General features: G+C 37.0%; 3 protein-coding genes across 9 annotated transcripts; all 3 read right to left on the bottom strand.

Moving 5' to 3' along the window:
* Nucleotides 1–22,836: 22,836 nt before the first annotated feature.
* LOC123797373 (uncharacterized) lies at nucleotides 22,837–47,241 on the bottom strand. 5 transcript variants are annotated; one of them, XM_087871072.1, is made up of 5 exons: nucleotides 45,700–46,793; nucleotides 45,254–45,308; nucleotides 31,734–31,860; nucleotides 31,138–31,236; nucleotides 22,837–26,866 (listed from the first exon to the last, which is right to left on the bottom strand). In XM_087871072.1, exons 1-5 carry the CDS (start codon nucleotides 45,711–45,713, stop codon nucleotides 25,173–25,175), a joined length of 1,989 nt encoding a protein of 662 aa, XP_087727198.1. In that variant the 5' UTR covers nucleotides 45,714–46,793; the 3' UTR covers nucleotides 22,837–25,172. The 5 variants fall into 5 exon arrangements, 1 of the variants encoding a protein (XP_087727198.1); XR_015728163.1 differs by lacking the exons at nucleotides 22,837–26,866; nucleotides 31,138–31,236; nucleotides 31,734–31,860; nucleotides 45,700–46,793 and adding exons at nucleotides 43,920–44,452; nucleotides 46,883–47,241; XR_006780930.2 differs by lacking the exons at nucleotides 22,837–26,866; nucleotides 31,138–31,236; nucleotides 31,734–31,860; nucleotides 45,700–46,793 and adding exons at nucleotides 43,920–44,452; nucleotides 46,872–47,240.
* A 10,009-nt stretch (nucleotides 47,242–57,250) lies between these two features.
* On the bottom strand, nucleotides 57,251–115,877 carry LOC148108256 (uncharacterized). 3 transcript variants are annotated; one of them, XM_087871076.1, is made up of 6 exons: nucleotides 115,814–115,877; nucleotides 114,899–114,973; nucleotides 69,387–69,513; nucleotides 69,003–69,101; nucleotides 67,496–67,549; nucleotides 57,252–65,035 (listed from the first exon to the last, which is right to left on the bottom strand). In XM_087871076.1, the coding sequence occupies exons 2-6, from the start codon at nucleotides 114,929–114,931 to the stop codon at nucleotides 63,543–63,545; spliced, it is 1,806 nt and encodes a 601-aa protein (XP_087727202.1). In that variant the 5' UTR covers nucleotides 114,932–114,973; nucleotides 115,814–115,877; the 3' UTR covers nucleotides 57,252–63,542. The 3 variants fall into 3 exon arrangements, with proteins under 3 accessions (XP_087727203.1, XP_087727204.1, XP_087727202.1); XM_087871077.1 differs by lacking the exon at nucleotides 69,003–69,101 and having other exon boundaries at nucleotides 57,251–65,035; XM_087871078.1 differs by lacking the exons at nucleotides 67,496–67,549; nucleotides 69,003–69,101 and having other exon boundaries at nucleotides 57,251–65,035.
* LOC123797392 (uncharacterized) lies at nucleotides 82,505–114,976 on the bottom strand. The gene is made up of 2 exons (XM_045805274.2): nucleotides 114,899–114,976; nucleotides 82,505–93,402 (listed from the first exon to the last, which is right to left on the bottom strand). Exon 2 carries the CDS (start codon nucleotides 93,321–93,323, stop codon nucleotides 91,884–91,886), a length of 1,440 nt encoding a protein of 479 aa, XP_045661230.2. The 5' UTR covers nucleotides 93,324–93,402; nucleotides 114,899–114,976; the 3' UTR covers nucleotides 82,505–91,883.
* Nucleotides 115,878–122,222: the final 6,345 nt, after the last annotated feature.

The raw sequence follows: 122,222 nt of genomic DNA, 5'->3' as shown, positions 1-122,222 counted from the left end.
AGGCTATTTATTAAATTCTGTTGGTCAATTTATTATTCCCTGCACTGTTTACTTATATATACATGGTCTTAATTAACACAGCATTATAATTTTAGTATATGATAATACAAAGACCTATTTGGGACCTTTTTAATCCTCTTCACTATATAAATCTTTTACTATTCCCTTTATTTAGCATTTTTTATTCTTTACTTTCTTTCAGTTTATTCTGCCATTTTTTTCCTCACATTTTAAGTTGGATAGTTGTTAATTTTTATACTTCTAACATAAATTCTTAAGGTTATAACTTTTATGTACTACTTTGGCTGCATCCTACAAATTTTGGTATATGTAGTAGTCTCATCAATCAGTTTTAAATACTTTTCAAATTTTTGCTCTGATTTTTTTCACCCATAAATAATTTGGAGGAATCTTTCTTAAGCATATAGATTTTTTTCTAATTATTCTTTGATGACACATCTGACATAACTGTTCTGTGGACAAACAGTGGGGTTGGACATAGAATGCTGAATTATTATTGTACATGCTTAAAAATGCAGAGAATAACGTTGGACTTAAGGATTTAAATGTAGCTTCTCGGGGCGCCTGGGTAGTGCAGTCGTTAAGCGTCTGCCTTCGGCTCAGGGCTTGATCCTGGCGTTCCGGGATCCAGTCCCACATCGGGATCCAGTCCCACATCGGGCTCCTCCGCTGGGAGCCTGCTTCTTCCTCTCCCACTCCCCTGCTGTGTTCCCTCTCTCGCTGGCTGTCTCTGTCACATAAATAAATAAAATCTTTAAAAAATAAAAATAAAATAAGATAAATAAATGTAGCTTCTCTGGGCATTAAGCACATCCAGGTGAACAAAGTCCCCAAGATGCAGTGCGGAACTTACAGAGCTCGTGGTCGAATTAATTCATACATGACTTCACCCTGCCACATTGAGGTGATCCTTACCGAAAGAGAGGATTGTTCCTAAACCATAAGAGTTCGTTACACAGAAGAAAAAGATACCTCAGAAGAAACGGAAGAAACAAAAACTTATGGCCTGGGAATAAATTCAGTATAAAATAATGGATACTAACTCCACCATTGTATTGATGGAATGGCACATTCATACACTGTGCAAACCAAAATCCTATCAAAGAAAAAATATCATCACACTAGAAAATTCCCTCAGGCTCCTTCCCAGTCAGTTCCCAGGATAACATTGTTAAAATTCATCCATGTTGTGATATGTGTGTGTGTTTATGGTGTATCTAAATAGTTCTTATTACAGAGTTGAATTCCATGGTATGGCTGCTATATCACAGTTTCTTTATCCATTCTCCTCTTGGTGGGCTTCTGGGATATTTCCAGGTATTTTGCTATTATGATATGGTTATAAACATTCTTGGATATGTCTTTTTATGAATGTATTTTTTCATATCTTTTGGATAAACACCTAGGAGTAGAATTGTTTGGACACAGTATGTAAGTTCAGTTTTACAAGTTTCTGCCAGGACTTTATCCAAAATAGTTGTACCATTTTACACTCCCAACAGTGTATAAGAGTTCCAGTTTCTCTACATTTTCACCAATATTTAGTGCTGTCATTCTGAATATGTATCTCATATTGTGTTCTGTAGTGTCTTATAGTGGTTTTAACTGCATTTCCCTAATGACTGTTGATGTTGACCATTTTTTATGCACTTATTAGCCATTTGAACATTTCCTTTGCTCAAATTTTCTGTCCATTTTTAATTGATCATATTTTCATTGTTAAGTTATATAAATTTTAATATATCCAATATATCAGTCCTCTGTCAGACAGATGTTTTGTGAATATTTCTCCTAGCCTTTGGATTTCCTGGTCATTTTTTAATAGTGTCTTTTGATGAGCAAAGGCTTTTTTATAACATTTAATTTATCAGTTTTTTTCTCTCATAGTTACTGCTTTCTGTGACTTAAGAAACTTGTCTGCTGCCAAAGTTTGAAAAATATTTAAATAGTTACCTATGTTTTTTTCTGGAAGCTTTATAATTGCAGTTTTTTATATTAGGTCTAGGACTTATTTTGAAATAATTTTTGTTCATGGTGTCAGATAGGGATTGAGATTTTTTTTCTATATAGATATCAAATTGTTTCAATACCATTTTGTTGCAAATGGTATTTTCAACAGAAGTCTTTGGACCCTCGTTGAAAATTAAATGACCATGTATTAGTCTTCCCCTGCTGCTGTCACCAATTCGCACAAATTTTGTGACTTGAAAAAAACCACAAATTTATTATCTTACAGTTCTGAAGGTCAGAAGTCCAGTATGGGTCTCACCACATTAAAAGCACCACACCAACTCATCAGGGCTGTGTTATTTTCTGGAGGCTTTAGGGGAGAATCTGTTTCCTGCTTATTTGGGTTATTGACAAAATTTAGTTCCTGTTGTCTGTAGATCTGAGATCTTCATTTTCTTGTTGGCTATAAGCTGGGAACTGTTACCAGCCTAGAGGCTCTCACATGCCTTAGCTCATGGCCCCCTCCCTCCATCTTTAAAGCCAACAACAGCAGTTTTAGTCCTTTTCACATCACATCTCTCTGACCTAGGTGGGAAAGTCTTCACTTTTCATTCTCTTCCTAACAATTTAATCCTTAAGCCATTAGGTGGAACTGAGCAAGGTAGGTATACATGTCAGTAAAGCCATATTAGCCCTGCAGAACAGTGTGAGGGCCTGAGCATGGTGAGGAGTATCTGTCCAGGGAGAGCATGGCAGTGGCAATGGGGTATTGATTACTTCCAGGAAGATTATCCAAATATGTTTTGTATACACATAACTATATTTAAGGATAATAAAATGAACATTTCTTTGTCAGGGAAGGGAGTTACACATATGAAAAGGAATACAACTAGAATGAACTCAGTGGTTTTAGATTAGAATTGTATTTGTGCAAACTTATTTTCATTATAGATACATAGATATAAAAATAAGTATAGATATAAATGTGCGTATGCAATCTATGTGTGTATTTATATTCATTAGCTTTATCCACTTAGAGGGCCTGGGAACAGTGACACTGCAGTAGCAATAAGCATGCTAGTACCCAGATCATGGTGTCCAAATACCATTTTCCTCACTAATAGGAACCAGGGCTCTTTTAAGAAATTGATTCCAGTCATGGGGCAGAGTGAATACAAGATGAACGTAGAACATCTTGTATGTGAAAGTGAGGACATGCCCACTTTCACATACAGGAATGTAGGGACGGGTTATTAGAAGGCCACAGAGGGGTGCCTGGGTGGCTTGGTCAGTTAAGCATCTGACTCCTGATTTCAGCTCAGGTCATGATCTCAGGGTCCTGGGATCAAGCCCCATGTCGGGCTCTGTGCTGGGTGTGGGGTCTGCTGGAGATTCTCTCTCTCCTTCTGTCCCTCCCCCTGCTCATGCTCTCTCTCTCTCACTTTCTCTCAGAAGAATAAAATTAAAAAAAAAAAGCCACAGAAGCTGGATTGAAGGGGTTTCCACTTGCCAAATCTCAGACAAACCTAATACTAATATAAATAATAACAGTAATAGATTATAAGCTTTGAATGAAATAGGAAATCACAAGTCCATGCTGATATAAATTAATAAATTGAAATTTTGCTGAAGGAAGGGAAATTTATATCAATCTCAGAATACTCCCTCCTGTAAAATCCTTACTAATTACAAAGGGAAAAAATAATTTTACAGTGGAGAAGGCTGGCAGATATACCTTATTAATTGATTTTAAAAAAATATCCCCAGTCATCATGTGTCTCCTGATATGCCCTGAGAAGAATGCAGCACCACTTCTGTTGGCATTCTTTCCAAAATGCATAACCTGATCATGAGGAAACATCAAAGAACACCAAACTGGAGAGAGATTCTCCAAAGACCGACTTATAGTCATCAAAAGTGTCAAGATTATAAAAGTCAGGGCAAGACAAAAACTGTTTCAGACTAAAGGAGATTGAAGAGACAGGACATTTCAACACAGTGTGTGATTCTGAACTGGATCCTTTAGTGCAAATGACATTGGCCCACTGGTAAAACTTGGATGGGATCTAATGTAGATGGTAGTAATGTATTAATTTCTTTTTTTAAGATTTGCACAAGGAGGGAGCGGGGCAGGGGAGAAGCAGACTCCCCGCTGAGCAGGAAGCCCAACACAGGGCTTGATCCCAGGACCCCTGGATCATGACCTGAGCCAAAGGCAGATGCTTAACTGACTGAGCCATCCAGGTGCCCCTTAACGTTAATTTCTTGATTCTAATCATTGTATTGTGGTTACATAGGGACATATCTTTGCTTGTAGGAAATACCCAGCATCTTCAGCAATTTACTCGAATGGTTCAGGGAAAAAAGTTCTTTGCACTAAATTTGCAACTGTTCCCTAAGTTTGAGATTAGGTAGATGAATTTAAGAAAAGTATGGGGTGGTCTTTAAAAATACCTTGTGAATTATATTTCTAATCTTAAAATAGTTTTTAAAATTCACATTGAAGCTCCATAAGCTTTTGTCATGCTTGTATATATTGATGCCTCTAAACTGTGGTCATTCTTGGCTTTTGATGAATCTTAAGATTGTTCCCCCACAAGGTGCTTGAGCTTATTTACCTGGAGATTTCTAATATGACTTGTCTGGAGCTACTAAGTAAGCCTGATTTTTCATGGCTTCTTTTCACCTATTACCCACCTTGGCCATTTCAGGATTCTGTTCTCTTCCAGGAAGAAATTATCAAGTCCCAAGTGAGTTTTAAATGATGGGGGTTTGTCTTACTATTTTATTCTGCACTGAAGATAAAGTAGGCCAGTAATCTCAACGATAAGATGAAAAACCCCAAATGGATGGAAATCAGGCAGGAAAAAATATAAATTAGTAAGACCAGGAGAAAACTGCAATTAGAATATGCAGAAGAAATAATTTAGAATTAAGCTTTAAATTTGAATCTGACTCAAAGGAAAAACAAATTAGGACATAAAGTTAGCAAAATTCATTACATAGTTTATCTCATCTTTCATTTATAAAGCTAATTAATTTCTCAGAGGAAAAACAATTTTCATGGGCACAAAGTTAATTGCTTTGTCATATTTTTGAAATTGTGATCCACAGTTTTCCCTATACCTTCTTTACTTTGGTCTCAAAAAATGAGGTGTTTCTCCTCTTAAAGGTGGTGTGTATCTTTTCTATTCTTGATCCCATTTTTCCTATGTCTTCTAGAACATTTCTTCATCAGTTAATACTTAAATATATGAAATAGTTCTTTATTGCCTCATTCCCCTTTCTTTACTTCTGTCATTCTCTATATCCTGGGAGAAAAACAATTCTATCTATGTGTCTGTGTTAATTCTAATAGTACAGAGGTTAAACAGACTTTGGAGGTAAAAGAGTTTCAATCCTGGCTCCATCACTTTATGTGTGACCATGAGCAAGTTACTTAAACTGTCACTACCTTAGGTTTATCACCTAAAAATGAGACAAAATCCTTCCTTAGATGGTGGTTTTTGAGAATTAAGGAGTTGTTACATGTAACTTGTTTAAAGCAGTGATTGGTACCATTATGTGTTCAATTAATGTTTGCCTCATTTCTTTCTCAGAAACAGTACTAAGGTCTTAGTGATAGCTTTCTATCTCATCCCATTTGTATTATTTTTGTAAGAAAGTCTTCAAAGTATGGGATATGTGGATGCCTCACTTTCTTATTTCCATTACAAAAGAAGATTTTTCTTATTCCACATTCTTTTGGAAGTTAGGTTTTTGGGGTTTTTGTTGGTGGTGGTGGTTTGTTAGTTTTATGAGAGGGAAAGTTATGAGGTCTTCATAACTTTTTTTTAAAGAAATCTGAAATATCTTCCTTAGCATCATATCATTTTTTCATAATGGCAATTAAAATTCTCTGACAACTTAAAAACAATTTTCCAATAATGAATCATTTCTCTTTCTTTTTTTTTTAAGATTTTATTTATTTGACAGAGAGAGAGACAGCCAGCGAGAGAGGGAACACAAGCAGGGGGAGTGGGAGAGGAAGAAGCAGGCTCCCAGTGGAGGAGCCTGATGTGGGGCTCGATCCCAGAACGCCGGGATCACGCCCTGAGCCGAAGGCAGACACTTAACAACTGAGCCACCCAGGCGCCCCTCTTTGTCTGTTTCTTAAGTGGTGACTGTTTCTAGAAATTTGTTGACCACCCCACCCCCCAGTTTCTTAACCATTCTGTATAGCCTTAATGAATTATCACATCCTACTACAGGGGCTTCAGCGACCAATTACAGGATGATTATCAAATTGCTTCCAATCTAGCCCCTACTTGCCCCCGATTAAAATATTTACCAGTCAAATCAGTCCCTTTACCTACCAACAAAACTTGAATTTTACATGTCCAAAATTGTATTCTTACCTATCTTTGCCACCTTCTGCCACCAGCACCCTTTGCCATATACCCTGTCCCAGTGAATCACATAACCATCTCTTCTACAATTCCATCTCTGTCGTTTCCCAGTATATGATCTCCTCTGTCACATAGAATAGATGATGAACCTTTAAGTTGGCTGAAGCAATGAATAACTTATGCATATGAAAAGTCATAGAGGTGAGAAACTATTGGAATATAATGAGTGTGGAAAGGCCTCAAAAAGCATTCTCAGAAAGCATCTCTTACTGTATGTGTGAAAGATCATTCAGGTGAGAAAAACATTAAGTGTAGTGAACGTGGGAAGACCTTCTCTGAAGTTTCAGCCCTTCCTCCATACATGAGAACACATACAGGTGAGAAGCCCTATCAATGTAATGTGAGAAAGCTTTCAGCCAGAATTTACACTTCACTAGACAGCAACAAATTCATAGTCAGTATAAACCCTTTGAATGCCTGGAGTGTCAGAAATTCTTCAGTAAAAATTTACATTTCATAGTTCATCTACAAATTTGTTCTGCAACAAAACACTATGAAAACGAAAAAAGCTTCAGCAAAAACTCAAAATTTGTGAAACACAAGTAGATTCATACTGAAGGAAAAGGCCATGAAGAACTACAGCAAACATTGTACTTGACAATGAAACTTAGAAGCATGACCATTAATAAGAATAAGATATGAGTGCTTATTTTTATTGATAGTATTTTTAAGTAATCTCTACACCCAATGTGGGGCTCAAACTTACAACCCTGGATCAGGCATCACATGCTCTACTGACTGAGCCAGCCAAGTTCCCCATAAGCACTTTCTATTACTACTATTTGTTTCTTTGTTATGTATGTATGTATGTATGTATGTATGTATGTATATTTTTGAGAAAGAGAGAATGGTAGCGGGGATGGAGGGGGAGAGGAAGAATCTAAAGCAGGCTCCACATTCAGCACAGAGCCTGAGGGGGCTCAATTCCATGACCCTGAGATCATTACCTGAGCCAAAATGAAGACTTGGAAGCTTAACTGAGCCACCCAGGTGCCCCAACTAGAATGAGATTACTGGGCATTAATTCCAACCCTGTGTTTTGTTTTTATAGTTGAAAGTACCCAGAAAACATGTTCATATAAATAGGTAACAACAGAAGGGATTTGTTAGCATAACATCACTTCCCTCCCCAACTCCTTCCTGGATATATATAAAATAATCATTTAGTGTTCTATGATCAAAAATATTTTTAATAATCAGTGGATTACTCTAGTAAGTTGTCCTTTAATTTTGTTGTGAGCAAAGAATTGGAAGCCACCTGACTTGCAAAAAGATGTGTTATCCAGTCATCTGTTTTGTGTCTGCAAAATATACCAAAAAGCTTTCATCACTATTTCTCAAATGACTATCAGTTATACCTTTTAACTCTTTCTCTTAGAAGGCACCTAGTTTAGAAAGTCTTAGGAACACTGAAGTATTATGCCTTTTCAATATTTTTGAATTAAAATTCTTTTGTCATATATTTTAAAAGATTGTCATCAAAATCTTGAAGTTGCCAACTTGCCATATTCACTTTACAGAAAGCATCCCCTGTGTATCTTGGAGCCAAGTAAATTCTCATTTCAAGCCACTCAGGGGCACCTGGGTGGCACAGTCATTACGCATCTGCCTTCAGCTCAGGGCGTGATCCCAGTGTTCTGGGATTGAGCCCCACATCAGGCTCCTCCGCTGGGAGCCTCCTTCTTCCTCTCCCACTCCCCCTGCTTGTGTTCCCTCTCTTGCTGGCTGTCTCTCCGTCAAATAAATAAATAAAATCTTTAAAAAAAGAGAGAAAGGAGATATTCCTTTAGAAAAAAAAGCCACTCAGCCAAATTAAAATTATTTTATAGTACAGGAAGTAACTCCACTTTTCTTTTTTTTATACTATTTTTTTATTATGTTAGTCACCATACAGTACATCCCTGGTTTTTGATGTAAAGTTCGATGATTCATTAGTTGCGTATAACACCCAGTGCACCATGCAATACGTGTCCTCCTTACTACCCATCACCAGCCTATCCCATTCCCCCACCCTTCTCCCCTCTGAAGCCCTCAGTTTGTTCCACTTTTCATTCCAGTAATGTGTATTAAAGAATTTTACAAAAACTAAAAAATAGATTCTAGAACACTTTGTAAGATAGAAAGCATTCAAGATTAAAATTATGCTGTCTGATATAGTTTATTGATTCTCTAAGTTATAAAGTGAGATAAATATGATTTTTCTTATGACAAAAGTCCACCTTAATATGTCCAAGGATGAAGCACTGGATATAACAATTGGCATTTTAGTACTATCTTCTATCCAGCCTCCTTTTCAAGGGGAATAGGCTAAAAAGTTTTTGTGGGGAAAGAGGTAAAGTAATAGATTCATGATCATTTGGGACTTTGTCAGTACAGAGTATTATTAGCTCTATGTTGTGCTCTTTGAGATAATACATGGCAACTAAAAATGCTGTATTTCATTATCCTCACAATAGCTAAAACCTGCATTTCATGTAATGTAATTTTTGGACTCCACTTATGGCAGGGTTTTACTGACTCAATCTGTAATAATGCAATTTAACATATGGCTAAAAGTTCAAGGGTTTTTTGATAAAGGAATGAGTATGATAGTTCCTTAATAAATAGGTATGTGTGTACATGTATCAAAATATGATTGACCTTTTTGAATAATTAAAGAGTATTTAAGATTAACTATAACTCCTTCTTGTTAGAAATTATGGTCAAATTTTTCCTACATATTTAATGAGATATATACTGTGTAAAACTAATTGGTTATGCAGCTAGTGCATGATTTTATGGTGTCTTTATGGTTATGTGTTTTTCTCTAAGTAAAGTAAGCAATAAAAATCAAGTACCGCAAGGACCAAAAATAATGGACCACAATTTAAATAGAGAAGTGAGAATGTGAGAGGGTGAAGGACAGTGAAGAAGTTCTAAAATTCGGGGCACCTGGGTGGCTCAGTTGTTAAAGCATCTGCCTTTGGCTCAGGGCGTGATCCCAGAGTCCTGGGATTGAGCACCGCATCAGCCTCCTCCACTGGGAGCCTGCTTCTTCCTCTCCCACTCCCCCTGCTTGTGTTCCCTCTCTCGCTGGCTATCTCTCTGTCAAATGAATAAATAAAAATCTTTTAAAAAGTTGTAAAATTCAATGGATCATAAAGAATTTATACAACTCAACACCCAAAAACAAACCAATTTAAAAATGGGTAGAAGAGGGGCACCTGGGTGGCTCAGTCGGTTAAGCAGCTGCCTTTAGCTCAGGTCATGATCCCGGGGTCCTGGGATCAACCCCTGCGTCGGACTCCCCGAAGGAAGCCTGCTTCTCCCTCTCCCTCTGCCTGCTGCTCTGCCTACTTGTGCTGTCTGTCAAATAAATAAAAAAAAATTTTTTAAATGGGGGCGCCTGGGTAGTGCAGTCATTGGGCATTTGCCTTCGGCCCAGGGTGTGATCCTGGCATTATGGGATCGAGCCCCACATCAGGCTCCTCCGCTGGAAGCCTGCTTCTTCCTCTCCCACTCCCCCTGCTTGTGTTCCCTCTCTCGCTGGCTGTCTCTCTGTCAAATAAATAAATAAAATCTTTAAAAAAAATTTTTTTTAAATGGGCAGAAGACATTGACATTTCTCCAAAGAAGGCATACAGATGGCCAAAGACACATGAAAAGATGCTTATCATCATTTATCAGGGAAATGCAAATCAAAACTATAATAAGAGATCACCTCACACCTGTCAGAATGGGTAAAATCAACACAAAAAACAACAGGTGCTGGCGAAGATGTGGAGAAAAAGGAAACAGTATGGAGGTTGCTCAAAAAGTTAAAAATAGAACTACCTTATGATCTAGCAATTGTGCTACTGGGTATTTCCCCAAAGGATACAAAAAAAACTAATTTAAAGAAATACATGCACCCCTATGTTTATGGCAGCATTATTTATAATAGCTAATGATGGAAGCAGCCCAAGTGTCCATCAGCTGATAAATGGATAAAGAAGATTTGGTATTATCTATATAAAGAGAGAAAAGAATGGTATAATAAGTATGCATCATTATTTTTTTTACCAAAACTACTTCTGTATTTATTCATGAGGAAACAGACAAATCCTAAAAGTTTGACATTCTACAAAACCTAGATTCTAAAATTGGTAGTATCAAAAAAAAATTACCAAAAAAGTGGTGTTGGTGACTGTTCTTAGTTAAGAGATTATAAAATGAGAGCCTTGATCAGATCCTTATTTACCAAAACATTTTATAAGCCAGTTATGGATGCATTGGGAAATTATGGAATTATTTTTCATTTTCTAATGCCATACTTCAAAATTAAGACAATCTCCTTATTTTTACGTTATGCACATTCCTAAGTATTTAGGAATGAAATGTAACGTTAATAAAGATAAACTGTGGCAGGATGTTAACAGCTCAGCCTAGGATGTGATGGATGTTTGTTTCACTACTAAATTAGCTTTCCTCTAGTTTTAGAAATCTTCAGGACAAAAAGTTGGTGGGAAAATTTAGCTTAAAAACACTTTAAAATACAAAAAAATATTAAAAGATATTTAGGAAAATGTGAACATCTTGGGGTGTAGGAAACTATATAGATTATATTTAATTCTACAAAAGTAAAAACAAAGGGTATATTAAAAATAAAAGATAAGAAATTATTTTTATAACCATATGATAAAGATAATAGATATAAACACAAAAAACATCTACAAATTAATGAAAGAGAAAAATACCAGAAATTGTGCACTATTGACAGGTAATTTACAGAAAATTCAGAGGCCCGGTAAGCAAATGAAAGCATGCTCAGTCTACCCAATATTTAAATAAATTCAGACTAAAGCAATGACATATTTTTTAATTGGAAAGACTGACAGAGCACCAAGTGCTGTTAAATTCTAGGAAAATGTGCAATTCAAACACTGTCGATGGGACTGAATGTGCTTTATCTGGAAAGTAATGTTACTAACGATTACAATAAAAAAAAAAGGTGTCTGGGTGGCTCAGTCCGTTAAGTGTATGACTTTTTTTTTTTCTATTTTATATTACATACAGTACATCCCCGGTTTCTGATGTAAAGTTTGATGATTCATTAGTTGCATATAACACCTAGTGCACCATGCAATACGTGCCCTCCTAACTACCCACCACCAGTCTATCCCATTCCCCCACCCCCCTCCCCTCTGAAGCCCTCAGTTTGTTTCTCAGAGTCCATAGTCTCTCATGCTTCATTCCCCCTTCTGATTACCCCCCGTTTCTTTATCCCATTCTTCCCCTACCGATCTTCCTAGTTCTTATGTTCCATAATGAAAGAAATCATATGCTAATTGTCTTTCTCTGCTTGTCTTATTTCACTTAGCATTATCTCCTCCAGTGCCGTTCATGTTGCAGCAAATGTTGAGAAATCGTTCTTTCTGATAGCTGAGTAATATTCCATTTGTATATATGGACCACAACTTCTTAATCCAGTCATCTGTTGAAGGGCATCTTGATTCCTTCCATGATTTAGCTATTGCGGACAATGCTGCTATGAACATTGGGGTGCATATGGCCCTTCTCTTCACTATGTCTGTATCTTTGGGGTAAATACCCAGTAGTCCAATGGCTGGGTCATAGAATAGCTCAATTTTTAACTTTTTAAGGGACCTCCACACTGTTTTCCAGAGTGGCTGTACCAACTTGCATTCCCACCAACAATGTAGGAGGGATCCCCTTTCTCCACATCCTCTCCAGCAATTGTTGTTTCTTGACTAGTCAATTTTTGCCATTCTAACTGGTGTAAGGTGGTATCTCAGTGTGGTTTTGATTTGAATTTCCCTGATGGCTAATGATTTTGAACATTTTTTCATGTGTCTGTTAGCCATTTGTATGTCATCATTGGAAAACTGTCTGTTCATATCTTCTGCCCATTTTATGATTTGTTTATTTGTTTCTCGTGTATTGAGTTTGAGAAGTTCTTTGTAGATCTTGGATACCCGTCTATTATCTGTAGCATCATTTGCAAATATCTTCTCCCATTCCGTGGGCTGCCTCTTAGTTTTTTTTGACTGTTTCCTTGGCTGTGCAGAAGCTTTTTATCTTTTTTTTTTTTAAGATTTTATTTATTTGACAGAGAGAGACAGCCAGTGAGAGAGGGAACACAAGCAGGGGGAGTGGGAGAGGAAGAAGCAGGCTCATAGCGGAAGAGCCTGATGTGGGGCTCGATCCCATAACGCCGGGATCACGCCCTGAGCCGAAGGCAGACGCTTAACCGCTCTGACCCCCAGGCGCCCCAGAAGCTTTTTATCTTGACGAAGTCCCACAAGTTCATTTTATCTTTTGTTTCTCTTGCCTTTGGGTATATGTCATGAAAAAGGTTGCTTTGGCCGATGTCGTAGAGGTTGCTGCCTATGTTCCCCTCTAGGATTTTGATGGATTCCTGTCTCACATAGATGTCTTTCATCCATTTGGAGTTTATCTTTGTGTATGGTGTGAGAGAGTGGTCAAGTTTCATTCTTTTGCATGTAGCTGTCCAATGTTCCCAGCACCATTTATTGAAGACACTGTCTTTTTTCCACCGGATGTTTTTTCCTGCATTATCAAAGATTAATTGCCCAAAGAGACGAGGGTCCATTTCTGGGTTCTCTATTCTGTTCCATTGGTCTGTGTGTCTGTTTTTGTGCCAGTACCATGCTGTCTTTGTGATCACAGCTTTGTAGTACAGCTCGAAATCTGGCATTGTGATGCCCCCAGCTTTGTTTTTCCTTTTCAACAGTTCCTTGGCGATTTGGGGCCTTTTCTGTTTCCATAGAAATTTAAGGACTATTCCAGTTCTTTGAAAAATGTCCTCGGTATTTTGATTGGGATAGCATTGAAAGTGTAGATTGCTCTGGGTAGCATTGACATGTTAACTATGTAAATTCTTCCGATCCATGAGCATGGAATATTTTCCCATCTTTTTGTGTCTTCCTCAATATCTTTCAAGAGTGATTTATAGTTTCTAGAATATAGGTCCTTTACATCTCTGGTTAAGATAATTCCAAGGTAACGTATGGTTTTGGGGGCTATTGTAAATGGAATGGATTCCGTACTTTCTCTTTCTTCAGTCTCATTATTCGTGTATAGAAATGCAAGTGATTTCTGAGCATTGATTTTGTATCCCGCCACATTACTGAATTGCTCTATAACTTCTAATAGTTTGGGAGTGAATTCTTTTGGGTTTTCCATATAGAGTATCATGTCATCTGCGAAGAGAGACAGTTTGACTTCTTCTTTGCCTATTTGGTTACCTTCTATCCGTTTTTGTTGTCTGATTGCTATTGCAAGGACTTCTAGTACTACATTGAATAATAATGGAGAGAGTGGGCATTCTTGTCCTGTTCCTGATCTTAAGGGAATGGCTTCCAGCTTTTCCCCATTGAGAATATTTGCTGTAGGCTTTTCATAGATGGTTTTCATGAGATTGAGGAATGTACCCTCTATCCCAACACTGAAGGGTTTTAATCAGGAAAGGATGCTGTATTTTGTCAAATGCTTTTTCTGCATCAATTGAGAGGATCATATGGTTCCGGAGTACTTTCTTGTTGATATGATGTATCACGCTGATCGATTTGCGAATGTTGAACCACCCTTGCATCCCAGGGATGAATCCCACTTGGTCATGATGGATAATTCTTTTAATGTACAGTTGGATTCTATTAGCCAGGATCTTGTTGAGGATTTTGGCGTCCATATTCATTAGGGAAATCGGTCTGTAATTCTCCTTTTTGATGGGGTCTTTGCCTGGTTTGGGGATCAAGGTAATATTGGCCTCACAGAATGAGTTTGGTAGCTTTCCTTCTGTTTCTATTTTTTGAAATAGCTTTAGGACAATAGGTATTATTTCTTCTTTGAATGTTTGGTAGAATTCCCCAGGAAAACCGTCCGGGCCTGGAGTTTTGTTATTTGGAAGGTTGTTTATCACTGACTCAATCTCTTCATAATTAATTGGCCTTTTAAAAAATCAATTTCTCCTGTTTCTGTCTTGGTAGTTTATAGGTTTCCAGGAAGGCCTCCATCTCTTCCAGATTGCTTAATTTATTGGCATAAAGCTGTTGATAAAAGTTTCTAATAATCCTTCCAATTTCATTGGTGTTGGTTGTGACCTCTCCTTTTTCATTCGTAATTTTATTTATATGGGTCCTTTCTTTATTCTTTTGGATAAGTCTTCCCATAGGTCTGTCAATTTTATTTATTCTCTCAAAGAACCAGCTTCTACTTCTATTGATCTGCTCTATTGTACTTCTGGTTTCTAATTCATTGATTTCTCCTCTAATCTTGGTCAACTGCTTCCTCGTGCGTGGATTAGGTCTGTCCCTCTGTTGCTGTTCCAGCTTCCTGAGGTGAGAATATAAAAACTGCCTTTTACATTTTCCTATTGTTTTGAGTGAGGCTTGGATGGCTATGTATTTCCCCCTTAGGACTGCCTTTGCAGTATCCCATAGGTTTTGGACCGTTGTGTTTTCATTCTCGTTGGTCTCCATAAATTGTTTAAATTGATTTTTGAGTTCCTGGTTTATCGAATCATTCCTGAGCAGGAAGGTTCTTAGTCTCCAAGTGTTTGAGTTTCTTCCAAATTTTTCCTTGTGGTTGAGTTCCAATTTCAAAGCGTTGTGGTCTGAGAATATGCAGGGAATAATTTCAGTCTTTTGGTATCGGTTGAGACCTGTTTTGTGACCCAGAACATGGTCTATTCTTGAGAATGTTCCATGGGCATTAGAATAGAATGAGTATTCTTTGGTTCTGGGGTGTAGTGTTCTCTATATATCATTGAGGTAACTCGTCGAGTATAGCATTCAAAGCCCTTGTTTCTTTGTCAATTTTTTGCATGGGTGATCTATTTCTGATAGTGGAGTATTGAGGTCCCCTACTATTAATGTATTTTTGTCTATATGTCTCTTTAGTCTCATTAAGAAATGGCTTGTGTATCTTGCTGCTCCCCTGTTGGGGGCATATATATTTATAATTGTCATATCCACTTGTTGGATACATCCTTTAAGAATAATATAGTGCCCTTCTGTGTCCCTAACTATAGTCTTTAGTTTAAAATCCACTCTGTCTGATATGAGAATTGCTACCCCTGCTTTCTTTTGAGGTCCATTGGTGTGAAAGATGGTATTCCATCCCCTTACTCTCAGTCTGAATGTATCTTTAGGTTCAAAATGAGTCTCTTGTAGACAGCAAATGGATGGGTCACGTCTTTTTATCCAATCTGCAACCCTGTGTCATTATGGGATCATTTAGGCCATTTACATTGAGACTGATTATTGAGAGACATGATTTTAATGATGCCATGTTGCCAGTAGTCTTTGTTTCTATTGATTGTGACTTTATGTTCTTTATCAGTCTTGGGGCCTTTTTACTTTTATAGAACCCCCCCTTAATATCTCCTGTAGGGATGGTTTCGTGGTTACAAAATTGGTCAATGGCGATTCTGAAAGGTCTTTATTTCTCCATCAATTCTGAATGACAGCCTTGCTGGATAAAGGATCCTTGGCTGCATGTTTTTCTCTGAAAGAGCTTTAAAAATGCCCCCCCCCCAACCCTTTCTCTCATTCCAGGTCTGTGTAGACAGGTTTGACGTAATTCTGATATCTTTGCCTTGGTACGTGAGAAATTTCTTTGCCCTGGCCGCTTTCAATACTGTATCCTGTGATCTAGTATTTGCGAATTGCACTATGACGTGACGTGGCGTAGGTTTGTCGTGGTTGAGTTTGGGAGGGGTCCTGTCTGCCTCTTGGACATGGATGTTTGTTTCCCTTGCCAGGTTAGGGAAGCTTTCAGCTACAAATTGTTCAAATATCTCTTCTAGACCTCTGTTTTTCTCCACCCCCTTGGGGATGCCAATGATTCTGACATTGGAATGTTTCATTGATTCAGTAATCTCCTGCAACCTACATTCCTGAGCATGGATTTTTTTGAGTCCAGATTCTATTTTAACTTTTTCTTCTACTAACCCATCCTCCACTTCACTGATACTTTTTTCTGCCTCATTTACCCTGGCCGTCAGAGCCTCTAGTTTTGACTGCATTTGGCTCATAGAATTTTTAATTTCTGCCAGGTTCACTCTCATTTCCTCCCTTAGAGATTCTATATTCTCATTAACATTTCTTTAATACTTTTTTCAAGCCTACACATCATCTTGACCATTGTTACTCTGAATTCCATTTCTGATAATTTGGTTATATCCATATCCATTAGTCGTGTGGCAGAGGCCATAGACTCATTGTCTTTTCTCTGCTGGGGGGGATTTCTCCTTCTCATCATTCTGATGAGAAGAGGTTGCGGGGTCCAGAGCCCAAATTATTGACCGGGACCCAGGCCATGCGCCCTTGTTTTATAGGGATCTTAGAAATGTGGACTTCTTGATTTTTCAGCCTGCCGTCTGGGGGAAGGGCCTGCCACGCCGATACTCAGGCAACCCTGTTTGGGTAGAGTCTCCGTGTCCCCTGCGAGGGGGGATGGGGATGGGCACACTGTGAGCCAGTATTTCCAGGCTTTTGTTCTCTGGCGGCTTTCTCTGGTGGTTTGCTGTGCCTCTTCTGAGAGAGCAACAATGGCCAATTCTCATCCTCTGTCTCAGAACAGAGGAATCGCGGACCGTTCTCCACTGATGTTCTGGCCACTTTAACTCTGTTTCTGTTGGTGTTGCTCAACCCTGCAGCGTCCTGGGATGTGCGCCCCACACCCGGTGTCCCAGCCCTCACTTCCAGGGCTGGCACGTCTCTGTCCTTTGTGTTTCTAACACCGCCAGCCACCAGCTGCCCCCACGTGCTCCCGGAGCTCCCAGTCTCAGTCTGGTTCCAGTGAGCACACTGGAGCTCCGTTTCAGTCTGGTGGCGTGCGTTCCCTGGCTCACGGTCTCAGTCTGCTCTCTCGCGGGTGCTGGTCCGTGAGTCCGTGTGCTCCCCGTGCAGGGGGCTACCGCTTCCCGGTGCCCGAACACAGCGGCTCCCTCCCCCTTCCTTTTATCTTCCGATATCTGTGCGCAGTTTCACAGCTCCCCGCTTCGTACCTCAATACTCAGCGCTGGAGATTGCATATGTAGAGATCCAGATGTATCATCCTGTGTCTCAGGCTGATTCCGTGGATGTTCAGGCTGGTCTGGTACCTATCCAACTCAACTAAGGGGACTGGCTGAAAAAGGGGTTCCCTACTCCTCTGCTATCTTAACTCCTCCCCCAGTGTCTGACTCTTGATTTTGACTCAGATCATGATCCCAGGATCCTGGGATTGAGCTCCACATCAGGTTCCCGAATCAGTGGGGAGTCTGCTTGATGATTCTCTCTCCCTCTGCCCCTTCCTCTGGTCTCTCTGTCAAATGAATCTTTTTAAAAAATACATATTCTTCGTTCCACGAACCTGACGTAAGAATCTTACAGAAATAAGAATATACAAGTATTTATGTTTTAAAGATATTTGACGATTTTTTGAAACAGCAAGGAAGTGAAAACAACATGAATATTCATCAACAGAGAAACAATTTGAACATTTAATACCTCTCCATATGTAGTATTCTGCAGCTACTAACACTAAAATGAGTAAGTTAGATTTATATGTACCTGGAAAGATGTCCGTGATGTATGTTACACGTAAGTTGCAGATTGATGTCCATACAGTGATCCTGTTTAAATATATAAATATTCACAAACACCCCCCCCCAAAAAAACACGTATAAACATGTACATTTAAACATAAAGAAAGCTACAGAACAATACTCATGAGGCTTTTAACATGTTAGTTTAAAGTCAGATTTTCTAATTTTTTTTTTAAAGATTTCATTTATTTGACAGAGAACACAAGCAGGGGGAGCTGCAGAGGGAGAGGGAGAAGTAGGTTCCCCACTGCGCAGGGACCCTGAGGGACACAGGGCTTGATCCCAGGACCCTGGGATCATGACATGAGCCTAAGGCAGACACTGAACCAACTGAGCCACCCAGGCACCCCAGGAAGCCAGATTTCCTTTTCTGTTTATTTGCTATAATTTGTTTTGCAGGTAAATGCATTATGTAATTTCAGAAGGGCAATTCAAATATGAAAAGAAAATATATAAAATACGTTTAATTCCTAACTTTTGAGAATAAGTAACAAACTGTTAGTAGAAAACAAAGTAATGGCATTATGGCCCATTTGACCATCTTTATTCTTCTGTTTGCTATAAAATTCATCTTAGAAAAGAATCCCCAATTCTAGAACCTGATTTATGGACTAAATATATCAATGATAAAGTCATTTATTTCACTACTATGCGTTTAAAATTCCACTAACCTGTTTTCCTGTTTTTTGCTTTGTTTTGTTTTTAATATCTCAAGTTGAACTAAGGATTGGGGTAGAGGGAAGAGCAAGAAGGGACTGTGAAGGAAGATTGTTACAAGAGGAATTTCTCCTTTTTAAGAGAACAAGGGTCCTATATGTAGAAAAAGAATGGGGCTGGTTTACAGAGAAAGCAACTTGTCCTCTCATAAAATTAGTTGGCCTCCACCTATAATGTTTTAGAATTTCCACCTCTGAGGTTATTTCTATTAGCTAGAGCAGCATTTATAAAAACAGTTAACATGCGAAAAGATTAACAGGCATTATAAGAAGGGATTCATGGTCAAGTAAGTTTGGGACATGATGGGTTACAGTTTTAAAAACGGTTTTACTACAATTATTTATTATAGCCTTGATGAAATAAAATAACTTATTCCTCCAAAAAGTGGTGTGAAATATGCTATGATTTACAGGGTTGTTTGACCACAGAATCTTTTTTTCTAATATCATCTGAATCACAGTATTATTTGAAATGTACTACAGGAAATTTTAGGCTAACATATTCTGTGGAATTCAAGTAACACAGAGATACGGTCCTAAGTAAAAGAATTCAAAACAAATAATTTTAAGGTAGCACATGGTACATTACTATTACCTCACTATAAAAACATTTTTCATATGTGACAATCATGCAATCCACTGAGTGGTGAATGGTTTACTTATGCTGTAATAAGTTACAATACCTGAGCAAAACAGGCTGGTGGTACAGGTAATAATGAAGGGCTGTTGTGACTCCATAGCAATATTGCTAAATAATGCAAGAATTATGATTCTCTAATATTTATTTGGTATGTAATGACTAACCTTTGAACTCTTAATTTGGCAAGTTGCACATAAACAGTGCATTTAAGTTGTAGGTATCAATAGTTTAAAATTTGTTAATAAGACAACAATAAAAATATTAGGAGAAATGTGTCTTTGCTAGACAACTTTAGGAAGAACTTCACACTGTTTCAGAGTCAATGAATTTATAATTCAAATAACAAAAAGGCAAATTAATAAATTAGATCATAATTAAAACCATTGTAGAACTATTGGGACACTAGCATTGATAATTTGAATATCTAAAAAAAATCAAAATTCTTAATGTTATTTTAATTTCACCTTGGCTAATTATCTCAACAGTAAGTCCTATTTGGGAACTGTCATATTGTAAGAAATAAAAGCAAAATATTAAATAAAGCACCTCAAAATTCCATGATAAAAAAAATCCCTGAAATCATTTAACAAAGTCCATCATAAAAAATTTTAAATTGAAATTTTCTGAATGCCAGAAGTAGATTCTATGCTAGTGCATTGGTCTTAAGGCAAATATTAATTTTAAAACTTGCCTATGATGCATTCAGCCAAAATGTGTTTTCAGTGAACTTTTGCAGGTACTAATACTATATGAATTTAATTTAAACTTTGTACATAAGGTCATGTAAATTGTTTTTTCAATTGGGCCACCCTCAAAGAATCTTGAAAAACATATTCACAATTTCAAAACCATTCACTGAGAGAATTAAAATGACTTGAGGCTGAATCCAATAATTTTTCCATCATAATCATCTCTTGGAAATATAATTTCTAAACTCTTGAAATGTAATTAATCTGGAACAGATTATATCTTTGACATTCTTGAGGAGTGGTATTCCTATGTATTCTTTTAATTGGTAGATATTATTTATATTTCATTTAGAATATTTATATCTATCATTATAAGGAAATCTGGTCTTGTTTGACACTACGGCTATGCTACCAGCCTCAGAGAATGGGCTTCAAAAATTTTATTGTGGGAGGAGGCTGGAAAATTTTAAGTGTAAGACTACTTAGCCTAAATTTCTCAAAAACCACAAGGTACCAAATCTCCACTATGATGAAACAGATATCCCAACTAGCCATATAACTGAATAACCATTAAAGAAACTGAATTTATAATTGTAAAGCTACCTAAAAATCCTCAGGCCCAAATGGCTTCACTTGCAAATTTTCAAAAACATCTAAAAAATGAACTGAAATTTTATACAATTTCTTTCAGAACACAGAAAAGAAACACTTCCCAATTCATTTTATGAGGTCAATATTATACAATACAAAATGAGACAGACTAGGTAAAGGAAGGAAGGGAGGGAAGGAAGGAGGGAGGGAAGATGAAAATGACAGAATATGACAGGATATCTTTCATAATCTTGGAAAAATCTTAGAAAAATCCTCAACAAAATGTTAGCATATCAATTCCAACAAGAAATTATATACATGACTACATGGGATTTACTACAGGTATACAAGGATTGGTTTTACATTCAAAAATTAATCCATGTAATATTACTCAGCTATCAGAACAATTTTTCAACATTTGCTGCAACATGGATGGCACTGGAGGAGATAATGCTAAGTGAAATAAGTGAAGCAGAGAAAGACAATTATCATATGATTTCTCTCATCTATGGAACATAAGACCTAGGAAGATCGGTAGGGGAAGAAAGGGATAAAGAAAGGGGGGGGTAATCAGAAGGGGGAATGAAGCATGACAGACTATGGACTCTGAGAAACAAACTGAGGGCTTCAGAGGGGAGGGGGTTGGGGGAATGGGATAGGCTGGTGAGGGGTAGTAAGGAGGGCACGTATTGCATGGTGCACTGGGTGTTATACGCAACTAATGAATCATCGAACTTTACATCAGAAACCAGGGATGTACTGTATGGTGACTAACATAATAAAAAAATTTTCTAAAAAAATTAATCCACGTAACCCGCCATATAAACAGGTTGAAGAAAAAAATCTAATCATATCATGTGTCTGGATAAAATCCAATGTGCATTTGTGATTTTTAAAAAAGCCTCTCAAATTAGGAGCAGAGGGGAACTTCTTCAATTTAAAAAAGAGCATCTACATAAAGCCTACATACAGCTTACATTGTGCTTCATGGTAGACTGAATGTTTTCCCCTAAGATCTGGAAAAATGCAAGGACGTCTGCTCTCGCCTATTCAACATAGCACTAAAAGTTACAGCCAGCATAATAAGGCAAACAAAAGAAATAAAAGACACAGACAAAAAGAGAGACACAGACTAAAAAGGAAGAAATAGAACTGTCGCTGTTGATAGATGACATGCTTGTCTACGTAGAAAACCCCAAGGAATTTACTAAAAAATGAAACAAAACCTTCTAGAATGAATTGGTGAGTTCTGCAAGGTCACAGCTTACCAGATCAACAACATACATTTATATAATTTGTATATACTAATGATGAATAGGTAAAAATTGAAATTAAAAACACAACACCAGGTAGAACTTTTCCAAAGAAAGTGAGACACTTAAGTGTATACACTTACAAATCATATGTAAGATCTATATGCCAAAAATTACAAATCCTAATAAAAAATTTTAAAACGATGATAAGTTTCCTAGGGCTGCCCTAACAAATTACCGCAAGCTTAGTGTTTTTAAACAGCAAAAAATCTATTATAGTTTTGGGGAACAGAAGTCCAAAATTAAGGTACTGGCAGGGCCATGCTCTCTCTGAAGTCAGGAGGAGGATCCTTTCTTTCCCCTCTAGTTTCTAGTAGCTACTAGTAATTCTTGGTGTTCCTTGGCTTGTAGATGCATCATTCCAATCTGTCTCTGATTTCACATGGCTTTCCCTGGGTGTGTGTGTCCATATTACCCTCTTCTTATCAGGACATCTGCCATTAGAGTAGTGCCCACTCTAATCCAATATGATTTCCATCTTAACTTGAATACATCAGCAAAGACCCTATTTCCAAATTAGGTCACACTCACAAGTACTGGGAGTTATTACCTGAATATTTTGGCAAACACTAACAATAATAACCTAAAAATGGAGAGACATACTAGATTCATGGATTAAAAGACTTACTAAAGATATAAATCATTTCTAAACAGAATTTCCATTAAAACCTCAGCAAGATTTTGTAGATACAGGTAAGCTTATTCTAATATTTATATAAAATGGCAAAAACTAAGAATAGGTAAATCAGCTTGAAAAAGAATAAAGTAGGAGAGATCTATTAAGACATCCTATAAAATGACAGTGAGCAAGGCAGTGTGATATTGGCAGAGGGATAGACACATAGATCAATAAAAGGAAATAGAAAACCTTGAAGTAAGATATACAAAAATATATTTAATAGATTTTTGACAGAGGTACAAAAGCAATTTAATGGAGGAAAGACAATCTTTTCAAAAAATGATGCTTCAGCAAATGGACATCCATTAGCCAAAACAAAGAAAGAACATTAAGCTAAAGCATACAACATACATGAAAAATTAACTCAAAAGAGATTACAGACTTCTGTGTATAACGTGTAAAATCATTTAAAAAATTATGCAAAAACATAGGAAAAATTTTTGGAATCTAAGCTAGGCAAGGGTTCCTTAAATTTGACACCAAAGCAAAACCCATAAAAGGAAAAGTTGATAAAGTAGACCATATCAAAATTGAAAACCTTTGCTCTTCAAAAGACCCTATTAAAAGGTTAAAAAAAAAATAAGCTACACATCAGAAAAAAATATTTACAACCACATAACAAAGGACTAGTATCATCTAGAATATAGAAAGTTCTTTCAAAACCCAACAATAAAAAATAAAACAATTCAAAAATGAGTAAAAGACACAGGCATTTCACCAAAATGGATATACAGATGACAAGCACATGAAAAGGTATCCAACATCATTAGCCATTAAGGGAATGCAAATTAAGACCTCAAAGAGACATTACTACACACCTATCACAAGGGCTAAAACAAAAAGTGATGACAACACCAAATGCTGAGAAAGTCACTCATATGCTCCTGGTGTGAATGTAAAATGGTAAAGCCATTTTGAAAAATAATTTGTCCATTTCTTATTAAAGAAAACACGAATTTACCGTAAGACCCAGAAATTGCAATCTTAGGCATTTATACCAGGGAAATGTAAATTATATTCAGAAAACCTATACACAAATGTTTATAAGTAGCTTTATTTGTAACAGCCAGTTATTATTTTCCTTAGGGTTTCCTTCTAATAAGAATTTTAATGTTCAGAACAAGGAATAACCTCACAATTATATTTGGATGTTCTGTTCCAAAGTCATTTATCTGATGACTAGTAAGACTGAATAAAATGTTACCTTATGTATTATTTTTGTAAAGTCTTCCTCTCATTTGAATTCTATAATATTATACAATTAAAATACTGAAAAAAGGAAACCCCCATGCACTGTTGGTGGGAATGTAAACTGATGCAACCACTGTGGAAAACAGTATGAAGTTACCTCAAAAAATTAAAAATAAAAATACCATACTAGACAGTAATTCCACTACTGGGTATTCACCCAAAGAAAATGAAAATACTAATTTGAAAAGATATATATTGTTTACTGCAGCATTATTTATAATAGCTAAGACATGGAAGCAACCTGTGTCCATCAATAGATGAATAAATAAAGAGGACGTAGTATGTATATACAGTGGACTATTAGCCATAAAAAAGAATGAGATCTTGCTATTTGCAACAACATGGATGGACTTAGAGGAAATCAGGCTAAGTGGAATAAGTCAAACAGAGAAAGACAAATACCATCTGATTGCACTTATATCTGGAATCTAAAACACAAAACAGAAACAGAATCATAAATACATAGAACTGATGGTTGCCAGAGGGAAGGGGGTTTGGGGGGTAGGTGAATAGGTGAAGAGGAATAAGAAGTATGACCTTCCAGTTTTAAAATAAGTAAATCACAGGGATGAAAAGTACAGCATAGTTAATAGAACACAGTCAATAATAATATTGTAACAATGTTGTATAACGACACATATTGTGGTCAGTATTAAGGTACAGAATGGTCAAATCACTATGGCGTACACCTGAAACTAATATAGCACTGTATGTCAACTACACTTCAATTGAAAAAAAAAGAAAGATTACTCTTGAGCCCAGAAGGAAACTAAAATTTTTAAAATACTAAATAAAAATAAAATTTTAATAATAACTAATGTTTATTAAGTATAATCTATTTATTACACACTGCTTCAGGGCTTTATATGTATTTATGTATTTAAATCATTATAATGAGAATGATATTAATGTTTTATAAATTAAAAAAACAAAAGCAACAGAGGTTAACTAACTTTCCCAAAGCAATACACGTGTAGTAAACAGTAGGGCTCAGATCACGCTAAACAAGAGAACGAGGCCAAACAAGAAAACCCTACATTTTATGGTTGTGCTCTCGTATGAACTCACTGATGTCTAACAAAGACTGAAATATAATGGAAACTGATTCTCCATTATATTAATTTAGCCTTTCCTTGTTTGAATTTTCTGATAGTCAGTTACCTATGACTGAAAGTAAAAAAGGATTCCCATTTTCATAATCTGAAGTATCTGATATTCCAAAGCTGACTGCCAACGGGCAGACAAAAGATTTAATATATTTGTATTTTCATGAAGTTTTTCTCAATTATGAAGTTTATGATGTTGCGTAAGGTGTGACTGACGTCTAAAGTCCTTACCACATTCATTACATTTATAAGGCTTTTCACCAGAATGAATTCTCTGATGTTGAGTAAGTTGTGAGCCACGATTAAAGGCCTTCCCACATTCATTACATTTGTATGGTTTCTCACCAGTATGAATTCTCTGGTGCTGAGTAAGATGTGAACCACGAATAAAGGCTTTCCCACATTCATTACACTCATAGGGCTTCTCACCAGTATGAACTCTTTGATGGTAAGTTAGCTGTGAGCCACGAATAAAAGCTTTACCACATTCCTCACATTCATATGGTTTCCTACCAGAATGAGAAATCTGATGTAGAGTAAGTTGTGAGGCACAAATAAAGATCTTCCCACACTGCTTACATTCACAGGGATTCTCACCTGTATGAATTCTCTGATGTTGAGTCAGTTGTGAGCTATAAATAAAGGCCTTCCCACACTCTTTACATTCATAGGGTTTTTCACCAGTATGAATCCTCTGATGTTGAGTAAGATGTGAGCCACGAATAAAGGCTTTCCCACATTCCTTACATTCAAAAGGTTTTTCACCAGTGTGAATTTTTTGATGTTCAGTAAGTTGTGAGCCACGAATAAATGATTTCCCACATTCTTGACATTCATAGGGTTTCTCACCAGTATGAATCCTCTGATGTCGAACAAGCTGTGAGCCATAGTTAAAGGCCTTTCCACACTGCTTACATTCATGTGGTTTCCTACCTGTATGAATCCTCTGATGTTCAGTAAGTTGTGAGCCACGAATAAAGGACATCTCACAATCTTTACATTTATAGGGTTTTTCGCCAGTATGAAGTCTGTGATGTAGAGTAAGCTGTGAGCCATAACTAAAGGCTTTCCCACATTTCTTACATTCATAGGGTTTCTCACCTGTATGAATTCTCTGATGTTCAGTAAGTTGGGAGCCACGAATAAAGGCCTTTCCACATTCTTTACATTGATAGGGTTTCTCTGCAGTATGAACTCTCTGGTGGTAAGTAAGTTGAGAGCCACGAAAAAAGGACTTACCACATTCATTACATTCATAGGGTTTTTCACCAGTATGAATTCTTTGATGCTGGGTAAGATGAGAACCACGAAAAAAGGCCTTCCCACACTCTTTACATTTATAAGGTTTCTCCCCAGTATGAATTCTTTGATGATAAGTAAGCTGTGAGGCACAAATAAAGCCTTTTCCACATTCCTTACATTCATAGCGTTTCTTAACATGAATTCTCTGATGGCAAATAAGTTCTGAGCCTTGAATAAAGGCCTTTCCACATTCGTTACATTCATAGAATTTTTCATCGGAATGAACTTTCTGATGTTCTGTAAGTTGAAAGCCACGGATAAAATATTTTCTGCATGCTTTACATTCATTGGATTTCTCAGGAAAATGAATTCTTCGTTTTAATGTAAGGGATGTGGTCTGGCTAAAATTGGGAATTTCTTTACAAGTGATTAATACTTGCCTGAAAAGTCCCTCTTTATTTCCTAATTGGCTTTCAATCTGGTCTTTGCATTCCCTATCATCTTGAAAACTTTTACACTCACACTTATGTCTTGTAAGCTGTTCTATTATTTCCCATTGAGATGATTCTATTTCATAAATTCCTCTCTTTGAGGACAGCTTTTTGGTCTCACACTTGGATTCCCAGTCTGTAAGATAATAAGAAAGTAAATGTTATTTTCATATTCCTTGAAAAATAAAACCTCTAAGGTAGTAATAGTAGACTCAAACTGAATATTATACTCATAAGATATCAATGGAACCAACGGAGCAGAAAAGAAAAATCCAGGAACAGACAATTATAAGTGCAAATTTAGTACACAATAAAGCTGGCAGCTCAAATCAGTAGGAAAAACATGAACTCTTTTTAATAAATGAAATTGATAAACATATGGGTAGACACATAGAAAAAAGATAAAACTGCATTAATTTCTCATATCACACAGTTGGACAAATTCCAAATGGAGCAGATGTCCATATTTACAGAAATGAAAACATAAATAATTAGAATAAAACTTGGGTGATTTCTTCTATAAACTAGGAATGGGGAAAATTTTCCTAATCATAATTTGATAAAAGTGACCACAATATATAAAGAAAAAAAAAGTTGGCATGTCAAAAACAGGATAGGGTAAGTAAAATGACAAATATTTGCAAAGTTGCAATATGCCTATCATACACCTAATATATAAACAGTTTCTAAAATTAGACTAAAAAGAAAAAGACTACTATATAAAACTGGACATCAGCACTATATAAAAATGGATTAGGAAAATGGACAGTTGATAGACAAGTAACATAAACAGCTTTTAACCATATGAAAATATACTCAAATTTGCTCAAAAGATAAATTAAAATCAAAGCTACACAGAAGTGAGGATATGGAGAAATGGTAACTCTCATAGCTTGCTGATGGGAATACAAAATGGTGCAGCTGCTTTGTAAAACGTTTTGCACTTCCTCGAAAAGTTAACATAGAGTTGCCATATTACCCCATAATTTCACTCCAAGTTATATGTCCAACAGAAGTGTCCAACATAGAGTTACCACATAATCCAGAAATCCCACTCATAGGTACAGAGCCAAGAGAACCGAAAACACATATCTATATAAAAACTTGAATACAATGTTCAGAATATTATTCATAATAAGCATATGGTGGAAACAACTCGAACATCCATTAATTGATGGATGGATAAATAAAATATGGTATATCCTTAAAATAGAATATTTGGCAATAAAAATACTGACACGTTACAACATGAGTGAACTTTGAAAATATTAAGCTTCGTGAAAGAAGCCAGTCACAAAAGACCACATATTATATGATTCCTTTTATATGAATTGTCCAGAATAGGCAAATTCATACAGACAGAAAGAGCAATAGCTGCACAGGGCTACAGGGTGGGCAGAGAAACATGCGGAATGGCTACTACTGGATATTGGATTTCTTTTGGGGTAATAAAAATATTCTAAAATTGTGGTGATGATTGTATGAGACTGTGAATATAGTAAAAATCATCATTGTTTACTATACATGGGTAAACTGCATGTCATGTAAAATATATCTCAATAAAGTAGTTTTAAAAACTACATTGGCATGCTATTTCTCACCTCTTAGAATAGGGAATTTCCAAATGTGACATTGAATACTGTTAGCAAGGCTGTAAGGAAATTGGTACTTACATACATTGCGAGTACGAATATGAATGATAGAAACCCAATGAAAGGAAATACGGCAGTATTTAGCACAATTACATACATGTTTTGATCTAACAACGCCACTTCTGTGAAATCAATCCCAAAATTGCACTAGCAAAATGTCAAAAGTCTGATGCAGAAGGGTTTCACTGAAGCATAATGTGTTACAGCAAAAGATTAAAAATTACCCAATTGTCCATTAGTGGGTGGCTGATGGAAGTAATTCATGATACATCCACATTACAGAGTACTATACAGCAGTTGGAAAAGGGAATATAGGGGCACCTGGGTGGCTCAGTCGGTTAAGTGTCTGCCTTCAGCTCAGGTCATGATCACGGGGTCCTGGAATCGAGCCCTGCATCAGGCTCCCTGCTCAGCAGGGAGGCTGCTTCTCCCTCTCCCTTTGCCTCTCCCCTCCGCTTGTTCTCTCTCCCAAATAAATAAATAAATAAAATCTTTAAAAAATATATTGTTAATTGTGAGGAAACGTGGACAAAAGTATGTATAGTTATGCCTTTTATCTTAGGAAGGAGAGGTGGAAGAGGAAGTATGCATGTATCAGATACATTTATTTTTATTTTTTAAAGAGGGAATGGATTTTAGGGTAGGGAAGGAATAGGTGGAGGGGCAGGGATAGAAATCGGACTTCTTTTGATACAACTTGTTTTGTAAATTTGACTTTGGAGGTATATAAATATTTTCTGTAATTATAAAACAAATTATAACAAGCACAGCTTAAAATGGAAAATACTGAATTAAAAAAAAATAACAGTGTTTACAATTATTGGAATAACCATACAAGGAAACTATTTCAAGTAACTTTCAAACATAGTAATTTGACTGTGAAATACACCCTACAAGAGGGGGAAAAAAAGAATTGCCAAAACAATTGTCTCAAACTCAATCATACTGTTGGTAGTAATGTTCATCTTATTTTAGAGTAGTATACATAATGTAGAATAAAATAAGTAATTATGATATTCCAATCCTATCATTTTTAGTGTTCATGATAACCAGGACTCTTGGCATGGGAGAAAATGGATACAGAGTTAAGATCTTTAAAAAGGTTAAATAATAAGCTTACAATTAACTGACAATATAGCTGTGGGCCCATTTCTGGGTTCTCTATTTTGCTCCACTGATCTATGTGTCTGTGTCTGCACCAGTACCGTATCTCTAGATGACTAAAGCTTTGTAATATAGCTTGAAATCCAGAACTGTGATGCCTCCAGTTTTGTTTTTCTTTTTCAGAATTGCTTTGGCACAGCGAAGGAAACAATCAACAAAACTAAAAGGCAGCCTATGGAATGGGAGAAGATATTTGCAAATGACTTATCTGATAAAGGGTTAGTATCTAAAATCTATAAAGCACTTATCAAACTCAAGCAAAAAACAAATAATCCAGTAAAGAAATGGGCAGAAGATACGAATAGACACTTTTCCTAAGAAGACATCCAGATGGCTGACACATGAAAAGATGCTCAACATCACTCATCATCAGGGAAATACAAATCAAACCATGATGAGATACCACCTCATACCTTTTCAGAATGGCTAAAATTAACAACACAAGAAACAACAGGTGTTGGTGAGTATGCAGAGAAAGGGGAACCCTTTTGCACTGTTGGTGGGAATGCAAACTGGTGAAACTACTCTGGAGAACAGTTTGGAGGTTCCTCAAAAAGTTAAAAATAGAACTACCCTATGATCCAGCAATTGCATTCATTATTAGGTATTTATCTAAAGGGTACAAAAATACAGATTCGAAGGGGTACATGCTCCCCAATGTTTATAGCAGCATTATCAATAATAACCAACTATGGAGAGAGCCCAAATGATGCCCATCAACTGTTGAATGGATAAAGTAGATGTGCCATGTATATATACATATACACATATACATATATATACACACATATACATATATATATATGGCACATCATCTTTATCCATTCAACAATTGATGGACATCATTTGGGCTCTCTCCATAGTTTGTGTGTGTGTGTGTATATATATATATATTATATATATACACACACACACATATACACACATGCTCAGGAATAAATCTGGATTTCTCTTTCATCACACACCACTTCCAACTAATCATCAAGAGGTACCACTTTTAAAATCTGATCAGAATCTGACTCCTTCATGTCACCTAATCTGGACTAAAAGATGGCTTTCCAACTGGTCTTTCTGCTTCACTCTTCCTCCTATTTGTTTTCTATACAGTATCCAGAGTAGTCTTTGAAAATAACAAGTTTAATCACGTCACTCTCCTGCTGGAAATGAGCCAATCATTATTGTAGTTTCAATGTAATCCCAATTCTTTGTCATGGCATACAGGTCCCTACATGACCCAGCCCCACCTCCTTTCTGACCTCATTTTCAACTTTCATTCTCCCTCACTCACTGGATGAAAAATATAGGTAAAGTTGTTATCACTGGAGAAGGAGGGCTATTCCCTGTTTGAAAATACAGGGGAATGTGAAAGAAAAACAAGCAAGTGGTAACTGGGGTGAAGAAGGGGTTTCCTTTGGTACTCATGCTAATACCATTTTGCTTTCTAGTATTCAAGCTTCTACTCCACAGGCCTTGGTTTGGTCTTGAGGAGAACTTCTCATTCTCAGCTAATATCTCAAAGTTGTAGCCAACAAATTATCAATTTGACTGTTCTCCACAATGGCCTCCCCTTGTTTCACCATCTCTTACTCACCTGAACTCTGACTTCTTGTCACATCCTGCACAACCTTCCAGGGCTCTTTCCCTTGCTTCAATAAGGAAAGCACATCTGCTTTAGAAATGGAAAATCCTGCTTATAAGAATGGAAAAAGATATGATTATACTCTGCTTGCCCAGAATTAAAATTGAGTCCATTGTTCATCAAGTAAGAGGGTCAATTGCAGAAAGATTCGGCGGGGTCGGCTGGGGGGTGGGGGGCACCTGGGTGGCTCAGTGGGTTAAGTGTCGGCCTTCGGCTGAGGTCATGATATCAGAGTGCTGGGATTGAGCCCTGCACTGGGCTCCTTACTTAGTGGGGAGTCTGCTTCTCCCTCAATCCTTTGCCACCCCACTCTCTCTCTGTTGCTCTCTCACTCTCAGATAAATAAATAAATAATCCTTAAAAAAAGATTCAGAGGAAGGATATCTGAAGAATAGAGAAGATAAAAGTACTCAACGGAGCTATTTTAAAGTCTATAAGCCACAAATAACTTAGTTGGGACTAGGGGTCTGAAATTTAGCTAAGTACTTGAAATATTTCCCAAATTTCACAAAGACTGAAGTCGAATTATTGGGACCAGACGAACCTACCCAGTGAGACCAGGTTGCTATAGTTTTCCAACATTACATCTCTGTACAAATCCTTCTGTTCCAAGTCCAGGCACTCCCACTCCTCCTGAGAGAAGTCTACAGCCACATCCTTGAACAACACCAACTTCTGAAATGACAAGCCCAAGTGTTAAAGGCAAAATAAATAAATATTTTTTAGAAGTAATGAGAGGAACATACATACACACACACACACACACACACACACACACACACACACACACACACAAAAAGTAATAAGAGGTGGACAAAACTATTACATAAAGGGCCCAAAACAGTGAATAAATATGTTGAAGCCGGAAGCCTGCAATGTGGGTAGGTAACAGAAGGGAAGTGAGTGGGAAATACAGAGCACCTAAACAATTCCTGAACATTTCTATTACTCTATCACATAGCCTCTTGGGAACAGCAATGGGGATGAACAAAAGCCAGGTAAGTGTAGTTTTGTGATTAAATGAAATAATGTGTGCTAGCACACAACACATGCAAATCCTCAAATAAATTGAAAGTTCCTTCTTCTCCTGTCCCTTTAAAGAACTGAAAATAGAAAAAAAAGGGGGGGGGGAAGGAGGGCTAGAAGGTGAGAGGGAGGAAAAGAAAAGAAAAAATAAACCTCATGGGCACATTCCAAAATGTCTTTTAAAATGTGTATCTTAGGGGCGCCTGGGTGGCTCAGTCGTTAAGTGTCTGCCTTCGGCTCAGGGCGTGATCCTGGCGTTCTGGAATCGAGCTCCACATCAAGCTCCCTGCTCAGCTGGGAGCCTGCTTCTTCCTCTCCCACTCCCCCTGCCTGTGTTCCCTCTCTCGCTGGCTGTCTCTCTCTGTCAAATAAATAAATAAAATCTTTTACAAAAATAAAAAAAAATTAAATGTTTATCTTAGAAAATAAGATTTACATATAATTTCAGAATTTCTTTCCAAGTTAAGTCTCAGAATAATTTAGTAATAATATTCTTTCTTCCTAGTCCTGGCAAATCTTTTCACAGATATCGTTTTTAGAAACTACATAATATTCCATATTATGATTGTAATCATTTTCTTATTTTGCAGTAGTTTGCACTCCTCCTCTAACATCCTTCACAGCTGTTTCTAAAATCCTCAACCATTTAATCATCTGGCTGATCATATGACCACTTATCACTGCTCACTGTACACTTCTGCTTATTATGAGCAACAGAAAGCTAATGAAGGATGAACTACACTCACACAGATATGGCCCTTGACCTGTACATACTATTCAAATTCAAAATGGACCTTGTCACTGTATTAATCCCTGACAAAATTCTCTATCACTCTGTTCTCAATCCTGCATTTGATCACATTTCCAATCTTAAAAGCTTCACAGAGCAGATCTCACCATATTCTAAGACTAACATCAATTTCCATCTTAATTCATGAGAAAATCCAGGTCAACGAGAAAAGCCAAGTTTTTCATGTGTAGTACCATCTCATCAAACCACATTCTGACAGCAGAGGTTCTATAACTTTCCTCAAACACATTTCATGATTTGCAAATGGATCCCTAAAACATTGTTAGAGAAGAGAAGGGCAGCTGAGAAAGACCCGGGACTCATTCCCATCATTCACGATAATGAGAGTGAGCAGAACAAACACTTGGTGAAGCAGAAAGTCTGGAGATAAGAATACTGAATATTCGTATCCTAGAAAACAATGACTTTGATATAAAGGGAAGAAGAAACATGAACTCACACAAGGCATGGCTTAGAATTGCAACTTATGAGTCCTCCTCTGGCTTCTCCTCATGGAGAAGTGTAGTCCTGAGAAGACAGGGAAGAAAAAGGAAACCATGAAAAGAGGCCTACTTCTAAATGACTAAGTATTTCCTCCCCTTTTCATGGTGCCTGCATCCTTCCACACCCCAAAATATATACTGAGAAGATCTGCAGAAGCCTAAACAATCTCACCCCTGCCCCAATTCCACAAAACAGAGATGTAGAAGAAATAATTTACACTAAAGCAGTACCCAATCCCCATGATGTTGTTAGGGTTCCCTCACCTGGCCTCAGCAGTTCAACGTTTATAACCTAGGGGACCCTGATCCAAATTTATCCAAGTACTACCCACTCGAGGGCACCAATGGGGTCCTCAGGCTTTGAAATCGTCTGTATCTATGTAGGCCAATTCCTACACTTTCCTCCAAAAACACTTTCCGTGACTAAGATCTGCCTCTTTCCCCCAGTCTCAACATACTATATACTTCAGGTGCTTCCCTGGCTCCGTTCTCACATTCCAATGCAAGAAAGCATGCTGAACGCAAAGCACAGGCTTCATCTAGGACACATAAAGTCTCACTACACTCACCCAGTAACCAAGGAACAAATCCAAAGCACTCTCTAACAGTAAACAACTGCCTACTGCATTAAATCATGGCCTTAGTTGAATTCAGGAACTCTGGAGGCAGTACCTCCCTGTAATCCTGCTTAACATCATTCTGTCTCTAAATGTCAGGCTAAAGATGGTATAAGACAGTGGCTGTACAAGAAATAATTTCCACCAAGCACATACCAGGTGCTCGAGGCCTTCTACACATTAACATTTAATTGATCAGCAAACAGGTCTGTGAATTTAACCACCACCACCACCACCATTCTCCACCCCCACCAGCTCTAGCATCTTCCTTATATTTTTCTAATAGCTTTACTGACATATAATTCACATTTCATAAATTCATACTCTTAAAAATACAAGTGAATGGGTTTTAACATATTCACAGAGATATGCAACCATAACCAATATCAAATTTTAGAATATTTTCATTATCCCAAAGTAAAACCCAGGGGTGCTGGGTGGCTCAGTCGTTAAGTGTTTGCCTTTGGCTCAGGTCATGACCCCAGCGTCCTGGGATCAAGCCTGCGCTGGGCTCCCTGCTCAGTGGGGAGCCTGCTTCTCCCTCTCCAGCTCCCCCCTGCTTGTGTTCTCTCTTTCGCCGCCTCTGTCAAATAAATAAAATCTTTTTAAAAATAAATAAAACCCATACACGTTAGCAATTACTTCCATCCTCATTTCCCCAGATCTTGGCAGCCACTATCTATTCTTTGTATCTATAGATTTGCCAATTCTAGATAGACATTTTGTATAAATGAAACTATACAATATGTGTCTTTTGTGACTGACTTCTTTCACATACTATAATGTTTCAAGGTTCATCTATGTTTCAGCATGAACCAGAACTTCATGCCTCTATATTGCCAAATAACATTCCGATGTATGGACAGAGCATCTTTTTCCCTATTCATCAGCTGATGGACATTTGCATTGTTTTCATCTTTTGTTACTATAAATAATGTTATTAAGAACATTTAGCTACATGTTTTTGTGTGGACAAATATTTCATTTCTCTTAGATATCCCTAGAAATGGATTTTTGGGGTCATGCAGTAACTCTATGTTTAACATTTTCAGGAACTGCCAGATTCTGTTCCAAAACAGCTGCATCAGCTTACAATTCCAAAAAAAATCTGTCAAAGTTCCAATTATTCCACATCCTTACCACCTTTTGGAGTTATAGTCATTCTTGTGAATTTGAAGTGGTATGTCACTGTGGTTTTGATTTGCATTTCCCTGATGATATTGACCGTTTCTATCCCTTCTCTGGAAAAATATGTTTTCAAATTATTTGCTCATTTTAAAAACCTGGTTTTCTTTTTATTGATGCCTTGTAATAATTCCTCATATATTCTAAGATACAATTCCTTTATTGAACATACAATTTGCAAGTTTTGGTCCCATTTTGTGCTATATTCTCACTTATTTCACAGTGTCTTTTGAAGCTCAGAAGTTTTTAAATTTGCTAAAATCCTATTTATATAATTTTTGTTTCTTTGGTTGCTTGTCCTTTTGGTGTCATATAAAAGAAACCATTATCTAACCTAGGTAATGGAGATCTCCTTTGTTTCCTTTTAAGAGTTTTAAGGTTTTAGCTTTTTTTTTCTTCCTTAAGTTTTTATTTAAATTCGTTAACAACAGTGTAATATTAGTTTCAGGTATAGAATTTAGTAATTCATAACTTACATACAATACCCAGTGCTCATCACAAGTGACCTCCTTAATACTCATCACCCATCTAACACATCCCCCCCACCTATCTTCCCTCCAGTAACCATCAGTTTGTTCTCTATAGTGAACAATCTGTTTTCTGGTTAGCCCCTTTTTTAAATTTTTTCTCCTGTTCATCTGCTTTGTTCCTTAAATTCCACATATGAGTGAAACATATGGTATCTTTCTCTGACTGACTTATGTCAATTAGCCTAATACCATCTAGCTCCATTTTTGTTGTAAATGGCAAGATTTCATTGGATATATATACCACATCTTTATTCATTCATCAATCGATGGACATTTGGGATCTTTCCATAATTCGGTTATTGTTGATAATGCTGCTAAAAACACCAGGATGCATATATCCCTTCCTTTGAATCAGTATTTTTGTATCCTTTGGGTAAATACCTAGTAGTGCAATTGCTGGGTCTGTAGAGTAGCTCTATTTTTAACTTTTTGAGGAATCTCCATACTATTTTTCAGAGTGGCTATACCAGTTTGCATTCCCACCAACAGTGTAAGAGGGTTCCCCTTTTTTCACATCCTTGCCCAAAACCTGTTGTTTCTTATGTTGTTGATTTTAGCCATTCCAACTGGTGTGGGGTGATATCTCATTGTAGTTTCAGTTTGTATTTCCCTGATGATGAGTGATGTTGAGCATCTTTCATGTGTCTATTAGCCATTGGGATGTCTTCTTTGGAATATTGTCTATTCATGTCTTCTGCCCATTTCTTAACTGGATTATTTGTTTTTTGGGTGTTGAGTTTGATAAGTTCTTCATAGATTTGGGATACTAACCCTAGATATGTCATTTGCAAATATCTTCTCCTGTTCCATAAGCTGCCTTTTACTTTTGTTGATTGTTTCCTTTGCTGTGCAGAAGTTTTATTTTGATGAAGTTCCAATAGTTCATTTATGCTTTTGTTTCCTTTGCCTCAGGAGACATATATGGTAAGAAATTGCTACAGCCAATGTCCAAAAGGTTACTCCCTGTGTTCTCCTCTAGGATTTTGGTGGATTCTTATCTCACATTCTTGTCTCACATTCTTGTCTTTCAACCATTTTGATTTTATTTTTGTGTATGGTGTAAAAAAGTGGTCCAGTTTCATTCTTCTGCATATGATTGTCCAATTTTCCCAACATCATTTGTTGAAGGGACTTTTTTTCATTGGAAATTCTTCCCTGCTTTGTCAAAGATTAGTTGACCATAGAGTTGAGGGTCCATTTCTGGGTTCTCTATTCTGTTCCAATGGTCTAAGTGTCTGTTTTTGTGCCACTACGATACTGCCTTGATGATTACAGCCTTGTAATACAGCTTGAAGTCCAGAATTATGATGCCTCCAGATCTGGTTTTCTTTTTCAGCATTACTTTGGCTCTTTGGGATCTTTTCTGGTTCCATACAAATTTTAGGATTGTTTGTTCCAGCTCTGTGACAAATGCTGATGATATTTTGATAGGGATTGTATTAAATGTGTAGATTGCTTTGGGTAGAATAGACATTTTAACAATATTTGTTCTTCCAATCCATCAGCATGGGATGTTTTTCCATCTCTTTGTGTCTTCTTCAATTTCTTTCATAAGTGTTCTATAGTTTTCAGAGTACAGATCTTTTACCTCTTTGGTTAGGCTTATTTCTTGGTATCTTATGGTTTTTGATGCAATTGTAAACGGGATCGATTCCTTGATTTCTCTTTCTGCTGCTCCACTGTTAATGTATAGAAATGTAACAGACTTCTGTGTGTTGATTTTATATCCTGCAACTTTACTTAATTCCTCTGTCAGTTCTAGTAATTTTTTTGGTGGAGTCTTTTGGGTTTTCTACATAGAGTATCATGTTGTCTGCAAAGGGTGAAAATTTGACATTTTCTTTGCCGATTTGGATGCCTTTTATTTCTTTTTGTTGTCGGACTACTTTGCATATATATTTTTTCCCTACTATTTTGTTAATTTTTTTAATTCTTAGATTTTTTCTGTACCAGTATAAACATGTCATTAGAGAAGGATGTGAGATTTGGGATAACTTTAATAGAAATCCCAGTTCAAGGGCATTCTCTTCTTTGATACCGTGACGTGCAATGTTCTTAGTAATAGACTCTTCTTTGGGAGTAGGATTTTGTAAGAGTTTTGACCAATTACAAAGTTAGCACAATCCCTCCAAGACTACCCTCAACTCTGACACAAACTATAAGCTCCCCAAACCAACTAAGGCCAACTGACACTAATTGAGAGTTTAAAACCACTCTCAAGTTCAAAATTCACTAGTACTCCTAGAACTCACTTAAAGTTATACTCACAGTTACAGTTTATTATAAGAAAAAAGATACAAATTAAAATCAACTTAGAGAAGGAACACATAGGGCCAAGTTCAGGAGAAATACCAAACATGGAGCTTCCATGTCTTTTTCCATGGAGTCAAGATGTGTTACTCTCCTGACATCAATGTGTGATAAAAGGCATGGAGTATTACCAGCCATGGAAAGTCACCTGAGCCTCAACTTTTCAGTTTTTATGAGAGCTCAAGATGTGGGAAGGGCTCATTAATTGACCATGTCATTGATCTGTCTCCAGGTCAGTTGATATCAGTGTGACCCAAAGCCCCCATTCTTGGTCACATTGTTGTCCTTTCTCACATGGCCAACCATTACTCTAACACTAAAAAGGTGTGGCCAGTCCCCACCCTACATCACATTGTTAGATTATACTAAGGCTTCCAAGCAAAGACTCAGGCATCACATTTCAAGGGCCCAGAGATTACCTCCCAAAAGTAGTAAAAAGACCAGACCTCTCTTTGGCAAGCCCAAACTCTTGGCTACATAAATTCTGTCACTTCTGAATCTGTGGCATTCTTTTGGTTCTGAAAAGCATTTAGTTTCCAACACTTGATTCCTTTTTTCCTTTCACCATCATCCGTGAAGGCATGCCTTTTCTTTTTATGTTGCTTTCCCTCTCCTCAAGGAGTGGGCTTTTCCTAAGAGTGCCACCTTTCATCTCACCATTTTCAAAAATATTCCTTTCAGTCAAAAGGCAATGCTCTAGTCTTAACAGAGTTAGCCATGTTGTCAGTATTTTCCCACTCAAGATGGACCTCTATATTCATGGGATTAAGTTATCCATTTTCCAACACTGCAATGTATCCCTTACTTTTCTCTCCCTAACTCTTCAGTCTAGGATGGACACTGGAGTTGATCTGCCTGTTTGGGGTATGTATTTCTCCACTTACATAGAAACTGAAGTTTATAGTGTAACCTCACGCTCTGAATAAGGCTGTAGGCATAGCCTGCTATATGCAGTTTTAATTGTTTTCCTTGTTGATTCATATGGCTTTTAAGGGATATTTGAGAAGATATAAGCCCTCCTAATTTCTTTCAAGTCTCAAAATTATAGAGAGAAAATCCAGTGAAAATTGTGAGATATAAAAACTGACCCAAATACTTGGAAATTTCATATTTGATAAGGTGGCATCTTATATCAGTGGGGAATATATGGACCTTTAAAAAGGTAGTGATGGAATAAATAATCATTTGAAAAATGAAAAAACTGGATACTCCTCACAGTGTATCAGATTAAGCTCCAGATCAAGCTGCTTGTGAAATGTAAAAATTAAGGTGTGCCTGGGTGGCTCAGTTGGTTAAGTATCTGCCTTTGGCTCAGGTCATGACCCCAGGGTCCTGGGATCAAGCCCCTTGTCTGGTTCTCTGCTCAGCCAGGAGCCTGCTTCTCCCTCTCCTCCCCGCTTGTGCTCTCTGTCTCTCTCTCTCTCATATAAATAAATAAAATCCAAAAAAAAAGAGAGAGAGAAAAAGAAACGTAAAAATTGAAATCATGTAAGAAGAAACAACACCTGAATTTTCTAAAATTCAGGAGTTAGAGAAACTTACCCAGTCATAAGCCAAATCTATAGGTAATAAGGGAAAGATATTTAACTACAAAAAGTTATTTTAATTGGGAAAACACCACTAGCAAAAGAAAATATAAATGACAATCTGGGAAAAGGCATCTGGAACTTATATTACAGAGAAAAGGTTAACAAATAATATATAAAATAGCTTTAAAAGCAGAAAAGGAACAATACTCCTTAGAAAAATGGACAATAGAAATAGTTCATAGATAAACAAATGCAAATACACTAAAGTATATAAGGAGATGCTCAACTTTGTTCACTATAACAGAAATGTTAATTAAAATTACACTGAGAGACCAATGTCATTGGAAAATATCCAAAAGTTTGCTGGTATATTCTGTTGGACGACGTATGGGAAAACCAGTAGTAAAATGAGTAAATGTACAACCTCAAAGGCGGGGAATTTAGCAATAGCCAGGAAATTACAGAAGCATTTAACCAGTGATCTAGTTGTCCTACTCCTAATAATTCCTTTCAAAAATAAGCTAGCAGGGCACCTGGATGGCTCAGTCAGTTAAGCATCTGACTTGATTTCAGCTCAGGTCATGATCTCAGGGTCATGAGATCAAGCCCCACATCAGGATCCTCACTCAGCGTCTGCTTGAGATTCTCTCTCCCTCCCTCTCTGCTCTTCCTCCCACTCACATGCACTCTCTCCCTCTAAATAATCTTTTTTTTTTTAAGGAAAAAATAAAACAAGGCTAGCAACATTCCAAAAGGTAAATGCTGCTGAACTTTGTTTTTTATTTATATATTTTGTTGATTTCCTTTTAATAACTTTTAGAATACTTCCACATTTTATTGTTTCCCTGTGACAATCATATTATCTGCTAATCAATTTTTTGTTGCTTCTCAATGGTTAGACTTTTTACTTTTTTTTTCTCTACTCTTAGTGCAGTGCCTACAAGCTCAAATAAATGTTGAACAGAAGTAGGGACATCACTCCTTTTTCCTGATTTTTATTTAAGGGCTTACATTTTTAAACAACTTTGTTGAGATTTAATTCACATGCCATACAATTCATATTTTAAGTGTATGAGTCAATGGTTTTTAGTATATTCACAGAGTCCATTACCACAATCAGTTTTAGAACATTTTTATTGTCCTAAAAGAAAGCTTGCAACCATTAGTCATCATTTCTCCAGACTATTTTCCAAAGCAGCCACACCATTTTATATTCTCTCTTTATATTTTATATTCTCAACAGTTGTGGAGGGTTCTAATTTCTTCACTTTTTTTTTTTTAAGAGAGAGAAAACACATGCGTGTGAGCAGGAGTGGGGGCAGGGGAAGAGGGAGAGAGAGAATCTTAAGCAGATTCCAAGTTCAGGGCTTGATCTCTTGACCCTGAGATCATGAGCTGAATGGAAGTCAAGAGTCGACTATGCCACCCAGGGGCCCCTCTTCACATACTTCTTAACACTTGTTACAATCTGTCTTTTCTATTATAGCCATTCTAGTCAGTGTGAGTGATATTGCACTGTGGTTTTGATTTGTATTTTCCCTGATGGCTAGATGTTGAGGATCTTGTCATGTGCTTAATAGCAATTTATATATCTTCTTTGGAGAAATGCTATTCAGACACTTAGGCCATTTTTAATTGGGTTGTTTAACTTTTTATTATTAGGTTGTAATATATCTTTATATATGCTGGACACAATTCCCTCATCAGAAAAATGATTTACAAGACATCTGTCCCATAATATGTGTGGGTTGTCTTTGACTTTCTTCACGAGTGTTGTTTGAAGCACAAAAGTTTTTAATTTTGATGAAGTCCATTTATCTACTTTTTGTTTTGTTGCTTGTGGTATACATATATATAAGTTCATCTAAAGCACACTACTGTGCTTTCTTACAGTATATTTTAAAAGATGGAATAAATTATAAGATAGAAAAAAGTGACTACTTAGAAAGTACAACTGTGAAGGAAGAGATGACATTAAACCTTGATTTGCAGATTTGACTTTGGGGCCATGTACTTTATAAAATTATAGGAAAAAATTAAATTTTAAAAGAGCAGTCTCTAAAAATTAAAAGTAAAACAAACAAATCTGTGACTCCAATTTGTGGCATAACATCTCAGGAGGAACCATTCCAAATGACTCTAGCATACAGTAATTTGATTCCATATCCCCAGTGGAATATACCCTAAAGAACAAGAAGATTATAATAAACAAAGAAACAAATAAAAATGGAGGGCTATTTTCAGTAATCAGATCACTGAGTATTATTATTTTGAGTGTTCTTTATAAAGAATCATAGTATTTATTCCAAATTTTATAAAGTGTGGAATAAAGAACTGTCCTTTTGCTGTTCCATGATCCCATCCAGAATACATTACATTAACTCATCATATTTCTAGGCTCCTTGGGGTTGTGACATTTATTTTTTAATCTTTTAAGATACGTATATACTAGCTTTGTAAAGCCACAGAAACAATGATCAACCCAGTAGCAGTCAATATCCTAGCAACTAGAATATAGTCTTGAAATGCCATTTCCCATTAATATGAAGGAGGCTTGAATCAGGAAACAAACAAGAACCTAGAATAGGGTAATAATGCTTGATTTTTGGCTTTGTTTACAATTTATTTCAATTAAATTTAATTCAATACAATTCAAGTACTCTGGATCCCTGCCATGGGACAAGTCCTATTTGGGGCATTATTCAGCCGAAGCGCTCAGAAACAGAGGGCAGAAATGTACAAGAATAAAATAACACATATTAATGTGAGTCTTCTGTTTTTCCTCTTCTCTCAAACTTAACTCCAATAAATTCCATCTATCCATTTATTTTTCCTGAACAAGCTATCAAGTCTAGAAGAGGCCATTTCATATAAAAGGTGAGGTTTTGATTTGAAATATTACTAGAAATCTGACAACTGCTTGAAAACAAAGTAATAGCATTTCTCTTTCATGGGTGTTACAGGAAATATGATTTCCATTAAGTGTGTGTGTTTAGAAGGTATGTATGTGGGCAGTGTTGGCTTAAAAATTGCAGCTGGCGCCTACTCTCTGTAAAAATGAAATCATGTCTTTTAGCGTTCACTAAATCAGATATTGAATTTAACCTTCTAAACTCTGCTCCTATTCAGTACACCACTTGTCTGATTTTGGAAATAGTTTCATTAGAACTTAGCCACATCCTTTTGTATTATATATGGCTGCTTTCACTCTACAACAAAGTTGAGGAGTTGCAACTGAGAATGTATGACCCATAAACCTAAAACATCAAATAGATCACCCTTTGCAGAAAGTTTGTCAACTCCTGACTGAGAAGATCTACTGAAAACCAAGAAAGCTAGCAAAGACTACTAAAATCAAGTCAAAAGGACCTGTGAGCCAACCTGAATAGGCTCCAAATGGTAAATATGGCACAATACTAATTTAAATATACATAAATAAAATAATTGCAATAGATTGAAACGTTAGCAGATCAAAATCCACACTTTTATAACGATAGTAAAAAATAACAATCACTGGTCCCCAGGAGAGAATGCCAGCAAACCATCATTTCATTATGGTTCATTATTTCCTCATTTTGAAAACTGGTAAGTTAGGAGAAAAAAATCTGTCCTGCCTCCTTTGAGGAATCTGTACCTCAAGATAATCAATCAGTTCATACAGGGAATTTTCACTTTATATAATTAGTCCAGTTAAAGAATAAAGATATAATTACTTAGACTATAACTATTTAGCAATCTCTAATGAAATAATAATAGAAAATATCACAAAAAGAGGCAAGCAGACATTATGTGTCTCCTCATGGAAGTATACATTAGCATCAGTGTAGTCATTGTGCCCAAAAAAAGGGTGGGGGGTGGAAATGGAGGGAACCCACCTGAACCTGATCAAGCCTCTAGATCTAACCTCTAACTAGAGAAATATAGAAAAACATGTTAATGATGACAGACTGTGGGAAACTTTACTGGACAAATCACCCAGCTTCTTCAACAAATAAGTTGCAAGGAAAGAGAGAAAGAAAGAATAAGAATGAGGGGCGCCTGCGTGGCTCAATCAGTTGGGCATCTGATGCTTGGTTTCAGCTCAGGTCCTGATCTGGTGGTCGTGGGACTGAGATCGAGCCCAGCATCCCAATCCATGCTCAGCTGGGAGTCTGCTTCAGCTTCTGTCTCCCTCTCCCTCTGCCCCTCCCCCCACTCACATGTTCACTCTGTCTCGAATAAATAAATAAATAAATAAGAAACTATAGATTTTTAAAAAGACTTTATTAAAAGACTTATGAACCAATCACAATGCATGGATCTTATTTGGGCCCAGATTCAAAGAAATCTTAAAATTAAAAACAAAGTTATTTGCCCTGTGGGGAAATCTAAACTCTAACTGGAAATCCGATATTAAGGAAATATTATTTATTTTTTTAGGGAGAACAATGGTGTTTAAGTTTTTAAAAGACTATCATTTATATACACATTTATGGATGGAACGATACAACTTCTGGGATGTGCTTCAAAATAATCCTAGGTAGGTAGAGGTACAGATTAAACAAGATGAGTCAGTTATTACTGTAGCTGAGCAAAGTGGTGCATAGACGTACATTCCTGTTTTGTCTGTTTTTGTACAGGTTTGAATTTTTTACAATGAAGAGTTAGGGAAATTGTCATCAGGGCTTAGTAAACTGATTTACCACACACAAGAATCAGGTAACAACCCCATAGCTTGAAAAACCCTATAACAGTATATTAATTATTTTCTGAAACTTTCCAACAACCAGCAAAATACCTTGAATAAAACATAAAATCAGAACATATTGGTTAGAAAAGTGGTAATACAAGAGACAACAGAACAAAAACTATTAAAAGTTAAAGTCCACATAAATGTTGCCTGAGAAACTAGCATTCATTCTACCAACAAACTCATTGATAGGCTAAATGACATATATTCAAGGATATGTATCCCACCATTGTTACAACAGCTAAAGATTAATAGCCATTTGAAAGTTCATTAATAAGAGTTAGTTCTTAAAATTATGGAATTATGTAATACTGTGCAGCCATAAAGTGAAGAAGTCCTTTATGTACTAATGGATGCATAGAATTCCCCTGGAAGTACTTAAGAAGCTAGGTGCACTGGTTCCCTTCTAAGTAGGAAAAGCTCGTGACTGGGAGCAGAGTTAGGAGGGAGAATTCACTGTATACTCTTCTGAACCTTTTAAACTTAGAGGATGATCTCTTAAACAATAAAATTGAAAAGAAAATACTCAAAGTCAAGGCTTTCAAATTTCACTCTAAGAGGTGTATTCCATTCCTTCAAAGATCTTAGAAAAAGACTAAGTATAAAAGTGGATTTCAAATATTTGCCTGGTGAATATGTGTACCTCAGGTCATAAGGAGCAAAATGGAATGGAGTAACCTCTTTGGGTCCATTCCTTCTGGCCCCATTATTTCTTGGAATAGCCAGGCTCAAAGACCAGAATACTAAAAGGATCCTTTTTTCGGAGTTTCAAAAGAAAGCAAGCAAATGTTCCCATATCGTGAAAAACCAGAAAACACTTCAGAGAGAAAAGAAGGAATAACAACTTACCTTGGATAAAACTCTCAGTTGTCCAACAGCGGCTCTTCCCTCAGTCTCTGGCCACCTGTGTAAGACAAGTCCATTAATTGGTAAGGGATAAAGAATCATGAGACACCAAGCCTTTCTTTGAACCCAGACTGACTTGTTAGAAACAAGCAACTGCTTTCCCCCCTCTTCTACCTCCCTTGAACCAAATAAACATTCAGAGGAAGGTCAGAGAGAGACTTGAACAATGCTGCCCTCTCTGAGAACCAGAGTGGAGGTGGAGAATCCCCACAAGTCTCCCCCGGGTGATTTCCTGAGGGAAGAGATTGGAATCTTACAACCCCAGCTTTTTTCCTCCTCTTTTCTCAGCATCTCCCCACAACTTGGGCTGTTTCTGGCTCTTAAAGTCTCAATCTAAAATCAGACTGGAGATAAATTTCTTTATCTAGAATCTTTAATCTGGGACTCACCTATCTTCCCACATCAGACAGGGACATTTCCAGGGAACTTGGGCCCCAATGGCTACAAGGAGAGGGGGCAGCTGTAACAGCACTCCAGCCAGTCTTAATGGTTAACTTGCTTCAAGTTAACACATTCCTTGCTTGCTGACTTAAGTTCCCTGATCTGTGACAAAACTAGTTTGTTTTCTTTGAGATACACAGACCAGTGGCCTTCAGAAATAAAGGACCAGAACTTTCCAAGGCCACAGAAGCCAGCAAGTGTGTTTGAAGTCCCTTTAGCTTTCTGATTGCCCAGCAATCTTTTCGCAAAATGTTTTTCTTTTTTAAGGTCACACAAATGATTTTACTGACCTCCCTTTGGGCATCTGTAGACTTTGCCCTCCTTTTCAGAAAAATCAAGAGTACTCTTGCACAACTCCCTGGGTACGAAGGAACCAGACCTTCTTGCACACCCCACCGAAACCCCAAGCACCAAGAAAGCAGAATTTCTTGCACAACCTCCAAGGTCCGAGATAACTCCATAGCTGGCATCAAGTCTGCATGTCATCAAGAAATGTCACAGACCGCTGCACTCTCTTAACTGATTAAACCCCTTTAAAAATCTCTGGGCCAAAAATAAAAAACAAAACAAAAGAAAAAAACAGAAACAAAAAACAAATAAAAAATAAAAATAAAAATCTCTGGGCCAGGAAGAAACCTGAGTTGGCCTTTGGACAAGAGTCTGCCTTCTCCCCGAGCGGCCGGCCTTCCTCAAAAAGAATTTGACCCCTTTCCAGCCAATATTCGTCTCTCTAGCCACCAGCAGCCCAATTTGGGTTCCCGCAACGCAGCCAGCCACAGAGATCCCACAACCACAAACTTCCAGAAACCTTCGAACCCACAAATGGCCTCGGTAACCATTTCTCTATCACTGCCCCCCCCCCCCCATTCGGTTCCCGGCTAGGCACAGCTGGAGGTGTGGAGCAGACTCATAGAAAGTCAATGACATAATTAAAGGAGTCAATCTCACAGCTTTACACCGGCACTCTCACAACTTGAGACACAATTGCCACTCCTTCATGTGGTCACACATAATCATGCAGTCCCACAGCACATTAGGTCACACACTCACACACTGACGTGTTAAGGCCTGAGGCTCCACACACGGCCGGTCTCGGTCCCCGGGATAAGACACGCCTCACCTTCAGCTTACCCGGCGTCAGGCTCACGTCCCGCGGGACCGGAACGAACCCACTGGCCAAGCTTCTTCCGCCGGGCGCTGTGCAGCTTGCTCCAGCACAACGGGGCTTACCACCTTAGAAGGAAGGGACGTTACGCCCGGAGGCCTCTGGAAAGTATAGTCCAGAACACGAAAGACCTCAGAGAGCATTCGACCCGAGTAATGCTCTCCAGGCCCTAGCCCGCGACCGGCTGCTCTTCCACTCTCTACCTCGAAACCCTGCGACCGCGCAGTCCCGGCCGCGCACCCGGGGCCCCAACTTGCGTTTAGCTGGAAATTCATTTCCGCCCCGGGGACTTCTGGGACTTGTAGTGTGGCCTAGGAGCCCCGGAGTGCGGAGCGGGGCGGTGATGAACCCTCAGCCTCAGCTTGGAGCTGGCTGAGTCTGGAAGACCTGCGGGGTGGTGGGGGGTGGGGGGTCCGGGTCTGACGTCAAGAGGAATGCTTGGGCCCTAACTGCAGCCAGGCTTGTGGGGAAGGAGAGAGGGAGAGTGACGTTTTAGTGCTGGTGTGAGTGCGTTTGCTTCGTTTATGATCTCGGTGTGGTCCTTTGCTGTGCCTGAGATTGTTTTACGATTTTTTTTTTTAGTTAAAAAAAAAAAAGTTGGACCTCGGAACTTAAGTTACTGTGATGCCAGGAAATGCCCTTGGACATGGTCAGAAAAATTACTTGAACTGGACTTAGAAATAATTTTCCAATTGGACAGTGTAACCTTATAGGTGGGTTCTTATGGGCCAGTATCAACTCAGGTGGTTGTAACTGTTATTGCTGAATGTATTGTGGAAATAGATGTGTAAATGATAGGTAATAATTCTCTTGACCATAGGGATGTGCCCAATAAGGAAATGCCACAATTAGAATAATGGCTGTGGCACAAATACCAACCCAGAACCAACAAGACATTTCCAGTGTAGTCACATAGTTACTGTGAAGCAGTACAGGAGACCAGGGAAGAGGATCAGGGGAGTAGGAGAGGTCAGAGGTCACTATAATGATCAAATAGCAAATGAAGGCAGAGGTGTTTAAAGAAACTATATCACATAATAGCCCTCAGTGACCAGGGGAAAAGCCAATATTATTTGGCACCTCGTCATGGACTACCACAAACTCAATGTGGCAGTAATACTCTGGCATGTGCTGTTCCAGATTTAACAATCACAGAATCCATAATGCAGACTGAAGGTGTCCATTTTGCAGTTGTAGACGTTGCTAATGCCTTCTCAGCATCCCATTGCCTCCTGAAGATTAGATTTGCCTTCACAGGTTCTAATTACCTTTATTTTATCGTGTCGTCACAGGCTATCCTAAACTCTCCATAATTTATCACTAGTGGATAGGCTTAGACCTAAAAAAGGCTGAAATTTCACCAGCGGTGTCCTGGTACCATTACGTTGATGGCATTATTCTGACTGAAAGGGCTAAAGACAGCATGTAGACTGCTTTTCATGAGTTGAGTCAATATCTGAACCAGAGCTGGAAGATTAACATCCCAGCAATACTGGGACTAACCACGCAGGTAAGCTTCTTGGAAACCATGTGGGCTGATGGCCTTGCCCTTCTTTTTTTTTTTTTTAATTTCTTTTTTTTTTTAAGATTTTATTTATTTATTTGACAGAGAGAGAGAGACAGCCAGTGAGAGAGGGAACACAAGCGGGGGAGCGGGAGAGGAAGAAGCAGGCTCCCAGCGGACGAGCCTGATGCGGGGCTCGATCCCAGAGCACCAGGATCACTCTCTGAGCCGAAGGCAGACACTTAATGATTGAGCCACCCAGGCGCCCCGGCCTTGACCTTCTTAAAGAAAAACTGTTCGTCTTAAAACGCCTAGCAAACAAAAATGAGGCACAACATCTGATAGGCTTGTTCGGGTGTTAGAGGCCATCCATACCTCACACGAGGATGAGAATCTTGCTGAACTCATCGTATCAGATCGTTCAAAAGACGCCCTGTCACACTGTAGATGCAGCCATGTCAGATGTGGTGTCTGGCCCAGCACTTTGGGCTTCTTGGGAGCTTTGGAACACTAAGATTCTTGAGTATTCCTGGGCCTGGTTCATGAACATATCAACTAAGGTAAAGGCAGGTGGGATGTAGTGAACCACTGCCACTGTGCAGCCTCAAAGAAAACTGCTTAAAACTCTGCGTGGAAAAGAGAATTCTGCTTCATGGGAGGAACTGTAGGCTGTTGTGCTTCCCCTGGAAAATATTCCCGCAAATGCACCTTGTTACATTTTCACTGATTCATGGGCCAATGGACTGGCAATGTGGTGTGGTGCCTGGCAGTGGGACAACTGGATGATCAAATTTTGGGGATGAAGTGTTATGGTAGCAGATTGCACAAGACCCACATCTTGTTTGTGACCATATGCACGCCCATGGTAAAGGACCTTACAAAGATGAACATCAATGGAATCCACAAGATGATTAGATAAGGACCCAGGTAAGGACCAGAGCTACCTGGATACACCATCACACAGGGCATGAGCATTTATAATTCATGACTATGCCCCAAAATGACACACAGTGATTCCAGCACATGAGGTCAAGAAAGCCCAGCAAATATGCCCAGGCTGTCAGCTATGCAGTTGAGTAGCAGAGAGAACTCTGGGACACATAACAAGGGGTACCAAACCTGGCCGGTCCTGGAAAATAGACCATGTGGGCTCTCTACCCTCCACTCAAGTATTGCTTGAGTATTGATGAGTATTGCTGAGTATTGATGACAATAGACAGCTTTTCAGAGTCCAATACTTCCATCCCTGTACACAGAGCATACAATTCAAGGGCTTTAGATGTACAGTGTTATGTTGTTATCTATTTGTATTCCCTAAACATAGCCAGTCAGATGATAGTGCCACCTTATAACAACAACAAAAAATGCAACAGTAGGCATCAACCTGGGATATTCTTTGGAACTTTCATAGCCATGTCATAGCTAGGCAGCAAGAGCCATTGAAAGATGGAATGGACTCCTAAAAGAGAAAAAGATAATTGGGCAACCAAGCCCCATTCCCCATGGAACACACACTTAAGACGGGCAATTTGGGCTCTAAATGTGGCAATTCCCCCAAATGGTACCTTTCTTTAAATAGAATGTTTATGAACTCTACACCTGAAACTAATGATGTACTATATGTTGCCTAATTGAATTTTATTTTTTTAAAGGTTTTATTTATTTATTTGACAGAGAGAGACAGCCAGCGAGAGAAGGAACACAAGCAGGGGGAGTGGGAGAGGAAGAAGCAGGCTCCAACAGAGCAAGGAGCCCAATGCTGGGCTTGATCCCAGGATTCTGGGATCACGCCCTGAGCCAAAGGCAGACGCTTAACGACTGAGCCACCCAGGCACCCCACCTAATTGAATTTTAAATAAATAAATAAATAAAATGTTTAATTATGAGCTAGAGGAGGGAAGAGGCGGAGCTGGCTGTAAGAAACCCAATTCACATAATTAACTTCTCACTCTACATTTTTTTTCCTCCTAGACTTACCCCTGGAGAACAGGGGTTTGGGAAACTCTAACCTAGTACTTCTTTTGTCTCCTGGCTGTCCTTGCTGGATTTGGCAATTATGGATATTGATGACAGTGATCATGAATATGAGGCAATGACTCCTAAGGTAATGTTGGCATAACATACACATCAGGGTTCTAGGATGGTCCAAGGTATAAGAAGAAACTGCAGAGGCACCCAGGGACCAGTTATGCCATATTGTGTCATTAAGACACGGGGAAGATTGGAAAAAAGAATGAAGTAATTGCTGCAGAGTTGGTGGGGGACCAACCATATGGTTGTAGAAGAAAAAGAACAACTCTTATTGGGTAGAAAGCACTTTAGACCCTTTGAGGTCTGGGTAGAAGTAAGGATCCAGCGATCTCTCTCAGCTCTTATCCCTGCCTGGCATCTGGCCAAACTGCCACCAACACCTCAACTTAACTGTTGACCAACAAGTGATAAACCTTCCAACAACTACTGACTTCAGAAAGTAAGAGCCTCTGATTGAGATGACAGAACAAGACTATCATTTTGGACACTAACATGATTTTCTTTAACCTCTTCTCAGACTCTTTTCTTGTTTTTCAAACTATTGATGGTTCTAGCCTCTCTAAGATGAGTGGTAATGACGATTGTATTACCCTGGACTTCTTGCTGGCCAGTACAGGTGATACATGAACAATTTCTAACATTTCTTGCTACAGTTGATCAATGAGTAAGGAAAAACAGAGCAACCCATTTTCACCTTAGAAAGTAATGTGGCTCTCTAAGGTTCATCCTGATAGCAGTTGGGACATATTTAGCTGACTTGGCTCCAGATTGGAAGTTGTAGTTGTGGTCACTATGTTGCTTAAGACAATGGAACATATTTGGTCCAAGCCCCTATCTGTAAAATTAATTAGAGGAGTCCCTGGGGTAGCCTGCAAACCTGAGAAAGTTCAGTTGGATACTGAAAGGTCAGAGGGTAGAGTTGTAGGGAATAGCCCCACCATGCCAACATGGCCACCTTGCATGTACCTATGCTGGCAAAGGCTTGAAATACAGCTTATTTGAGTCTTGGCAGAATATCTTCTGATTCTCTCCAAACACAAGAGAATGGGAGGCCATTAAGGAGCTGCTACAAGACCATCTCCCACTTGCCTCTCTCTGTCAGACCTTGGGAGACTCTTTTTTTTTTTTTTAAAGATTTTATTTTATTTATTTGACAGAGAGACAGCCAGCGAGAGAGGGAACAGAAGCAGGGAGAGTGAGAGAGGAAGAAGCAGGCTCCCAGCAGAGGAGCCTGATGTGGGACTCGATCCCATAACGCCGGGATCACGCCCTGAGCCAAAGGCAGACGCTTAACGACTGCGCTACCCAGGCGCCCTGGGAGACTCTTTTTGTGATAGTTTCTCATCACCATCCAGGTTCTGGTTAAGTATGGGGCTTTCTGCCCAGCCTCCACTCCTCAGAATAGAGCTGAAACAAAACAAAAATTATTATAAAAATATTGAACTGCTTAGCTGTAGCCTAAGACTGACTCCTCCGCAATCAGGAATAACCCATTGCAGTCACCTGGCCCCTTTGGCTTAATCAAGCTGTTAGGTGGCCCGAGTTGTCATTTAGTGGATCTGGAGAGAAATCTACTTCCAAGTTCATTCTCGTTGGCAGATTTCAGTTCCTTGTGTTGCATGACTGAAGTCCCTATTTCCTTACTGGCTGTCAGCTGGAGACTATTCGCAGATATTTTCCAAATGGCTTCCACAGGCAATTCACATGTATGATTGCTTTCTTTCAGGCCAGCTAGAACACATCTCTCTGACTTCCTTTTTTTGCTAATAGTTAGAGAAAATACTGTTTTTAAAGGGCTCACGTTAGATTAGGTGAGGCCAATCCAAATGAACTACCTTAAGGCCTCTGATTAGTCACTTTAAATACAGTCACAAAATCTCTTTTGCCGTGTATTATAACATTATCCCAGGAGTAACAGCAAAGATTGTATATCATGGGGGCCTTCTTAGAATTCTACCTACTGCAGCTATGGTAATCAGAACAGTGTCGTATTTGTACAAGGATAAAACATAGACAAAGGGAATACAATAAAAAAATCAAAAGATAGTCGCTTTTTAGAAAAATTCCACATCAACTCAGTGGAGAAATGATAGTCTTTTCAGTAAATGGTGCTGGAATAATTAGACATCTGCAAGGGAAAAAAAGAGAATCTTTATCCTTACCTTACATAGTACACAAAATTAATGCAAGATTTTCTTTGACAAAATGCCTAATGTGAAATTTTCACTTAGCTGTAAAATTAAGATAATATAACTTTAAAAGAATACGTATGTTGAAAAACATCTTCATGTTGTTGGGAAAAGGAAAGATTTATTAAACAGGACCTAAGTATGTCCTTTTATGGAAAACCATAAAAGAAAAAGTAAGTAGGACTTCATTAAAATTAAGAAATATCATTCATCAAAAGACACAATGAAGAGAGTGAAAAGATAAACCACAGATTTGAAAAAGGTCTTTGTAATACATTATGGAATTGTATCATAAATATAAAAACTCTCCTACAAATCAATAAGGAAAAGGTGACAAACAACCCAATAAAAATGGTCAACAAGCTTGCACAGACACTTCACCAAAGAGTATATTTATTTTTTTTTAAAGATTTTATTTATTTATTTGACAGAGGTAGAGACAGCCAGCGAGAGAGGGAACACAAGCAGGGGGAGTGGGAGAGGAAGAAGCAGGCTCATGGCGGAGGAGCCTGATGTGGGACTCGATCCCAGAACGCTGGGATCACGCCCTGAGCTGAAGGCAGACGCTTTAACCGCTGTGCCACCCAGGCGCCCCCCAAAGAGTATATTTAAATGATATAGGAAAGGATGCTAAAAGTCAGTACTTCTCAGAGAAATGCAAATTAAAACTGCAATTTAATCTACTACATACCTAGTAAAATAGTTAAAACTGAAAAGACAGGGCACCTGGGTGGTTCAGTCAGTTAAGTATCTGCCTCAGCTCAGGTCATGATCCCAGGGTCCTGGGATTGAGCCCGGTGTCAGGCTCCCTGCTCTGCGGGGAGTCTGCTTCTCCCTCTCCCTCTGCCCCTTCCCCCCAGTGTTGCTCTCTCTCTCTGAAAGAAGTAAATAAAATCTTCTTTTAAAAAAAGGAAAAATTAATAAAATTGAAAAGACAATATCAATTGTTGATGAGGATGTGAACCAAATAGAATTCTCCTACATTGCTAGTGGGAATGCAACATGATACAGCCACTTTGCAAAATTGGCAGCATGTGGAAGGCAAGATAATGTCCCCACAAAGATGTTTACAGCCTGGATGTAAAACAGGGTCCTCCAGTAAAACAGAACCAATAGGAGACTATATATATATATTCTGTCAACTTAGAATTTTATGCCCCAAAAATGTCTTCCAAAAATTAAGATAAAGTACTTATTTTGACAAAGAAAAGCTGAAATAATTGACTGGCAGGATACCTGAACTAAATAAATGCTAAAGGAAACTTTTTAAAAAAAGTTTATTTGGGGGTGCCTGGGTGGCTCCGTTGATTGAGTGACTGCCTTCAACTCAGGTCATGATCTTGGAGTCCCAGGATCAAGTCCCACATACGGCTCCCTGCTCAGCCAGGAATCTGCTTCTCCCTTTGACCTCCCCACTCTCGTGCTCTCTCTCTCTCATTCTCTCTCTCTCAAATAAATAAAATATTTTCAAATAAATAAATAAAAGTAAAAAGTTTATTTATTTAAGCAATCTCTACACCCAATGTGGGGCTTGAACTTATGACCCCAAGATCAAGAGCCACATGCTCCACTAACTGAGCCAGCCATGTGGCCCAGAGAAAATTTTTGATGTAGAAGCAAAATTATACCAAATGGATCAACACTTTTGAAAAGAACCTTTAGGACTTTATTAAAGTATAGAAACAGTGTTCAACTTTTTTGGAATAACAATCATCAAGATTTATAATATATTTTATAATATACTCAGGATGTTTCACAAATATTTGTAATTGTTATTGGAAGTTTTGTCTTGCCCTTTAAATGCAAAATCAAAATTATGCAAGAATCATAGAATTGAAGGTCAAGCTTCCATGTTTAGATAAATTATGAGGAGCTCCTCAAAATTTGGGGAATTTTGCCTATAAAAAAGTTCAGGTACAGGGCACCTAGGTGGCTCAGTTGGTTAAGCATTGGCACCCTTGATTTTGGCTCAGGTCTTGATTTTGGCTCTTCCCATATCAGAGTCCTGAAAGGGAGCCCTACATCAGGCTCCCTGCTCAGTGGGGAGTCTGCTTCTTTTCTCTCTCTCTCTCCCTCTGCCCCTACCCCTGCTTATGTGTGCTCTCTATCTCTCTCTAAAATCAATCAATCAATCAATCAATCAATCTTTGGGGAAAAAAAAGATCGGGTACCAGATATGTCTCCTGAGGCAAGGGAAACAAAAGTAAAAATGAACTATTGGAACTTCATCAATCTAAAAAGCTTCTGCACAGAGAAGGAAACAATCAACAAAACTAAAAGGCAACCTATGGAATGGGAGAAGATATTTGCTAATGACATACCCAATAAAGGGTTAGTTTCCAACATATATAAAGAACTTAAACTCAACAGCCAAAAAACCCAAATTATCCAATTAAAAAAATGGGCAGAAGTCATGAATAGATTTTTCCAAAGAAAACATAGAGATGGACAAGAGACACATGAAAAGATGCTCAACATCACTCATCAGGGAAATACAAATCAAAACTCCAATGAGATACCACCTCATGCCTATCAGAATGACTAAAATCAACAACACAAGAAACAACAGGTGTTGGTGAGGATGTGGAGAAAGGGGAAACCTCTTACACTGTTGGTGGGAATACAGACTAGTGCAGCCACTCTCGAAAACAGCGTGGAGGTTCCTCAAAAAGATAAAAATAGGGGCACCTGGGTAGCTCAGTTGGTTAAGCATCTGCTTTGGCTCAGGTCATGATCTCAGGGTCCTGGGACAGAGCCCTGCATCGGGCTCCCTGATCAACAGAGTCTACTTCTCTTCTCCCTCTGCTCCTCCCCCTCCACTCATGCTCTCTCCCTCTCTCTCAAATAAATAAACAAAATCTTTTTTTAAAAAAAGTTAAAAGTAGGGGTGCCTGGGTGGCACAGCGGTTAAGCATCTGCCTTCGGCTCAGGGCGTGATCCCGGCGTTACGGGATCGAGCCCCACATCAGGCTCTTCCACTATGAGCCTGCTTCTTCCTCTCCCACTCCCCCTGCTTGTGCTCCCTCTCTCGCTGGCTGTCTCTATCTCTGTCGAATAAATAAATAAATAAATAAAATCTTTTTTAAAAAAAGTTAAAAACAGAACTACCCTATGATCTAGCACTTGCGCTGTAGGTATTTACCCAAAGAATATAAATTGAAGGGATACATGCTATAAACATGCTATGTTTATAGCAGCATTATCTAAATAGCCAAATTATGGAAAGAGCCCCATTGCCCATCGACTAATGAATGGATAAAGAAGAAATATAATGGAATTTTACTCAGGCATGAAAAAGAATAAAACCTTGATGTTTGCAATGATGTGGTTGGAGCTAGAGAGTAGTATGCTAAGTGAAATGTCAGAGAAAGACAAATACCATATGACTTCACTCATGTGGAATTTAAGAAACAAAACAAACAAGCATAGGGGAAAAGGAGAGAGGGAGGAAAACCAAGAAACAGACTCCCAACTATAGAGAACAAACTGCTGGTTACCAGAGGAGAAGTTGGTGGGGGGATGGGTTAAATAGGTGATGGGGATTAAGGAGGGCACTTGTGATGCGTACTGAGCAATGAATGTAAGTATTGAATCACTAAATTGTGCACCTGAAGCTAATCTTACACTGTATGTTAACTAACTGGAATTTAAATAAAAACTTAAAAAAAAACATTGGGTGGTTCTTTTAGCTATGGGTAATTTATAGCTAAATTAATAACTACATAAATTAATAGCCCTACATCAGGCTCCCTGCTCAGGGAGCAGCAATAACTATATAAATTAATAGCCTTACATCAGGCTCCCTGCTCAGTGGGGAGTCTGCTTCTTTTCTCTCTCTCTCTCTCCCTCTGCCCCTACCCCTGCTTATGTGTGCTCTCTAACTCTCTCTAAAATAAATAAATAAATAAATAAATAAATAAATAAATCTTTGGGAAAAAAAAAGATTGGGTACCAGATATGTCTCCTGGGGCAAGGGAAACAAAAGTAAAAATAAACTATTGGAACTTCATCAATCTAAAAAGCTTCTGCACAGAGAAGGAAACAATCAACAAAACTAAAAGGCAACCTATGGAATGGGAGAAGATATTTGCAAATGACATACATATAAACACTCAGTGTTTATACTTCTCTTGACTGAGTTCTGGAGATTTGTTTTTGAAGAATATCATGCATTTTAGTGCTTCGAAATTATTAGCAAGAGGAGTATATATACATTACCCATAAAATCTGTAATTTGTAGTAACATCAATTTCTCAGTCATAATGCTTATTTTTTTTTTTGCCAAAATGGCTGCATTGTTAATCTTTTAGGAAACACCTTTTGTGGGGTGCCTGGGTGATGCAGACAGTTAAACATCCAACTCTTGGTTTCAGCTCAGCTCCTGATCTCAGGGTTGTGGGATCAAGCCCTGTATTGGAGTCTGTTTGGGATTCTTTCTCCCCTTCCTCTCCCTCTGCCCCACCCCTTCTTTCAAGAGCCTTTTAAAATACAATTATACACACACACACACACACACACACACACACTATACATATAATGTGTATATAGATAGATTGATATGAATATGAATATACATATTCAGTAGAAATATAATATTGCTTTCAATCTTATGTATTTCACTTCAAGTATGGCAAAATGGGGGTGACTAAGGTAACTGTCATTGGTGTTTAATGAGGAGTAAATGAGTTACTAGTGCATAAATATAACTAGCCAATTGTTTACTAAATGTTAGTCAGTATGTTCTTCATCTATTTTATTCATGGAATGGTGTTTAACCATGGAATATAATTTACCTAATAAGAGACACTCCATATTGGGAAGAAAAAAAACCCCTTAAAACCAAAATAAAGATGTGAAGATGTAGTAAGCTCTTCCTACAGAACTCAATCTTTATGGTGATCATAACATTCATACCAGAGAGAAAGTGTATATAAAGATGTATGGGATGGTTGAGATCACAACTGTCACGGCATAATGAGAAGAGGTTTATCACAAAAAGTATAATCTAGAACACATTGTCTAACTGATAAGAGAACACATTGGGTAGCCAAAATACCTGAATACTGACTCGATTCTCATCTAAGTTACCCTTTTATTAAGGATGAAAACAACACAACTGCCAACAGTGGTAAATTTAGGGGAGAAACTAGGGAAAGGGAAATAGTCAAAGGGGAGTTTAGTTTATCTGTAATGTTTAAAATTTATAAGTATAAGACACACATAGATTATTTCAGAAATAAAAAATAAGAAAAGGAGACAAGTACACAAAATGCAAACAGGATGTTGAAAGGAGCATTGTTTATAAGGCAAAATTTATGGGACAAACCTTTTATCAATAGATTAGTAAAATAAGAGTATAGCCAACAAATAAACAGTAACTCTATTCAAATAAGAATAATGATATAATATTTAATGACTTGGTAAACTGTTCATGATATATTCTACCATAGAAAAGGTAACTTATGAAATGGAGTTTCTTTCAAAAATTTCTGAAAGGATTTGCTTTGACAATATTGAGAGTGGGTATTTTTTTTAATTTTTTTTTTAATTATATTATGTTAGTCACCATACAGTACATCCCCGGTTTCTGATGTAAAGTTCGATGATTCATTAGTTGCATATAACACAAGTGCACCATGCAATAGGTTTTCGCCTTACTACCTGTCACCAGCCTATCCCATTCCCCCATCGCCCTCCCCTCTGAAGCCCTCAGTTTGTTTCTCAGAGTCCATAGTCTCTCATGCTTCATTGCCCCTTCTGATTACCCCCCTTTCTTTATCCCTTTTTTTCCCTACCGATCTTCTTAGTTGTTATGTTCCGTAGATGAGAGAAATCATATGATAATTGTCTTTCTCTGCTTGACTTATTTCACTTAGCATGATCTCCTCCAGTGCCCTCCATGTTGCAGTAAATGTTGAGAACTCGTTCTTTCTGATAACTGAGTAATATTCCATTGTATATATGGACCACAACTTCTTAATCCAGTCATCTGTTGAAGGGCACCTTGGTTCCTTCCACATTTAGCTATTGTGGACAATGCTGCTATGAACATTGGGCTGCATATGGCCCTTCTCTTCACTACGTCTGTATCTTTGGGGTAAATACCCAATAGTGCAATGGCTGGGTCATAGGGTAGCTCAATTTTTAACTTTTTAAGGGACCTCCACACTGTTTTCCAGAGTGGCTGTACCAACTTGCATTCCCACCAACAATGTAGGAGGGATCCCTTTCTCCACATCCTCTCCAACATTTATTGTTTCCTGCCTTGTTCATTTTTGCTATTCTAACTGGCATAAGGTGGTATCTTAGTGTGGTTTTGATTTGAATTTCCCTGATGGCTAATGATTTTGAACATTTTTTCATGTGTCTGTTAGCCATTTGTATGTGATCATTGGAAAAGTGTTTGTTCATATCTTCTGCCCATTTTATGATTTGTTTATTTGTGTCTCGCATATTGAGTTTGAGTAGTTCTTTGTAGATCTTGGATACCAGTCTTTTATCTGTAGCATCATTTGCAAATATCTTCTCCCATTCCGTGGTATGCCTCTTAGTTTTTTGGACTGTTTCCTTGGCTGTGCAGAAGCCTTTTATCTTGATGAAGTCACACAAGTTCATTTTATCTTTTGTTTCTCTTGCCTTTGGAGATGTGTCATGAAAAAGGTTGCTGTGGCTGATGTCGTAGAGGTTGCTGCCTATGCTCTCCTCTAGGATTTTGATGGATTCCTGTCTCACATCGAGGTCTTTCATCCATTTGGAGTGTATCTTTGTGTACGGTGTGAGAGAGTGGTCAAGTTTCATTCTTTTGCATGTAGCTGTCCAATTTTCCCAGCACCATTTATTGAAGAGACTGTCTCTTTTCCACCAGATGTTTTTTCCTGCTTTATCAAAGATTAGTTGCCCAAAGAGCCGAGGGTCCATTTCTGAGTTCTCTATTCTGTTCCATTGGTCAATGTGTCTGTTTTTGTGCCAGTACCATGCTGTCTTTGTGATCACAGCTTCGTAGTACAGCTTGAAATCCGGCATTGTGATGCCCCCAGCTTTGTTTTTCCTTTTCAACAGTTCCTTGGTGATTCGGGGCCTTTTCTGGTTCCATACAAATTTAAGGACTATTTGTTCCAGTTCTTTGAAAAATGTCCTCGGTATTTTGAGTGGGATAGCATTAAAAGTGTAGAATGCTCTGGGTAGCATGGACTCGTTAACTATGTGAATTTTTCCGATCCATGAGCATGGAATACTTTTCCATATTTTTGTGTCTTCCTCAATGTCTTTCAAGAGTGATTTATAGTGTCTAGAATATAGGTCCTTTACGTCTCTGGTTAATTCCAAGGTAACGTATAGTTTTTGGTGCTATTGTAAATGGCATGTATTCTGTACTTTCTCTTTCTTCAGTCTCATTGTTCATGTATGGAAATGCAACTGATTTCTGAGCATTGATTTTGTATCCCGCCACATTACTGAATTGCTCTATAACTTCTAATAGTTCGGGCATGGATTCTTTTGGGTTTTCCATAGAGTATCATGTCGTCTGCGAAGAGAGACATTTTGAGTTCTTCTTTGCCAATTTGGTTACCTTTTATCCCTTTTTGTTGTCTAATTGCTGTTGCAAGTACTTCTAGTACTATGTTGAATAATAGTGGCGAGAGTGGGCATCCTTGTCGTGTTCCTGATCTTAAGGGAAAGGCTTCCAGCTTTTCCCCATTGAGAATGATATTTGCTGTAGGCTTTTCATAGATGGTTTTTATGAGATTGAGGAATGTACCCTCTATCCCTACACTCTGAAGGGTTTTAATCAGGAAAGGATGCTGTATTTTGTCAAATGCTTTTTCAGCATCAATTGAGAGGATCATATGGTTCCTGAGTCTTTTCTTGTTGCTATGATGTATCATGCTGATCAATTTGCAAATGTTAAACCACGCTTGCATCCCAGTGATGAATCCCACCTGGTCATGATGGATAATCCTTTTAATGTACTGTTGGATTCTATTAGCCAGGATCTTGTTGAGGATTTTGGCGTCCATATTCATTAGGGAAATCGGTCAGTAATTCTCCTTTTTGATGGGGTCTTTGCCTGTTTTGGGGATAAAGGTAATATTGCCCTCATAGAATGAGTTTAGTAGCATTCCTTATGTTTCTATTTTTTGAAATAGCTTTAGGAGAATAGGTATTATTTCTTCTTTGAATGTTTGGTAGAATTCCCCCAGGAAAACCGTCCAGGCCTGGACCTTTGTTTTTTGGAAGGTTGTTTATCACTGACTCAATCTCTTCATAGTTAATTGGGCTGTTTAAAATATCAATTTCCTCCTGTTTCAGTCTTGGTAGTTTATAGGTTTCCAGGAAGGCCTCCATCTCTTCCAGATTGCTTAATTTATTGGCATAAAGCTGTTGATAAAAGTTTCTAATAATCCTTCCAATTTCATTGGTGTTGGTCGTGACCTCTCCTTTTTCATTCATAATCTTATTAATTTGCGTCCTTTATTCTTTTGGGTAAGTCTTCCCATAGGTCTGTCAATTTTATTTACTCTTTCAAAGAACCAGCTTCTACTTCTATTGATCTGCTCTATTGTACTCCTGGTTTCTAATTCATTGATTTCTGCTCTGATCCTTGTCAACTGCTTCCTTGTGTGTGGATTAGGCCTGTCCCTCTGTTGCTGTTCCAGCTTCTTGAGGTGAGAATATAAAAATTGTATTTTAGATTTTTCTATTCTTTTGAGTGGGGCTTGGATGGCTATGTATTTTCCCCTTAGGACTGCCTTTGCAGTATCCCATAGGTTTTGGACCATTGTGTTTTCATTCTCGTTAGTCTCCATAAATTCTGTATTGATTTTTGATTTCCTGGTTTATCAAATCATTCCTGAGCAGGAAGGTTCTTAGTCTTAAAGTGTTTGAGTTTCTTCCAAATTTTTCCTTGTGGTTGAGTTCCAATTTCAAAGCGTTGTGGTCTGAGAATATGCAGGGAATAATTTCAGTCTTTTGGTATCGGTTGAGACCTGTTTTGTGACCCAGAACGTGGTCTATTCTTGAGAATGTTCCATAGGTATTAGAATAGAATGAGTATTCTTTGATTCTGGGGTGTAGTGTTCTATATATATATCTATGAGGTCCATCTCATCGAGTATGGCATTCAAAGCTCTTGTTTCTTTGCTGGTTTTCTGCCCCAGTGCTCTGTCTATTGCTGATAGTGGAGTGTTAAGATCCCCTACTATTAACGTATTTTTGTCTATATGTCTCCTTATTCTCATTAAGAAATGGCTTGTGTATCTTGCTGCTCCCCTGTTGGGGGCATAGATATTTATAATTGTCATATCCACTTGTTGGATACATCCTTTAAGATTAATATAGTGCCCTCCTGTGTCTCTAACTATACTCTTTAGTTTAAAATCCACTCTATCTGATATGAGAATTGCTACCCCAGCTTACTTTTGAGGTCCATTGGCGTGAAAGATGGTATTCCATTCCTTTACTTTCAGTCTGAATATATCTTTAGGTTCAAAATGAGTCTCTTGTAGACAGCAAATGGATGGGTCACGTCTTTTTATCCAATCTTCTTCCTCTCCCACTCCCCCTGCTTGTGTTCCCTCTCTCACTGGCTGTCTCTATCTCTGTCAAATAAATAAAATCTTTAAAAAAATAAAAAAAAGGAAAGCCAGTTTAATTTGTCATGTTCAAAATATGCACATGTTAAAAGGTATGCATAGATTATTTCAAAAACAATGAAAAGACAAGCAAATACAGTGTGCCAAGTATGATGCTAAACATGGCATTCCTTATAAATACAAGGTGGAGTCAATCACATTATTTGACCATAGATGTTTGGTAAAAAATTATGGTACAGTCATATATATTAACACTAATAATACACTTAATCACACGGAATGTCCCATGTGGCAATCTTGTTATTAAAAAAGCAATTTATGAGACAATTTGAATAATGTTATTACATTTGCTTTAAAAAATTTATAAAAGGATTTGTTCCAACAATTTGACAATAGTTACAGCCCCTTCAGGGAATGAAAGCTATCTTTGTTGGCTTCTTTGTAAAATTTAAAAATTTAGAGAAAATTATTACAAAATATCACATTTTTGAAATAAAATGTTATTTTATATATAAAATAATTTGATCACTTTATCAATATTAAAGTATATATCTTGAAGTAATGATACATTATTTTTTAAAGATTTTATTTTTAAGTAATCTCTTCACCCAGCTTGGGGCTCAAACTCACAACCCCAAGATCAAGAGTTGCATGCTCCCCTGACAGCCAGTCAGGCACCCCTTAACGTAATGATATTTTAAATAAAATAGTAGAGATGCAAAGATATGCAGATAAAAATTTATTATAAAAAGATCAATTGAAGAGTTCCCAAATTGGATGTTCAGATATTAAAAGGTTGTCATTAAATTCAAGCTTATAACACTGAAAATATAAAATGTCACAAAAGTGTACATACATAGCATTAGTGAACAGTTGCTGAATAAGTTGTACTGGAATAAGAATTTTGGTGAGGACAAAATAAATTCAAAAATTTAATGTACAACTTATAATAATATACTATTTTAGCTATGTATAAACCAAACTACTTACAGCTATCTAAAAAATAAAGTGGATTCAAAGTATTTTAAAATATGAAAAAAGTAACAAAAAAGATTTTCACTTTTCTCCACTCATGATCAGAAAGTTTTTAAAATTTATAAAGGAATGAGCTATTGCTAGAGGCCTTCCAATATTCATTTTATTCTTATAGTAGTTAAACTGTGAAACACATAAGGCATTCTCATATTAATTATATTTCTATGTTTTCTTACCAATAAATTCTTAGGATTTCTCCTATTACATTTCTAGGGTCTCTCTTTCATGTCATGTTACCTGAAAGACATGCTTAAAGGTCTTACAAAGCTTCCTTTCATACTATTTTTTTACCATTATGAGCTTTTTGATGGCGATTAAGATTTGAGCCTCTTGCAAAAGCCTTCCCACATTTCTTACACTCGTAGGGTTTCTCACCAGTATGAATTCTTTGATGCAGAATAAGGTCTGAAGAACGAAGAAAGGCTTTTCCACATTTGTTACAAGTATATGGTTTATTGCCAGTATGAATTCGCTGATGCCGGGTCAGATATGTTGCACAAGTAAAAACTCTCCCACATTCATTACATTCCCAGGCTTTCTCACCAGTGAGAATTTTCTGATGTTGTATAAGTATTGAATCTCTACTCAAGATCTTTCCACATTCCTTACATTCATACAATTTCTCATCAGCATGAATTAACTTGTGTCGAGAAAGTTCTGATGAACGACGAAAGGCCCTTCCACATTCCTTACACTCATAGGGTTTCTCACCAGTACGAATTCTCTGGTGTTGAGTAAGGTCTGAAGACTGACGAAAGGCCTTCCCACATTCCTTACATAAATACGGTTTCTCACCTGAGTGAATTCTCTGATGTGCTGTAAGTATTGAGCCAGTACTAAAGGCCCTTCCACATTCCTTACATTTGTAGGGTTTCTCACCAGTATGAATCCTCTGATGACGAATAAAGGCTGAAACATTACTAAATGCCCTGACACAATACTTACATTTATAAGGTTTCTCACCAGTATGAATTCTTTGATGTTGAGTAAGGTCTGAAGAATGACGAAAGGCTTTTCCGCATTCTTTACATTCATTGGGTTTCTCACCTGTGTGAATCCTCTGATGTACTCTAAATATTGAACTAGTACTAAAAGCCTTTCCACATTCATTACACTCATAGGGTTTTTCACCAGTATGAATCCTTTGATGACGAATAAGGGCTGTACCATTACTAAATTCTCTAACACACTCCTTACATTTAAAGGACTTCTCACTTGTATGAATGCTATGATGTAGAAAAAACTGTGAGGCATTAGTAAAGGCCTTCTCACTTTCCTTAAATTCATTAGATTTCTCCCTAGTAAAAATTATCTGATGTTGCATAAAGTATGAGTCACTGTTCAAAGACCTCCTACATTCCTCACAATCATAGGGTCTCATACCAATATGCACTGAATGATATGAACTAAGTTTTGAAGTTCTACTAAGGGCCTTCCCATATTCCTTATAGTCACAGAATTTCTTGCCAGTATGACCTTCTTGATGCGTAGTAAGTTTTGAGTCCTGTCCATAGGCATTTTTATATTTTTGGCATTCATAAGATTTCTCTTTGGTATTAAATGTTTGATGCAGAGGCAGAGATGTATGCTGAATGAAAGGGGATATGTCTTCAGAGGTACATGAGATTTGGCTAAAATGTCTTTCCTGAGATCCCTGTTTAAGTCCATGCTTTGTAAATCCTTCCATTATAACCCATTGGGATGAATCTATTTTATAGTTATCCTCTTTCAGAGATAATTTCTTGTTCTCCCACCTAGATATATATTCTGAAAGAAAACACAAATAAAAACATTCACTTTTTTGGGAGGGTGAAGGCACAAAACTTAGAAAAGGCAGAATTACATTGACATTAATGTTTATAATGTAAATAGGATTTATAGTTCTTATATGGTGATGCAATTTGAGAGATGAAGTATAGAAATAGAAAAGTGATATAGGAAAGGCATGGGGGAAGGGATCAGAAAAATATGAAGTCAACGATTCTTAAATTCTGGAATAAATTCAAAGTATACTTTGGCAAAAACCCAAAAGTCTGATAACCTAGTCTGTTTGAATGCTATAGGTACGTAATCTCTCTCACACATTTAGTGTAGCAAATAAAAATGATATAACTACCATATGGGGATATTTATCAGTTTCTAGAAAAATTACACAAGTATTTATCCCTTGACCAAGCAATCCCAATTCTAGGAACCCAAACATATACTTTCTGGAATCTGAAGAGATTTATGCAGGTTACCCACTACAGAACTATTTGTAAGAGCAAATGACTATAATGAATCCAAATAGCCACCAACTTACTATTACCTGCACTCAGTATAGTATATGAACACAGTAGAGTTCTACATAACTGTATAAAGAACTGAGAAGTGTCTATATATTCCTAGGAATGATTTTCATGACTTTTTTAAGTAAAAGAACAAGGTGGAGTAAACTGTATAGTATATGCTGCTATCATTTATATAAGAAAGGGGATATATGAAGATATATACATAGGTGCTCACATTAAAACAAAGATAGGATAAATCATGAAGTTTATGAAAGATATACTATGATGGAGGGAATGAAAACAATGGGGATGGGGTAAATTCAAATATACCACAAATATGTAAATGAAATTGATATTAGGTGAGGAATATGGGAACTCTATATACTATTTTTGTAACTTTTTTGGTAAATATAGAATTATTTAAAAATTTAAACATTTTTTGAAAAGAGAAAGAAAAAGTCATGCCCATAAAAATCATGAAAAAAGATGAAAACACATAGTAGTGTTATTTCTTTTGAACACTTCCTGACAAGTGTAGCCACAGTGATAAGACTAGAAAGGAGTATCAAAGTTACAAGCATAGGAAAGCAAGGAACAAAACTGAAAAAAAATTACAAATTTTTTGACTGTCTTCATGGAAACTCTACTATTGGAATTATTAATTCCAATAATTAATGAGTGATGGCAAAAATCAACATATAACACCAAGAAAGATAAGTCAATTTTATATATCTTGACTTTGCCTCCTGATATGATGAAGTACACAACTCTAAGGGTGCCTGGGTGGCACAGTCGGTTAAGTATCTGACTCTTGGTTTTGGCTTAGGTTGTTATCTCAGGATCCTGAGATAAGCCTCCCATTGGGCTATGCGCTCAGTGCAGAGACTGCTTGAGATTCTCTCTTCCTCTCCCTCTGTCCCTCCCACTTGTACTCTCTCTCTCAAAAATAAATAAACCTTTTTTTTTTTAAAAAAAGTGCACAACCCTAATTAAATATCAGAGCAGACAAAATTGCTTAATGTGAATCTAATCACAGGGTTACAATTAGATAAATCCTGAATGTAAAACATTACAGGACAATTTGACTTTCACTATTAAAAATATTCTTATTTTGAAAAACAACAAAAAAATAGGCAAAATATTATTCTTGATTCCAAGACTAAAACAATACAGAATAATTTATTTTTTAAAAGGTACAAATTTGGGGTACCTGGGTGGCTCAGTTGGTTAAGCATCTGCCCTTGGTTCCGGTCATGAGGGTTCTGGGATTGAGCCCCATGTCAGGCTCCCGGCTCAGTGGACAGCCTGCTTCTCCCTCTCCTCCCCACTTGTGCTCTTTCTCGCTATCTCTGTTGCTATCTCTACCTCTCTCTCTCAAATAAATAAATAAAATCTTTTTTTTTTTTTTAAAAAGGTACACATTCCTGAAGATGATGTAATAAAACTGAACATACGCATTATACACATTGCTGGAAAAAGCTTTTAAAATTGTCTTTGAAAAAATCAATCATAAAAAAATGGGAAAATTTTATTTACAAAAGAATGTATAGAAAAAAGGAAGTTTCAATTAGAAATTGAAATTGGAAGAATCTGGAAGACAACCTCATTATGTAAGTGTATCTACATTATAATATTGATATAATATATCTAAAAGCTTATTAAGAAAGGAAGGCATATGATATAGTGTTTGAGAAAATTCATGATGCATTTATACACATCTAATGTGTATAGGTATACATAAATACATGTAATACGTGTGCTATAGTTAGCTATTATAGGATGTAAGAACTCATTTTAAAAATTGATTTTAAAAAGTTAACTTCTATCTGTTCATCTGCATTTCAGATGAAATCATGTCCACTATTATCTACTCCCCCTGATTTGACATGGAGAGGCAAAATAGCTTATGAGCTAAGAGATGTGCAGCTTGGGTTTAAACCTTATCTCCAACACTTACTAGTTGTTGACCTTGGACAAGTTACTTCAAGTCTTTCTGTCTCAGTTTCCTCTTCTGTAAATAGGAAAAAATAGTATTTTTGAAAAATAAAAATCTAATCATGTCATAGCTCTGCTTAAAATCTACTTATTTCCATTTCACTCAGAAAAAGTTCAACCACAGTTCACAAGTTCATCATAAAATGACTCTTTCCAGCACACACTTCCCTGATCACAGATTGCAGATCCTTTCTTCCTTGTTTACTCTCCCTCCCCTGCCCCCCTAGTGGCCACCTCGGTGCTGCTTATACACAATGAGCCTGCCTGCCTCAGGTCTTTTGTACTTACTGTGCCTTCTACTCTGAATCATCCATGTTTATAATCTTTTCCCTCTCTCCTATTCTATTTTATGCTGATTCCATGCATCATGCAATTGCTTGATCCTCCTCTCTCACCTCAATCTCTTCTTGTCTGCAACCTCTATTCCATTGCAAACATATAACCTTTATACCCAAAACTCTCTACCAAGGTGACTACAATCACTCCCAGGGCTCCAACTATTATAGCTCTGTGAGGCTTGTCCACCTTTCAATCTTTAGCCATTTTTTCTGGTTGTGGTATTTGAACTGTAATTAATTCTACAATTACAATTAATTCTACATTTTGAAAGATTTTTATGGATTTTTAAAAAGTTTTTTATTTAAATTCCAGTTAGTTAACATGCAATGTAATACTAATTTCAGGTGAGTAATATAGCAATTCAACACTTCCATACAATACCTGGTGTTCATCACAGCAAGTACACTCCTTGATCCCCATCACTTATTTTTCTCAATCCCTAGGCTATAAGTTTCTTAATAGCTGATATATTTAATAATGTCTATGTCTCCTAGAAAAATATTCTCCACAACATAGAATAAAAGGAATTGTTGTCTAAAAGAATGAATACATTAATAAAATGGATTAAAAACTGAACATATTTAGGGGCGCCTGGGTGGCACAGCGGTTAAAGCATCTGCCTTCAGCTCAGGGCGTGATCCCGGCATTACGGGATCGAGCCCCACATCAGGCTCTTCCGCTATGAGCCTGTTTATTCCTCTCCCACTCCCCCTGCTTGTGTTCCCTCTCTCGCTGGCTGTCTCTGTCTCTGTCAAATAAATAAATAAAATCTTAAAAAAAAAACTGAACATATTTAATACCAAAATGTTTAAAGTAGTGACACATGCATAGATCAAGAGGCAAGAGAGAGAGAACTAATGGGACTTAGATCTCACATTAAAGTAGATGTTTCTCATTAGAATCACTTACTAGGAATAGGCAGAAAATATGAGAGAAAAGAAGCATGGATAGTATTAGGATTGAAGGTGAAGTTGTGGGCATTCGGAAGTTCATGATGAGTTTACTTTTCTTAATAGTTGTGGGCCTTTGAGGGGCGATACCTCCAAACATCTCAAAGATGTGGTCTTCTCACTGAGCAGCTGGTTTATATCCTACATTCCTCTTCCCTTATATAATCATCAATCACTTACCTAGGTACAGGCCTCTTGTCAGCTCACTGTCAAAAACACTCCAAGGCTCCTTCCCTTGCTCCAATAAAGAGATCACATCTGGCTTGGGAATGCAAAGTCCTACTCATAAGAGAAGAAGACTTTTTATGTTGTTGGTGTTCCAGGATGAAAATCCTATCCTGTGATCAGCAAATAAATTGGAAGGGCCACAAAAAAGCAGAGAAGGTGGAGCCTTGGCCTTAGGCCCAATGAAGCTATACATTCTCAATTCTACAAAGCTCAAGCCATGTCTTTAGGAATAGGGAGAAGAAACACATAGGATATATGGAAGGAGTTGAGAAGATCTTCTCAGGGGAAGCAAACATTCCAAAGGGCTCTAGACTTTTTGGAGAAAGGTATACTTACCAACTGAGACCAGGTTGCTATAATTCTCCAACATTACATATTTGTACAAATTCCTTTGAGTTGAGTCCAGGCATTCCCACTCTTCCTGAGAAAAGTCTATAGACACGTCCCTGAATATCACAAATCCCTGAAACAAAAACCCTGAGTTATACTTGTGTAATGCAAATAAATGACTTCAAGGTGGAAGGAGAGACAACAAACATAAAAGGAGAAGAAGTAAAGGAGAGTTTTACAGGAAAGGAGAGAAATGGAGCACAAGCAGGTTGGGCTCAATACCTGTGATGTGGGTGAAAACCAGAGTTGGTGTTAATCAATAACCAGGCCTCACACAACCCAACTCCTGCAGATAAAAAACTCCTGTGCACAACGAGAGAATTCCAAGATCCATTCTTGTTTAAAAATATACTTAATCTGTACGGTGACTAACATAATAAAAAATATTATTAAAAAAATAAAAATATACTAAATCTAATTAAGAGGAATATCTCATTAAACAGCTAACTGGCATATAGTATTTTCTCAGTAAAGAGAAGTACCCTTATGCTTCCCTTTCCCCCTTGAAAAATCAAGTTATAATTGGTAAACTCTTAGAAGGGTGTCAGAGGATAAAATTTTAGAATAATAAGAATATAAAGAAGATCCTGACATTTTCAACAATCAGAAAGCAGGTCACATGAAAGGTACCAGAAAATAGAAACACAATGCCCTTCTCAATAGTGCCCTGAAATGAAGAAACAGAACAAAATAAAAATATAACAAATTTTGCAATACTGATAATGAACACTTGACTAGAGTCATTTATCCAGCCAAAATTCATACAAATGTGCGGTTGTATAATACGTTTCTAGAGAAGCAAGGGATCAAATATGTATCTCCTATGTACCTTTTCTCTTTTGTTGTTTTTTATTCTTTTATTTTTTATTTATTTATTTTATTTAAATTTGATTAGCCAACATATAGTACATTATTCTTTTATTTAAAACATTTTTCAGCTTATTCAGGTAAAATTGACAAATGGATTGTATGTTTAAAGTATACAATATGATGATTTGACATATGTATACTTTGTGAAATGATCACCACAATTGGGTTAACACGTCCATCACCTCACATGGTTCCTGTGTGTGTGTGTGTGTGTGTGTGTGTGTGTGTGTGTGTGTGTGTTGAGAACACTTAAGGTCTACTCTTCTTTTTAAGAAAAAGATTTTATTTGAGAGAGAGAGAGGGAGAGAGCATGAGCAGAGGGGAGGGGCAGAGGGAGAGGGAGAAATACACTCCCTGCTGAGCAGGGAGCCCAAGGCAAGGCTCAATCCCAGGACCCTGGGATCATGACCTCAGCCAAAGGCAGATGCTTAAGCAACTGAGCCACCCAGGTGCCCCAAGGTCTACTCTTTCAGCAAATTTCAAGTACATAACACAGCATGATTAACTATAATCATCATGATGTACATTAGACTCCCAGAGTTTATTCATCTATAACCAAAGGCCTATACCCTTTGACCAGCATATCCCTATCTCCTCCAACCTAGTCCTTAGTAGCCTCCACTTTATTCTGCCTTGGTGAATTGGAGTTGTTGTTGTTGTTGTTGTTGTTGTTGTTGTTGTTGTTGTTGTTTTTAATCTCACACAGAAGTGAGATCATTACGGTATTTGCTTTTCTCTGGCTAATTTCACTTAGCATAATATCTTCTAGATAAAACCATGTTTTTGCAAATGGCAGGATTTCCTTCTTTCTCGTGGCTGAATAATATTCCACTATATGTCACTGTCTATCTATCTATCTATCTATCTATCTATCTATCTATCCATCCAAGTAGATGTCTATAAAATATCTCACATCTATTTTATCAATTCTTCCATCAGTGGACACTTAGGTTGTTTCCATATCTTGGCTATTGTAAATAATGCTGCAGTGACAATGAGCATGGTAGTGCAGATATCTCTTCAGGATACTGATTTTGATTTCTTAGGTTATATACTCAGAGGTAGGACTGCTGAATCATATAGTAGTTCAATTTTTAATTTCTTGAGAAATATCCACATTGTATTCCATAGTGGCTGTACCACTTTATATTTCAACCAACAGTGTACAAATGTTCCTTTTTCTCTACTTTCTCACCAACACTTATCTGTTGTCTTTTTGGTAAAAGCCATCCTAACAGGTATAAGATGATATCTCATTGCAATCTTCAACTTTCCCTAGTGATTAGTGATGTTAAGCACCTTTTATATACCAGCTGGCCATTAGTATTTCTTTTCTGGAAAAATGTCCATTCAGGTCCTTTTCCAATTTAAAAATCAGGGTATTTGGGGTTTTTTTGCTATCAAGTTATATAAATCCTTATATATTCTGGATATTAATAGCTTATCAGATATATGGCTTGCAAATATTTTTTCTTTTTCATTTTGCTGACTGTTTCCATTGCTATGTGGAAGCTTTTTAGTTTGATATAATCCTACCTATTTTTGCTTTTGTTGCCTGTGCTCTTGGTGTCATATCCAAAAAAATCATTGCCCATATGAATGTCAAAAAGCTATTTCCCTGTGTTTTTTTCTAATAGTTTTATGGTTTTGTGTCTTACGTTTTCTTCACTTTTTCATTCTTTTTTCCCTTTGTTTCTATCTGACTGGATAATGTCAAATGACTTGTCTATGACTTCACAGATTCATTCTTCTCCTGGGTTAAGTCTGCTATTGATGCATCTTATTGCATTTTTCATTTCATTCATTGTATTCTTCAACTCCATATTTTGTTTTTCTTTTTTATGATTTCTACCTCCTTGTTAAACTTTTTTTGTTTGTGTATTGTTTTTCTGATTTCATTGAATTATCTTTCTGTATTTTCTTCTCACTGAGCTTCCTAAAACAATGATTTTGAATTCTTTATTGATCAAATTGCATATCTTCATTTGTTGGAGTCAATTACTAGAAAATTATCATGTTCCTTTGGTAGTGTAATGCTTCCTTGATCTTTCATATTCCTTCAAGTTTTATATTGTGTGTCCACATTTGGAGAAGCAGACTCTTCCTCCAGTCTTTACTGACTTGCTTCAGGAGAGAAATACCTTCTTTCAGCCTTTTCTGTGGACCTTTACTCTGAGGTAGCAAAGATGTGTTATATCAACACCAGGGTGTAAAAGAGCAAAGAGTTTCACACGGGATCAAGAAAGAGGAAAAAAAAAACAACTTTAGCATAGTGGCAAGAGAAGATTCCAGTATAAATACAAAATGGAAAATCTAAGACAACAGGTGGTAAGGAGACATAAAGAAAAATCTGTCCACATGGGCTCACTAGGCAGATGGAAGTCTATGAGATGCTCCACAGCTAATAACGCTCTACCCTGTGAAAATTGCATTTTCCATTAGTGAAAATTGACATTGCTTCTAAGTTTTTGCTATTATACAAGCAATGTTTCCATGAATAATATCCTTGTGTGTGTTTGAGATCAGTAGGATAAAGTTCTAGAACTGGAATTGCTGGCTGACAATACACAAATTTTAAAGTTGGAAAGAAATTTCCAACTGACCTCTACTGAGGCAGTACCTACCAATTCACCCTGCCCACCAGGAGGGTGTGAGAATATTCTTCTCCACACTATGGCTGGTATAGTTAATACCTGATTTCAATATCTTTGCCAATATGAGAAGTAAAAATGGAAGTTCTCATTTATATTTCAAATAATATTGATAATTATCTTTATACTATTATAAGGTTGATTACTTCTGCCTAGTTCTTACTGCAGTTCCTATAGTATGAATTATTTTTTAATATTATGGCCAGTTCTTAATAAGGGTAGTGTTTTTCTCTTATTGAGATTAGTAGCAAGTTATAATTTGCTACAAATGTATCATAGTTTGTCACTTGTAGGAGAGGCAAAAAGTCATATTTGCCAATCTTTTCTACAGGGGACTCCTGGGCTTGCATTATTAAAAAATATCACCTTCTTTTCAAGTTCACATGGAACATTCACCAAGACAGACCACATTCTGGGCCATAAAATATACCTTAACACTTAAAAGAATAGAAATCTAACATAACATAAAAAAAGAATAGAAATCATACAATGTCTACTCTCAAATAACAATGGTATTAGACTAGAAATTGATTAACAGAAAGGTAACTAGAAAATCCCAAATTATATGAAGATTAAACAACACACTTCTAATAGATAGGTCAAAGAAGAACATTCAAAGGAATTTTAAAAATATTTTAACTATATGAAAATGAAAACAGACTATCAAAATTTATGGGATGCAGCAAAAGCAGTGCTCAGAGAGAAATTTATAGCAATTAATGTGTATATTAGAAAAGGAAGATCTGAAACCAAAAGTGAAGTTCCACCTTAAGAAACTAGAAAAATAACAAATTAAATCCAAAGGAAGTAGAAAAAAATAATAAGAAAGCAGAACTCAATGAAACTGAAAACAGGGAATCAATATAGAAAATCAACAAAACCAAAAGATATTTTTTAAAGATCAATAAAATAAAAAAGCTTCTACCTAGGGTAACTAAGAAAAAATACAGAAGACATGAATTACTAATATGTGAAATGAAAGAGGGGACAGCAATACATATTGCATAAATATTAAAAGATAATAAAAAATACTGTGAACAACTATGACCACAGATGTGATAACTAGATGAAATGGAATAATTCTTTGAAAGATGTAATATGCCAAAACTCATACAAGATGAAGTAGACAATCTGAATAGGTATAAATGTATAAATGAAATTGAGTCAATAATTCATAACCTTCAAAAACAGAAAGCACCAGGCCCAAATGGATTCACTGGTGAATTCTATCAAACAATTGAGGAAGAAATTGTTTCCATTCTCTCTAATGTCTTTCAGAAGATAAAAGCAGAAGGATTACTTCTTAAATCATTCTGAGGCCAATATTACCCTAACACCAAAACCAGACATTATAAAAAAAGAAAACTGCAGACCAGTATCTCTCATGAACATAGATGTAAAAATCCTCACAAAATAATAGCAATTGAATCTAAGAATATATAAAAAGAATTATTCACCATGACAAAATGGGATTTATCTCAGGTACAAAGCCTGGTTCAAACTTTGAAAATAAATGAATGTGATTTATCACATGAACAGACAAAAAAAAATAAAAATCACATGATCATATCAATAGATGCAGAAAAAGCTTTCAACAAAATCTGACACTCATTTGTGATAAAACTCTCAAAAGAATCACAGATAGAGGAAGATAGTGGCACAGTAGGAGCATCCTAGGCTCACCTTGTCTCATGAGCACAAATAGATAACTATCAAACCATCCTAAATACCCCAGAAATCAACCTGAAGACTGACGGAACAAACTCCACAACTAAAGGGAGAAAAGAAGCCACACTGAAGAAGGTAGGAAGTGTGGAGACATGCTTCATGGGAGAAAGAGATCACTGGTGCTGCAGAGGGGAGGGAGCCATGATCATGGAGAAAGGTGAAAGAGAGGAGCACACAAGGGAATGCACAGGGAGAAAATTTCACCAAGTTTCCATTGGCTTGGAAAACAAGACGGGCTGAACTTCAGGAGTTCCTGCAATCAGTGAGGCTCAAAGCCTGGAGTTTAAAAAGTTAGCAGGCTTGGCTGGGATAGAGCCTGGAGGGCACCATGCTGCTCCTGGAGAGAAGGCAGACAAACAACCCTGGGACAGACAGCTGGAAACAGTGATTTGAAGAACACCTGGGATACAGAGTGGGGAGATTATTCGCCCTTCTCAGAGTGCATCAATAAGACACAGCATTCACAGAGACACCTCTCTGTAAAAAAATGGCCAGTACCTTTTCCCTCCCCTGCCCCTCAGCATAAACACAGAGCCAACCATGGGAAGCACCGCAGCTTCACCACTGGCTGCCTAACTTGAAAACACCAAGTCCTAGCCCCTCAACCCTGTGCTCTAGAGGGACTGAACTTCTCAGTCATGCCTGCTTGAGTTCTAGTGCAGCAGGACCCTCCCCCAGAAGGCCAGCACAGATCGCTGACCACACCATATCTCCCAACCAGAGAGTTCTGCAGGACATCAGCTCTGGTGGAGGTAGTGTCAGGTCTGATTTCACAAGCACATCAGAGCACACCTAATTAAAACTCATTACATTGAGGCCAGGGACCAAACACTGCTGATAGTAGACAAGGACAGGCTCTGAAGACCACTGGCCTGAAGGATAGAGCAGCCAAAACACAACAGCAGAGCATACTTGGCACACACCAGAGACCTCCCTGAAACACCAGGCCCTAGGCACTACATGACCTCTTTCAGAAAGTTATTACTTTCAGGAGCAGGTAACATAACTGGCTTTCTAACACAGACAAGAAGGTGGAGATCTAGACAAAAAGCAAAGATGGAGGAATTTATCCCAAATGAAAGAACAAGATAAGACCAGGGCAAAAGATGTAAATGAAACAGATGTAAATAATATGCTTGATGGAGAATTTAAAGCAACAATCATAAGGATACTACTAGGTATGAGAAATGAATAGAAGACATCAATAAGACCCTTACCACAAAGATAAAGAGTTAAAAAGGAATTATCACAGATGAAGAGTGCTATAAATGAGATTAGAAACATGCTTGATGTAATGAACAGCAGGCTGAGAGAAGCAGAGGAATGAATTCGTGATAGAAAACTAAGTAATGAAAAGTAATGAAGCTGAACAAAAGAGAGAAGGAAGAATTATGCAACACAAGAATAGGCTTAGGGAACTCAGTAAGTCCATCAAATGTAATCACATTTGTATTATAGGAGTCCCAGAAGAAGGAGAGAGAGAAAAGGGGGCAGAAAATTTATTTGAAGAAAAAAAGCTGAAAACTTCCCTAATCTGGGGAAAGAAACAGACATCTAGATTCAAGAGGCACAGAGAGCTAACATCAAAATCAATAAAAGCAAGCCAACACCAAGACATGTTGTAATTAAATCTGCAAAATACAGTGATAAAGAAAAAATCCTAAAAGCTGCAAGACAAAAGAAGTCCCTAATTTATAAGGAAAGACCTATAAGGCTAGCTGCAGATCTCCCAACAGAAACTTAGCAAGCTGGAGCGAATGGCATGATATATTCAACATGCTATGGGAAAAAACTTCAGCCAAGAATACTGTATCCAACAAGGCTATCATTTGGAATAGAAAGAGTTCCCCAGACAAGCAAAAATTAAAGGAGTTCATGACCGCAGGACCATTCAGTCCTGGAAGAAATGTTAACAGGGATTCTTTGAGTGGAAAGGAAAGACCCAAAGTGACAAAAACAAGAAAGGAACAGAGAAAATCTCCAGATTAGATCACATACTAGGCTGTCATTCAGAATGGATGGAGAGATAAGGACCCTCCAAGACTGGCAGAAACTGAAAGAATATGTGACCACCAAGCCAGCCCTACAAGAAATATTAAGGGGGGGGGTCTATAAAAGTAAAAAGACCCCAAGAGTGATACAGAACAGAAATTTACAATCTATAGAAACAAAGACTTCACAGAGAACATGGTAACATTAAAATCATATCTCCCAATAATCACTCTCAATGTGAATGGCCTAAATGCTCCCATTAATGCCACAGGGTTGCAGATTGGATAAAAAGACATGAACCATCTATATGCTGTCTATAAGAGACTCATTTTGAACCTAAAGATACATCCAGACTGAAAGTGAAGGGATGGAGAACCATTTTTCATGCCAACGGACCTCAAAAGAAAGCTGGGGTAGCAATTCTCATATCAGACAGATTAGATTTTAAGCTAAAGACTGTAGTTAGAGATACAGAAGGACACTATATTATTCTTTTTAAAAAAAATTTTTTATTATGTTATGTTAGTCACCATACAGTACATCTATATTATTCTTAAAGGGTGTATCCAACAAGAGGATCTAACAATTACAAATATCTATGCCCCCAACAGGGGAGCACCCAGCTATACAAGCCAACACTTAATCACAATAAAGAGACATACAGATAATAATATGTTAATAGTAGGGGACCTCAACACTCCACTATAAGCAATAGACAGATCATCTAAGCAGAAAATCAACAAAGAAACAAGAGCTTTGAATGACATACTGGACCAGATGGACCACATAGATATATACAGAAGACTACACCCCAGAACAACAGAATACTCATTCTTTTCGAATTTACATGGAGCTTTCTCCAGAATAGACCATATACTGGGTCACAAAACAAGTCTCAACTGATACCAAAAGACTGAGATTATTCCCTGAATATTCTCAGACCACAGTGCATTGAAACTAGAACTCAATCACAAGGAAACATTTGGAAGAAACTCAAACACCTGAAAACTAAAAACCATACTGCTTAAGAATGATTGGGTAAACCAGGAAATTAAAGAACTTAAGCAATTTATGGAAACCAATGAGAATGAAAACACATTGGTCCAAAACCTATGGGACACCGCAAAGGAGCCTTAAGGGGGAAATACATAGCCATCCAAGCCTCACTCAAAAGAATAGAAAAATCTAAAATGCAGTCTTTATATTCTCACCTTAAGAAGCTGGAGCTGGAACAGAAGAACAGGCCTAACCCACACATGAAAAGACAATTGATTAAGGTTAGAGCAGAGATCAATGAATTAGAAACCAGAAGCACAGTAGAGCAGAACAACAAAACTAGAAGCTGGTTCTTTGCAAGAATAAATAAGATCGATAAACCACTGGCCAGAATTATTCAAAAGAACAGAGAAAGGACCCAAATTAATAAAATTATGAATGAAAGGGGAGAGATCATGACCAACACCAAGGAAATAGAAACAATCATTAGAAATCATTATCGACAACTATATGCCAATAAATTAAACAACCTGGATAAAATGGATGCCTTCCTGGAAACCAAGACTGAAACAGGAAGAAACTGATTATCTAAACAGACCAATTAATCATGAAGAGATTGAAGAAGTGATCAAAAACCTCCCAAAAAACAAGAGTCCAGGGCCTGATGGATTCCCTGGGAAATTCTACCACACATTCAAAGAAGAAATAATACCTATTCACCTGAAACTGTTTCAAAAAATAGAAACAGAAGGAAAACTACCAAACTCATTCTATGAGGCCAGTATTACCTTGATCCCAAAACCAGGCAAAGACCCCATCTAAAAGGAGAATTACAGACCGATATCCCTGATGAATATGGATGCCAAAATTCTCAATAAGATCCTAACTAATAGGATCCAACAGTACATTAAAAGGATTATCCATCACGACCAGTGGGATTCATCCCTGGGATGCAAGGGTGGTTCAACACTCGCAAATCAATCAGTGTGATAGATTACATTAATAAGAGAAGAGATAAGAACCATATGATCCTCTCAATAGATGCAGAAAAAGCATTTGACAAAATACAGCATCCTTTCCTGATTAAAACCCTTCAGAGTGTAGGGACAGAGGTACATTCCTCAATTTCATAAAAACCATCCATGAAAAGCCTACAGCAAGTATCATTCTCAAAGGGGAAAAGCAGGAAGTCTTTCCCTTATGATCAGGAACACGACAAGGATGCCCACTTTTGCCATTATTTTCAGCATATTACTAGAAGTCCTAGCAACAGCAATCAGACAACAAAAAAGAATAAAAGGTATTCAAATTGGCAAAGAAGAAGTCAAACTCTCTCTCTTCGCAGATGACATGATACTTTGTATGGAAAACCCAAAAGACTCCACCTCCAAATTACTGGAACTCATACAACAATTCAGTAATGTGGCAGGATACAAAATCAATGCTCAGAAATCAGTTGCATTTCTATATATGAAAAGTGAGACTGAAGAAAGAGAAATTAGGGAATCGATTCCATTTACAATAGCACCAAAAGCCATAAGATATCTAAGAATAAACTTAACCAGAGAGGTAAAGGATCTATACTCTAGAAACTACAGAACACTGATGAAAGACATTGAAGAAGACACAAAAAGATGGAAAAACATTTCATGCTCATGGATTGGAAGAATAAACAGAGTTAAAATGTCTATGCTACCCAGAACAATCTACACTTTCAACACCATCCCGATCAAAATAACAATGACATTTTTCAAAGAGCTGGAACAAACAATCCTAAAATTTGTGTGGAACCAGAAAAGACCCTGAATCACCAAGGAAATGTTGAAAAAGAAAAATAAAGCTGGGGGCATCACGTTGTCTGATTTCAAGCTATACTACAAAGCTGTGATCACCAAGATGGCATGGTACTGGCACAAGAACAGACACATAGACCAATGGAACAGAATAAAGAACCCAGACATGGACCCTCGTCTCTATGGTCACTAATCTTCGACGAAGCTGGAAAAAACATCCAGTGGAAAAAAGACAGTCTATTCAAAAAATGATGCTTGGAAAATTGGACAGCTATATACAGAAGAATGAAACGTGACCACTCTCTCACACCATACACAAAGATAAACTCCAAATGGATGAAAGACCTTGATGTGAGATAGGAATCCATCAAAATCCTAGAGGAGAACATAGGCTGTAACCTCTTCAACATCCGCCACAGCAACTTCTTTCATGAAATGTCTCCAAAGGCAAGTGAAACAAAAGAAAAAATGAACTTGTGGGACTTCATCAAGATAAAAAGCTTCTGCACAGCCAAGGAAATAGTCAACAAAACAAAGAGGCAACTCACAGAATGGGGGAAGATAGCTGCAAATGAAACTACAGATAAAAGGCTGGTATCCAAGATCTGTAAAGATCTTCAATACATGAGAAACAAATAAAGAAATCATAAAATGGGCAGAAGATATGAACAGACACTTTTCCAATGAAGACATACAAATGGCTAACAGACACATGAAAAAATGTTCAAAATCATTAGCCATCAGGGAAATTCAAATCAAAACCACATTGAGATACCACCTTATGCCATTTAGAATGGCAAAAATTGACAAGGCAAGAAACAACAAATGTTGGAGAGGATGTGGAGAAAGGGGAACCCTCTTACACTGTTGGTGGGAATGCAAGTTGGTACAGCCACTTAGGAAAACAGTGTGGAGGTCCCTCAAAAAGTTAAAAATATAGCTACCCTATGACCCAACAATTGCACTACTATTTATCCCAAAGATACAGACATAGTGTAGAGAAGGACCACATGCACCCCAATGTTCATAGCAGCGTTGTCCACAATAGCTAAACTGTGGAAGGAGCCGAGATGCCCTTCAACAGATGAATGGATAAAGCAGATGTGGTCCATATATACAACAGAGTATTACTCAGCCATCAGAAAGAATGATTACCCAACATTTGCAGTAACATGGATGGGACTGGAGGAGATCATGCTAAGTGAAATAAGTCAAGCAGAGAAAGACAATGATCATATGGTTGCACTCATTTGTAGAACATAAGGAATAGCAGGGAGGTCGATAGGAGAAGGAAGGGAATAATGAAGGGGGAGTAAACAGAAGGGAGAATGAACCATGAGAGACTATGGACTCTGGGAAACAAACTGAGGGTTTCAGAGGGGGGGATGGGCTAGCCTGGTGATGGGTATTAAGGAGGGCATGTATTGCTTGGAGCACTGGGTGTTATATGGAAACAATGAATCATGGAACAGTGCATCAAAAACTAATGATGTACTGTATGGTGACTAACATAATAAAAAATTTTAAAAATAAAAATAAAATAAAATATAATGGAATATTATTCAGCCATCAAAGAGAACGAAATCTTGCCAATTGCAATAAAATAGATGGAACTAGAGGGTATTATGCTAAGCAAAATAAGTCAGTCAGAGAAAGACAAATACCATATGACTTCACTCATATGTGGAATTTAAGAAAGAAAACAGATGAATGTAGGGGAAGGGAAGGAAAAAGAAAATAAGATGAAAATTGAGAGGAAGGCAAACCATAAGAGATGCCTAACTCTAGGAAACAACCTATGGTTTGCTGGAGGGGAGGGGATGTGTGGGGGGGAAGGGATAATTGGGTGATGGACATTAAGGAGGGCACTTGATGTAAGGAGCACTGTGTATTATATGCAACTGATCAATCACTAAATTCTACCACTGAAACTAATTTTTAAAAGCATATGAAAATGTAAATCTCACTGGAAAAGACAAAGACAAAATACTGGAATACTGTAATAGTGCCATGTATCTTTTAACACGAGTGAAATAGTTAAAAGATATGGTTATTAAGAATAATCATAACCACATAAATTTGCTAATGGAAATACAATATTAAAAGAGCAAAATCTAATGAATCATCGAACTTTACATAAAAAAACCAGGGATGTACTGTATGGTGACTAACATAATATAATTTAAAAATATTATTTAAAAAAAAAAGCAAAATCTAAGATAAATTATATAAAGTGTGTGTGGGGAGAAATAAAGTGTAGAGTTTATGTATGCAATCGAAGTTGTTGTTAGCAGCTTAAAATACTGTTGTAACTATAAATTATTTGATTTAAGCCTCACGGTAACCTCAAATGAAAAACTTATAGTAGATAAACAAAACGTAAAAAGAATCACAACATAGCAGTACAAAAAAATCATCAAACTACAATGAAGAAAACAAGAGAGGAACAAGAGAACTAAAAAAGAGACAAAATATTAACAAAATTAAAATAAGTCCTTACCTATTAAAAATTACTTTAAATGTTATGTTCAGCCAGCGTATAGTACATCATTAGTTTTTGATGTAGTGTTTAATGATGATAATAATAAAATAATAAAAAATAATAATTACTTTAAATGTAGATGGACTAAACTTACTTCTCAAGCAAAAGACATAGAGTGGCTGAAAAAACAAAGACTGAAAAAAACAAAAACAAAAACAAAAACAACCCAAATAAATGCTGTCTATAAAAGACTCACTTCAGAATTAAGGACACACATTGGCTGAAAGTGTGAGATGGAGAAAGATATTTCATGCACGTGGTAACAAAAGAGAGCAGGGGTGGCTATACTTGTACCAACAAAATAGACTCTAAGTCACAAATGTTCACAATAGACAAAGAATGTCATATTATGATAAAAGGGACACTTCAACAAGAATATACAACAAATATAAATATATATGCACCCAATATCAAAGCATCTAAATATATAAAGCCAATACTGACACATCTATTAGGGAAAAATAGCAATAATCATAGAAGGCTTAAACATCCCAGTGTCATTAATGGATAGATCATCCAGACAGAAAGCCAATAAAATAAATGCAGAACTGAACAACAAAATAGACTAAATGAATCTAACACACATACACAGAGCATTCCACCCAACATTAGCAGATTATTCATTCTTCTTAAGCATATATGTAACATTATTCAGGATATATCACATGGAGTCATAAAACAAGTCTCAATAAATTTAAGAAGGTTGGAAATTATTCCAATCATCTTTCCCTATTACAATGGAATAAAATCATGTATCAGTAATAGAAAGAAAATGGGAAAATTTATAAATACACAGAAATTACAGCCAGTGCAATCTCTATCAAAATACCAATAGCATTTCTTACAGAAATAGGAAAAAACAATTATAAAATTCATTTGGAGCCACAAAAAAACACTGAATAGTGAAAGCATTTTTGAGCAAGAACAACAAAGCAGGAGATAATAAGCTCCCTAACTTCATAACACATTACGAAGTTATAGTAATCAAACAGTATGGTACTGGCACAAAAACATGTGCATAAACCAATGGAATAGAATAGCCCAGAAATAAACCCTCACATATATGGTCAAGTAATCTCTGACAAGGGCACCACAAATATAACATAGGGAAAGGACAGTCCCCTTCAATAAGTGGGTTGGAAAAATAGGATATCCACATGCAAAACAATGAAATTGGACCTTTGTTTTACACCATATACAAAAAATTAACTGAAAAAGGATTAAAGATTTAAACATAAACCAGATGGACTTGACAGACATCAAAACATTCCATCAAAAAGAAACAAAGTGCACATTCTTCTCAAGTATTCATTAAATATCCCCTAGATCGTATGGTAGGCCACAATACAAGTCTTAATAAATTTAAGACTGAAATCACACCAAGCATCTTTTCTGACAACAATGTTATGAAACTAGAAATCAATTACAAGAAGAAAACTGGGAAATTCACAAACATAATCAAGTGGGATTTACTCTATGGATACAAGAATAGCTCAACATCCAAAAATCAATGAGAAACACCACAGTAACAAAATAATGGATAAAAATCATATAATCATCCCAAAAGGTGCAAAAAAAAACATTTGACAAAATTCAACATCCATTTATGATAAAAATTCTTAATGAAGGGGATATAGTGAAGAAATACCTCAACATAATAAAGATCACACACATATAAATAAAATATCATTTTTCCCTATTAATTCAATATATGTGATTTATTTTTGTATAGCTTTTACATTTTTAAACTTAATTCCAGCTTTATTAATATAATTGACTATAATACTGTTTAAGGGGTACAACACGTTGATATGATACACATATATAGTGAAATATTAGCATCAGTGTTAGCTAACACCTCCATAATGTAACATAATTACCACTTCTTTTTTGTAGTGAGACATTTACTATCTACTCACTTAGCATCTTTCAAGGATATAATACAATATTTAGTCACCATGCTGTACATTAGATCCCTAGAACTTATTCATCTTATAACAGAAAATTTGTACCCTTTGACCAACATTTCCCCATACCCCCTACAACTCTGTGGTAACAACCACTAAACTGTTTCTATGAGTTCACCTATTTCAGATTCCACATATGAGTGATATTCTATAGTATTTTTCTTTCTCTGGCTTATTTCACTCAGCATAATGCCCTTGGAGTTGATCCAAGATTTCATTCTTTCTCATGGATGAGTGATCCTTTATTGTATATATACCACTTCTTCTTTATACATTCATCCATTGACCAACTCAGGTTGTTTCCATATCTTGGCTATTGTAAATAATGCTGTAAGAATAAGGAAGTGTACAAATGTGGAATTTAAGAAACAAAGCAGATGAACACAGGAGAAAGAAAAAACAGAGAGAGGCAAACCATAAAGTAGACTCTTAAGTATAGAGAACAAACCAAGGGTTGCTAGAGCGGAGGTGAGCAGGGAAATGGGCTAAATGGGTGATGGGTATTAAGGAAGGCACTTTTGATGAGCACTGGGTGTTACATGTAAGTGATGAATCACTAAATTCTACTCCTGAAACTAATATTACACTAAATGTTAACTTAGGATTTAAATAAAAACTTGAAACAGAAAAGAAATACAGCATTAAAAAAAAGAATATAGCATTAAAAAAAAGAATATGGAAATGTAGATATCTCATTAATACCTGTTTTTATTTCCTTTGATATACCCAGAAGTGGGATTGCTGGATCATATGGAAGTTTTATTTTTATTTTTTTAAGGAAACTCCATACTGTTTTCCATAGTAGCTGTACAAATTTACATTCCCACCAACAGTGTACAAGTATTTAGTTTTCTCTACATCCCCACCAACACTTGTTAACTCTGGACTTCTTGATAATAGCCATTTTAACAGGTGTTAGGGAATATCTCTGTGATTTTGATTTGCATTTCCCTAATGATTAGTGGTGTTGAGCATTGTTTCATGTACCTGTTACCTATTTTATGTATTCTTTGGAAAAGTGTCTCCTCGATTCTGCCTATTTTTTAGACTTAGTGTTTTTGGTTTTTGGGGTTTTTTTTGGGGGGGGCTACTGAGTTGTATGAGTTTACATATTTTGAATATTAACCCATTTTGAAATATGATTTGCAAATATTTTTTCCTATTCCATAGGTTGCTTTTTTATTCTGTTGTTTATTTTGCTGTGCAGGAAACGTTTACTTATTTAGTACCAAATATTTATTTTTGCTTTTGTTTGTGCTTTTGGTGCCATATCCAAGTAATCATTGCCAAAACCAATGTCAAAGAGGTTTTTCCTATGTTTTATTATAGGAGGTTTAGGGTTTTAGTTCTTACATTTAAGTCTTTAATCCATTTTGAGTTAATTTTTGTTGAGTGGTTGAGATGTGGGTCCAATTTCATTTTTTCTTCCTTGTGAATAACCAGTTTCCCAACACCATTTAATGAAGAAACTATCTTTTCTCCACTGAATATTCTAGGTTCCCTTGTCAAATATTAGCTGACTGTATATGCAAAGGTTTATTTCTGGGTTCTCAATTCTGTTCCATTGGACTACATGTCCATTTTTATGCCAGTACCAACGAGTCTTAGTTACTATAGCTTTATAGTATAGTTTGAAATTAGGCAATGTGATAACTTCAGCATTGTTCTGCTGACCTGGGCTATTCATGGTCTTTTGTGGCTCCATACAAATTTTAGGATTGTTTTTCTATTGCTGTGAAAAATGCCAGCTGAATTTTGATAGAGATGGCATTGAACCTGTAGATGGCTTTGTGTGGAAGGGACATTTTAACAATAATTCTTCTGATCCATGAACATGGGATATCTCTTATTTGTGTCTTCTTCGATTACTTTAATCAGTCTTGTAGTTTTCACCATGCAGATAGTTCACCTCATTGGTTAAATTTATTTTCTACATATTTTATAATTTCTGATGCTATTGTGAATAAGATTTTTAAAAATTTCTTTTTCAGATATTTTGTTGCTAGTGTATAGAAACACAACTTATTTCTGTATGTTGATTTTGTATCCTGCAACTTTATTTTTTGATTAGCTCTTAACAGTTTTAAGGTGGAGTCCTTAGGATTTTCTCTATATAAGATCATATCATCTAAACAGAGACAACTCTACTTCTTCCCTTCCAATTTGGATGCCTTATACTTATTTTCTCATTTGATTGCCCTGGCTAGAAATTCCAGTACTATGTTGAATCAGAGTGGTGAGATTAGACATCCTGGTGTTATTCCTGAACTGGAAGGAAAACTTTCCTCCTTTCACTGTCAAGTATGATGGTGGCTGTGGGTTGGTCATATTTGGCTTTTATTGTTTGCAGTGTTCCTTCTATACCCAAATTTGTTGAGTGTTTTTATCATGAAAGGATGTTATATTTTGTCAAATACTTTTCTGCACCTGTTGAGATGATCATATGATTTTTATTCTTCATTTTATTAATGTGGTACATCACATTTATTGATGTGAATATGTTGAACTATCCTTGTATCCCAGGGATAAATCCCACTTGATCATGGTGTATGATTCTTTTAATGTCCTGTTGAATTCAGTATGCTAATTTTTCTTCAGAATTTTTGCATTTATATTCATCAGGATTATGGGCCTGTAATTTTTTTTCTTGTGGTGTTCCTGTCTGGCTTTGGCGTCAGGGTAAGGCTAACCTTGTGAAATGAGCTTGGGAGTGTTCCCTCCTCTTCAATTTTTTGTAGGAGTTTGAGAATTGGCATTAATTCTTTAAATGTTTGATAAAATTCAATAGCAAAGGCATCTGGTGCTGGGCTTTTCTTCACTGGAAATTTTTGATCACTGATTGAATCACCACACTAGTGTAGTAATTGGTCTCTCCAGATTTTTTATTTCTTCATAATTCAGTCTTCATAGGTCATATGTTTCTAGGAATTTATCCACTTCTAGGCTATCCAATTTGTTAGCATACAAGTGTTCATAGTAGTCTCTTACGATCTTTTGTATTGCTGAGATATCAGTTAGAATGTTTCCTCTTTCATTTCTGATTTTGTTTATTTGGGTCCTTTTGCTTTTCTTTTCTTTTTTTTAAATAATGTGCTGTTAGAATAATTTTATTTTATCTTTATTTTTTAAATATTTTATTTATTCATTTGAGAGAGAATACGAGTGGGGGTGAGGGAGAGGCAGAGGGAGAGAGAGAAGCAGACTCCCGACTGAGCAGGGAGCCCGATGTAGGGCTAGATCCCAGGACCTGGAGATCATGACCTGAGACAAAGGCAGACGCTTAACCATCTGAGCCCCCCCCAGTTGCCCCTCTTTGCTTTTTTTCTTAGTCTAGCTAAAGTTTCGTCAATTTTGTTCTTTTCAAAAACAGATTTTAGCTTTGCTAATCTTTTCTATTGCTTTACTAGTCTCTATTTGATTTATTTCAGCTCTGGTCTTTGTTATTTCCTTCTGTTAACTTTGGCCTTAGTTTGTTCTTTTTCTAGTCCCTTGACATTTAAAGTTGTTTATTTGAAATCTTTCATTTTCCCTTACACATGCATTTATTGCTATAAACTTCCCTCTAAGAAATGATTTTACAGCATCACATATGTATTTGTCTGTTGAGTTTCCATTTTCATTTGTTTGGGCACTTTTTTCCTCTTGATTTCTTCCTTGGCCCATTGGTTATTCAGGAGTGTGTTGCCTAGATTCCACATATTTGTAAAATTTCCAGCTTTCTCTTGTTTTTTTGATTTTTAGTTTCATACCATTTTGGTTGGAAAAGATACTTGGTATGGCGTCACTCTAATTTTCCTAAGAATTGTTTTGTGACCTATCATATGATCTATCCTGGAGAATATTCCATGTGCATTTGAGAAGATGTGTATTCTGCTGCTGCTGTTGAGTGGAATGTTTTATATATGTCTGTTAGGCCCAGTTGTTTTAATGTATGACTCAAGTCAAATGTTTCTACATTGATTTTCTGTTTGAATGATCCATCTGTTACTTCAAGTGAAGTATTGAAATCCCCTACTGTTCTTGTATTGCTTATTTCTCCCTCCAGATCTGTCAGTATTTGCTTAACATATTTAGGTGTTCTGATATTGGGTGCATAAACATTTATGATTGTTATATCTTCTTGATGAATTGACCTCCTTATCATTCTATAATGACCTTCTTTGTCTCATAATTTTTGGCTTAAAGTCTATTTTGTCTTATATAAATATGGGCCAGCCCTGTAAGGCCAACCCCACTTTCTGCTTCCATGGAATATCTTTTTCCATCTCTTCACTTTGAGCCTATGTATGATCTTAAAGCTGAAGTGCCTTTTGGTAGGTAGCATATAGTTGAGTCTTATCCATCTGGCCATTCTATGCCTTTCAATTGGTAAATTCAATTCATTTACATTAGAGAAATTATTAATATGTAGACTAACGCCATCTTATTAATAGCTCTCCAGCTATTTTGTAGTTCCATTGTTCTTTTTTCCCCTCTCTTTTCCATGGTGGTATGCTGTGATTCCCCTCACTTATCTTTTGTGAATCTAATAGAGTTTTGCTTTATGGTTATCATGAGACTTACATAAAACATCATATAGGGGCACTCGGATGGCTCACTCAGTTGGGTGGCTGGCTCTTGATTTCGGCTCAGGTCATGATCTTAAGGGTCCTGGAATCGAGCCCTGCATCAGGCTCTGCACTCAGTGAGGAGACTGCTTGAGAATTCTTTCTGTCTCCCTTTGCCTTTCCCCCTGCTCTCTCTCTAAAATAAATAAATCTTTTAAAAAATCTTATAAAACAGTCCATTTTAACCTAATGGATAGCAACTTTAATCACATAAAAGAGCTCTACTCTCTTACTGCCCCTTTTATGTTTTTTATTTTACCATTTTTTATTTTTTATATCCTGAATTCATTAACAAATTACAGTAGTTATTTTTTATATTCTTGTTTGGTTTATGGTGTCCCACACATCTTACAGTCTTTCTTCACTCTCTTTCATTCCTTTTTTCTTTGTTCTCCTCTGTCTGGGGTATTTCAAAGCCCCCATCTTCTATCTCTCTCATTTTATATTCACTTGGTCTATTCTCCTGTTGATGTTCTCTGTTGCATTTTTCATTTCATTCATTCTTCAGCTTCAGATTTGTTTGGTTTGTTTTTATGATTTCTTTTTGTTGAATTTCTCATCTTACTCATGTATTGCTTTCCTGCTTGTTGAGTTCTATGTTTTATTGTAGCTCATTGAGTTTCTTTAGAACAGCTAATTTGAATTATTTATCAGGTAAATCACAGAATTCTGTCTTTGAGTTCAGTTACTAGAGGATTATTGAGATCTTTTTGTGATGTCACATTTCATTGATTCCTCATGTTTCTTGGAGTTTTGCATTGCTGTTTTCTCATTTGAAGTAGTCACCTCCTCCAAACACTACTAGTTGCCTTCAGGTCAGAGATACTTTTTATTGTGCCTGCTTATAACCGGGGCTTTCTCCGTCATTGTAGGAATACATGTGCTCCCTACTTCTTGGCGTCTTGTGACAGAAATCTTAAGCTTCTTTGTCTTCTCTCAACCTTACAACTCACCAGGCTGGCTGCAGGAAACCTCTTTTGTTTTTCCTAAGATAATACTATAGCTCAAGTTTGTGTTTTCGCCCTCGCTACAGACTCTGGCCTGTTTTCTGTGTGCTCTCTGTCTACCAAAACTGGTCTTTACTGCCATACTTGGGAACATACACAAAGAGCTAGCTGAAGAACTGAGGGAGCTGTGGGTTTAATATTTGGAGCATTGGGGGTGCCTGCAAGCCAGGTGGGGGATCCTTGTGTAAGGTTTTCCCAGCAGCTTCTGGTGGGCTTCCTGCAGGAGTCCTGAATGCAGCCAGTAGGAATTGTATTCCTTTAATACATTCTGACATTCTTATAACCTCATCTCTCTTCCCACAGTCACGCAAGTATTGCCTCAATACTGTGGGTGCTGCAGGAGAAAAACAAGTTTCTTCAGCAGCATCCTATACCGGTAGGGAAGCTGGGCAATCACTCACTGTTTTCCCCTGCAGAAAAAGTCATTGCTGGCTAGTTCAGCACCATGATATGCCACCTTGGGGAAGGGGTGGCACTGGTAAAGTTCATCTTACCCCCTCCTTTTTTTTCTTTTTCTCCAAAACAGTGCTAGAATCTCTGCTCAGGAAATCTGGAGTTCTACAAAGCCTCTCTCATTTGTGAGTGTCTGCTCAAATCAGCTCTCTCCAGGTTTGCCCTGAATGCAGCCAAAAGAGGCTGGGGATGGTTCAGAGTCCTGTTGGAGGACTATCAGCTTATTACTTGATGTGGGTGAGACTCCTCTCAGGTCCCTTAGCTTATGGTGTTGGATCCCACAACAACGACAGAGGCACTTTTACTTGTTAATCATGGGGGGCCAAATGAGGGTAGGCATCTTATGCTGTCATAATGCTGATGTCATTCCTCAAAATTCAAATTTCTGTGAAGAATTTTTATTTTCACCCTGGTATGGATTTTTCCTTCTTACACTTTACCATCACATATTTTTCTTTAAGATGAATTATCTCTTGTCATAAGAAATAGATGTTGGTCAAACTTTTCTTATATTCATTTACCTGAATGTCTTTTTTCCCATTATGATGATTTGATGTTCAGTAAAACATGGATACTAGTTAAAAGTTTTTCCATAATAAAATTGAAAAGATAATAACAATGACAAAGGCTAATACTAAGCAAGTTTTATTATGTGATAGGCACAAATGTAGAATTCACATAACAAGCCTCTGAGGTGAGCTCATTATGCCCGCATTACCATAAGCACATTATATATGCATATAAAAGGATCTGTTGAAGAATAAGTTGGTTAACATTAGGGAAATAACTAGGTCTGAATGTTGGTCAAGGGAAGTAGAGCTTATATATCATAGTATAAGTCTTTAAAAGCAGAAGAGACCCCATACATTTTCTCTGAAATGAACAATAAAAAATAAAGACACATTCAAAAGGGGCCATCAAGGTAATACTTTATAATGGCAAAATTTTCAATATTTGACAAAAGGGGCTTGATAAAGACAGGTGAATACTTTCAAGGCAACAGAAGAGTAACAATATATTTACAAAGACTATTAAAGGCTGGTTATAGTATAGCATAATCACACTTTTCAAAAACAATGACATAGTCTTAAAAGGTTTGCTACAAAAGTTTGACAATGATTGTCTATGGTTGGTATGATTACAGATAACTATTTTTGTTTATATCTACATTAATATAGAAAAGAACTGTTTTGCAAAAAGAGTATAGACTTTGTAAAAAGGAAAGTAAAACAAGCTTCCAAAAAAAAAAAAAAAAGATACAGATCCACAAGATATTGAAGGATACTTAAAAGTAACAGTAACAACACAAACAAAATGGAACACAGATACAAACACACATATGCAAATTTAGAAAATGAAGACTGACCTGATACCCATGCTTCATATGTATAAAAAATATAACTTACCATCAAACAGGCAATAAAAAAATACAAAAATAGATATGGTTATTAAATAAATGGTATTCAAATGAGAAAGAGGGAGAAGGGCAAATTTAGACCCTCAATAAATAATTTAATTTTGAGATGGATCAGTAAACAAAAGTAGCAGGGTTAGCCCCGAAATGAATTTTTCAATGTTTAAAATAAAGGCGAAATACAATAAACAGTTTTTAAATTTTTAATATTCACAAGTATGAATTTTCCAAAAATAATGAAAGAATGACTATAAGAGATCTTCAGAGTGGTTTTTCTTTTCCTGTATAAATTCCCACAGACTAAGTGGTAAAGCATAAGTAAGGCATTTGTACCTTAATTACATTTGTGGTGACTCTCCCTAATATGTGTCCTGCGTCCTTCCTTAACCACATAATCCTAACGTAAATTTCCAATTCACAGAGCTACTCACTGATATGACTTTTTTTATGTTGCTGAATCTCTGAACCCCTCCCAAAAGCCTTTCCACATTCCTTACATTCATAAAGTTTCTCACCAGTATGAATTTTCTGATGTTGAGTAAGGCTTGAGCCAGTACCAAGATTCTTCCCACATTCCTTACATTCATAAGATTTTTCACTAGTGTGTATTCTCTGGTGCCGATTAAGAGCTGAACCACTACTGAAGGACTTTCCACATTCTTTACATTCATATGGTTTTTCACCAGTGTGAATTAGCTGGTGTTGGATAAGTTTTGAGCCACTACCAAAGGCCTTGCCACATTCTTTACATTCATAAGGTTTCTCACCAGTATGAATTCTCTGATGTTGAGTAAGGTCTGAACCACTACTAAAGGCTTTCCCACATTCCTTACACTCATAGGGTTTCTCACCAGTGTGCATTCTTTGATGCTGAATAAGTTTTGAACCACTTCTAAAGGCCTTCTCACATTCCTTACACTCATAGGGTTTCTCACCAGTGTGAATTCTCTGATGCTGAGTGAGATCTGAGCCACTATTAAAAGCCTTCCCACATTCCTTACATACATAAGGTTTCTCACCAGTATGAATTCTTTGATGTCGAGTAAGGGCTGATCCAAAACTAAAAGCCTTCCCACATTCATTACATATATATGGTTTTTCACCAGTATGAATTCTCTGATGCCGAGTAAGGGCTGAACCACTACTAAAGGCCATTCCACATGCTTTACATTCATAAGGTTTCTCACCAGTATGAATCCTTCGATGTTGAGTAAGGTTTGAACCACTGCCAAAGGCCTTCCCACAATCCTTACATTCATAAGGTTTCTCACCTGTGTGAATTCTGTGATGCCGAGTAAGGGCTGATTCAAAACTAAAGGACTTCCCACATTCCTTACACTCATAAGGCTTTTCACCACTGTGAATTATCTGATGTCGAATAAGGCCTGATCCAAAACTAAAGGCTTTCCCGCATTCTTTACATTCATATGGTTTCTCACCAGTATGAATTCTCTGATGATGAGTAAGGTTGGAGCCACTACCAAAGGCCTTTCCACATTCACTACATTCATATGGTTTCTCACCAGTATGAATTCTTTGATGGTAAGCAAGGTTTGCACCACTACCAAAGGCCTTGCCACATTCTTTACATTCATAAGGTTTCTCACCAGTATGAATTCGCTGATGTCGAATAAGGACCGATACAAAACTAAAATCCTTCCCACATTCCTTACATTCAAGGAGTTTCTCATCAGTATGTATTCTCTGATGCTGGGTATTGAAAGTGGGCATGTCTTCAGAAGTAAATATCATTTGACTGAAATGTCCTTCCTGAGACTCCTGTTTTCTCTCAAACTGGCTTTTACATTCCCAATCACCTCTGAAACTTGAACACTCAATGCTGTTTTTTATAAGTCTTTCCATTATCTCTCATCAGGATGATTCTATTCCATAAATATCCTTTTTCAGAAATAATTTCTTGGTCTCAACCTTGATTCACAGTCTGAAAGAAAATATAAAAGCAAACATTCACTTTTTTTGTGTTCTGGGAGAAAAAACTTTTATAATAGAAATGAAAAGATTTAACTGAAACTAATTTTCATAAAAACTGAGTAACTTATACAGTTCTCAAATATGATTGGGCAATTTGACAAATAGAAAAGGAAAGTAAAAAGAAGTCACACTGGAAGGTGAAGGAGATGTTTAGGAAAACAGATTAGTCAGGTGTTCCTAAATAGTGATTTAAATAAAAATCCCCTTCAAGCACGGGGAGCTTGATAAATATAAAGATGTCTAGGCTCTACCCCTATTTTGTTAGAGAATAAATCTAGTGCCATATACATTTTTAAATGTGGGTAATTACCATTTAACTCATTTCTTAGGGTTGTTTGGATCATTAAGAAACTACAACTAGAAGGAAAAATCTAGGATAAATAATCAAGTAACAAACATAAATTGCATATAATCTGAAGGAAATAGAAGAGAATATTACTCCAGATATAGCAGTATCCTGATGAAAGATTAATATGATGAATGAGCAATGCAGAAGGAAGAATCTATGGTGATTAGAATGTGGCTTATTTATGCCATTTGATAAAATCCATGTTTGCCTAGGGAGTCTATGAGGTTAAGCTTGGGAGAACAAAAAAGGGGACTCAGCAAAAGCTGCTGTACTTGAGAATCTAGTTTTAAGGTATGAGAGAAGGAAAGAGCAGATAGAGGTAATGTGATACTATTGTCAGATTGCAAGGATGCAGATAGATAAGTATTCTGAACCCTGGCTCTAATAATTATTTAATGATTCTGAAATCACACATAATATATTTATGTAGTTGTATAAAGTAACTGTACAGTGTTCCATAGCTACTATTTTGGAAGACCTACACGCCAGAAAAGAGACTAGGAAAAAGAATGGATTTTAAAATATCAATTAAGTCCCTGAGCAAATACATCAAACCCCAAAGGTGAAAACATCTGAGCTCCATTCTCTTCTTATAACACATCCAGCAAGATTGTTTGGAGTAGGCCTAAATATGTCCTGAGATTGTTCTTTCCATCTCCACTGTCAACAGATGATCCAGGTCAAAATTTTCTTTTATTTGGACACAAAAGCAGAATTTTATTTATTTGTCTGCCTTTCCAGTTTTACACCCTTAGCAGCCAGAGTGATATTCAGCCTGGCACTGTTCTGTTAAAAATGCTTCAGTGATTCCCCATTGTCTTTTGGATAAGATCTGTACTCCTTAACTTGGTCTTAATAATTCCTCAGTAATCTACCTCCTGCCTGCCTCTTCAACCTGATACTTCTCTCCCCTCAACAATAAATTATAGCTACACTGGTCTTCTCAGTTCTTCAAATGCACTAAACTGTAACACTCCCCCAACACACACACACAGACAAAATGATTTCATCTGCCCTACATATTAGTCCATACTCCCTCTCCACATCGTTAAGGTCCCTGCTAAGTGGCATATCCTATAAAGATCTTTTCTGAATACTCAGTCTTAATTATGCACATCCCACCATTACCTCTCAAAGCACTTCCCCCCCCCCTTTTTTTTCCTTCCATTCTTTGTATTTTGTTTTGGTAAGGCTCGATTACACATTTGTCTCCTATAATTGCAAATTTCATATTTGAATTTTGCTTAACGTCTGTCTGCTACAGGAGAGCCAACCATCAGGAAGGAAGTATAACCAATATGTTACTTTAATCAACTTGAACTCTGGCACATGCAAAAAAATCAAAATACATTTAATGAGTGCCTAATATAATAAATTAGTTTCAAAATTCATGATCCTTAAAAATAAACATCTAAAAACAAGATTTCTCTAGAAAGAGAATACACTTTCTCTCAAAGAGGACAAGTGGATCACATGCAGTTTTTCCTGCCCTTTTAAAAGCCTCACTAAAACCAATGAAATGGATTTTTTTAAAAAGGACCAAATACTCAGGCAAAGAGAATTAAAGAGGAGATAGAAGCAGCAAAACTTCTGAAGTTAGAAACCATGAAAATAAATGATGACTAACTTAACAAACCAAAGAAGGATGAAACCTAACTCAAAAAGTAAGCAAAACCCAGAGAAGGAGGATTTATGCTGCAGAACCCCAGAAAAGCTTAAGAAATGCGGGCACTATGTACCTGTGGAAATTTACTAGTTGCCATACAAAAAGTTAAGTCAGGTTCATAGTGTCTGCTCTAAAATACAGAGAGGCAAATATCATCACATATTAAAGGAAAACCTATAATTAAAAAAAAGATTAAATAAACCCCAAAGAACTTAGAAGAGAAGCTACATAAGAAAACAAAAATTTCAGAAGCCACCATTAATATCCTGAGAGGGACATGAGAAATTATTTTACATGGTAGAAAAATAAGATGGCATAAAAAGGAATGAGATGAAAAAAAGAATCTTAGAAAATGAAAATATAAAGTGGGAATAAAAACAAGTAATTAAAAAGATTAAAAGATAAACGAAAGAAATCTCTTTTAAAAGCACAATATATGGAAGTGGAAAACGTATGAAAATTGGAAGGTCATGCAAGGCAGCTCAATATCTAGTGGAAAGAGATCATTTTTAAAAGTGTGCTAAGCATCTGCCAAGTGTCAGGCAGGGTGCTAGAAGGAATAAAGAAATCTGAAAATCATCATTTTGAAAACATCAATCTAACTGATTCAGGCAAGGATTCTCAGTAAATTCTAAAACCAGAAAGTGAATGGTTGTAGAGAAAAAGGATATTCACTGGTCTCATAGTATCACTTCACAGACTATTCACTAATTATAAAGGGAAAAATATATCTTTACACTGGGAAGATTAAGTATTCACCACCTTTAACCTTAAGTTAAAAAAAACTGGGCACCACCAATAGTGCAACAACCTGTGCTTCCCAATGTAATGCAATAAAAGGTACACGACCCTATCACCTACACAGTATGCTTGCCAAATACTTAAACTGAATCTAAGCCTCCAATTTCCATGAGAAAGCCATCAGACAAATGGAGGTTGCTGAGACAGTCTATAAGACTGTCCTGAATTGTCTAAAACATTCAGTGCCTTATTAAACAAAACAAAAAAAGAAAGAAAGAAAAGAAAAGAAAGGAAAGGAAAGGAAAGGGAAAGAAAGAAAGAAAGAAAGAAAGAAACAAAGAAAGAAAGAAAGAGAAAGAAAGCAAGCCTGTTATAGATTAAAAGAGTACTAAAGAGACCCAACAACCAAATATAATCGTGAATCTTGACTGGATCCTAGATCAAACAAGTGACCAAGTAAATGAACAAAAAACATTACATCAGCTAAAAAAAAAAAAAAAACACATTTTTGGGGAACCACTGGAAATACCTGAACATGAAATGTCTGAGGTGATAGTAACGAGTTAATGTAAATTTTCATAGATTTGCTATGTCATTGTTATTGTTTGGAAAATGTCCTTATACCAAGGGGATGCATGTTAAAAGTATTAAGGGTAAAATGTCCAGATGTCTCCAACTTAATTTCAAATGATTCCGGGAGGGGGTGGGGGTGGACTATATTTGCGAGTGAGTGAGTGAGTGTGTGTGTGTGTGTGTGTATGTGTGTGTGTGTGTTTAGGAAGATAAAGCAAATGTGGCAATGTGTTAACAACTAGCAATTTTAAGTGATTACTAAATAGGGCATATAGGTTACACTGGAACATTCTTTCAATTTTGCTGTATATTAGAAAATTTTCAAAGAAAACAGAAATTACAGATTGTTTTAGAAAGTAGCATTTAAGAAATTTTCCAGACTTGAAGGACATGAATCTCCACATTTAATGGACTCACTTGATACCTAACATAAAGAGTAAAAATGATTCACACTAAGACATATTTTACATTAGGTTCCAGGACACTAGGAACAAAGAAAAGACCATAAAAGTCTCCAAAGATTAAAAATAGGGCATAAATAAAAGTGCAGGAATGAAAATGGCTTTGGAGTTCTCAATAATATTCTAAGCTAGAGTCGTAACTACAAAATTCTAAAGAAAAGTAATTTCAAGTAGAATTACTGACCTGCAAAAGAACCAATGTACTGGCTGAAAAAGCCCTTTTCAGATATACTAGAACTCACAAGTTTAACACATTCATCCGTTCTTACATGCCACCTATATCAAAAACCAATTTTTATAAAATATTTTATTTATTTATTTATTTATTTATTTATTTATTTATTTATTTGAGAGACAGACAGAGTATGTGCACTAGCAGGGGCAGGAAGGAGTGGGAGGGACAGAGGGAGAGGGAGAAGCAGACACTCCACTGAGCAGGGAGCTGAACACAGGGTTGGATCCCAGGACCCTGGAATCATGACCTGAGGTGAAGGTAGATGCTTGACCAACTGAGTCACCCAGTTACCCCCAAAACCAATATTGATAATTTGAAGTTTTCTTGGAGTAAATCAAAAAACAAGAAGGCACGAAATCCAAGAAATAAAAACTTAACATAGAAGACGAGCACAGAATTCAAAAAGGCAAAATTTAAAATAATAGTTGACAGAAAAGAACAAAGGATTGTAGGAGGGTTGTTTAAACACAGGAAAATGACAGGTTTCCCAAAAAATTTATTTTCTGAAAGACTTTGGGTATGAATTAGTGATAGTTGCATGGACAACCAGGCATCACCCTCCCTTTAAAAACAGGCAATATTAACTACTTGGAAAATAAAGTTGTAGAACAGGGTACACATGACTCATACCCCAGTTATGAAAAAATCCATGATAAAGAGTAAAGAAATAAGCCTTACAATGGGAGAAGATATTTATAAAATATTTATCAAAAACCTAGTATCCAAAATATAAAGATGTTTTTCAAACGACTAATAAAAAGCTAAATGATCCAAAAGAAAAAGAACCACTAAATAAATAAGAAGATATCTGTTATAATAAAGAATTTGTCTGGTCTTTGTCCCAGGTTTCTAGATCATAGTTTCTAAAACCCTTGGAATTTCCCAAGTGATAGAAGTGTCTTTGTTATTGGATCACACCTGAGTTTATGCTAATGAAGTAACTCATGGTGTGCCTGTGTAGGTAGCTTGAACACTGGAGGTGATCACCAGAAAGACTGAGCCAACCCAACCTCTGGGAGGGGGGAGTGAAACTGGAGATTGAGTTCAATCATGCATCCAGTGATTAAGCATCCACATAGTGGAACCCCAATAAAAAGTCTGGACACCGAAGCTCAGTAGAACATTCTGGCTGATGAACACATTGATGAACCAGAAAGGTAATGCACTCTAATTCCACGAGGAGATTCTACAGAAACTGTATTTGGGTTCCTTCCCAACTTTGCTTATGTATCCTTCATTTGGCTACTCCTGATTTGTATCCTTACTATTCATAATAAAACTTTAATTTTGAGTATAGTGCTTTCCTGGATTCTAAGAGTCATTCTATTAAATTATTAAACTTGACATGGTGGACACTCATGGGGACCCTTTTTTTTCCAACCAGATTTGTAGCCAGTTGGTCTAAAAAAAGGAGAGATAAACAGTTAAAACGTGTAGATCTGATACTAACTTAGGGTGGCTACTGACAGAATTCAACTGAAGTAACCAGTTGGGGTTAAAACAGAATAACATCCCAGATGCATGGACGGGAAGACTTAGTAGTGTTAAAAGATGGCAAAACTCAACAATCTGCAGATTCAATGTAACCTCTATCAAAATTTCAATGGCCTTTTTGGAGAAATGAAAAGCTGATCCTCAAATTTATATGGAATGGGCCCTGAATAGCCAAACAATATTGCAAAAGAAAAACAAAGTATGAAGATTACCTCTTGATTTCAAAACTTACTAACAAAAAGTTACAGTAATCAAAAAACACTGTGATACTGACACAAGTATAGATATATAGACCAATGGGATAGAACTGAGAATCTAGAAATAAACCTAAATATCTATGACCAAATGATTTTCAACAGGATGACAAGTCCATTCAATGGGGAAAGAAACATTTAACAAGTGGTGCTAGGACAACTGGATAAACATATGCAAAAGGATGAAGTTAAACCCTCGATCTCACTTCATATACAAAATTAACACACGGAATTGGACCCGCTTTCTTACCCTATACACAAAAATAAACTCAAAATGGATTAAGGACCTAAATGTGAGACCAGAAACCATAAAAATCCTAGTAGACAGCACAAGCAGTAATTTCTCCACAGCAACATTTTTCATGATGCTTATCTCCTGAGGCAAGGAAAATAAAAGTAAAAATAAACTACATCAAAATAAAAAGCTTCTGCACAGCAAAGGAAACAATCAACAGAACTAAATGGAAGAACATATTTTCAAGTGACATATCCAATAAAGGGCTAGTATCCAAAATATATAAAGAACTTACGCAACTCAACACTCCAAAACCAAATAATCCAATTAAAAAATGGGTAGAACCCATGAACAGACATTTCTCCAAAAAAGATTTACAGATGGCCAACAGACACATGAAAAGATGCTCAACATCACTCATCATCAGGGAATTGCAAGTAAAAACCACAATGAGATATCACCTCGCACCTGTCAGAATGGCTAAAATCAGTAACAAAGAAACAACAAGTGTTAGCGAGGATGTGGAGAAAAAGGAAACTTTGGGCACTGTCGGTAGGAATGCAAACTGGTGCAGACACTGTGGAAATCAGTATGGAGACTCCTCAAAAAAATTAAAAGTAGAATGACCATATGATTCAGTAATTCCGCTACGGGGTATTTAACGAAAGAATATGAAAACACTGATTCAAAAAGATCTATCACCTCACACCAGTCAGAATGGCTAAAATTAACAAGTCAGGAAAGGACAGATGTTGGCAAGGATGCAGAGAAAGGGAAACCCTCTTACATTGTTGGTGGGAATGCAAGCTGGTATGACCACTCCGGAAAACAGTATTGAGGTTCCCCAAGAAGTTGAAAATAGAGCTACCCTAGGACCCAGCAATTGCATTACTGGGTATTTACCCCAAAGATACAAATGTAGTGATCCAAAGGGGCACCTGTACCCCAATGTTTATATCAACAATGTCCATAATAGCCCAGATGTCCATCCATAGATGAATGGATAAAGATGTATATATACACAATGGAATACTACTCAGCCATCAAAAAATGAAATCTTACCATTTGCAACAACATGGATGGAACTAGAGAGTGTTATGCTAAGCAAAATAAGTCAATCACAGCAAGACAATAATCATATGATCTCACTCATATGTGGAATTTAAGAAACAAAACAGAGGATCATAGGGGAAGACAGGAAAAAATAAAACAAGACAAAATCAGAGAGGGAAACAACCCGTAACAGACTCTTAATCATAGGAAACAAATTGAGGATTGCTAGAGGGGAGGGCGGTGGGGGGTGAGGTAACTGGGTGATGGACATTAAGGAGGGCATGTGATGTAATGAGCACTGGGTATTATATAAGTCTGATGAATTACTGACCTCTACCTCTGAAACCAATAATACACTCTATGTTAATTAATTGAATTTAAATTTTAAAAAGTAAAAAAGAAAAGGAAAAAAAAAGATCTATGCACCCCTGTTTATTGCATTATTTACAATAGCTAAATTATAGAAGCAACTCAAATGTCCATCAATAGACGAGTGGATAAAGATGTGGTATATATATATATATATAATGGAATATTACTCAGCCATAAAAAAGAATAAACTCTTGCCATTTGCAACAACATGGACAGATCTAGAGAGTACAATGCTAACTGAAATAAGTCAGTCAAAAACAAATACCATATGATTTCACTCATATGTGGAATTTAAGAAAAAAAGCAAAGGAAAAAAGAGACAAAAAAGACTCAAGTGTACAGAACAAACTGGTGATTATCAGGGGAGAGGTCAGTAGGGGGACGGATGAAATAGACAAAAGGGATTAACAGTAACCTTACTGTGATGAACACTGAGTAATGTATAGAATTGTTGAATCACTATATTGTACACCTGAAACTAATCTAACACTGTATGTTAAGTGTACTAGAATTTAAAAAACTTAAAGCCCTCTTCCATAAAAATTGGCTTAACAATTAAAAAAATTAACTCAAAACGGATCAATAGCCTAAACATAAGAGCTAACCCATAAGACTCTTTTTTAAAAGATTTTATTTATTTATTTATTTGAGAGCGAGAGACAGAGTGCAAGAGAGAGAGAGAGGGAGCACAGCAGGGTGGAGGGGCAGAGAGAGAAGCAGACTCCCCTCTGAGCAGGGAGCCCAACACGGGGCTTGATCCCAGGACCCCAGGATCATGACCTGAGCTGAAGGCAGACGCTTAACCAACTGAGCCACCCAGGCCCTCCTATATAAAACTCTTTCAAGAAAACATAGAGATTTATAAATCTTTGTGACCTTGGAATTGGCAATATGTTCTTAGTAATCATACTATTACAAGTATTTGACAAGTATTACTTGCACTTTGTAAAGTACAAGTAATGAAAAAATACATTTTAATTCATCAAAGTTAAAGGTTTTGTGCTTCAAACAGCTAAGGGTGTTTTATGGGGTGAAGAAAATTTTGAAAATAGAGAGAGCTGATGTATGCACAACATTGTGAAGACAGGTTACATACCCTGGAATTTACACTAACTACAACTGAATTATACACTTTATTTTTTTTTTAAAGATTTTATTTATTTATTCAACAGAGATAGAGACAGCCAGTGAGAGAGGGAACACAAGCAGGGGGAGTGGGAGAGGAAGAAGCAGGCTCATAGCGGAAGAGCCTGATGTGGGGCTCGATCCCAGAACGCCGGGATCACGCCCTGAGCCGAAGGCAGACGCTTAACCGCTGTGCCACCCAGGCGCCCCGAATTATACACTTTAAAATGGTTAACTATTATGTGAATCCACCTAAATAAGAAAAACCTTTGAAAAAAAGAAGTCAAAAGAAAACTGGAATAAAAAGATATTGTTTCATTAATAATTAAGATATTGTAAATTAAAACCATAATGACAGATCACTATAAATACATCAGATAAAAAGTGTAAGGATTCCAAATCTTGGCAAAGATGTGAAGCAGCAGGTAAACATACACTGTTAGAAACAGAATCTTATAGAACCACTCTGAAAAAGTTTGGTATTATTTAGGTTAATATACATATTCCTATGATTCAGCAATTATGCTCCTAGGAAAAACATATACTAGAATGTTTATAGCAACATTTTTTATTAAGAGCAAATAGATGAAAACCCCAATATCCACAAAAAATACATATTGGATAAAGTAAAGTATGATATAGTCATACAGCTATTGAAATGCAATAGCACGTGGCATTGAAAATAAACAAGATACATGTAAACTATTCCATATGAATTAATTTTAAAAATATTAGACACAAAATTAACAAGACACACAGTATGATTTAATTTATATAAAGTTTAAAAGCAGGCAAAATTATAAACATTCTTTAGGTTGTCACAAATAGTTGGTAAAATGGATGTCTATAATAGCAGAGGAATTATTTTTACAAAAGTCTTTTTGAGGGTTACACTTCAGTAGGAAGTAAAAAAAGATTAATTTTGTTTGGGTAGGCAAAGGTATTTGAGGTAACAGCAAAGTATTTTTTAAACTGCATGACGGTTACATGGGTTATTATTTTTTAAATATTTTTTTTGGTCAAATATTACTGCGTGTTTCTGTGAGGGTGTTTTTTTTTTAAGATTTTAAAAATTTATTTATTTATTTATTTATTTGACAGAGAGAGAGAGTACAAGCAGGAGAGCTGCAGGGAGAGGGGGAAGTAGGCTCCTGCTGAGCGGACAGCCCCATGTGGGGCTCGATCCCAGAACCCTGGGATCATGACCTGAGCCGAAGGTAGATGCTTAAGCATCTTCCACTGAGCCACCCAGGAATCCCTCTGTGAGGGTGTTTTTGAATGAGTTCAACATTTAAATAAGTAAATTGACTTGTGAGTTAAAGACTGAGGAAAGCATATTGCCTTTCCTAATATGGGTGGGCCTCATACAATTAAAGGCCTGAACAGAACAAAAGTCTGATCCCCCAGTGAATAAAGGGAATTTCTCCTGCATGACTGCATTCTAGCTGGGCCATCAGTTTTCTTCCTGCCTTTTAAACTCAAACTGAAACAGTAGTGCTTCCCAGATCTCGAGCTCACTGGCCTTTGCACTGGAATCTACCATTAGTTTCTGGTTCTCTAGCTTGTGGACTGTAGATCTTGGGGTTTGTCAGCCTCCATTATTGCATGACACAATTCCTTATTATATATTTATATAGTTCCTATTGGTTCTGATTCCCTGGAGAACCCTGACAAATCTCCCTCCCCTTCTTCAATGTATATATCCATACATATATGTGGATATATGTATGTGTGTGTGTGTGTGTGTGCGTTTAAGAATCATTGTACGTGTACAGCACTATTTAGTGAGCCTAATCTTTTTTGGTTTTTCTTTTTTTTTTCTTTTTAAAAAAATTTTTTTAAGGTTTTATTTATTCATTTGACAGAGAGAAAGAGACAGCCAGCGAGAGAGGGAACACAAGCGGGGGAGTGGGAGAGGAAGAAGCAGGCTCCCAGCGGAGGAGCCTGATGCGGGGCTCGATCCCAGAACGCACGGATCACTCCCTGAGCCGAAGGCAGACACTTAATGACTGAGCCAGCCAGGCACCCTGGTTTTTCTTAGTATAACTGAAAACAAGAGTTTGAGAAAATTCAAGAAAACTGCCTTTCCCTAAGTGAGAATAAACTTGCATTTTGTCCATGATATATTAGCTAATTTTATTTTTTTTATATCATTCCTGGAGATTTGGATCCAAACTATCTTGGTTAAGATCATTAGCTCTGAAGTCTGACAAACCCTTTCAATACAGGTCTAAAATCCAGGTCTGAATACTTACGTCCTTGGGTAAATTATTTGCCCCTCTAAGACTCAGTTTTCTCCTCTATAGAATATTGGCAAAAAATTATCAGTTTCTAAGGTGTTATATACAGTGCCTTACACATAATAAAGCTCAAGAAATGGTATTTTCATTTATTAATTATCCTTTATTATGCCATACAGTTATTTGTGTAAGTCCACAAAATCATAATAAAAAGTGTTCTGTTAGACATTTCACTCAGTGAATTGCCAGATACTCTATTACTTTTTTGTTCCTGATTCTCTATTATTATTGTATCAGAATTTCATTTTAAATCTTATTGTTTTAAGATACCACAACTTTATAAAATGATTTAACATAAATGGTAACATATGACAAGCTCACCAATATTGGGGAAGGCATTGCTACATTCTTTTGTGTTCAAAATCTACATATGATTTGAGAAATAAGACATGCAAATTCCTCCTGAGGTAAGTCATCTTTCTTGGATGTCTCTAAACTCCTCTTTCTGACTGTACCAACAAGAGCCCAAAGTGGTTATTCTCTATAAATAGTGTGCATCCCTAGAGTTAAAAATACACTGCCTGTAGTTGTAATGGGTCATCACTGTTGGCTTCTGTTCCAGAGACCTAAGTCTGTGTCTTTTTTTTAAAGACACTTTTTTTTAAAACTTTATTTATTTGAGTAATCTCTACACTCAACATGGGGCTCAAACTCACAACCCCAAGATCAAGAGTCTCATGCTCTTCTGACTGAGCAGCCAGGTGCTCCTAGATCTATAGAACTCAGAAAAACCAGTTGGTGTTCATTGGTTCAGATAGTAAGTCTCTCAAATGCCTTATCCTTCCCAAAGGTCCCATCTGATTATACAATAATCAGTGAACAGAGATTGATCTAATTTTAAATTAGCATCATATCATGATGTAATTTATCTCTTTTTTTGGCTTTGGTTTGTCTTTGATCTTTCCTTTTCAGAGAAAAGCACAGTCAACTTAACCCAGTCTATTTGTATAATATACATTAAAGAATTATCCTTTATTTAAAAAAAAAAGGCAAGATGAGTATTTAGAAAATTGTTAGCGCTTACTATACTTTCCTTTGTCTTTTTTCAAGAAGTAGTCATGTTGTATATAAAGGACACCCTCCTGGGCAGATATCATGGCCTCCTGGACACAGCACTGTATTGTTGAAGGTGCACTGATGGGCAATAAAGACAGTGCTCCACATGTCAGATTTATCTTCTCATCTCTTGGAGACCTGAATTCAAACCCAGAATATATTTTATACATGCCTGAATGTACAAAGCTTTTTTTAACTTCAAATTAAAAAAAAAAAAAAAACAGAGTACATTCCCCAGTTTATCTGATAAAACGAGTATAGCCATGATGCCAAATAACAAAACAACTATAAAAGAAAATAATTTCAGGCTGAGCTAACTTATAAACATAGATATAAAAATGGAAAAAATTCTAGCAAACTAAATACAGTAAGTAATAAAAAAGAAAAGACTATAAGTTTATTTTATTCAAGGAAGATAAGATTCCTCTAACATTAGAAAATATATTAACATAATTAACTTTGTTAACAGATTAAAGAGAAAAAGCAAAATTATCTCCAATAAACAGAATAATTTGATGAAATTCAACATCCAATTATTAAAAAGAAAAAAGAACTTAAAAACCTGTGAGTAGAAGGAAATTTCCTTATACTGATGAATGGTACCTATAAAATACAAGAAAGAACATACCAAATGATGAAAAAGTAAATGGATGTCCTTAAAAGTTGTAGCAAGTAAAATATATAAACCACTGGAAAGCAAGAAACCAAATTGATGTTTGCAGATCTTATGACTGCCTACAAGGAAAAAATGCAAAAGATTCTCTAACAGATTGTTATATTTAATAAAAGATTTCACAGAACTCTTAGAAATAAACCAGAAAACAGGCCAACTGCATCTCTACATACCAGCAACAAAGTTAGAAAAATACATTTTATTTAGGGGTGTCTGACTGGCTCAGTCAGTAGGACAGGCAACTCTTGATCTTGGGATTGTGAGTTCGAGCCCCACATTGTGTATAGAGGTTACTTTAAAAAAATAAAATACGATATAAAAAAGAAAAAGAAAATACATTTTATTACAAATAGTATCACTGCAAAGTACTTAGAAATGTATACTGTGTGAACAGAATTATAAAAGTGGGCTGACATATTAAACAACACCAAAATATATGGAAATGTCATTTCTTATTAAAAGGAAGCATCAATTTTGTAAAGCCATCAACTCTCCTGAGTAATCTATATATTCAATGCAATTGTAACCAAAATTACAAGTTTCTCATGGATCTTGACAAGATGACTTTCTAACCTATATATAGAAGACTAAGGGACACTCCTTAAAAATAAGCTGGAAGGGCTTGCTCTATCAGATGTCAAGACTTACTACAAAACAATACTCACTGACTGTGGCATTGGCACAAAGAAAAAATTAGAGAACTATGGCACAGGAGACTGAGTCAGGAATACACTCACACACATATGGAAACCTATGATCAGACAATCCTGGCACTGCAACACTTCCAGATTAAATAAGACTAAAAGAGAGAGGATACTAAATTCAATGTGTGATCCTAGACTGTTTCCTGGACAGTGCCTGGGGAACAGAGGATGAGGGCACAGTGAGTTGCTACAAAAAACATTATTGGGACCAGTGAAAAATCTTGAATATAGACTGTTAAATAAGAGTACTGTGTAATTGTGTAAATTTCTTATTTTAATAAGTGTACTGTGGTCATGTAAGAGAATACTCTTGTTCTGAGAAAATAACAAACAGACATGTTTAAAGGTAAAGAAGCAAATGTCCACAACTTATTCTTAAATATGCATTGTGTATGTGTGTGTGGGCACGTGCAAATATAGAGGGAACAACTACAAGCACATACAGGAATGATCCTGCAAATGAGGCAAAAGTAAACTGTTGGTGAATATGAGTAAAGAGTATACAAGAATACTTTGTACTATTCTTGTAACTTTTCTGCAAATTTGAAATTTAATCAAAATTTAAAGTTACCCAAAACAAGACATATCATTAAATAATTCTCATGTTAAATATGAAACTAAATAGAAATATAATATATCTAGAAATGAAGTGAAAAGGAGAGCAATATATATAAAAAACATAGACACAGGAAAATTACAAAGAAAAAAATTAATAACATTAAGCTTTAAAAAATAAAATAAAACTGATCTAAATTCAATATTGTAACAAAATAGCAGGAAAGCATTAATGAAGATAAAAACAGAATACGAAAATTTTAAAATATGTAAGATTCACAAAACTCAAAACTTGCTTTTGAAAAGCATGAAGACTGCTGATTAAACAAGTGTGAAAACTATTTTATATTTTCTCCCAACACACCACTAAAATGACCAAACAATGTCATTAATCAAAATATTAATTGCTGGCAAGAACACAGGTATGCCAGATATTGTTGACTTCCTCCTTCAAACTCATCTCTCCCTACTTACTTGCTACAAAATGGTTTTGGTTTTGGTTTTTTTGATAGTTACAGTACTCAGCTCTAGAAAACAAATCATGATTTGTCTAAGTTAGTGGTTCTTAACTCTGACTGCAATTAGAATCAATTGGGTAGCCAGCGGTTGGGCGTCTGCCTTCGGCTCAGGGCGTGGTCCCGGCGTTACGGGATCAAGCCCCACGTCAGGCTCCTCCACTATGAGCCTGCTTCTTCCTCTCCCACTCCCCCTGCTTGTGTTCCCTCTCTCGCTGGCTGTCTCTATCTCTGTCAAATAAATAAATAAATAAATCTTTAAAAAAAAAAATTCCAGAGCTTGAACATCACTCCAGACCAATTAAATCTCAATGTTTTTCTCGTCACTTTGCATGAGCTTTTAAGTCATTAATTCGCAACTGTGACAGCATTCTAGAATCATCTGGTGCTCTTTTAAAAATGATGATACTCAGGCCATATCCCAGATGAATTAAATCAGAATCGTTGTGGGCAGGACCTTAACCAAGGTTAAGAATAACTAGCATAAATTAAAAGAAAATATTAGTCCTCTGCCCCTATTTGTTGCAAGTGCTTTTTGGCACCTCATGTAGCCATAAGTAAACTAACTGGAAGTGGAGAAACACGTTCTGTCAGAGAAAGCTAGGCATACTATGAAGTGAACAAGATATTGTGAAGTTTAACTTATAAATATTTACTGAAGTTTAAAATATGTGTATTCTATTGTTTCCATAATTTCACTTCTAGTATATACCTTAGAGAAAGCCTATACATAAACGTTCATTAGAACAGTGATTGCCACAGTCATAACTATATGAAACTAAGTATTTAAAAACCAAAAAATGATTAAACATACCACAGTACTACAAAATATGGTCTTACACGAAGCAACTAAAGTGAGGTAGTTCTATACTTATGTGTACAATACTTCACACAGAATGAGGAAGCAAGTTTCTGAATGGGAACAATAACTACCAAATGACTGACACTAAGTGAATCTTCTAAGTGAATGTTCTAAGAATCCTGTTGTAAGGATTTTACATGAACCAACTCAAACCTTGGACCAACCCTATGATGCAATTATTTTCCACATTTTGCAGCCTATACTTAGAATTCTCTTTACACAGATATACTTTTATGTGACAAAACAGTACCACATACATGTGTGCATATATTTAAATGCACAGGATACAGGTAAAAAGGATAAATAATTAACTTAGAACAGTGGCTACCTTTGGTACTTTTTGTAGATACCGGGGAACAGGGACTCTGGTCGCATGGCATGGAAGCCTCTCCATAACATATAAATTATTTTTATAAGAAAAATATATAATTATTATTTAACTAAAAATAAAACTTAAAAAGGAAAACACTAGCATTCAGGCTAAGGAGATACTTGTTTATAAAGGCAATAGTTTGTAAGCTAACCATATTCAACAAAAGGGGCTTGATAAGATGCTAACACTATGAAACCATGACAACTCATGGTAATGATACATGTGTAAAAGCATGACAGTTGTTCAGAATGTATTTTGGCATGATAAAGATGGTTTACAGGTCAGTGGCCATAGTATGATCACATTAAAGAAAGAATTCTAAACATTTGCTCTAACAATTTGTCAGCAGTCTTTAATTGACAGGACTACAGATGACCTTTTCTTTTATTTCTGCTTCTCTGTATTTTCTAAATTTGCTGTAATAAAGAATTATTTTATAATGAAAGGAACAGAGAATACAGCTATTTTCAGAAAAAAAAAGTGACGTATTTGATCAGGTATTCAAAGATTTATAAAAGGAAATGATCTAAACATGGCACAGGTACAAGCACAGATACATAAATTTTTTAAAAGTTTAATAGATAATACAACCTATTTAAATAATATAACACCAAGTAGACAATTCAAAGTAACGGAAAAGGAAATAAGTTATTACTAGATAAAAGATACTGGAGCAATACTGAGGAAATGAAAAAAACTGAATTTAGATCCCCAATACACAGCAAAACAAATTTATAATGGTATGTATATAGGAGAATTGAAATGTATAATTCTGGCTCTCAGTGATTTACAAAACATTTGGGGAGCAAAATTTGACTCTAAAATCCTTTGCGGAATAAGGCTGGACACATCATGCTCCCTGACTTTAAAGAATATTATTGTTTTTATAAAGTAATCAAAACAGTATGCAATTGACATAAAAAAAGACACACAGATCAGTGGACCAGAAATAAACCCACACACCACAAACCCAGAAATAAACTATGGCCAATTAATTTCGACAAAGGAGCCAAACATATACAAAAGGGAAAGGACAGCCTCTTTAATAAAAATGGAAAAACTAGACGTCACATGCAAAAGAATGAAACTAGATTATTATCTTACACCATATAAAAAATTAACTCAAAATGGATAAAAGACTTGAACTAAAACCTGAAACCATAAAACTCCTAGAAGAAAACAGAGGCTATTAGCTCCTTGACATTGGTCTTGGATATGATTTTTTGGATATAACTCCACAAGCAAAAGCAACAAAAGCAAAAATAAATGAGTGGACTATATCAAACTAAAAAGCTTCTGAACAGCAAAGGAAATCATCAACAAAATAGAAAGGGAACCTACTGAAGGGAAGAAAATATTTGCAAATCATATACCTGATAAGGGGCATATGATAATATATAAAGAAGTAATACAACTCAATAGCAAATAAACATTCTGATTTAAAAAACGGGCAGAGGTTCCAAATAAACATTGCTCCAGAGGAGACATACAGATGGCCAACAGTACATGAAATGATGCTCAACATTACTAACTATGAGGGAAATGCAAAACAAAACTACAATGAGATATCATCTTACAACTGTTAGAGCGGCTATTACCAAAAATATAAGAAATAATGTGTTGAGAAGGATATGGAGAAAAGGCAACACTCTTGCCCTGCTGATTGGACCGTAAATTGGTGTAGCCACTATGGAAAACAGTATGGAGGTTTCTCAAAAAATTAAAAACAGAATTACCATATGATCCAGCAATTCCACTTTTGAGTATTTATCCAAAGAAAATGAAAACACGAATTCAGAAAGATATATGCACCTTCATGTTCACTGCAGCATTGTTTACAACAGCCAAGATATGGAAAAAATCTGAGTGACCAATAATCAACAAATCAAGATTATTGGAATATTATTCAGTCACTAAAAAGAATGAAATCTTGCCATCTGGGACAACATGTTTGTACCCTGAGGTCATTATGCTAAGTGAAATAAGTCAGACAAAAATAAATACCATATACTTTCACTTATATGTGGAATTTAAACAAACAAATAAAAGCCAAGCTCATAGACACAGAGAACAGATTGGTAGTTACCAGAGACTGGGGGAGGGGGGTGGTAGTGAAATGGGTAAAGGGGTTCAAAAGGTACAAACTTCCAGTTATAAAACAAATAAGTCATGGGTAGTAAATAATACTGCACTGCATATTTGAATGTTGATAATAGACTAAATCTTAAAAATCCTCATCACAAGAAAAACTATGTATGGTGATGGATATTAACTAGACTTACTGTGGGGTCATTTCAAAATATATACAAATATCAAATCATTATCTTGTATTTCTGAAACTAATATAATGTTACATGGCATTTATACCTCAATTTAAAAAAATCCTTTGGGAACCACCAAAAGGCCGTTAGTTAAGTGCTTCATACTGTAATAGATAGATCCCAAAAACAAGAAGTAGAGGAGAAAGGGAGCTCACATTTATTGAACTTCTGTAGTGTACCAACTGTTCTACACATATTTTATTTCATTCTCAACATTAAGTGAGAACAAGAACCTCTCATTTACAGGTTAAACAGCTCACAGGTAGTATAGCTGAGATCAGAAGCCACATCTGATACTAGAGCCCATGCTTTTTACACCATGTTACAGACAGACTAGCATAGGTAAAATAATCTGAGAGATGATGTTTCTTTTTTTTATTATTCTGAAGAAGCCAGTATTTAAACTAAACAGTTAATGAGAATAGATGGCAAAGATGCAAAGGCAAAAACTATCTGACAAAGGACAGTGGAAGGTAGGGGGAAGAGGAAAGGGCAATTAAAAAAGAAATATAATATGGAGAGAACAGTAAAAGGTACCCTAAAAAGCAGAACTGATCGGACCAGAATGTTATTAAAATAAGAATTTTAGATCATAGATATCTACATCTGTACCTAAGGCTATACCTATTTTTTAAAATTTTTGAACATTTTATTATTTTTGAGAGAGAGAGTGAGTAAGAGAGAGAGAGAGAGAGCACAAGCTGGGGGAGAGGCAGAGGGAGAGAGAGAAGCAGACTCCCTGCCTGATGTGGGGCTCCTGATGCAGGACACTGGGATCATGACCTGAGCCGGGGGCAGACGCTTAAATGACCGAGCCACCCAGGTGCCCCTTTTTATTAAATTTTAAGCATTTTCCACATCCAGCATGGGGCTTGAACTTATAGCCCCAAGATCAAGAGTTGCACGTTCCACTGACTGAGCCAGTCAGGCACCCCCTACCTAATTTTTATATCCCCACTTCCAAAAATGTATTTGAGGAGGCTAAGAGTTAAAGAAAAAAATTTCTAATCATACACAATGGTCATAGGTAACAGGTACTCAGTATCATAAACACAGGCTAAAATTATTACTATGACTTATCATTATTTGAAGTGCTCGGACTCCTGGCACTCAATGCAAAAGATACAATGGATTATACAGTTCCTATTTGCCTAGGACTATTTACAGGAGATAAGCAAGACCTTCTTGAGAAAACCTTAAGAAGACCTAAAATAACAGAGGTTCACGTTCTTAGAAGAGTCACCAAATTTTTACTCACACAATTATAGATACAACGCAGTTCATCTAAATCACAAAAGATGCTTGAGTGGAACCAAGCTATTTCAAAAAATTTATATGGAAATGAAGAGGAACACAAACAGCCAAGACACTCTTGAAGAACAAGAGGTAAGAGGACTTGCTCCAAATATTATAAAGTCACAGTGAATAAGATAGCATAATACTGCTGCAAGGAGAGAAAAATAGAGCAACGGAACAGAATATAATGTCCAGAAGTAGATGTAGACATACATGATCACTTGATTTTTTACTAAAATGGCACTGCAGATCAGTGTAGAAAAGATGAACTTTACAATATATGATACTGGGACAACTGGGTACCCATATGGGGGATAAAATCACTACCTACAGAAATCAATTCCAGGTAGTGTAAAGACCTACATGTTAAAGCCAAAGACTGGAAAGCTTCTAGAAGAGAATATAAGAAAATCTTCATTATTTCAAGGTAGCAGAAAATTTCTTAAACAAACACTAACCACTGAAAAAGATTTCATAACATTTAAATCCCAAACCTCTATTCATCAAAAGGCACCAGAATGAAAAACCAAGCCAGAGCAGAAGAAAATATTTAGTCACTATTATACAGAATATCTATCTATCTATCTATCTATCTATCTATCTATCTATCTATCTATTTTAATCAGAGAAAAACAACTCAATTAAAAATTGGAAAAACATTTGAACAAGTGTTTTACAAAAGAGAACATCTGGTTGGGCAAGAATTGGTGTTCAGTTTCATTGATAATCTAGGAAATACCAATTAAATGTGATTAATAACATTAGACATCCACCAAATTAGCAAAAATTTAAAAGTATGATGATGCCAAGGGCTGGCACGGATGTGGAGCAAAAACAATCTTTCTAAACAGCTGATACAAGTAAAAACTTGCACAGTATCTTTAGAGAACAGTTTGACATTGTCTAGTAAAACTGAAGACATACAAACTCTATCCCTAGCAATTTAATCACAATTTTAGCATATATGCTAAAGAAATGCAAGCACACATGTACCAAAATATGTGCACAAAATATTCATAGTCACATCACTTGTAACAGTCAACAAACTGGAAACAAGTCATATACCCATGAAAAGTAGAATGGATAAGTAGTAAACTGTGATGCTATTGTGCAAGATAATATATATACACATACAGCAATGGGAAAAAAATGTACTGTAGTTACAGGAAACATGAATGAAGCTCATATTTTTTATGAAAAAAGACACAAAAGAATGTCTATTAATAATAGAAAACACATAAACTAAACCTTCTGTGATTCTGGAATTCATACACTAAAGTTCTAATGAAAGGCAAAGAACTGATCACAGTAGTCATCACCAGAGGAACACAATTGTTTGTGGAAGGGTACATTAGAGGTTTCTTTAGAGATGGCTGTATTCTATTTCTTAGGTACTCCCTATTGTGAGTCTTTATAATTATGTATTAAATGGCACAAATGAGGAGGATATGCCATTTCTGTATCTAATTTGAGAGAGAAAAAAAAGCCACAGGCATTCAAATAAATATGCACTTCTAAAAATGTTTCACATATTAAATCACATGGGAAAATACTTAAATATAATTTTATGTAAAAATGTAGGCTATTATGGTAAATTCTGAATGAATTCAGTTTTTAAAAATCACATTTTATATACATACATAAAACAGACCAGAAAGAAAATACAAAAAAGTTAGCATTGGTTTTAACTGGGAATTGAAATTTTCTTCAAAAGATGTACTTCTGAAATTATTTAAAATAGTCATGCCTTACTTTTATAAATAGAAAAAAATAGTATTTTTTTTAAAAGACAGCATAAAGGAAAATTAAACCATTTGACAAATTAGTAAGAGAAAATCAAGTGCTCCTCAGGGCTTAGGGATTACAGCCAATCACATTTTCTCAGAGGGGAAATTCCAGGGATCAAGTCACCTGATGGGCAAGAATTTTCAAGAGGAGAAAAGCAGGTAAATTCTTTTTTTTTTTTTTTAAGATTTTTTTTAAATTTATTTATTTGACAGAGAGACAGCCAGCGAGAGAGGGAACACAAGCTGGGGGAGTGGGAGAGGAAGAAGCAGGCTCCCAGCGGAGGAGCCCGATGTGGGGCTCGATCCCAGCACGCCGAGATCACGGCCAGAGCACGCCCAGAGCCGAAGGCAGACGCTTAACGACTGCGCCACCCAGGCGCCCGAAGCAGGTAAAGTCTTGACAAAGAAAAGGGCATTTCAGGAAACAAGGGGAAACGACAAACTACCTTTCGGGAGCCTTGTGGATGTTCAACAGCCATTCTTTACTCCACTCTGGAAGCCTCTGTGCAAGCAAAGCAGAGCTGAGGAAGAAGAAAACAGGAAACATCAGGTTCTTCTGGGAGCCCAGGCCAACCAACCGCCCGCCATCTATAAATGTAGGTCAGGCAAGACTAGGGCGTCCTGTTCAATTACCAGCATCAAGACAAGAGCAGGGTCACTGCAGTTCTGGGCGGAATCTGTCCCTGAGCTCACAGAGGTCCCCCCGGGAGCAGAGCGCTGGAGTCACAAAGGCAGACAAAGGCGCCCCACAACTACAGTGCTATACGGACACACAGTCCCACAAACTCACACCATGGGGGCACGGGCACCCCAAACCTAAACACAACTGGCTGCACATGGTCACGCAAGCATACACACCACGGGAACAGACACAGTCACAATCGCAGTCATAAGCACCGCACACACTCATATTCCCACTGCCACACTATGGGGACACAGTGACAACAACGAATTGACACGCACCCTACACCAATAACAACACAAATGCATACACTATGGGTAAACACAATCACAGATCTGAGAGTTAAGACATCCCACACCTACAGTTCAGCAAATGGTCATAAACACACACGCACCAACAAGACACCCAGTTTTACAACCGCGGTCAAAGAACACTACAGTCGCAAAAACCCGGTCACACAATTAAATCTCATCACATATAAACAATCATAACCGCAAATCAAGCCCTCCTCCCCGCCCTCACAGTTCCGTACACGCTCACACTGACACAGAGACACAGTCACATTTAGACACACACCCTCCTCACAATCTCCGCTGCTCAGCTGGCTCCCCAACACACCCCGCACAGGCCAGTGGTTCCAGACACGCCGGCCCCAACCCCGGGCTCCAGGCCACCTTACCTATGCCTCCTTGTAGGGTCAGCACCCCTCTACCCTACTTGGACAAGTCGAACACGACAGCTCCCACAGCGCCCGGAGGCCGTCTGCCCCTACCCGCCAGAAGATCCCTCCCACTCCTCAGGAGAGGGGCTAGTTCTCGCGGGAGGGAGCACTGAGCCTAGAGGCCTCTGGGAGATGTAGTATAGATGTAGCGACAGGTTGCTGAAAAGCGGTCTCCTGCATACATCGACCGCCCGGTGGCACCAAGCCCGGACTCAGTCAAAACTGCGTCTTCCGGCTAAGCAGCGCACCTGAGGCTTCCGCGAGTTTCAGCTGATTAGGATTCTGTCAACCAAACTGTAGTCAGCCTCGTCGGAGCCCTCCTCTTGACCAGGTCTCGTCCTTGACCTGCTGACCCTAGTTCAGCAAGAATCCCCCTGCTCTTGATATTTAACCAAGCTCCTCTTAGTAATTTTCTATCCACTGACTCCCTCACTCTGACCCTTGGATATAAATCCCAGCTACTGTTATATACTGTGTTGAGTCCAGTATCTCTTCTCCATTGCGACAGTCTCTAATAAAGTCTTCCTTACCTGTTTAACTTGCCTGGTGCAGTTTTTCGTTTACAAAGCCCCCAGTGCGGTTCTCTCGGGCTTTGACGACTCACCCTGCAACACACTGGGCCCTAAGGCCTCCTGGGAAATGCAGTCCTGGACTTCGCCAACTGCCAGATGGACCAGGCCAAGGTAAGCGGTGTCCTCTAGGCACTGAGGTGAGGCCTGGCTGCCCTTAAGTGCCCTGGAGGGTGATCGGAATTCTACTTTGCCCTGGTAATACAAAAATGCTCTTGAGGCAGGCTGCTGCAGACCTTGTCAGAAGAACGAACCCAAATGTGGACCTGAGCACCTGTGACCAAAGCAGCCTGGGGAGTTTGAAAGGGAGGCATCTTCAAGCCCAGTCATGTATGCTAAAGTGGACAAAGGAGGTCCTGTGTAAGACAGTGGTGAGATTACATGCGTGACTTGTTGAGGCGGGAGGGAGGATAGTTGAGTGAAAAAGAAACTGCATTCGGGTAAAACTGAGGAGTGTGACAGAGTGGTGGCATCAAGATTATGTGTGGCTTAATGAGGCTGGAGGGTCACATCATGGGTTGTGGGCAGCTAGTGGGGCAAGAGTGTCTGGATCCCTGTGCGGATGTGTATTTGTGTGATCACCTGAATGTAGGTCATCTCAGCATGGGTGCCTGATATGGTAGAGGAATCTGAATCCTGTAAGCCTCACTTTCTCTTCAAGCTGATAATAAGGGTATGTCTTCCTGGAGCTTGATTTTAAGAGGAAAAAGCTACATTTTAATTTATATAATAAATAACTTGTAGCATTTTTATATAAACGCTTAAGATTTCAACCATTTCTTCTGGAATAGAATAACAAATCAGTATGACATTTTAAACAAGGTTATTTTGCTATAGGTGACCTGTTTTGTCCACAGTCTTGCCCCCAAACATTTACTCTTTTCTGGTCTTTGGGAGTCGTTGCCAGGGTAAATGTTCGGAGATGTAATTGTTCAATTCAACCAGAAGCAGCAACCACAATTAAAAGACGTTCAGAAGCGGTACAGGGAAAAAAAAAAAAAAAAGAAGCGGTACAGGGATGTGATGCTGGAGAACTAGAGTAACACAGGCATATTAGACATGGATAGTTGTCTGTATAATCCAACTTTTGAAAGTAAAGTGCTGTCTCTTTTCCATTTCTGAAGTATTTAGAAACTTTACATGGCATGATAGATTCAGCTTTGAGATAACAAGTTTCAGGTATTCTCAAACCCTCTGCCATATGATTGCATATGCTCAACCTTTAAGGTAAAAGGTTATTTACTTTGTTCCTCTTTATGTGGTAACTTCCTTAAAGGCCCAGGCTCAGTCTGATTTGGGGGATGGTGCTTGAATTGAAATTCAATCTTATGTCATTTTCCTATATATAGGCTATCACATCACCAAACTGGATAAAATCTTTAAGTTGGAACAAGAAGAGAGGCCATGGATGGTGAATAGAGGAAATGTAAAGGAGGTTCTCTCCAAGTGAGTGAGTGAGTGAGAACCAGGCAGATATGTTTGGGATAAGGCAGAACACAGATGTTCAGTGAGAGAGCTGACACCACTGAAATGTTTTTCAGGATTTCCTTTATAGGCCCTGCTGTCCTTGAGTCTTAATTGATGTGAATCCTCTATCATCATTCTTCCTCTGTCAGTGCCCTCTTTTATTTAAGTAATCCTAGAGGACCATATTCTCCTCATTGTCCTAGTCTACATATGCAGTCTGTCCACAAATCTGCAGTCTCAGGACACCTGGGTGTCTCAGTCAGTTAAGCATCTGCCTTCAGCTGGGGCCGTGATCCCAGGGTCCTGGGATCAGGTCTCACAGAGTCCCACGTCGGGCTCCTTGCTCACCGGGGAGCCTGCTTCTCCCTCGGCCTGCTGTTCCCCCTGCTTGTGCTCTCTCTCTAACAAATAAATAAATAAAATTTAAAAATCTGCTGTTTTTCGAAACTATTATTGTTGCACATTGCGGTTTCTTTTTTTATTACAGTCGATTTTCTACCTTTTTATTGCTAAAAGCATCAGGATTATATTTTACATCTGCATTTCCCATTGTCACTTATTTCCCAAGTCATATTTCAGCAACGTTCATCACCTCTTGAAGTTACTAGCTTAGAAATGGCTGCTGCTTTCCTCCTAGCTCTTTCTGCCAACCTTTTTTATTTCACAATTGTTTTTAAAGGAATCATCTCATTCATCTTAAATATTTAAACAAGGTTATAGTGGGGGGAAAAAAAGAAGTCTCCCTATCAACTATTTCTCTTCTCCATCTGCATCTACTGTGACTAGTTACATATGTAAACTGCTTTGAGTAATTCTATATTTATACCAAAATGTCTATGTATATAAAGCCCCTCATCTTTATTTTTCACAAATGTTAGTATACTATAAAGCATCTAGTTTTTTACTCATTATTATTTCTTAGAAGACACCCTGTATTAATACATATTCCTTAATTCCTTTGTATGGTGGTATAGTGTTTTGTGGTAGGGGAAATGTCATACTTTGATACCATATTAATGAATATTTAGGATGTTTTCAGGTTTCTACAATTCTGGAATAATATATATACTAAGCTTTGCATAGATGAGCATGCATCTTTGTAATAAATTTCTTTAAGAAGTGCTGGGCCAGAGGTATGTATAAATATATGCAATCCACATAAGATGAATCACTTTCCATTCCCACCAAAAAAATTATGAGGGTGCCTATTTCCTGTTCCTGTCAAATACTGTATTTTTTCATTTAGCAGCTCAGTGTGACCTATCGAGCCCTTTATCTGTGCCACGTTCTATTCTAGGAAACCATCAGTGAACAAAATGGCCAAAATTTCCTCTCCTCAAGGAGTTTACATTCTATTCAGGGAATGTGGCCAATGAGCATGTAAATGAAATATATAGTATTCCAGATAAAGGTAAACTCTAAAGAAAAAGAAAGCTTGGAAATGGGATAGTGAGTGCCAAGGGAATTGAATTTTTTTAAAGTTTTCACTTATTTAAGTAATCTCTACGCCCAATGTAGGGCTTGAACTCACAACCCTGAGATCAAGAGTCGCATGCTTTTTTTTTTTTTTAAGATTTTATTTGTTTATTTGACAGAGAGAGACAGCGAGAGAGGGAACACAAGCAAGGGGAGTGTGAGAGGGAGAAGCAGGCCCCCTGCTGAGCAGGGAGCCCGATGAGGGCTTGAGGTGGGGCTCGATCCCAGGACCCTGAGATCATGACCTGACCCGAAGGCAGACACTGAACGGCTGAGCCACCCAGGTGCCCCAAGAGTCACATGCTCTTATGACTGAGACAGCCAGGCACCCTGGGAATTGCAATTTTAAATAGAATAGTTAGGAAAAGCCTAACTAAGAAGAAAATATTTGAGCAAACCAAAAGGAAGGAGTAGCAACATTTGAACATATTTAGATAAAGCAAATTATAAACAGAGAAAACACCAAAACATAAATGCCATGGGTTGGATACAAGCCTGTATATTGAAGGAGCAGCAGGAAGTCCGCTTGGGATTCTCTCCCTTTCCCCCTCCTCCTGCGTGCCATGCGTGCGTGAGCATGCTTTCAAATAAATAAAATAAATAATCCGGAAAAAAAAAACCTGTAGAATGAGCAAGTTTTAGGGGGTAGATGAAGAATTTTGTCTTTAATCTCCTAAACCACTGAGACAGTCCACGTTAAAGAGAAACATTTGCATGTTGTCAGTACCTAGGTATCATTTATAGTAGTGAGAGGATGAGAATTCTAAGGAAATCTATTAGGGTAAGACTAAACATAGTAACATGTTGTAGTGGGTTGAACAGTGGCATCCTAGAGCTATGTCCGTATCCTAACCCCCAAGACCTGTGAATGTGACCTTGAGGTACTTTTGGGTAGCGTTGGGGTCCAGAGCCAATGGCCAAGAAAGAATTCTTATTAAGGAACGGGAACAGGACCTGTGGCAGAAAGAGATGCATTGCAAGTGTGAGGGGTGACTGATTATATACTTGGGAGTTGGGGGAGGTAAGGAAAAGGGAGGTTTTCAAAAGGACTTTCTATCTCAAGTATTTGTCGATGGGCTGCAGGCCATAAAGAAATTTAATTTTGTTTACATTCCCTTCTGCCTCTGTTTCCCACATCACTCATGGAGGGGAAGGTGATGTTAGGCTTCTAGGAAATTGAGTTATAGGTCTCTGAAAGTTAGGCTATTGATAAGAATGCTTATTCCTTGTATATCACTAAGAGATCTGTAAATTGATGGAAACTCATGTCCTGCAGAACTGTGATCTTTATCACTTAACCATCTGTTTTTCCTTTCCCTTAGTTTTAGGGCAGCCAGAAGTGCCTGAGGAATGTCAACATATCCCACCCAGGAGTTGGGGGTGGGACGGTGTCAGCTTGTGCTTTGTCCTCAGCTTGCCTTTTGCTCCCTCATCAATCTTACTTGGCAAAAGGATCTTGGCAGACGCAATTAAGTTAAGGATCTCTAGGTGAGTTCATCCTGGGTTATCTGTGTGTGACCTAAATCCAATTTCAAGTGTCTATACTAGAAGATGAAAAGATGTACAAGAGAAGGCCATGTGAAGACAGAGGTAGAGATTGAAGTTATGCAGCAAGAAGCTAGGAACACCTGAGTTTAGTTCTGTTTTTTGTTTGTTTGTTTGTTTGTTTTTGGTTTTGGTTTTGGTTTTTTTGTGTGTGTTTTTTGTTTTGTTTTGGTTTGTTTTGTTTTTTGGGTTTTTTGGTCTCTTGGGAGCATCTTGATTTTTTTTCACCTTGTCTTTTCATATGCCTTAAAATTTTTGTTGTTGTTGAAAGCCAGACATTTTGTTTAGGACAGTAGTGTGCAGAAAAGCCTTAACATAGCAGACCTGAGAATTCTCATCCTTAGAAGGTCTGCTTGCACAGTTGGTGCCTGGCTTGCGTCTAGAACTTAGTTTTCCAGAGGGGGGGTGTCCCACTATCCTGATAAGAGTGGCTCACTATGCCTGTTTGTGCATATAGTTTATGTTAAACACTTGCTTTCCTTCTGAAATTCTGGTATGCACCTGGTAGAAGCTGCCTATGTGACCAGCCCCACAATAAAAACTCTAGGTACCGAGTCTCTAATGAGCTTCTTCCCTGGTCGGCAACATTTCACATGTGTTGTCACAACTCGTTGCAGAAGAAACTAATATCCTGTGTGACTCTATTTGGAAAGGATCCTTGGAAGTATGCACCTGGTTTTTCCTGGACTTTACTCCATGTACCTTTTCTCCTTGCTAATTTTGCTTTGTATCGTTTCACCATGAGTTCTCCTAGTGAATCATTCAACCCTGGAGGGAGTATTGATATTGGGGTCTCACAACACAGGAGTAACTGAGGAAAATAATTTTCATGCCTGAATGGGCCCACTTTTCCTTCTGCAAAGCCTTTAGTGTGGAGTTTTAAGTTAATTTAATTAGGAGTTTTAACAACTAAGCAAGATAAATTCATACAATCTGATTTGCATTTATATAAATTTCAAAAATAGATAACTGACAACCTAGATATTTCTGGGGTCCCCCAATCCGATAGGAGCCACCAAATATGGGGTAACCTGAGCTGGTGGAAGCCCGCCATACAGGCAGTGAAAAAATTCACCCAAGGTAGAACAAGGGAGATAGAAGTTTATTGACAGCAAAGCAGACTGTTGCGAGACAGGGGTGGGGGGGGGGCTGTAGCTAAGGGGGGAAGGCTCGAGAAGGTATGGGAAGTATGGAATTTTCCTTTTTTGGTACCAGGGACTCGCTGGTCGCTTGGCACTGCCCAACAGGACCTTTCTGTCACACCATATCTGTCAGATGCCCAGACACCGAACTCAAGCCGCAAAGAATTA

This window comes from Ursus americanus, chromosome 21 (assembly GCF_024610735.1).
Source record: "Ursus americanus isolate L20-20 chromosome 21, mUrsAme1.1.p, whole genome shotgun sequence".
Taxonomy (NCBI): Eukaryota; Metazoa; Chordata; class Mammalia; order Carnivora; family Ursidae; genus Ursus; species Ursus americanus.
Note: the sequence above shows the minus strand (reverse complement) of the source record. Positions and strands in the feature narration are given on the sequence as shown.

Excerpts from the sequence above, each read along its gene's own strand:
- LOC123797373 (XM_087871072.1), bottom strand. Across the intron at positions 31,237-31,733 it reads TAGCAACCTGGTCTCACTGG|CAGGATTTTCCATTTCTAAA; the intron begins GTAGGTTCGTCT and ends CATTCTTATAAG. Across the intron at positions 26,867-31,137 it reads GACAAGAAGTCAGAGTTCAG|ACTGGGAATCCAAGTGTGAG; the intron begins GTGAGTAAGAGA and ends ATTATCTTACAG.
- LOC123797392 (XM_045805274.2), bottom strand. The coding sequence starts at position 93,323 with ATGGAAAGACTTATAAAAAACAGCATTGAGTGTTCAAGTTTCAGAGGT.
- LOC148108256 (XM_087871076.1), bottom strand. The coding sequence starts at position 114,931 with ATGGCTGTTGAACATCCACAAGGCTCCCGAAAG. Across the intron at positions 69,514-114,898 it reads ATCCACAAGGCTCCCGAAAG|GGATTTGTGATATTCAGGGA; the intron begins GTAGTTTGTCGT and ends TTTTTGTTTCAG. Across the intron at positions 65,036-67,495 it reads TTGTCCAAGGTCAACAACTA|AATATATATCTAGGTGGGAG; the intron begins GTAAGTGTTGGA and ends GTTTTCTTTCAG.